General features: G+C 39.6%; 3 protein-coding genes across 5 annotated transcripts; 2 read left to right on the top strand and 1 right to left on the bottom strand.

The window, feature by feature from the left end:
- The first annotated feature begins 594 nt into the window (after positions 1 to 594).
- Positions 595 to 61,192, top strand: LOC146553586 (laminin subunit alpha-3-like). Of its 2 annotated transcripts, XM_085255351.1 has the most exons (77): positions 595 to 1,341; positions 1,864 to 2,016; positions 13,635 to 13,752; positions 14,966 to 15,084; positions 15,191 to 15,361; positions 16,939 to 17,039; positions 17,781 to 17,896; positions 18,653 to 18,771; positions 19,157 to 19,247; positions 20,361 to 20,492; positions 22,150 to 22,200; positions 22,309 to 22,356; positions 24,486 to 24,620; positions 25,217 to 25,351; positions 26,035 to 26,169; positions 26,321 to 26,373; positions 26,875 to 26,974; positions 27,770 to 27,822; positions 27,915 to 28,020; positions 29,910 to 30,009; positions 30,124 to 30,280; positions 30,892 to 31,030; positions 31,191 to 31,333; positions 31,467 to 31,570; positions 31,661 to 31,817; positions 32,102 to 32,265; positions 32,425 to 32,533; positions 32,623 to 32,720; positions 33,208 to 33,406; positions 33,568 to 33,694; positions 33,949 to 34,097; positions 34,534 to 34,649; positions 34,891 to 35,102; positions 35,228 to 35,432; positions 37,701 to 37,845; positions 37,941 to 38,081; positions 38,547 to 38,708; positions 40,144 to 40,245; positions 40,338 to 40,421; positions 40,516 to 40,746; positions 44,576 to 44,689; positions 45,370 to 45,488; positions 45,582 to 45,662; positions 45,778 to 45,878; positions 45,981 to 46,034; positions 46,133 to 46,284; positions 46,652 to 46,762; positions 46,855 to 46,957; positions 47,166 to 47,327; positions 47,441 to 47,637; positions 47,906 to 48,022; positions 48,263 to 48,417; positions 48,573 to 48,714; positions 48,839 to 48,938; positions 49,018 to 49,134; positions 49,236 to 49,406; positions 49,535 to 49,686; positions 49,815 to 50,006; positions 50,086 to 50,234; positions 50,367 to 50,532; positions 50,628 to 50,755; positions 51,031 to 51,175; positions 51,285 to 51,380; positions 51,528 to 51,685; positions 51,781 to 51,898; positions 51,988 to 52,128; positions 52,248 to 52,378; positions 52,587 to 52,721; positions 52,860 to 52,980; positions 55,233 to 55,366; positions 55,500 to 55,677; positions 55,768 to 55,929; positions 56,018 to 56,183; positions 57,330 to 57,484; positions 57,746 to 57,839; positions 57,936 to 58,055; positions 59,776 to 61,192. In XM_085255351.1, the coding sequence occupies exons 1-77, from the start codon at positions 1,078 to 1,080 to the stop codon at positions 59,916 to 59,918; spliced, it is 10,224 nt and encodes a 3,407-aa protein (XP_085111477.1). In that variant the 5' UTR covers positions 595 to 1,077; the 3' UTR covers positions 59,919 to 61,192. The 2 variants fall into 2 exon arrangements, with proteins under 2 accessions (XP_085111477.1, XP_085111478.1); XM_085255352.1 differs by lacking the exons at positions 55,233 to 55,366; positions 55,500 to 55,677; positions 55,768 to 55,929; ... (3 more) ...; positions 57,936 to 58,055; positions 59,776 to 61,192 and adding an exon at positions 53,304 to 53,574 and having other exon boundaries at positions 597 to 1,341.
- Positions 61,193 to 62,112: 920 nt separating this feature from the next.
- LOC146553585 (tetratricopeptide repeat protein 39C-like) lies at positions 62,113 to 78,185 on the top strand. Of its 2 annotated transcripts, XR_014889583.1 has the most exons (15): positions 62,113 to 62,657; positions 65,312 to 65,360; positions 66,883 to 67,011; positions 67,163 to 67,277; positions 67,775 to 68,174; positions 68,651 to 68,819; positions 68,936 to 69,029; positions 69,119 to 69,226; positions 69,311 to 69,420; positions 69,510 to 69,633; positions 69,713 to 69,810; positions 69,978 to 70,082; positions 70,209 to 70,247; positions 75,297 to 75,883; positions 75,917 to 78,185. XR_014889583.1 is itself a non-coding variant. In XM_085255353.1 (14 exons), the coding sequence occupies exons 1-14, from the start codon at positions 62,515 to 62,517 to the stop codon at positions 75,384 to 75,386; spliced, it is 1,773 nt and encodes a 590-aa protein (XP_085111479.1). In that variant the 5' UTR covers positions 62,113 to 62,514; the 3' UTR covers positions 75,387 to 78,185. The 2 variants fall into 2 exon arrangements, 1 of the variants encoding a protein (XP_085111479.1); XM_085255353.1 differs by having other exon boundaries at positions 75,297 to 78,185.
- Positions 76,932 to 99,561, bottom strand: LOC146553584 (oxysterol-binding protein-related protein 2-like). The gene is given in 25 exon segments (XM_085255364.1): positions 76,932 to 78,129; positions 78,900 to 78,990; positions 79,078 to 79,201; positions 79,291 to 79,407; positions 81,091 to 81,217; positions 81,415 to 81,504; positions 81,754 to 81,861; positions 81,959 to 82,141; positions 82,264 to 82,361; positions 82,592 to 82,726; positions 83,476 to 83,551; positions 85,810 to 85,999; positions 87,869 to 88,037; positions 94,042 to 94,148; positions 95,058 to 95,169; positions 95,259 to 95,293; positions 95,295 to 95,376; positions 95,715 to 95,759; positions 97,672 to 97,739; positions 97,936 to 98,080; positions 98,511 to 98,596; positions 98,719 to 98,830; positions 99,053 to 99,127; positions 99,229 to 99,314; positions 99,431 to 99,561. Coding segments are annotated over 25 exon segments (2,688 nt in total). The 5' UTR covers positions 99,555 to 99,561; the 3' UTR covers positions 76,932 to 78,026.
- Between the last annotated feature and the right edge of the window lie 3,967 nt (positions 99,562 to 103,528).

Here is a 103,528-nt window from a genome sequence, read left to right as displayed (position 1 = left end):
AAAGGCACATAAATCTGGACGTTCGCATGTGCGAATACGCACTAAAATCCCCTTCTCTGATGCGACATGTGATATATGCACCACTAGAGGTCGCCCCAAGATCACCGTGCAAGAGTCAACAACGTTCGAGTCATACTGTATAAAAGTTTGTATACGGTCATTGTGAACTCCTGGGGAGGGGAGGGGGCACTTCGTAGGTGTAGAGCGCGCCAGATTCTGCTGTTCTATATTCACGCGAAAACTATACAAATAAAACATGATATGAGGTTCCGAGTGTAGGCTTAATGCTTTCACAGACAGTTTTTTTTCTATAAACAGACGTATTATTCAATAATCAGTCGTAATTCAATTTTTCCCTTTTTATGCCACACTTCAGAATCCAAAATATTGGATTGGACACCGCATTATTTAACGAGACAATAACATTAACTGGTGGAAAATTAAATTTAGTGGTCAGCACACTTCACGCTAGCTAAGGGTTGATACAAAAATATAGTATACTAATTCCCTGGTTGTCGGCGCTCCACCTGCAGCAGCTCTATTCTCCACCAGCTGGGACCGCCCCACGCTTAAGTCTGAATCTTTCATGTGTTTGGAGATGTTTTGGTTTAAAAGCTCCTAGAAGTCTCAAAACAGGGTCACACGCAGTGACTTTACACTGTTAAATCCTTTTAAAAAAGTTTTACACCGAAAAAGGAAAGAAAAAAAGGACAAAAGATGAGCTTCTGGTGAATGCTGTGACGGCAGACCTTTGGCCCCACTCAGCGGACCAGCGTCGAGCTCAGACCATCGACCTGACACCTGATAGCTCCAGTGTGTCGCACCGTCTGGTTCAGAGCACGCAGTGCTGTCTGCGTTGAGTTTGGTGACATGCGATGGAAATAGATTACACCTCCAAGCAGCAGAAGATCCACTTAAAAGCGTCGTTTTGGGATTAACAGACGCGTTAACCCGCTAAAAGAGAGCCCCCACGCGTAACTCGCAGCCCATTAGCGCATTTCATGGAGATCCTTAGATGACAAGACCCGCTGCACGCTGCGGGTTGCGCTCAGCAACACGGATCTGTAATTTTGGAACATGGCGAGAGGGATGAGAGGAGCTCATCTCCTCTTTGGATTTTTTATTCTTGGGTTGACGCTTTTCAGGGACGCGGACGGACAACAAACTTTTAATGACTTAACAGGTTTCAGTTTGAATCCACCATACTTTAACCTCGCACAGGGCTCCGGGATCTCCGCTACAGCAACCTGCGGACAGGATGAGGCTGGCACACCGAGATATGATTTATATTGTAAACTAGTCGGAGGGCCTACAAATGGACTTCTTACTCAAAATATACAGGTAAGGAAATAAGCCTTCGTGCATGCGTAAAAGGATGGGGACGGGGTGATTACATTGTAATGTGGGAACTCCTGTAACTAGCGACCCACTCGTCCTTTTTAATGGCCCAGTCCAATGCTCCTAGTACTACCAGGAACCCCTCCGGGAACCGTGACAATTAACTGCCCACCCTGACCAAGTTGCACAACTGCCAGAAATAGTTTTACACCATTGTAGTTGAGTTCCACATTTTCTAAAGGAAATGCCCTTTCAACAGGGGTCTTATTTCCTTAGGAGATCTCCCAGGGCAATAAGGCCTTTACAGCCCTATAATACTATAAAATGCGTTCCCAAGCTTTTTCAAGTCAAGAATTTCATTAATCTACATTAAAGATATCATATTTATTTGTTTTTTGTCATTGTTGTTTTGTTGTTGTTGTTTTAAGCTTTTGGCAGTACAGGTAAGTTTTTTGCAAGCACCTCCACCATTATTAAACATGTCTGCTAATTGTTTCTGAATACTAACGACCTGATACCTTTTAGGGTCAGTTTTGTGACTACTGCAACTCCGTTGACCCAAACAAAGCCCACCCTGTGACCAATGCCATTGATGGGACTGAACGGTGGTGGCAGAGCCCTCCTCTCTCCAGGGGGACTGTCTACAATGAGGTGAATGTTACCCTGGACCTTGGACAGGTGAGATTATCATAACTCACACTACACATGAACAGATGTCTCCTGGTTAATACCAGCTGTGTGAATAATGATAGCTCAGTGGTGTCAGTAAAACATAGCACCTGAATGTTACAAGGGGAGAAGAGGAACATTTATGTCTTCCTTTGCCATTGCTTTGTGGCTGTGAAATAAGTTATTCCATTTGTGTGAGGTGACAGAGCACCTTTGCTGGTGTGAAATGGGAAGTCTGTTATATTCTTGTACCACTTTCTGTCTTTTTGTTATTGGTCTTTGCTTTGTTTTTGCTGCTGCTGATTTATTTTTGATATGCCGGCAAGAAATCGTTTTTTTAAAACTTCTCTTTTTTCCCTTCATAAGTATTCCAAAGGTGTAACATGATTATGTTTTCAGTGTGAGCTTCATCACCTCAGCTAGCAGTAATCATGTGAATAATGTGCTGCAGTTGGACTCTTGCCAGGAATCAGTTTCACGCCCCTTTAGCTGGAGAGCATGCTTCCATCCTGAGCTGTGTGTCTCTGGCAGGAGTTTGGCTAACGGCCCATAAAACAGCACCTCATGCTCAATTATCCACCGTGAGGAAAGAGAGGAATGCTGTCTCTGGATTAGGGATCAGGAGAATGTAAAATCGAATAGGAGAAGTTTAGGTGGAGGCATGGACCTCTTACGTGATCAGGGTTTTGACTAGCTTTGGAGAAGACTTCAAAAAAATAAATGAGAGAGAGGAGCAAAAGTGCTCCCCTGCACACGTGTTGCATCTTTGGCTCCCAGTGGGCACTGTGTCAGACAATGGGTGTGGGCTTTTCTGTCTCTGTTTTTAGACAGACTGAGCTGAGCAAAGCTCCTGCATGGTTAAATATAGTCCAAGCTTCCAAGAGGATGGACACATGCAGGGCTTTTAGAGATGTCTGCCTTTAATACGTGGTAATGCTCAGTTTATTTAGGAGCAGGGAAAGCAGTATTATTGCATTATAGGGTTCTAGAAGAGTGTTGCTAGATCTCGGACTGTAACTCAACCAAACAAAACCCTGCCTCCCTTCAATACAACACAATCTTAACTACATATGCACACACAACACACCCGTTTCACCTATATCACAGTTTTTCTTTTTTTTTTCCACCACGACTCTAAATGCTCACCTGCTGCCCTTGCATCCTAATGTTTAGTGCTCAAATCGTGTTAAGATATTTTTGTTTTTGTAATTTAATTATATGATCATATGTTTGCAGCTCCTTGATGCATAGAACAGGGTTGTCAAACTCATTTTACAGCTCAGTTTGATCTTAAGTGGGCCAGGTCATTAAAAACTACGGTGGGCCTGAGAGGCCAAACGGACTGCAACTTAAGAAAAAAACAGCAATAAGAAAAATGCTGCAAAAGCACACAAAACACAATGGAAATAGGAAAAATGACAAAAATAAAAAACAGAAATAGGAAAAAACAGATTTCCAAAAGCACAAGGGAAGTGTTTCTGGAGAGACAATAACCCAACGGACCAGTTGCAGGAACCCAAAACATGGTGGGTGTGTTTTATCATGATTCATATAATACTGATGACGGATTTTTAGGCTAATAGTTAGGCTAACACACTTACCTCTCATCTTTTCTTAACTCACAAAACCGATAGATCCTCCACTTCTTTTGAGTGTCTCCCAGCGCAATTCTTAGCATTTTTTGGTTCCTGCAACTGGTCCGTCGGGTTATTTTCTCTCCAGAAACACTTCCCTTGTGCTTTTGGAAATCAGTTTTTTCCTATTTCTGTTTTTGTTTTTCCTATTTCCGTTGTCGTTTTTCCTATTTCCGTTGTATCTTGTGTGCTTTTGCAGCGTTTTTCTTATTGCTGTTTTTTTCTTAAGTTGCAGTCCATTTGGCCTCTCAGGGCCACCGTAACAAACCCTCTTTCTGACAGTGTAAAGACGTTCAGCTGCACATTAATCCCTGATATCTCAGTATAAGAAGTGCAACTTCAACAGCACGCTTAAGTTTTACGACATGATAAAGAAATGCTGTAAAATGCACGAGCTGTAAAATGTATGAAAATGCAGTATGAAAATGCAGTTAAAAGTCAAAATGTCCTTTATATTTTCCAAAGATGTCCGGTTGGCTGGGCCGATTCTGGTCCCTGGGCCTTATGTTTAACACCCTTGCTCTAGAATACCAAATCAAGTACCTGACCAGGTTACTTACATTCGTATATGTGATGTTTGGGGTGTGCTTTATTTACCCTATTGCTGTGTTTCATGGCTTTCTTCCACCAAACAAACATAAGCCTGTGCATCATCCAGAAAAGTGCTCTAAGCTGCCGTGTTCTTTGAGTGTTCTGTGTAAAACTTTAATAGCTTTGTAGATTCTTTTTAAATCCATAGGATCAATTGTGTATACAGTGAAATATGTGGGCTAGACTGAGCTGAAAGAGTACTGTGGTTTCTTTCAAGAGCAACGCAGGTGGCTGTGCAGCTCTTAGGAGAGATATTAGATAAAGGCACACTTGATGTTTATGTTAGAATAATGAGGTTCAAAGAGGGGGGCTCTTTTGACAGAGCTGCTTCCGGTCTGTCTCTTTCAAAGACGACCGTTTGAAGCATGGCTTGCCAAGTTTGAAGCTAGACTAAACTGATATAAAGTGACCTGAACGGTTGCTATGATAAATTACACCAGTATCCTGCTGCCTTGGCTTTAATGGCAGTGTGGTTCTGTTGGATACTCTGTCAGTTGGACTAAAATTTAAAGTTTTTATTTTTGCTAACTTGTCTAGATTTTTTATTTGGCTGGAACATGTGTCATCACTACAAGAAGCAGTCAGGGCATAACTGGGCATTTTCATTTATTGTACTAATAACAGTCTCAGAAACAAAGATTCGGACAGCAAGGTTTTCTTTTTTTACATGTAACAATCCAAAAGAACTCGTTATTAGCTGTTTGATAACAGAGTCAAGTCAAATATTCCTGTGTTGTTGATTCATGGCAAGAGGGGGGAGGCTATCTTCAATATCCTGCATACAGAGGACTCACATCTATACATACAGCAATGTGCAATAGTTTTGAGCTTCCCCTCATTTATTTATATTTTTCTTACCTGTGTTGCAATTTTTTTATTATTATTTTTTTTAGCAATAGTGTTTCAGGCCTTCTGATGGGCTCTCAAAGGTTTTCTTTGAAATCTTTTCCACACATTTTAAATTCAGTCATTGTTCCTGACTCTTTTCAAAAGAATGTGTTTTGTTTGTTTGTTAAACTGATCTAAAAGGCACCTAACTCAAGGGATGAACCAGTGTTGTGTCTACACATAGCAGATAACTTAGCAAAGAGACGGTTTTAAATTATATTGTATTTCCTTTTGTTACTGTATAAATTGTGTGTCACAAAAACACACAATTTATAATCTACTATCTACAGTAGATGGATTGTGGATGTCAAGAAGCCACAGGGAAACAGGGAGAAAAGGTATGTCAAATTACAGAAGAACTGGACTGTAAAACAATGGCAACAGGCCTGATGAATCCAAATGTGATTTGAATTTGATTCAAATCATCGTGAGTGTGAGAGGTACAAGAGTGAGCGTAAAACCCAAGCTCTGTCATGTTTTGGATCTGCATTTGGGTGTTGGGATCTTATCAGAACTGATGGAAATATTTTGAACCACCATGCAATGCCATCTGGAAAACATCTGATTGATAACAATTTAATTTTTTAGCATGAAAACTGATCCCAAACATACATTAAAAGCAAAGTGGTTTGTTAGTTGTTTTATATGTATAAAACTGGTTAACTTGAGCAGTAGGCTAATAAGATTTTGGTTATAGTTTTTGTTAAAAACAATTACAAAAAAAGTCCTGGTGTTTAGGACTGACGGACGGTCAACTTAGGCAAAAAAAACCAACCAGTTTTTATGTTTTAACAGCTCCATTGTTGATAATATGTTCTGTGGCCTTTTGCTCCCCTGACCCACAAAAACAGCATCCTCTCCAAGTTCCTCAACTTAACAAAGCAAACACTTCCACAGAGTGGAGCAAGGCTGCGTCTCCATTCATGTAGCAAGTTGGTCTGGAGAGGAAGAGCGAAAATGGGAATGGCTCGCAGGCAAGTCGAGATGAATTTGCATATTTAGAAAGTAATATGCCATTTTTTAAAATAAATTAAGTGACTTTTAGAGTTTAACCATTGCCAGGATTGGGACATTGAAATTCCGGGGATTTATTGTCTTATTACTGGATGAGATTATCCCTGGAAAAATGAATATTGCCTATGCCATCAACAGGAGGCTGACATTTTTGGTTTACAATAAAAGTCTTGACAGTTATGGATTGTCCTGATATTTGACTTTTGTCTCAAGACCTTTGTCGCTGCATGGGCATTTCTTTGTATGAAGCCAACTTTTTTCTCACTTTCTTTACTAAGATCTCTTTTGTATGTTGTATCCCCTCACAGTAATGATTTTAGAGATGTTGGGAAGAGAAACAAGAACTAAGGAACAAAGTTTCTAATGAGAATGTGGAGGTGCAGCATTTACACATCGTGATAAAAGATTACCGATACACCCGTGTTTTTTGGTCCTGACCTCTTACTGCCATTGCACACTTTAAAAAACTCTTTCGATTTTTCACCTTTGTTTTTCAAAAACTCTGGCATGCGTATTTATGACATTATTTATTTTAAGTGACTGTGATGTTTTATCGCTGTATTGGCCTTGGGTGATGTCTGTGCTGTTTAACTGCTGTTCTGATTTATGTAGCGCTGTAATCAGGTCACCATATAGTTTGCCTGGGTTGATGATTAAAACTGTCTTACAAACTAATCTGAGTCTAACAGACAAAACCAAGACTGAATATTTGGAAACACAATGCGTTTTACCTTTTACCAGTTCTCGGGCAAACATTTGCTAAAACCTCGCACCGCTTTCGTTAACGGCCATAGAGGTCAAATGCTTCTTGTAGCAGGATCGCTTTCTAAATTGCCTGCAGCTAAGCAATCTACACTGCACAGGCCCCCTGTCTCAGACAGGCCAAGGCAAGCAGGCAAGCTGCTCCCTGTTTTTGTGACTTCTTGGCTTTTTGACCTATGACCCATGACAAATCCTACCTTCAGTCAGGAAACGACCACAGTGATCTTCAGTTACTCCCCCTAAACACCTTAATATGATGTTTGGTGTCACTGGCTTCTTTACTTACTTGTTTAGGAATTTGCTTAGAGTGAATAACTTGGACTATACAGAGGCATGTGCAGGTTGCACAAATACACATTTTGTGTTGTGCATTTTTATTTTAGCACATTTTGTCAGAAACATACTTATTATGAATTGATGACGGCAAAAAGTAGCTTCTCTTCCTAGAACCTTTTTCCTTGTGAACCTATTTACAGGGCACAGTAAGTAAGCCATTGTTCCTCTAAATATTTATGCCATGTATCAGGCTACCAGTCACTCCTTTTTTCTGGGGAATGTATTTTAGGAGCCCTGACCACATGTGCTTATCTGCCTGAGTGAACCCAGAGTAGACCATGTGAGGCAAACATTATAGGCCTTACAGCAGTCTGTCTGATGAGAGTGAGCTGCTTCTCATTGGTAGAAGTCAGGCAGTGACTGAGTGAATATTGGATCCTAGTAGTTTAAACGACGTTCTGATTAATTACGTGTTTTGTTTTGTTTCATTCTTTTTTAGCTTTGAGGCATTTCTTAAGTCGTCTGGTGTTTATCATGTTCGTGCTTTTGCTGCTTTAAATAGCCTCTGATTGCAGAATGTCTTGTTATTTGTGATTTGAAGGTTATTCATTTAGAAGGCTTTGGTAGTGTGCACACTGAGACCTTTCACTTTTTAGAAGATGTGAACAAGTTCAAGATCTATGATTTAGCTTTGTAACAAAGTGGCAAGAGAGTGACTCAGGTTAATGCAATGTTTTTGGCTCTGTCTATAATTCAGCAATCGTCAAGAGAAAAAGCTTCCAAGAACTCAATTTTGGAGACATTCCCCTGGAACCTAATCCTCTTTCTTGGGGGTTCACCTCCCACAAAAGTTGGTTTGAATGTTTTATTTGCAGCCGTCGCCCCCTTTTGTGTTAGAATCCTTCTAGGCGGTATTGTGTGACATCCTTTCTATGCTCTCAGACTCTCACAAAAGTTTGGCCCTTTTAAGCCTTGCTGAAAGTGACCCGGCCTTCTCTTTTCACAAGATAAATGGCTAGAAATAGAGAGGTGGTGTAATTTGGTGGTGAGAAAAGAGAAAACACACATAGCGTAGAAGTTATATCTGAAAACATTAAATTTTCCTGGCTTGTTGAGCACTCTTGATGCTGTTTAATCTAATAGACATTAATGTACAACCCTGCATGATGCTTACTTGTATGCATGGGTGACCTTCTGGGTCCAGATTCAGTTTGCATGGCTGCACTGCGTCTCTTGAAACCATGTTAGAAGCGGATTTGTACTTTGTATAGGCTGTAATCCTAATTGAAGCTGTGATTTGCCGATGTAATCCTGAACAGTCAAAGAAGTGAGTAAATTGCTGTAGAAGAACTGCCTATCTATGCTTTGTAATAAATATTTCTTCATACTGTATAGTTGGCTCACCCCTGAGACAACATTGGCTGTTACATATCCCTTTTGCTTCGGTGACGATGGAGGTGATGTAAGTGCCCGTCTTTAGCTGGGCTGCCCAAGGCGCCAGGCCAACCCAGCAGATATTTACAACTACACTAACAGTCACACTGTGCTAGTTAGCATTAGCAGAGTGCATCACGGGTGACTGTTGGACAGCAGCTCCTCTTAAATCTGGAGCTGTGATGTGGAAAAGCTTGTGGGGGTTAACGTGGGATTACCTTTTCAAGGGCCACGCCACCAGTTTGTACATAGTAATGTTATTCAGTGGTCACAGGTTTACTGACGCAGGCATTGATGCAATGGGAAGTTTCCTAGACCCATTTGACAGGGGTGTTTCATGAATAGCTCACCCATATATACACCCATGTATACTGCAGCACAATGCAGCAACATAGCTGCAGAATTTTACACATCACTACTAAAGCACTGTGTTCCATAAATATTTTTTTTGTTTTTTTGCTTAGATTCCAATTTTTTAATCAGATTCTATCACTTGGTTATTAGATCGCTGATTTCTTCACATTACAGCCAGTTTTGAATTTGCATTGCTTTTAAAACATCCTCCAATGAATAACTACTGTCACACTGGACCCCCTTTTGCCTTCCGAGCTGCCTTAATTGTTTGTGGCACTGAGTCAACAAGGTGCTGGAAACGTTCCTCAGAGATTTTGATCCATATTAAAATCGCACAGTTACATCCATGATGTGACTCTCCTGTTCCACCACATCCCAGAAGTGTTCTTTTGAATTTAGATCTGGTGGCTATGGAAGCCATTTGAGTACAGTAGACTCATGCTCAAGGAACCCGATTTAGATTATTTGAGCTTTGTGACACGGTGTGTTATCCTGCTGGAGGCAACAATCAAAAGATGGGTACACTGTGGATATAAAAGGATGTACATGGTCAGTAATTAGGTAGGGTGTCTTTAAATGAAGCTCAAGTGGTTATTTTCTTGGCAAAGTGTGCCTAGAAAATAACACGCCCACCATTACACCACCATCACCAGCCTGCATCTTTAATACCATTCAGGATGGAGCCATACTTTCATATTGTTTCTGACCCTGCCAGCAGAAATTTGAGTTCATTAGACCAGACAACTTTTTTCCAATCTTCTTTTGTCCAACTTTGTTACTCTTGTGTGAATTGTAGACACAGTTTCCTGTGGCACTTGTTGTGGTAGTGTTGTCACCCAACACTTCAATGTTCAACTAGTTTCAGAGATGCTCTTCTGCACATCTTGGTTGTAACAAGTGGTTATACAAGTTACCGTTGCCTTCCTATAAGCTCAAAGCAGTCTGGCAATTCTCCTCAAATATCTAACATTGACAAGGAATTTTCAACTAAGCGTACATGGCTAAATGCACTGAGTTGCTCCCATGTGATTGGCTACTTATGTATTTAAGTGAAGAAGCAGTTGAACAGATTTACCTAATAAAGTGGCGACTGAGTGCATAATGTTCAAAGCAGAAGTAGAAATGTGCGGCATTATTACCAGAAATACTTCTCGTGCAATTTTTAGCCAACTGCTCGTCGTCACCATATAACTTCTGTCATGGAGACAGAGAAAAACATACCAGACTACCCCCTTCTCCTTCCACAGCCCACCTGTTGCACACAGACAAACAGTTGTACACTGCATTATTACAGACTGGAGTGCAACTGCTCCATCCCCACTGCGCTACGTGTCCTGTCTGGCACGGGTGATCCACTGTAACAGAAGGTGATGCCTCCCCTCCTTTAAATTGCATTCTTCTGATTTTATATCAGATTTTCAGGCGCTCACTGTCAGGATTGTGCTCTCAATCTAGATGTAGTTTTTTTTGGTTGTACCCTTTGGTTGAACTTTGGGATTATGATGTTCAATATTGCTAACAGTATTGCTAGCTTATGTCTCATTTCCTACCTGTTTAACATTAAAATAAAATAAAAGACATGGAAATGTTTGACACAACATTTTGATGATTGAGGAAGCTGTGAGAAAACCCTAACCAGTTCATTTTACAGTACACTTCATTTGATCTACACAAAAAGATTATAATTGAAGAGATCCACGTGGCAGGCATGCCTAAAAGGAGTATAACAACCCAAGGGTCATGCAATCAGCTCTTTTCTTTTGAGATCTTGTAGCTCCACAGCTCTAATACCTGAAGGGGCAAGCATGTGTGAAGTTAGAGGGTAGAACCTCTGTGTAGAGGCAACAGTGGGGCTGCAGATCACACTGAATGGTGCAAGTATATCACTTCTGAGCTGTCGCACATACAAAATGGGTTATTCATGTGGACAGTTTTGGGCCTGACATGTTAAGGGTTGATGGGTTTAGGAATGATTAGTGTGTGTGCATGTGTGTGTGTGTGTGTCAGAATTAATTTACACATTTCTACAGGCCCAAAAAGGAAAGGAAAATATGTTGTTATGCTGTTAAAAAGGTGTTTGGTCACGAGGGATGTGAATGGCTTTGTTGTTCTGTTGCGTTAATTAGGAGGTTGGAGGAGATCTGGATGCTTTACACCTTATATATATGACATCAGGTCTAGGTCAAGAATTTAAGAAGGGTGGTAAAAAGCGAAGAGGGTAGTTGTCAAACCTGTCAAAGCTAAAACTCTGACCTTTTTGACACCCACCCACACAGCCCTGTGTTGTGGGTGTTGAGAAGTCAGACCTCACGGCAGTACGAAGCCGCAGATGCTGGGAGGGGGAGAGGATGGTACTTCTCAACTGCCATTCCAAGTGTTTTTTTTTTACCTCAAGCTTGTCAGTGTGTTTCATGTCTTTCGTGCCACTACTCATGCACTTAACATGCTGTTACAGTATTTCATGGTTCCTTCAAACAATACGTAGGTGCTGGACATATTTCAAGAGCATGTGTTTAGACTGGCAGGACACAGTTGGAAAGACAGGCCTGAAATTAAGCAAAGCCATGCCAGGACAGGCATGGCTTTGCTTAAGCAGTTTCCAAGATCACAATGTCTGTTTCTAGCTGTGTTTGTTTCCGGAGGATTCATCTTGCCAACACTCAGTGTTTGGCATCAAGTCAATAATAAGTCCCTGAATCTTTGTGTCATCATCGCATTACTTGTAACTAAACTTTGAGATTGCATAGCGACTTGCAGACTACAGCTCAGTTTGTATCCCAAAAAGCTAGTTTTGTTGCACTACCCATCTTGAACCCAAATCTCTGTTGAAACACAGCTGGTGTCTGATTGTTTCAGCACTCTAATTTGGACTTTGGCTTCTTTTTTTTATTTTTTGTGACACTGGAGGATCTTGTTGCCATCTTTATCATCACAAGTGGTGGAGGAGATTTTCACTGCTGAACGTTGATGTCAGCAGCAGGTTCCTGTAAGCAGGGACACACTCTGCTTTGGGGGCATTAGGGGGGAAGGGGAATGTGGCGCTATGTTTGGAATCTGAGATGGGTCTGCGTGCCAGCCAGCAAGTCTCTCGCCACTGCACTGACCCTTTTTCTTTCCTTTTCTTTTTTTTACACTCGTGCCATCTCACCCTCCTGACATCTCTTAACGTCACTGCAGCCCATGTGAACCAAACTTCCTGCAGGTCCTCATCAGAACCAGCATGCTGATTACAGGCAACTCCTGCTTCTATTTTTAGATTGCAGCCCGTGCAGCCGTGCATCTTTTTTTTGTTAGTTGCGCATCCTGTTGCATGCGGGTGGAAGTGTTCTCTGATTAATTTTAGGACACACCCTATTCAAAGCTGTGGTTGCAAGTTGTTTTATTTACTTTCCGCTTGGACCCTGATTAAAGACGTTTCCTGATTTGCAAACTGTTTTGTTGTTTATTGGTGATTGTCTGCAATCTTCAGGCAGAAAAAAAAAGGCGGACGTTTCCGTAACTGACCTCTGAACTCTCTCAAAATCCATCAACCTAAGGGCTTCTTGAACTTGAGGTTTTTTCTTGTCAGTATAATTGTGGGTCCTTTTCGACACAGTAAGTCCACAGCAGATGCATTGCCAGACTTTGCTCTGCTTTGATATGTTTGTATTAGAGCTCCTCGTCTCATGCAAGTGAGTAACTGGAATATTTCAAATGCTTCCTTGGGCTTTCATCAATGTGCTGTGGGATGCTGGACGAGTGTGGGCCTGCCTTCATCCGCCTCGAAGACAGACAGTCTGTAGAAATGTCTGTTATTGAAGTAGTGCACCGCATTATGTAGATGCAGTTACATTCATGAGCTTAGCAATGAGTGCAGGTACTGCAGGTTATATGTTTTTGAACCATGCAATGTTTCCGCGTGCCAGCTTTTAGATAAACTCTTTCTAAACCGTGCTAAACAAGACATGGACGGGTGTGGTAGTCGGGTGTAGACGAGGCCTTTTTGTTGACACTGCAGGTGTCACGTGCAGGATAGTGTCAAATGTTTGCGATCCAAGCTATGTCAAGTCCATGCCAAGTCATAACAAAGAGACCTTTGACTGCACAAATTACATTTCTTTTGTACAATGTTCAATCAAGCTGAAGTCACCCGCTTTTAGGGCTTGATAACGATGTTGACGAACTGTAAAGGAAATGTACTGCGGTGAATATCACGGGCCTGACAGAAAGCTCAGTGTTGGCAGAAACCGTCACTGACATCATTCTCTGGCCTCGTGTGGACTGAGTATTCTGATGGGAGGTGAAGATAGAAAGTTCGGGGAAGCATACAGGGATCATGTGGGCTGCACCTGCACCAGTTTATACACTCTAACAAATGTTGGCCACACAGATACCGCTAAAGCTGAGACTCAAGAATAAAAGGGCTCAAAACAGGAAGTTCTTCCTCGTTCAAAGCCATTAATTCTGTGGTGATCATTTACAGAGATAATACAGCCAAGCTGTTGTTGTATCCATACATTCACAAGAGAGGAAATGATATCTTCAGAGCTCCAGGTCAAGCAGGGAACTTTGACAGAGCAAGTACAGGAAACTGTATTTTGCCAAAATTCATTCTGAACACTGGGTGCTTTTTTATTTACCCTCCTCTTTGCTCTCTCTCTCTTTTTATTTTTTTTTAAATTTTTTTATTTTTAGCTCTTCCATGTCGCATATGTCCTCATTAAGTTTGCGAATTCACCACGTCCTGACCTGTGGGTGCTGGAGAGGTCTGTCGACAATGGGAAAACCTTCACCCCCTGGCAGTATTTTGCACGTAAGTTCATATGTTAATGCATTAAAAACCTTCTCCTGCAAGCTGGTGCACTTTTTGTGCTGTGAATCAAACATTGAATCCTCTTGAATGTGGTCCCAACTTGAATCAATTACTCAACTGAGTTTCAAATCAAGGAAACGTGCAGGTCTGCAGAATGCCTTTTAAAATAAATAAGTGCCGTTTTCTATTGTTGTCTATAATGATGTAATTAGTGATGACAGATTCTTTTAGACTCTGTTCTCATAAAGGTTTTCTCTGTGGATTAAATAAAAAAAAAAATCAATTTCAGTCATAAATACACAGATAGGGCAGAGTTTCATGTCTCTGCACTACACAGCTTTGGGCCTTTTTATGGAAAGGATTTAAAATTCAGCCTACCAAAAGCTATCACAGCAATCCAGGGTATTATACATTTCTAGAACTGGCAGAGGCAAAAAGAGTGTGGTCATCATTAACACTATTAGTTATACACGTGTCTTTCCTGCCATGACAAGTCAAAGTGTTTCTGTAAAGAAAAAGGCCTGCGGACAGAGTTAAAACTTTGTACTGCAGTATGTTTAATCAGAGACAGATTTAGACAGGGAGTGGGTGTGAACAAAAACCTTTGATTAAATTTGACTTGTTGAAAACATGCGAGAATGTCAGCTTAATGACTGATTTTGGTGTATTAAAAGTGGCAGGTGGTGACACGCTGCAAATCTGACACTGAACTGCCACCATTTTACATACTTAATGCATATTTTGTATGTGCTGATTGGATATCTGAGGGAGGGTGGGATGCGTGCACAGAGCCTGCCAGGAGACACAGCTGTGACTCATCTGTTTTACAGTCTCAAGGTTTCTCTTCAAGTTTGTGTTCTTTCAGGAGCTATCATGAGTTAGAGACTATTAGCTTAACCTTGAGCTTTACCTTTAAAAAATTATTTCCAGCTGCATAAACACTGCAATTGCATATTATATCATTCCTTCCAGTGTATATATATAGAGAGATTTGAGATTATTTAAAATCCCAGTTTTTCCATTTAAAATTATACTTCTTTGGTCTTTTCCTTTTGCGTCATGCAAAAGGAACATGATCCTTTTTTTCATGTGAAGATGCCAATGTAATTTCTTTACATTGTCAAGAGAACTAATTAATTAAATAAATGATTTATTATAAAAATATAAAGAATAATGGGTGTCTTCTTCTCCTTCTTCTTCTTTTTTCTGGCAGATTCAGCACGTGAGTGTATTGAGAGGTTTGGAAAGCAGCCCAATGCCCGTTTATTAAATGATGACGACCAGCTCTGCATCACAGAATACTCACGGATCATCCCTTTGGAGAATGGAGAGGTAAAATAAAAATGTATTTCTTTCTCCTTTTTTCTTTTTGAAGTAAATCAAATAGCTTGATATTGTAATAAGCATTGTAAATGGATTGTAAATTTGTATTGTTTAGGTTGTGATATCCCTTGTCAACGGCCGTCCGGGGGCCAAAAACTTTACCTACTCACCTGCGCTGCAAGACTTTACAAAGGCTACCAATATCCGCTTGCACTTCCTCCGCACCAACACCCTGCTCGGCCACCTCATCTCCAAGGCCCAGAGAGACCCCACCGTTACACGCAGGGTGAGACACACTGAACAACCTCGCACTATGGTGTCATGCTGGCAGGCTCTTGTTTCCCATTTGGCCTTTGCAGCACCCACCTGCTAGCTTGTTTTTTGCTGAAACAAGCGCACAGGCCTACCCACATGTTCACCTGTGTTGAGACCCACTGCCAGGTCTGTCTGTTATCTATCATATGAGTCATCTTGGTAATTTCCTTGATACAGAGTAGTGTACAGGACTGTGCAAAACATCTGAGCTACTCCTCATTTTTTTAATATTTTGCTTCCAGTAGCCAATATTTCTCCAGGCTTTCTGAAGATCTGTCATAGTGTTTCTTTAAAACTGGCTGGTTTTTCACTTATTTTCAGTCAAGTCCTTATATTTGACCATTTTTAGGGGAACACCTATAAACAATTCAAGCATAAAAAGGCACCTAAGTTGCAAATAATTATTTGTTTCCATTTCATGTCAAAAATAACACACTCTGACAGGAAGAAAAAAAAATCATTTTATCAGCAACAAGCTAAAGCCCAAAGCGCTATTAGTCGAAAACTTTGTATATCTCAGCATGGTGTGCAGTGTGTCCTGAAAAAAACTTTGAGGAAACTTGTGGAGGACAAAAGCGGCAGACCTAACGATGAAAGTTATCTGAAAGTTGTGTCCTTAAGAAGGAAAAATATCCTGACCTAGGACCGGAGAGATAGATCTGACCTTTGAGTTGATCCAGCTTGTTCACTGAAGCCTCATCAGAAATGGTCAAAGGTGGCTGCCAAGAAGCCAGAAGTACAACAGTGTCTACAGCCATCTGTAAAACATTGAGACGACTCTGTCATGGTTTAGTCCTGCATTTCAGCCGGTGGGTAAGGGATGTCATGTCAAAACTTGTAGAATTATGAACTTTAAAAAATAATATCACATTTTGATCCATCATGCAGTACCATCTGGAAAGCATCTGATTGGCAGCAGGTGCCAATGATCAATGATCCTAGACACACTGCCAATGCAGTAAAAGCATACCTGGAAAGGAAAACGTGCAATGGAACGCCATCAGTCATTGTTTGGCCTTTCCAGGAGCCTGAACCTCAACATTACTGAAGCAATGTGAGATCATTTAGACAGAGAATGAAACAAAAGGCAGCCAAAATCCAAAGAAATGATAAGAAAGCTTCAGGCTGTGCTGAAGAATAAATATGGTGCTACCAAATACTTACTGTCAAGCCTGTTAGAACTAAACAAACCTTTTTTTTTTTGGTTTATGTTTTGGCAAAATATAAAGACATGATGGTTTTGCACAGCACTGTATCTTTGTGATTTACTATTGTGTCTAAAACATCTGTTTAGTTTTCCTTATTCGAACCTTTGGGAATCAGTGATGTTGGCTGCCTTATCTCGTGTTATCTCACGCACTGATTCACCCCATAAAACTAGCATTATCTCATGGGTCATGGTTTAAGTTTGCACTTGTCAGCATGTGTGACTCACTTCTGCTGCCAAGCAGAGCCAGGCATTTGTTCTGGTGTGACTGGTGTCGCTAAGTTGCTGATAACATGGTTGGAAATTATGCTGCTGATAACATATTCTTTATTTGCTGACAGTATTACTACAGCATCAAAGACATCAGCATTGGTGGACGCTGTGTTTGTCACGGGCACGCACAGATGTGTGGTGGAGGCCGTAACCCTGACAACCCAAATAGGTTAGTAATACATACTTCACCTTCAGCTCTAAAATATACTTGCCTTTATTCAGTGAGCTTTTTGTAGAATTGGGGCTCTTGTGTACAACTATTACAGTAAAGTGGATTTAATTCTGAAAGAAAAGAGGCAAAGATTACAAATGCTGCCTCTAGTGTATGAGGTATAGCATAGATAAGATCAAGAGTGATCACTTGTTTCTGAAAAGCACAATTATGTTGTTTGTGCAGTGACTTCACCATTATAAAAAGCAGTAGATTGTTTTAGTTTCCCTGATTACTGGCTGTGATAAGATTTGGGATAAAGCGCTGCTTTGAACCATTGTAAGCATTAGTACTCTGAAACAAAAAAGTCCAAGAAAAAAGAAGAGGATAGGATTCGTGGATGCTTCACTAAGTTGGTTGTCTCATCGCTCTCATCGCTGTAATTTCCAGGTGCTGTAAGCGGCTGTTTTCACCTACACAAAGCTTGAACATCAAACGGAAGACAGGAAGAATTAACGCTGAATAGCAGCTGCGCAGATACCAAAACAAGGCTTAAAGCGAAGCAAATTTGAATGTCTATTTGTCTGACTGTCTGAAATAAGATTTCAGAATGAATGTTAGTGCTCCACTGTGCGTCCTTGAGTTTGTAGATACCCGACTGTGTGTGCCAGTAAATATCAATGTACAGTTGGGACTTTTTCTCTGAAAACCCATCTTGGCACTACTACTGAATACAGGCGTCTCGTCTCCTTTCTTTAGTCGCCAGTGCGAGTGCCAGCACAACACCTGTGGCGAGTCATGTGACCGCTGCTGCCCAGGATTTAACCAGAAGCCATGGCGCGCTGCAACTGTTGACAACCCGAATGAGTGTCAGCGTAAGTATACATGTACAGTACTTCATTTAGTGTGTAACCAAAACCGCACTCTGCTACTCCCCATGCTGTTGGCTCCTTGAATTACTACCCCCAGAGAGGACTGAAGTGTCCTCTTGCCTCTGATATTTAAGCCCTATTGTGGATGCCCTGATATGGTATTGTGGTGAGCCTCAGTGAAGAGCTGGGAGGACATTCCTGATATGGTATGTGTGATGAACAGCACGGTGCACAACTTGCTTCAGGATAACTGGGTTTTGTCTGTTTAGGTAGCTGGTCAATGAGCTTAGTCAACCCTGCGCCGACCTAGATAGTGAGAGCTTATCAGCGAGCCATTCAGTCCATCAGCAGAGCCTTTGCCAACTGGAATCTAATTGCTTTGCACTGTTGACAAGTTTGGCCTTCATGAAACATAACCTTGAATCAGCCACAGAAGTAAAGCAAGGAAGGAAACTTGTAATCCAGTCAGTGCACTCATGCAGTGCAAATGCACCCAACCCATTCATAATCATTAATAAGACAGGGTGGATTACAGGAAGAGGATATGCCATCTTGTTTAGTTTTGGATTTTATAGTTTCTCTTGATGCTTAACAACCTTGACTTAATATTCCTTTTAAGAGAATGAGTAGCTTAAGGTACTAACAGGGGGAAAGGGGGAGTCAGGTAATTTACTGACAGTATAGAATAATACTTGTCTCTGTGTGTGTGTGTGTGTGTGTGTGTGTGTGTGTGTTTGTCTTGGGGGGTTTCCTCCTCAGCCTGCCAGTGTTTCTCCCATGCCTTCGACTGTTATTACGACCCAGAGGTGGAAAAAAGGGGAACAAGTTTAGACACCTTCGGCAGGTTTGATGGAGGAGGAGTGTGCATCAACTGCCAGGTATGTACTGGGTATCAAGTCTAAACTGATTCTTATGTTTGCATGTGTGTGGTTGAAAACAGGATAGAAAGTGAAGCAATATTCCATACTGCATGTCTCTATATCATTCAAGTCTTTTGCAGAGGATTGGATATTGCATACTTCAGTTTGAAACTTGTGCAACTTGCTGTGTGAGGCCAAAGCAAACGTTCTTTTTGAAACTTTCTAGGAACTTTGTGACCTTCTTTTTGCCAAGATGAATTTGAATTGAGTGTTATGTTAAGATGGAGTGTTATGGATATCAAGTATTGCGTAATGTCCACATAGATTGATGCAAAGCTAGAAACTTAAACTCATATTTTTTTGTTCAAGACTAAAGTTAATTTTGTTCTGTATCATTCTTTAGCACAACACTGCTGGAGTGAACTGTGAGAGATGCATTGAAGGCTTCTACAGGCCTTACGGTGTCCCTACTGAGTCTCCCACCGGATGCATACGTAAGCCACATTTTTGTCTGTCACATCAAAATGCTGTTTTCATACTGATGTTGTAAAACTTTACTATGTACTGATGAAAAAGACTGTGGAAATATAAGCCTATGCTGTTTATGCATGCGTGTGTGTATTTTTGTGGAATCCATTTTTGTAGCTTCTCTGACATTTTTCAAGATACGACAACAGATAGTTTGGGAATCAACTATTGTCCCACCATGTTGTTATGTGACCTACAACATGTGTGATCAATGAGTGAAGCCAAAGTGTATTTTTATTCAAAGCAAGGCTTTAGCACCTCGCTTTAGACTGACACAGATGGCACCACTGTCAAGCACCACGGGCACCGCCGCTTGTTTTATTGCTAAACTGGGCTCTGCCATTGTTTACACTACTTTAATGGTCCATCACTATTCCTCTTGGTATAAATAGCTTACAGTTGTGTTTGCACATGACAAAGTAGTGGAATTAAAGCGGTTGACCCAAGAGCTTTTAATTTAATCATAAAATACACAAACTCAATTAAGTAGCTTAGTAGCCGAAAGTGTTCAGAGTCAGTAAACGTTCATCATTATTAACTTTTAAGAGCTCTCGTTTTGGGATTTGGGATGGTTGAAAGCTTTCTGTACGTGTTACTTTACTTTGTGGAAATTTTGGGTATTTAACCTCAATTTGTGCTCTGAGTGGGCATCATCATCAGCACTGTTGCCTCACATTAAGAATTTGCTGGTTTCGAATCGACCATGTGGTCGGGGTCTTTCTGTGTGGAGTTTGCAGGATCTGTGTGGGTACTCTGACCTCCTCACACAGGTTGATGATTCTCATTTGCCCATACGTGTGAATATGACTGTGAAAGGATAACTGTCTCTGTGTCAGCCCTGCGACAAACTGGTGACCCGTCCAACGTGTACCCCGCCTCCCGCCCAATAGCAGCAGGGATATGCTCCAGTCCCCCCACCCCACCCCGTGACCCTGAAGTAGATAACAGGAAGAAAATAGATGGATTTTACTCTGATGATTCATGTGTTTGTCTATATGTGTATTTTACATCTACATTTTGCACATGTTAACATGGGCACTTTCTTTTTTCTTTTCATAAAATCACATGGCATCTACCAGCTTGCAGCTGTGACGAAAGAACTACAGCTGGATGTGAAATGGGGTCTGGATGGTGTATCTGCAAGCCACAGTTTGCTGGAGAAAACTGCGATCGCTGTGCTGATGGACACTATTACTACCCAGACTGCTTTCGTAAGTTTAGTTTTGCTCTCACATGCCAAGTTAGATGTGAGAGCAATCATGCATTTAGCACAAATGTGCCTAAATGCATGATTTTGGCAAACAACAAAAAGGTACAGTTAGTCTTTCCTGTACCTCATTTGAATCTTGACTTGAAGGGAAGACTTTGCTTTGTCATAGAAGGGTGCAACTATTCATGGTCAGTTTACCTGAACCCAGTCGTTAACAGCTGGAATCATGATTCAACATTGTTTTACTCTCAGATTTCTCCCTGAACAAACACATTTGTCCAAAGCCTTTTGACAGAAATACATCTTGCAGGAGTACACTTGTAAAGTTATTTCATGCTTTGCGTAAGCCTTACAGGTAGTGGACACATAAAAAAACTTCCCCATCTAATCTCATTGATCTGATCTGCCAGCAGATTCAGGAGTCTGCTATGACTGGAGATAAGCTGCTCGATGTTTCATTTTACATTTCTTTCTTTAAGGCGCTAAAGCCATTCCTACAGTAATATTGATCTTTTTCTCTGTCTTTGATTGATAAACCTGCTTAAAACCGGCTTCTGTTGAATTTCCTACAGCACTCGATTTCTCTATTCACACATCTATTTTCAATAAATTTAAAGTTATTCATATTTAATTGAAAATTAGCCAGTGTGACAACAGAGAAATCCAAAGACTCACATCATTTTTGTCTTATCATCTAATGTTGATTGTCGATATCATTGACAGTCCTTACACAAACACAGCAACACAGGTTTGTAGTCTCAAGATGTGTTTTGCTAACACAGAATTTTTAAACATTTGGTCCTTATCATCAGCATGTTAGCACTGCCAAACTAGACTAAACATGTTGACTCGGTCATGAGAGAATTATTTGGGTTTGAAGAGGCGCTTGCTTGGTGTTTTCTGTCACGGCACGAAATGTTTGCAGCTTGTTGGATTTTGAACTGAAGATGTGTAACTTGTACACATAAAATCTGACAACTGTGTAACTGCAGCACCAGCTGAAACATTAACTGCACATCGTCTGCAAACGCTTGAGGTTCGTGTCTGAGTAAGTAAGTAAGTCTGAGTAAACAATACCTAAAATAGTTGAGCGGTTTTACAAGACAAAGGAGCCTATGTCATTCTTTGGTCTGTCCAAAGGTAACAAAGTCTGCCTACCAGTTCCTTTAAAGCTCAGTACTAAATAGGTTACAGTGTGCTTTTTTAAATGCATACACATCGTGTACTTGTAAGAATGGATGTGACAGTGGTGATGTGCTGAACTGTTCAGGCCTTATTACTCCTCCCAAGCAAAGTCGGTGCTTAATCCTTTATAAAATGATGAAAAGTTGTTTTTAGACTTTGTGCAAATCCAGGCTTGTTGTTTCCCCCCTGCGTACAGTTTACATTAAGCTGAGCTGCCTAACCACTGACTTTACTATTCAAATGCAAACATTGCTTAGATCCTCTCGTCTATCTCTTGGCAAGAAAGTGAATAACTTCAAAACGCGGGCGTGGGGGATGTTTGTTTTTATATGAGTAGCTTTCAATTACTGCACCAAGAGAAATCCCACCCCCCCCTCCCCCGCACCAATAAGTAATGTTGACACTGAGGTTTTACTTCATTACATTTTCCAGTCACTGGAGGTCTTAATTTTGTTCCTCTCTTTTGCAATCAGGATATCCAGTGTACCCAGTGACCACCAAATCTCCTGCAGGTCCCATTGTGGGTAAGATCAGTAAACAGACTTTTGCAATATGTCATATCAGACTTAGGCATTTTTAAACATCTGCTTAAAATGCTGTTATTACATCCTCCTTATTTTCTCCTTCTATAGGTCCCACTGTTTGCCCTCCAGGCTATTTTGGCGTGCCCAGCTGTCAGAGTGAGTGTGGTTAGACCTGATGTGAAGTGTCTTCATGACAGTGCTTTTATACTCATTGCAACTTGATTGAAAACGTTACTGAAACTTGTAGTGATGGGTCGTTCGCGAACGAAATGGCTCTTAGAGCCGACTCTTTGAAGTGAACGACGCGAGCCGGCCCCTTATTGGGAGCCATGAGGGTTTTTTTTTTCTTTTTCTCACCCTCTCTCTCTCGCCCTTTTTTCCGCTAAACTCCGCACGCGCGGCCTGTACTTTGCGCTGGCCAGAGGGGGGAGGGGCGTTAGTTACACTCGCAGTAGCACAGGAACAGAGCCAGAGAGAAGGGACAAGGGACAAGAACGTCACATTAGAAAGGTATAGTAATCATCCACTATTTTCAGTTGCAGATGATAAAGGATTCAGAAATCATGCAGGCCCATATGACAGAGAATGTGCATTTTCTTTTTGTTTTAATATTTTAATTTATATTTAATTGTGTTGTGGTTTGCAGTGTTTTGTGTTGTTTTACGTTAAATTTGTTTAAAAGAAAAAAGCTGAAAATTTAAATAGTTAAAAGTTTAAAATGTAAATAGTTGTTTTTTGTATTATATGATTTATTTATTACATTTTATGTGGAGTGAATAAATAAAGTATATTTATGGTGGCCCTTAGAGACAAAGCACGTACAAACTCCAAAACACGTAAAAACTCAGAAGCACGTACAAAAGACAACAGAAGTGCTCCAGGATGCTAGGGCGCAGTGTTGAGCTTTTGTTACCTAGTGGCTACACAAGCCAGGAAGTATCAACAACCGGATTTGGTGTGTGGTAGTAACAGGTAAATGAACTTTTTTTTAAAATTATTTGAATAAATATGAGTGCTTGTCTATAAATACACAAACAATACACACATGCTTTCAATTGTGTAATTTAAGTGATCTGGGTAGCTCTGTTTTGGAAGTTCAGTTAACGCTAGAAATGTGTTTTGGAGTTTGTATATGCTTTAGAGTTTGTACGTGCTTTGTCTCTAGGGGCCATATATAAACATATAAATAAAACCACTTTTTTTACATTAGTAATTCCTTTTCTGCATAATTTTATATTATTGTTAATGATAAATTAATTAAAGCAACAAAACAACCTGAAGAGCCGGTTCGAAGCCGAAAGAGCCGGCTCTTTTTAGTGAGCCGAGCCGAAAGAGCCGGATCTCTAAAAAGAGCCGGAAATCCCATCACTAGAAACTTGGCCTTTTACAAAGGTCTTTTATAGGGTACCCTTTTTAAAAAATTCCAGACTTACTTTACTTAGAGGCTTTCAAAAGAGCTTTAGCGGTCTGTATGTGGTGCCACTGAGTCAGACTCTGTTTTGTCTTGATTTAAACTTAAGAACACGTGTTAGAGGTCAGTCAAGTTGAAGGCTAAATTTGTAGCCCATGTGTAACCTGGCATTTATTGTGTTTAGCTGGTCAAAATACTGGTATAATACATCCAGATAGCATGCAGTTGTTAAGAATAACAGTTCAGTGGTCTTACATTTTCTCATCCATCAATGGGACTTTATGTTCAAATAGTCTCATGATAGCAGTGGCCATTTGGGGCTATTTAGTGGAAACTAATATTATTTATAAGTTTCCTTCAAGCTGGGAAATCCATTATCAGTAATATGGCATTGCTATTAAAGTGAAAACCATCAGTTCTTGATTCTTTTCCTCCCACTCAATTCAGCTGTCAGAGAACGTATGCTAACACTGACTTACCTCTAACGTGTAGGCTCAAGAGCCTGTCTTTCAATCAACAGCCTTTGAAAAGCTGGCTTCATGCTTGGGAGCTGCTTAGAGGCAAAGAAAACTATGGTAGTCTCTTGGGTGGCTGTGCCAAGCCTATTCGGGAACCACTACCGGGCGGGGCCTGGCAGGGGGTGGGCACCAGCATAGCTGTGCCACTGTGTGCCACACTATGAGAATAGTTCGACTGAAGGAAGTATTTGTCAGTCTTTTTTTTTTTTTTTGGAGTTCCACTAAAGGAAGAGCTCAGCCTCAATTATAAGCAAACGTTAATGTTCCACTAGGAATACACATTTGAATTTCTGTTAAGATTTAATTTGTTTGCTGTTATTGTTAAATTAAATGCTTCCACTGTGTTTTGTGCGCAGCGTGTATTTGTGACTACAGAGGGACTCTGGGTGGGATATGCGATGCTTTAGGCCGCTGCCTGTGCCAGCAGAGCGTGGAGGGCGAGCGCTGCGACCGCTGTCGACCTGGATACCACTCCTTCCCAAACTGCCGGGGTGAGAGAGACGTGCATGCCAACATAGAATTTGAACCCCGCAGACTGTAAAGAAACACAAAGTCATCAGTGTTACTGGTTAATGATTAGGAAACCGGAGTTTTATTTTAAAAGAAGTGGCCACAAGTGGTTATTATGTGGAACAGGAACAAAGGCAGCAAATCAGCGCTGTAAATGTTAATAGGTGTGACTGGAGTGACTTAATTACACAGCAGGGATTAGTTTGTCCAGCAATCTTTTGCTTTGTCAATACAGAGAGAAACTTCACTCTCTCCATGAGAGAGCTTATAGTATTATCAGATGGAAGTACACTTACATATTTGGCCTTTTTTAAGTCTTAGCTCAAGGTTTTTGACACTTGACCCTTAAAGCTTTAAATGGACCCTCCAGACAATCTGATTTCAGTAACAATTATCAAAGTACATGTGGAAAAATGCGTGTGTATTATGTGTGTTTTAGTTGATGTTTACAGATTTTTTGCATGTAAAGATTACTTATTCGGACAGATTTTTTTATAATGAGGTCTTTTCTGGGTAAATGTTTATACAGAGCTATAAAAATAGAATAAATTTTTGCTTTATTATTTTATTTCTTCAGCATGTCTCTGTGATGGGGCCGGCGTGGCCGACAGCGTGTGCGGTCCAAATGGTCAGTGTATTTGTCTCTCCAATTATGGGGGACGGGAGTGTGATGAATGTGCGCCAGGCTACTATGGATATCCTGACTGTGCTGGTAAGTAGGATTTGTCCCTCTATGTCTATCAGTATAACTACAGTAGATAAACCACTTGTGTACTTTTGACCTCTGCTGATGAGAAAGCTGCTGGGAAAAAAAATGTAGCTTCTGGTTTGGTTGGATTTATGGTGGCCTCTTCTCATGACTTTGAAGGAGAAATCCTCCCACGGCATCCACAAAAATCCCACTCTGCCCCCTCAATTGATTTTTTTAATGCAATTTGCATGACACGATGTTTCGCAGAGAGATGAAATATGTGATATTTATAGACCTCTTCCTTGTATGGACTCATATTCCCAAGAATAGACAACTGGGAATCACTTAAGACAATCTGATTCTTAAAATAAACAAGCTCATCCCAAGAGTTTCAATTCCTGTTCTTTTCTTATGAGATTCACTTATCCCTAAGGACAATGGCTGGGGCTCTGGAGGTAGAGCATCATCTACTCATCTGAATTGTTGATGGTTTGATCCCTGTCTCACCCAGTCTGAACCACATGTTACTCTTTGATGCATTCGTCTGCATGTGAATAGTAGACACAAAGCACATACATGTGGAAAACAGTGCTTGTGTGGAGGGGTGAATGAGACATGTTGCGGAAAAAGGGCTGTATAAGAACCAGACAACTTACCATAATAATGCTTAGAGTTCTTATGTCTGCTTGTGTAACTGTCCCCAGCCTGCCGGTGTTCACAGGAAGGCTCATATGACGCAACTTGCGACCCGTTATCGGGTCAGTGCCTCTGCCTTCCAGGTGTGGTGGGTCAACTGTGTGATCGTTGCGCCTCTGGTGTGAGATTCCCTCAGTGCTCGGGTAAACACTTGAAATCATCAAACTCATAAAAGTAGTCATTTTTATGGACAGCGGGTAGATGTGTTATTTAGGTCATTATTGTTTGCTGTTGCTGTGGTTATTGTTGAAGCTCAGTAATATTACCTTTTCCTTTTTCATTTTGTCCTTCCAGCCTCCATCAGTGTGTGTAACACAGCAGGAACTGAAGCGTCTGATCCTCGAACGGTGAGCCGCTCTCTGTTAAGTTGCATTTTTCTGTGCATCGTGGCCCTATCTGGAACAAGCTTTTATTTTCCTTGCTGATAGAAGTGGTCACAGTATAAATCCAGTGATGGGTGTGGGTTTGCATTGACTAACAGCCCTACAACTGATAACACAACTCCACGTCATCCTGCGCGGTTTCACAAGGAAGTGTTTTTCTGGTGAAAACCAAAGGAAATTAAAAAAGGAAAAGAGGCTTCCTTCCATTATAAAGGGGAAAAACAACACGTAGTATTTATTTAGGCATCTATTGAAGTATTTCTGAGAGTCACCTTTCAGTTTGGAGCATAATGCACACTTAGAAGAAAGAAAGAAATGCTGCCAAGTTTCAGTGTAAAGAAACATCTTTATAGAAAATGCAGGCACTTGCAGTTGATTTTATCGCTCTGATTTTAAACAAATATAAGGCTTTCAACAGTAGCTACCAGTCTCAACAATTCTCAGACTCCTTATCTGTTGTTTCAGGGCTCTTGCCGCTGCCTAGCAAATGTAGAGGGAACCCTGTGTGACAGGTGTAAACCTCTATACTGGAATCTAGCTGTAGACAATCCCCGTGGCTGTATCGGTAAGTAAAAAGGAATTTGAATAATAAAGGAAAAAAGGGGGAAACATGACAGAAAAATGCTTATTTGGCATCCATAGAGGCAAAATTGTCCTAATTCTGACCATATATTTCTCAAGGCTTTTAAATTGCCAGGAACAATCTGACAAGGTACTGATATGAGCTTTGTCCCATCTTATACGTCAACGTACCTCTATCAACAAGGCTGGTTCTGCCTTTGAAGAATAACACATTATACAGGCAAATCCCTGCTGCCTGCTTCCACTGTGAGATTTCCTCCTGAGATTGCATAAAAAAGTATCCAGTGACACATTAAAAATAGAACGTCTGAACATCTACTTTTATAACCTCTACAAAAGCTGCTCCTGCTTTATTCAATTGAAACTTTTTAATATAGTGGAAACTAAGGAGAACAGCTCCTGGCTTTGTTCACATATGTCTGTTGTTACTGCTCTGCTCTCTTGCAAAACTGTTATCGCTACCACGTTCCCTCAATGCTCAAGAAGGAGTGGGGTGGGGTGTTTTTAATATCCCAAGAATGCATCTGGTTGACTGTGGCTGGACATTGAGGGAAAAGTTTTCTTTTTTTCCCCACTCGGCTGAACGCAAGCTGCAGCCTGAAAAGCTCCTTTGGACCTTTGATGTGCAAATCTCTGAAGGCTGGAGGGTTTTACAATGTTGTGTTTCACCCGTGAATTTTGCAAAAACCTGCAATCAGTGTCTATTCACTGTAGAGCCCCCCACCCCCTCTCCCATTTACATTTTCATAACCTCACCCATTTTTGTCTCTCATACCAGAGTGTCATTGTGACCTGAAAGGGACTCTGAGTGGTGTTGGAGAGTGTGAACAGGTGAGTGTTTTCATGTGGTCGTGTTAATGTCAGCAGTTTGAATAGCCGCACATTTGCAGCATTAATCATCTCTTGATGGTCTGCTTGCACAGAAAAGTGGACAGTGTCACTGTAAGCCTAATACATGCGGGCATGCGTGTGACTCCTGCAAAGATGGATACTTCCTGCTGCAGAAAAAGAATTATTACGGGTGTCAAGGTGAGAATGTGTTTCTTTGCTGAACTTCCAACCTTGGTTCTTGCTTACATGTGCTGTATTATTAAAGGCTACACAGTTAAGAAAGAAAATAGCAACCAAGCATACTTCCTTTTTCGCTGTTTTTACCAATGACTTTAAATATTTAGCGAGCCAACCTCAGTGCAACACTGACTATTGTTAGAAATTATTGCGTTGACTGAAAAACAGGTGCCTTAGTGCTGTTTTAAGCTTTTATCTTAACCAGCCAAAATACTGGTCAGCAACAGCATAATCGATAAGAATTGCTACTCCTGCCACAGTAGTGGGCAGCATTCAGCTAAACTTACAAACAGTGATGACCTAGTGGCTCTTCACTCAAATTTTTAAATTCATATTTGTTATTTCTTGGGGGCTTTTTCGCTTTTACAGGAATCCCTTGTTGTCCTGCAGTATTGGTTAGATTTTCGTGAAATTAGACTAAGTTACGTTGATGTGACTGTCTTTTAATCTCCTTGACCTCTTAGTGGACTTTAATTCTCATTTCACTAACTGGGCCCATGTCCTCATTTTAGGTTTGACAGCGTTTTAGTAGGTAAAAGTGAATGCTTTGACATGAATTGAGCTGCGGTTTGAAGAAAGCCTCGAAGGGGACTGGCGACGGCTCCCGGGCCTGGCAGATCCCCATGTAGTAAATAGAAGTGAAGAAGCTGAAGAATGGAGAACAAGGAGGGAGGGAGGGTGGGGCACGTAAATGAGAATGATCAGCTTGCAGAACTGGGGGAACCTATATAGATGACAGCCGGAAGGAGCGTGTTTGGCGTGGTCCTGCTCCTGAAATTCCGATACATATTTGCACAATGCACTAATTCTACTTGCTTATTTGCTTGACAAAACTTTTAATAAAACCTCTGTTGAACATAAACAAGGTTGTTAAGTTTCTCTGTTAAGCCTGAAACTTTGCATTGGATACATTTAAACATTAAATGTTATTGTCCCTTAGTAATAAGAACAACCACTTTATTAGTATATAAGTACTAATGCATAGTACAGTACAGATCTCCTCTGAAGTTTAGGGACACCAAGACATTTCAATCATCAAAGCTTTTTTTTTTATCTTTCATTGTTGAAAACAATACTGAATGCAGATTAATGATCTTTGATGAAAGTTTCTAAAGGTTAAAATGCACAAATCATCCTTTCTTATGGCTTAACGTGTTAAATATATATTATAATAAAAATAAACGGCAAAGTGCACAGAATATTTTTTATAGGTGAGGTCTGAAAGGTCATGCTTAGTGCAGCTTATTAGGAGTGCAGTGACCTAACCCTGATGCCGTCCTTGTGGTTTCTGCTCAGGCGTCCCTTATTTTCATCTTGGGAGGCCCCAAGGTCTGTCAGGGATCTTCTATCTAAGGAAGATAACAGAGGACCTTCTTTTTCTTATGTAAACCAAAGAATATTACAAAAGTATAAATTCTCCCTGTTGAAAAACAGCCTTCAGAAATGTGTGATAGTGCATCCAGTGAGGGCTTGTGGTCGTCTTTGTCCTTCTTGATGCCAGGATGTAGTAAACATTACTGCTTTGACACCTACGTCTCCTAAAGAAGTATTTCTGTGAAAAGATAGTCTCACGAGGATTTCAAGAACATGCGCAAAATAAAAAATGTTTTTTCAAAAGACAACCAAATGCTGACATATTTAAATAGGGTACTTTCTGTAACGCCGGTGATAAATCTTGGCATCTGGTTGAGTGTAAATATTTTCATATTCAGAAGGACAGTTGCATAATATGTGCCCCAAAACAACTCCAACGTATGGTCAGAGAAGAAGCGCTGATTTTCAGTGTAATATCACATAAAGGAACATGTTTGATGTAGAAAATGATTGTTTTTTTTCTATTCCCTCAAAAGGTTGCCAATGCGATATAGGTGGTGCCATTGGCATGGCATGCAATGACATATCGGGACAGTGCCAGTGTCGGAGGAATATCATTGGCCATAAATGCACCGAGTAAGACATGGCAGATTTTAATGTCATTAAATTGGGATGAAAATGGTTCTTTTTAACATATTTGCAGCATTTAATCAAACGATTTACCTTTTTTTTTTTTTTTTTTTTTACCAGGCCAGCACCTGGCTACTACTTTCCCACTCTGCACCAGCTGAAGTTTGAGGTGGAGGATGGTACCTCACCAAATTCCAGACCAGTACGCTTTGGTTATAGCTCCCAGGAGTTCCCAGACTTCAGCTGGAGAGGTTACGCTGTGATGTCCCCCGCACAGGTTCGTCCATTCAAACTTGTGCATTAATGTATCGGATGCTTTAATGCCATTGTTGTATAAATTACATGAGACTAGTAGTGTCTGCCACTTTTGTATTATCACAATTTTCCTTTTCCAGTCTTCTCTGTTACCACTGTGATTCTTTTGCTTTTGCCACAGCACAAATAATCTTCACCTGAGTGCACAGCCTTTTGTAATTTCAGTGCTGATACACAATTGAGGACATCAGCTCTCTTAGCACTAACACTCTCTCTCTTCAGCCAGAGGTGATCTTAATGCTCACTGTTGGCTTTTCTGGACCTTTCCATATTCTAATGCACTACGCCACCCCCCGACATAAGGGGAGAGCACAAGTGCGAGCTTGGATCTTGGTGGTGGATGAAACTGGCTATCAGTCTTGCTGTGACTGTAAGTGAAGGGTCTGCTTTGCTCCTCCTGTTATGCTTTCTTCACCTTGCTTGCTGCCTGTTGATTAATACTCTCTCATTGCCTGACTTCTCATCCACCTAACTTCAGTTTTAACTTTTGCTTTTCTTTAACGTTGTTCCTTCGTCATCTACTCAAACCCCTACCCTCGCAGTCAGCTGTGTGTGTTGTTGTCCTCCCCGCAGACTGAAGTCAGAGTAACAGTGCATGTTGAGGCGAAAGATGGGAGGCAGCATTTGTTCCGTGTTGTTCTGCGGTTCAGTAACCCCAGCAGCACCCGTGTGATTGCTAGCATCAAGGCGACCAATAGCAGAGGCACTCCAGGTAAGGCTGCCTCTGAAATGGAAGCATCTCCCATATTTCACCATTAAAATGTCAACTCTAACCCGTCATGCATTCTAAATCCAGGCGTGCTGTCTTGATTTGGAAAATGTCTGTTTGCCAGTGTCTGACATTAAAGCCATCTGTGCTCGGTGCTCTGCAGGGTCAGAACAGAGTAAAGAAGTAATATTTCCCGTTAGTCCGTCCCCATCCTTCCTCACTGTGCCTGGAGAGGGCTTTGCTGAGCCCTTTGAATTGATTCCTGGGACATGGATCATGCACATAAGAGCAGAAGGAGTTCTCCTGGTAAGTTTATAAAGAAATCACTGATGTATAGATGTCATTTTAAAAGTGGAAAATTACTGGTCATGTGGTGTTTTGCAAGTTTAAAAAAACAATATATATATGTATTGTCACTCTGTGTCATTGCCTTTATCAGGACTACTTAGTGTTACTACCCCAGGATTACTATGAAGCGCCTCTCCTGCAGGAAAAGATCACTCAGCCATGCACATATTTACCCACTGCAAACAAGCATGAAAAGTAAATTTCATTCTCCACTATTTTTCTCATCTTTCTTGTTGTTGGTAGATTGTTAACGTTTTTCTTTTTGCGTGTGTGCGTGTGTCTCAGCTGTCTGTTGTATAAGCACATAGCCCTGGATGGCTTCAGCTCCGCACTGGGCTCACAGGGAAAATTCACAACCCGGCGTGGGCGCAAGAGGAGACAGGCTCGTGTGCGGCGCCTCACCCCTGATCACCCTGAAATGGCTGCTCTCAATGGGAGACAGGTTCAGTATTTTAAAGATGAATGTTAGTGTAAAAATTGCGTGTGCGGTGTAAAAACGGTTAAGCTATTAAAAGAAAAAAACAGGTTCCCTTTATCTGTGCTAAAGTCCGGAATAAGACCGCGAGACTGCAGTTCAGTTTATAGACTGGATCTTACTTCCCAATGATAATCAATCAATCTTATATATTGATGTTTGATTTATTCTTCTTGCGGTTTATGTTTTTCAGTTTTATTATCCTAAAATGCCTGAATGTCTCCCTTAAATAAATGTTCTGTCTCCTCTAGTCTCAGCTGCAGCTCAGCCTGCCTGTACCTGATTCTGGGCCATACATGCTTATTCTGGAGTATGCCAGCAAGGTGGACACTGTCCAAAATGTCAACATACTCATCAGTGGACAATCAGTTGACCCGGTTATGGGCAGGGCTAATATTTACAGCTGTGCCTTCAGGTGAATCCCACACTTGATGCTTTGATAACATTACTTGTAGTAATATTGATTTGATTTAGGTCTTTATTAACTGAATACTTATCAATATCCTAGAGATAGAAGCTTAAATAATATGTGCACGTTTCATGTACGTGTTGTTGTGTTTCCTAACCCGTGCAGCAATCTGTGTCGAAGTGTGGCGGTGGACAACAGAAACCAAGTAGCAGTGTTTCAGCTAAGTCACAGGACTGAAGTCCTCTTGCAGACCTCCACAGCATCATTCCTTCTGGTAAGTGAAATGTTTGCCCAAAAGATGCGTCACAGCTTCATATCGAGGCAGCAACATGGAGCTTTAAAGACATCTTTTTCTCTGTGTAGTATAAAGTGTACGCGGTTCCTGCAGATGAGTTCTCCATTGAGTATGTAGACCCTAAAGTCCTGTGCGTCTCCACTCACGGTCGCTTCACCGAAGACACGTAAGTCTTGAACGGACACAGCTGTTTTCCAGGTGTGATTGTATGCATTCCCTGAGGTTGGCAAGCTCACTTACCTCAGGCTGAACTTACAGTCTAACTCAGTCTTCTCTCATACTAAATCGTCTCTGAATGTAATGAGCGGGTTGGATGTTACCGCTTTTCCAGCTGTCAGTGTCGAGCTCTGTTATTTGCTGTGCACGTCACCTTGAGCAGAGAACAGGAAATCTACTCAGAAGGGAAAAATAAGCCAACAAACAAATACTTAGAATTGACTTGTTGCAGTTGTTGTACTTCAGCGTAAAAATGCCCACAAATTTAAAACAATGAACGCAATAATGTCTTCCGCACTGCTGAGCCTCTAAAATCATTCAGATACTTTATAAACATTGGCCTCTGTATCACGATGAAATTATTTTTTTGTATATTCTTAACAAATAATATGAGAGTGAAAACATGTTGAAGCTGAATTCTTGTTTACTGTGTTTAGCTGGCACTGTGTCCCGAGGCAGTTTGACAAACCCACTTCAGCTTGGATCCTGTATGCAGCCCGCGATGGCCAGCTATTGTCCACACCAGCTGTGGCTCCCCAACAAAGAGAGATTGAGGATTGGAGGCACAGACGACAGTCTGGGGTGATCCCTGTCCGTGAACCTGAGTGTGATGGGATACTACTTAAATTCCCACAGGTATCACTGTGCCCTTCCTCAGCTGGTTGAATTATTTAGCAGCTTTGCCCCCAAAACATTCAGTTTGTGCTGTCCTGCTGTTTTTTTTTGTTTTTTTTAAAAATTTATTTACCAAAAGACACTCATTCAGGTTTTCTCATGTTGTTTTTTTTTTTTCACAGACGGAGATTACTTTCACCCCCAATGTGCCTCTTCCGGGCGGGTATGTGATAATAGTGCATTATCACCAGCCTGAACATATCTCCTTCCCTGTGGAAGTGCGAGTTGACGCGGGCCGTGAATGGAAGGGTGAGTGTTAGAGAGGAATGAAGTCCTTACTGCCTCCCCTTAGATGTTTTTTCTTTACTTTGGCAGTGACTGGGAAATCATTCCCACAGAGGTGTTGATTCCTATTTAAGAGCAGATAAAGTTCCAATGCTCATGAGAAAATGAGCAGAGGCCTTGGATCAGCTCCCCCACATGGCTTTAACAGGGCGATGAGTCACTGTGCGGCGCCCTCCTGTCTTCTCTCTTTACCCATTTAAAATGTCCTTTTCTTGCAGGCATGATAAATGCTTCGTTCTGCCCAGCAGTCTCAGGATGCAGGGAGGTAGTCATCGCTGATGGGCGCATTGCCCTTGACTTTGAGAGAAATCCTTGGCAGCTACCCGTCATCTCTGTGAGGGTGCCACCTAGAAAGACTCTGATTCTGGTCAGTGTTTTGTGTTATGTGTTAAACACCATCGGAACTGAATGAGCGAGAAATATAAAAATACTTGTTTACAGTCTGAAGGCATGCGAAGCCTGTGTTTTGCACTAGTGTTGTTCAGGTTGAGGACTTGGCATCCTGAGGTCCTCTCTCCTCAGTGTTATGCCATATCCCCAACAACAACAATGAAACGGCTGTATTCTACCTGGCAGTGGCTTGTGGGTTTATAAAGGCTAAGCTTCCAGGCTGTATAAGGCAGGGGGCAGGTTGGGCCATGATTGTGTACTGTTCAGTGTGCTTTAATTTTCCTTCTCCATTAAGCTGAAGCAAATAATGAAAAAGCCGAAATAACTTTAAATCCTTTATCACTCTGTATTACTTAAACAAAGATGTAAGGTATATGAGATTGTTTTTGACATGGTTTCTATCTTTTATTTAGGATTATATCATGTTGGTACCTGATAGCGTTTACACCCCAGAGCTCCTCAGAGAGAAACCTCTGGATAAATCTGAAGATTTCATACAGCAGTGCCGAGAAGAAGGGTTCTATATTGAGTAGGTATCCAACAAATAATGACATAAGCATTCAACAATTTGACATGTTTGTTTTTTTTGTGATGATATGTAGCTGATGGTTTTAATATATTGATATTAATATATGGGATATTTCATTACCCATGCTGAGGTAACAGCCTTCAAAACACCAATGTTTTTGGAAATGGTGCCCTCTAGCTGTCATGTTTGAGTATAAAACCACATTTGTATTTAAAAGTAATCTTTGTGTGTGTCACTTTAGCCCAAGAACATCTTCCCAGTTCTGCAGAGACTCGTCCCGCTCTCTTGCTGCAGCATATAACGATGGTGCTCTGCCGTGCGACTGTGACACATCTGGCTCTACAGGAAGCGTCTGTGATGCAGTTGGAGGACAGTGTCCCTGCAGGCCGCATGTGATTGGGCGGCAGTGCACAAAGTGTGCCACTGGATACTTCGGATTTCCCTACTGCAGACGTGAGTCAACATTTACCTTTGATTTGTAGTTCTTTTCTTTTTAAGTCATCATTCACTCCTTGTTACTTACTCTCAAAATACAATTTGCATCTAATTTTGTCCTCATTACGGTCCTCTCTGCGCAGCATGTGATTGTGGCCGCCGACTATGCGACGAAGTGACAGGACGCTGCATCTGCCCTCCGCAGACAGTCAGACCGGCCTGCGATGTGTGTCAGAATCAGACTTTCAGCTACCACCCTTTGCTGGGCTGTGAGAATTGTGAATGCTCCCCAAGCGGCATCGCTGCAAATGCAGGGGCTCAGTGTGACCGCAATACTGGTCAGTGCAGGTGAGCTGAAACCTACACGAAGAGCAAACTGTGCAGGTTACCATATTTGCATTTACCTTGTAAATGGCCAAATAAATCATATTTGAAAGCAACTTTTCCAGCTCTGTTGCTAACTAAGGATAAATGGAAGCTGAGGTTTGTTCTTATGATCTCATGCGATAGTCTTTAAATACTTCATATCATATCATTGACCCCTTAAAGCCTGAAATATGAAATAATTACCAAAAAATTCTAATTAAAAAACAAAATGGAGAGTTTGAGCCAAATGTGTTTAAAAAATAATGTTAATTTCCACATACGATTTTTATTTGCATAGTATTTGCTACATGTACCATTTTTTAAAATTGCTTAAAATGTATTGTGCAATTTATGGAAGTTTTTTTAGGAAGAAACCCCCCCAAAAACCCAACATACTGATGATGTAGAAGTCTCAAAAACTCAAATCAGATATGATACAATATGTGTTAAAGGGTTAACATTTGAGTTATTTTAGCTGCTGTTCTGTCCTAGAATCATTGTTAGGGTTCGGTAGGGATGCATCTATAAACATGTGTTCCTCTGAGCGATGTGAAACAACTTTAGCAATTTTTTAATCCACTTAAGACAGAGGCACACACTGTGTCACTTCATGCCATATTTTCCCCTGTGTCTTTGGACGGTGCCTCCAAAACTCAAAACTTAACAACTAACAAGATCAGGATGAAAACATAACCTAGGCAGAGGTAATATCCAAACTGAAAACTAAAACAAAGTCGAACGGAAAATATCAAACAGGAAAGTGAGTCCATAGCTGAAAATGCTGGAAAAGCCAGGATCATGACAGTTCATCCATCCATGCATCCATCCATCCATGCATCCATCCATCCATGCATCCATGCATCCATCCATCCATGCATCCATCCATCCATGCATGCATCCATCCATCCATCCATCCATCCATGCATCCATCCATCCATCCATCCATGCATCCATCCATCCATGCATCCATCCATCCATCCATCCATCCATCCATCCATCCATCCATCCATCCATCCATCCAATATATTTCAGGAGCACAGCACAATGCTGCTGTGGTTACACAGCACAGGTTTGAATCCACTTGCCAGCTGTGCTCTTTGGGTGTTCCACTTTGCTTCCACAGTCCAGAGACATTAGTTTCAGTTAGTTTAATTGCTGATTCAAAATTAGTTGCAGGTGTAAATGAGTGCTTGGGTGATGTGTCCAGGATGGGATAGCCTCCAGTTTCCCCGCAAACCCTGAATTGGATAAATGGAATAAAAGTGGATAGATATAATTAACTATTTCTTCTTAATTATGTGATTGTGTAGTTTCTCTATTAAACAGCTGTGCTTGTAATGCCTGTCCCTTGTGAGTAACAATCTGTCATGCACTGATTCTTGAGTGGTGACAAAAAAAGACTGGAATCTGACCTGCAGCTTCCAACAGCAGATATGAAGCATGACAGCAACATGATTAATGAGATGTTACGTCTACAGATGCAGCAGTACATTAGGGGAATGTTGGTATGGGCTGATATCATGAGTATGTGACAAAGAGCCTAATTTATTTTTTAATTTTCTTTTTAATTTCTTTACGCAAAATGATCAAAAACAGCACGAGCATCAGCTATAGGCTGTTTAAATTGTTATTTTAAACATTGGTGTCAGCCCTGACTTTCACAGTTCACGGTCCAGTCATGTTGTTTTACACATCTCCTTTTCTGTCAAAAACAGTAACATGAAAAAGCTCTAGGCATTTCAGGTGTTTAGATTCTTATGCAGTGTGATAACATCAGAGAGCATGTTCATGTCCGTAAAAACTCATTGTGCAACAGCATATCTAGTCCAAACATATAGCCAGCAAAACAACAACTATGTACAGCGATGAAAACAACCACGCAAGCTAACAGATAACACATCTCATTCTTGCCTTAAACTCTAAATCAAATCAGAATGTGAACTGTAAGTTTTTAATGATGTTTGAAGCAACTTGCTTGCCAACTACCTTGAATAACTCCATAGATGTTGCTGTGAGAACTGAAAACTATGCAAAGATTATTTTAAAGGTATCCAGACCTTACTGATAGAATATTACAATTACACAGTACTGTTTTCACTCTTATAGAAATGGGGAGCTAGCAGTGTAAAGCAATGCATAAGATGTAAACATACAGTTTTCTTTGCCATACAAGCTGTTCAGAGACCATTTCTGTTTCAAATGTACACTGAAGATCTTTAATTGTGATTATGTCTCTGCATTTTTACACAGTTGTAAGCCGAGGATTGGAGGCCGGAAGTGTGATCGCTGTGCTCCAGGTTATTATCGCTTCCCTGACTGTCTGCCCTGTGACTGTAATCAAGGTGGAGTTACATCTAATGTGTGTGACCCAGACACAGGAAGGTGTCTCTGCAAGGTCGGTTCAATAAATGAAATGTCTTATTTAAGAACTCCCTGTTTCTTAGTGTTCTTTGTCTGACTTTCTCTTTGTCATTGCCGCCACGTTTGCAGAGAAATGTTGCTGGGGTCAGGTGTGATACTTGTCGGGAAAGGTCCTTCTATTTTGACCCCTCAAACCCTCTCGGCTGTACCAGCTGCTTCTGCTTTGGAGTCACTGACCAGTGTCAGAGCTCCAGCAAACGCAGGGGGAAGGTGTGTTGGCTTTTCTTGCTCCTGCATGTCTACGAATGCCTTTAAAAATTTTCTGCCTGCAGCGCCTTTTGGCTGACAGACGTTATGTGGCAAACAATGGGTTTTTTAATAAAAGCTGGTGTTGATCACAAAAGGAACAACTATGGTAAAGCAGATCAAATGCACACCACGCGATGCAGGTTTTACTGTGAACAGGGTGCCTTTATAATAGAGCTTTTCTTGTTAGTGTCTCTAAAGTTACTGGATGAACTCATTGACCCATCCACCCGTGTCTTGCGCAAAGTCCTTTTTGCAAGCTTGTCTTGGAAATGGAGTTATCGACTTTGCTAATCTGGTGTTCTGTTTAAGAAGTCATCAGTGTGCTCCTATTTTACTAATACAGATAATACTCATTTTACTAACATTACCGTCAAAAATGATCTGGAAAACACAGTTATTTTTTTTCTTACGTTTCTCTGTTATTAGTTTGTTGATATGCAGGGCTGGCGTTTGGAGAGTCCCGACAGAGAGGAGGTTACATCTGTGTTGAACAAAGCCAGTAACACGGTGGTGGCAGATATCCAGGAACTTTCTCCCGCAGTTCAAACATTACACTGGGTGGCACCACTGTCCTATCTGGGAAACAGGGTGAGTCAGTGGAGACGTCATGGCGAGGAATGCTGTTTATTGGGAATATGTGCTGCTGTCTAAACAGAGAAACAGATACTGGAGGTCATTTCCACAAAAATGTTTTTTAGTTTTTTTATTCTTGAATAAAACTCTGTTTTATTCAAATCTTCTAATTTTATGATTCTTTTTCTGAACTCTTATCATGTCACCCTGTGTCTTTATTTCTTTTAATTATCTTTATTGTACAGCACCTTGGTGAACGGTTGTTGTTTTAAATATGCTATATGAATAAATTTGACTTTGACCTTGACTTTGACTATTGAAAAGTAAACCTATAATTATCAAGATCCATACTAAGAATCCGGCAACCCAGTTGCGTTCATGTTTTAAACTTCTTTAACATGACTGAATATGACAATTCACTGATAATTGTTGTGCATATATACAGTTTTGGAGTAAAGGATCATTGTCGATATTTCAGGTGTGTTCACATTTTTGCATCTTCCAGTTTTGTTTTTTTTTAAATTTCCACACATGATTTAATTTTAATTATAGTATTATTATATTCTTTTTAGGTATTTCTATACTGTTGTATTGCTGGTTTTGCTAAAGGAACATTTTCTCCACCAATCATCATTGTCAGCTAAGACAGGAAGAAGTGCAGAAAGGCTGTCAGCATACATCAACAAAACTCTAAACAAAAATCTTAAACAATTTAAAAGGAGGAATTAAAAGGCCTATCTGATGATATATGACGATATATGATATCTGAAAAATCACAAGTTTAACCATTTGTTACGGTTGGAAGGAGGACTCAAGCGCAGGACTCCGGTACTGATGCTTACAAGAAGAGTTTATTTACAAGTCACCAGGTGTATATACAAGAATGTGCAGGGGGTGTTATATACAGCTGAGTGGGGGAAGAAGGGGTCTCCAGGGAAGTCCAAGGGAAAGCATATGTTCTTCAGAATATCCACTCACACGATCACAGGTTCACACTCCAACACTGCCACACGGGAAACACACGGGGAAAAATCCAAGAGGTTCTGTAGACAGGGAGACAGGGTTAAGGACGATGCACAGAGGAAAACACTCTTCACTAAACTTGCTGTAGCTTTGACTTTACTAACGCGTGGTAGACAACGATCCAGCGACGAACAGCAGTCACCTCCTGGCTTAAATGCTGCTCCCCTTAATGAGACACCTGGGTCTCATCTCCCGAGGGCGTGGGCCAAGGGCATGAACCCACAGTGAGTTCCGCCCCGGCGAGAGAGAAGAGGAAGAGAAACAGAGAGGGCTGATCAGCGTGCAGCTGATCCGCCTGGCCGTGACACCATTACCTCCCAACTGAAAAGGATCTATGTTGAATATATATTAAAATGTCCTTTACACTAACCGTCTATATGCAACTTTTTCTCCAAATTAACTAACAGAAGTCTCTATCCTTTTTTAGGTTTCATCTTACGGTGGTTTCCTGACTTACCAGTCCAAATCATTCGGGATTCCCAGTGAGGGGATGAATCCGATTGGGAAAAGACCTGATGTTGTCCTAACTGTACGTAATGCTAGGAGTTTTCTTTTCTTTTCTTTCTTTCTTTTTTGGTTACAGTGGCAGTGTATTTATCCATGTCATTATTTTTTCCTCAGGGTCATAACATGACTCTGATCCACACATCTCCACAAGCTCCACTTCCAGACAGGCTCTATCAAGGCAGAGTACAGATGTTGGAGGTAAAGGACTACACTTTCTTATAACCATTTTATTTTCTCTTTCTCTCCATACTGATTTCTCAGGATAAATCTGTAAACTTTGTGTTGTTTGCAGGGGAACTGGCGACACGCTATCAACAACAGGCCTGTCTCCAGAGAGGAACTGATGATGGTCTTGGCTGGTCTGGTGGGCCTTAGAATCCGAGCCTTGTACTTCACCCAGAGCCAGAGACTCAGCTTGGGTGAGGTGGGCCTAGAAGGGGCCACAACCTCAGGGACTGGAGGTCCTAGTAACTTAGTGGAGAAATGTTCCTGCCCCTCTCAGTATACTGGTGACTCCTGTGAGGTGAGTTTGAAGGCCATCAAATATGTTGTATGGACAGAAGTATTGGGCCACCTCCCTTAATCTTTGCTTAAAAGTTGCCAGTGCTCTGCTGACACAGTAACTACAGAGTTCCAGACCTCCTCTCGCATTAACATCAGCACAAAAACTATGTGCTGGGAGCTTCATGGCATGGATTTCCATGGCAGCTACTCTAGGTGTATTGTGTAGGTGGCCCTGTACTTTTATCCACATAGTGTATTTGGTAGTCTTGCATTCTCCTTGGCTTCCTGTCACGTTCGGGTCAAATCTGACTGATTTACAACTTAAAACACTCATAAATATTGTGTTTTACATGTGATTGCCTCAAGGCCTTATGACATCCTCCACACTATGCACTTGAACATATAAAAGAGATGATCACCTCTTTAATTGAATTTTCACACACATACACACACATTGGGCCCTTACCCCCTGAAAGACCCACTGAACGAGCCACTGAACGAACCACTGAACAAGGTCAAATTTGCTGTTTTATGGACACTTTTCCATTTTCACTCCCTAACCTTAATAAATCTTCACTCCTGATGTACTGAACAATGTTCAATTCAAGTCAGTTAAATTTAAAGTTGATTTATCAGATTCTCAGTGTTGATAAAATTTGTATGCACATAATGATAAAGAAAAAACGTCATGAAATACCAAATGATGTGATTGAAATATAGCTTTTGTATATGTAGTCCATACCGGTCGTATCCTGTTAAATCTAATATTAAGGAAGGCACGATTGGGACTTTCCTATCATCATTAAGGCAACATGAGTAATATGATCAATGACACATTGATGAGTTAACATATTTTTATGCTTTCCCGGCCATTGTTGCTACAAATCATCTAGTGATACAAGCCCAGTTCTGAAAAACTGAGAAACCGTGTAAAATGCAAATACAAAACAGAACCCAATAATTTACAAATCTGACAATTCCGTATTTTATTAATTTGAATAGAACATATAGAACACAATCTGTTTAATCTGAGACATTTGACTATTTCACGAAAAATATCAGCTCATTTTCCCAACTTCTTTTAGGTGTGTTGCTGCCATAAAGTAGCTCATTTTTTTTCTTCGAATAATAAAATGTCTCACTTAAACATTTGATAAGTTTTCTATCTTCTATTTTGACTAAATTATGGCTTGATGAGGTTTGCAAATCATTTAAATCTGTTTTTATTTACATTTCAAACAGTGTCCCAGCTTTTCCGGAATTTCTTTGCACTGAAATATTTTATTTTGATGGTGAATGAGATTAGTTTGGCTTTTTGTAAGCCTCCTTAACTTCTCAGTAGATTTGAATTCAATACAGCGAATCAATGACAAGAACACGTGTCACTTTCTTTCTGTACTTCTGTACTATATCATTTCTTTAGGGATCAATAAAGTATTCTGATTCTGATTCACACTTGTGATCGCTCATGAGCTGGGATGAGCAACTACATCAGTAGCTCATCAATTAACTAAGATGTTTCTCCACACGTAGTTCTAACTTTTATTTTGGCTTTAGTTCACAATAACATTTGTTTAAGAAGCAAGAAAGTGTGGAGGAGTGCATTGACTGAAGAGCTGGGCCTCCTTTCATATTTCTAGGCTGCCTTGACATGTCTGGGCCAAGAACCGCACCCTTTACCTCAGAAAAATGTACAAGGGTGGAATTTGATGGAAAATAACATCCAGAGAGCTGTGCAGAAAAATTATGTAGCCCTGGGCTGGGATACGTCGCGCAATCATGCAGACATAATATTTGTGATTATAAAATTATAATCGCTGGTGTGGATACAGCGCAGAGAAATGTAGAAGGGAAATCCTTCCTTGAATGGAAAGGAGGCTGAGTTGATCCAGAGGCTGATGTAGTTTGTGCTTCCCAAACTTGATTTGTGTGCAGTTTTCCACCCAGGAGTGGATTAAACATGATAACAGAGCTTATTAAAGGGGAGAACAACGTGTAAAGGAGAACACATATTATGTGAACTAGGGGAAAAAATGAAAAGCTTTAGATATGTTGCTTGTTTGTTGAAGTGCTGTTGCGATAGATTACTAACTGCCCCCCTCTCTGTGTGCGTGTGTGTGTGTGCTTGATCCACCATCTTGGGTGTGTTGATAGGAAGTTGACTACATGTGCCCAGAGGCTATATGACAACGAGCCTCGCCTTGATGTGTGAGGTGTGTTGCATAGCAACATAGCATTACTCGTAAACCTGAGTGATTTTGCCTTAGTGCACCTAATATGCGTGTGTCTGTAAATACAGCCGGCACGCCTAGTTGTGTCTGCTGTGTGTTTGTGCAGCGTGATTCAGGTGCGGTCTATCGATGTCTAACTAGCCTCCTGGTCATGTATTCTTGCAAAAGCCCTCTTATAAATCACACACGTATACAGAGAATATTACTGAATGGTAATACCGTGCTGAATGTTTTACTTGCTTTTCAAGTAAAAGGCTCAATTACCACAGCCTTTTAACGTTGAAGTAAATACAGCAATATTGTGATTTTCTTTTTTTCTGTGATGACATCCGATTTCTTTTGTGGGCATTCACATCCTACACCCATTTTTTCACTGCGAATAGAACAGAATAGAAAAAAATGGAATGGAATAGAATAGAATAGTTTATTCCAAATATACCTAAAATAACAAGCGAAAAGGAAAACTTAAAAACATTGAGTCTTCATGAATATCTCTATGTCTACAAAATGTGTCTTGAACCATTCTGTGTGTGCGTGTGCGTATAAGAGCAGGAATGGGGCAGACACTGCATGTAAGCACTTGCACTTGTGTGTTCTTGTGTCTGCAAACACTCATGCTGAGCTGAGAGGCTGAGTCAGGTAAATGGGTGTGTCTTCTTTGTACCGGTGCGGTTGAGTGCGAGCGTTTCCATTTAAAAGGCAGAGGGAAAGGGTGTCAGATTATTTCACGCGGACTAAACACTGGGAATGTCAGATAGCTATATGGATAGATATTGGCGTAGAAGGGTTCTGCTCCAGACCCTGATATATTGGACTTTTATTGGACTTTGCTGCGCTGGGCACAGGCCCTTTGACAGAGCAGATCCACCCCAGCACAGCAGACTTCATGACAGATGGGCTCAGAGGATACAATACCCTAAGCTTACCGACCGGGGAACTCAGAGGATTGAGTATCCATCGATAAATGACAGAGGACAGATGCTTCAATATCCTTCTATTGATGACAGTGATGCCAGTTCTCAGATTCAGGTAAAAAATCAGAGGGTGTGATATGTTATTTATACTTTTACTCTGGGTTACACTGTGTCAAGTGTAGATCCCTAGTCGCTGGAAGACTGTTATCTCTGACCCCAAAGGGCGTGCTAAGAGTTAACCGTTAATCCAAATGATATCAGAATAACGGTTAAAAGTTAAAGATTGAAAGTTAATTTCTGCCTGAATTTTCACACTCCCTGACACCAAACAGAGCTACATTCATCCTGTGTGACAACATGTTTGCGGTGTTTTATTGAGTTTTAGGGTTTTTTCCATATTGTCCAAAAGGTGTGCAATATGATATGAAATATGGGCAAACAGATTTTTTAAAATTGTTAATAACTAATGGTAGTTTGCAAATTAATGAGTAAGATTTTTGAAAATAATTCTTCAAAAATTACCAAATTTCCCTGCCCTCCCCTCATATTTCTCAGTATATTATCAAAGGTATACTCGATGATGTTGTGTTTTAATGATATTAGAGAATTAACTTTAAGTATACTGCCAAAGTTCCTTGAACATAAAATCGCCTTAAATATAGATGTACTTATATGTCTTCGCATTTGTGTTTTTCTTCTTCAGAAATGTCAGCCTGGTTACTACAAAGATGGCAGCAGTCCTTTCCTGGCCCTCTGTGTTGCCTGTGAGTGCAACGGTCTCTCCGATGAGTGTGAAGACAGGACAGGGCGGTGCCTGGTAAGAAATACACTTAACTCTTACCTCCTGGTATGACTCCATGACCACTGGTACGCAGAAAGCAACAAACATGAACGACCAAGAATGACTACTTCAGCCCAGCTGACTCCATTGTGATGCATCGTTTAGTCAGAGTCCAGACCCTCTCACCTTCAGGGCACATCTTTTGGCACACATTTATTGCACAACCCGGCCTCCTTTCAGTTGTTGCTGTGTTTGTTTTAAAAAAAAAAATCACCATCTAAAGAATTTTTTGTTATGCGTTATTTGATTTCCCATTTTTTGTACTTCCTCGCTTACTTTACATAGATAGATTTGCCTTAATGCACTTCCTAAACTAAGCTTTGTTGTATTATTATGATACAACACACTCAAGACTGGGCTTGTGGATACAATGCATGCGTGGATGCACACATTCACAGCCAAATGGACACAACAAGTAAATCAAACACACTACTGATAGTTTTAGCAGAGGCATGTTTTTTTTCCCTCTTGCCCCTCAGATGTTTGCTTCTGTGCCAGTGTAATAAAAAAGGCTTGGTTTCCGGGAGATAAACATGTCTGTCAAATGCTAGCTGCTGTGTACACACAGGTTTTTTTTCCACACATTATATATCCACTATTATCTTTTTAGATCTTCATTCTGCCCTGTTTTAATGGGTACATTATGTGTTTTTCAGAACTGTCGGTACAACACAGCTGGGGATCGATGTGAGCGCTGCAAAGAAGGTTACTATGGAGACGCAGCTCTCAGGACGTGCAGAGCGTGCCCATGCCCATTCACCACTAGCACAAAGAAGTGAGTTAAAAAAAAAAATCAAAGCCTAAACTGCTATATTACAATTGCACTTATAATTTAGTGACAAAAATTAATCTCCTTGTGGGTCTGCAGTTTTGCGGTAGGTTGCAGAGAGGTGTATGGAAACATCGAGTGTATATGCAGAACAGGCTACGCTGGTAGCAGGTGTGAGAGGTGAGTGTCCCTGCATAGAATGATCAGGCTGTTATATAATTGTGTGCAGGTTAAAACACTGCTGATTATTTCTAATTTGTCTTCTTATTCTTTTTTTGAAATCTCTTTCCCATAGGTGTGCTCCTGGTTACTATGGCGATCCACTGATCCCAAGAGGAAGTTGCCGCCCCTGTAACTGTGCTGGCAATGGCAACAGCTGTGATCCCAGAACTGGAGGTAAGTTTGTGGAACCTAATTTAAAAAAAAAAAAGCTACATTTTAATCATGTCAGGCTTAATTTTTAAATATGTGGTTTTTAATGGGTTTATTTTTTCACAGTTTGCAAGAATGCACTGGAGCCAGGAGACACAACCACAGATGAACAATGCCAAGGTGAATTAAAAGAAAGATTCGAGGCTGTACGGCGTGGCATGCTATTTGATTAAATTTGGTTTGATTCTTTGCTAATTGCATTTGCTTTTGTATTTCAGAGTGTGATAATTGCGCCCAGACTTTATTACATGACTTAGAGGAGCTAGATAATGACCTGGTAAAGATCAAGGCTGAGCTGGGCAATGCCACTGCCAGCGCCTCCTCTCAGGACAGGCTGAAAAAGCTGGAGAAGGCTATGGCAGACACCAAGGTAACACATTAGTGTACTGTAGCCCCCGCATATAACTCTGAGAGAGCCATTGGATTGTTTAGAATTTGTCCTTTGCACACTATACACACACACAAACACAAACAATATGGTACACAATGGGAATATGTTCCAAGATGATAATGATAACCAGTGAAAGTATGTTTTGTTCCACAGTTAAAGACCATTGACGGGTGTTTTTGTCATTATTCTTCCACTTATAATTTCTGTGGTACATTTGTCTGCTCCCTTTGTTTCACATATATACAGGCACAAGTGAACAAGTCTTAAAACAAATCTCATCTGCCTCATGTTTCAGTGTCTGACTTGACGCCACTGAAATCACATTTTGCTACTGTAACTTTTGCAGGTTCTTGTTAGCAAATTCCGCTCTGACGTCAATACAGAAAAACTCAAAGTTGAGCAGCTGGAAAATGACATGGACACTCTTGAAGACGACATTCGTTCCCTCAAAGACAAGGTATAGGATGCCTAATACGTTGTTAATATTCTTTCATGTGCTGATATGTCAGGAATTGTGTGTGAATGTGTGGGATTGTGTTATGTATTAAGGCTGACCAGAGGGCTTCTGAGGCTGACAATGCAGTCGGAGATGCTGACAAAACCCACAAGAGAGCCGAGGATTTGAAATCAAAGATCGAGCAGAAAATAAAAGGTAACAGGAGCATTACATTCGTTTCGAAGCTAAACTCTGTCCCTTTTCTTGTCGCTGTCCTGTTGTGTTTTAAACTTTTTTTTGTCCCCCTACTCTGTCCTTTGTTCCGTTTATAATTGGTTCACTAGTTTCTATGATTTTCTGATTTAATGCTACTGTCAGTCCTTTAATATTAACTGCATATGTGTGTGGTTATGTTTGCTTGAAGATCTCCTGAAAGAACTTGAGAATGAGGATAAGAGGGGTGATGTGCCTGCTGAAAACTTTCAGCTTTATGAAAAAGCTAAGACAATGGTGAAAGAGATGGAAGACAAGAATTTTACTCCTGAGATGACCGCTGCAAAGAAAGAAAGCGATGAAGCCAAGAAATGTATGACAGTAAAATCCCAGAAGCACCCGATTATAACACGTGTATTCTGAATACTGAAACGGTTAAACATTAACGTCAAATAACATTCCCATTATTTATTCTTTATACTTCAGTGCTGGACTACATCAAAAATAATGTAAGTAAGCAGTGTGATGAAAATGAGGCTGCAGCGGATCAGATTCGAGGTCTTCTGGAGGGTTACGAAGCCAAGCTGAAAGAGCTGGACAAGGCCTTGAAAGATGCAGCGGACTTAGTGAAAAATGCCAATGCCCAGAATGGCCTTAATGCTAAGACACTAGGAGATCTGCAGGTAATGAATGAAAGAGGTGCTAAGAAGCTAATTAGCTAACGACCACACATGCATGTTAATTAATAGTTTGTAACTTTGCGTGAAAGACCCAAGCTGTTTTTTTGTTTTGTTTTAGTAGTTAAATATATCTTGTGTAATACTTTGACTCGCATTGTAAATATAAGATATTATCAACACAGTAAAAATGCCTCATGTGTTACTCTTGTAGTATGTTTTATTGCAGCAGAGCTAGTCTCTCTAATTGAAGTGATTCCTTTGTTACCCACAGAAACGCACCGAAGACTTAAAAAATGAGCGGAAGATAGTCGAGGACCAGATGACCTTGGCCAAGAATGAGCTACAGAAAACAGAAGATTTGGTGAAAATGCTCTTAGACGATAAAACGGTACATTTGGCAAAGCTTTTTTTTTTTTTTACCTCAAATATTCCATCCACTGAGATTTATGCACTCTCACGCCTTTTATTTACCTGATTTATAATATGAACCAAAACATTTCAACTATGTAGCATACCTTTCATTCAGCTCTTGAACACTTTGCTTGTTGTGCTTGCGGGTGAGGTCAGTGTTGTTTTGTGGGATTGTGACTTTACCTGCACCCGTTCACCTGCCCCTTTTCCTCTGTAGGAGTATGAGCAGCTGGCAGCACAGCTGGATGGCGCCAAGACGGATTTGACCAAGAAAGTAAATGAAATTTCTAAGGCTGCGGCCAAGAAGGACATCGTGGAGGCTGCCGAAGACCATGCTAAAAACCTAGAAAAGATTGCAAAGGATATTGAGGAGTACGTAAACCAAATTTTTAATGAGTGGTTTATTGACATGGAGTCAGCTGTGTGTGATATATAAGATTTCCTGGTTTGTTTGTTTTTTAAAAGTTTAATTAAATAATTCTCTCTGTGTCTGGGTTGTTTTCTTTCCATGACATCTTGTATAATAGTGCCGTGAAGAATGCAAGCGGACGAACTGAGGTGCGCAACGCGAAAGATGCTATTGAGGCCTACAAGAATATCACAGATGCCATAAATGCAGCCGAGGCAGCTGCTAAGGAAGCCAAAGTTGCTGCAGAGAGCACCTTAAATGTAAGTCAAACATTTAAGTAAATATACAGGCATGCTTTTTGACATGAAGTAAATTCAGTATTAGAAAGGATTTTCAAATGAATACAGAGTTGTTTAAAAACATGTTTTTTTCTTCTTGATTTAGAATGTAACAAACCAGAAGCTCACAGAAAAGGCAAAAGAGCTGAAGAGTCAGAGTAAAGAACTACTGACTGAGGCAGAGCAAGCAGAGAAAGACCTTAATGGTATTCAGTCATCTTCTTAAGTTATCATATTTACAATAACCCAAAAGCACAGATGCTAATTCTCGGTTTCTACAAACAGACACTGCTGACAACATCACTGACCTGAATAAGCGCATTAATGATGCCAAGAAGAAGAAGAAAGCTCTTGAGAAAGACCTTCTTGATGCACAGGGACAGTTAAAAGACATCACGAGAGGTAGAGTAATGCAAATCATGTGGTGATTTTAATCACATTAAAGTGTTTCTGGTAGATGTAAGATACTTAACTATTTTTTGCTTTTGATTTTTCCCCACCAGATGACATTGCAGCTAAGATAAATGAGGCCAAGCAGAAGGCTGCTTCAGCCAATCAAACAGCCAGTGACACAATGGACAAACTCAACAAAATGAGAAACGAACTTAATAAGATCAATGTGTCTCCCGGGAGCTCTAACCTAAACGGTATATTGGACGATGTCAACCAGACAGGTGAGATTTGGAAAATTTGCTTTTAGACCCAGTCAGCAATACTTTTGCATTTCCTTTTTTCTCCAGTTTTTAATGCACTTTTAGAAAATGTTTACTTTTTTTTTCTCTCACCTTTCTTGTTTTTCCAGTGAATAATTTGCTAAACACCATCCCATCTCTGACCAATAAGATCTCAACAGTAGAGAACCTGACCTCACAGGTTTCACCCATTAGCAACATATCTGAAAACATCAAAATGCTCAAAGATCTAATTGAACAAGCCAGGGACGCAGCTAACAAGGTAAGGTTGTTCTGTAAATACAGCTATGGGTTTTCCTCCCTAGCAAAAGTGAAATATACCTGTTCCCTGTATAATATCTTTACTAGCAGGGCTTCATTTTTCCTTTTTTTCCCTTGTGTTTTGTACAGGTTACAGTCCCTATAAACTTCCAAGGTAATGGTCATGTGGAGCTTCATCCACCAAAGAATCTGGATGATCTGAAAGCCTACACAACCATATCTCTGATGCTACAGAGACCTTCAGGGCGGGGAGATGGAAAACGCAGACGCAGGCAGGCCACAGAAGATAACATGTTTGTGTTATACCTTGGCAACAGAGATGTAAGTATTCCCAACTGCAGATGAACATTTCAAAGCTGTGATGTTTTTTTATTCTGATTTTACAACCTGTGTCTTTCAGTCCACAAAGAACTACATAGGTATGTTTTTGAGGAACAATGACTTGTATGGTGTGTACAACCTCAATGGAGATACGTACGAGATAAAAACGGGAGCCATCACTAGGTCTGGACTTGAGCCTGCAACATTTGATAGGGTGGACCTGCGCAGGTAAATTGAAAACTTCCCTCTATAAATGCTGTGTCAGCATTTTAAATGGCAACATAAATAAAAAATGTATTAACGATGCCAATATGGTAGATGTGATTAAAATAATTATTTGTTTTCCCTTTTATGATTTAGAATTTACCGGGATGCAGAAATGATCCTTACCAAAGCTATAACCTCAAACAAAGAATCCCCACCTCCAATTAAGGACGACACTCAAGGACAAGAATCCAAGGATCTCCTGGATCTCAGTCCCGATGACATTGTTTTCTATGTTGGAGGCTACCCAGCCAACTTCACTGTAAGGAGCACAGATATATAAAACATACTACTATGTATCGGTTTTGCAGCAGCATGGATTTTACTAATACCTTTTCCTGTTTTGCTCCTCATCAGCCTCCAGCTTCCTTCAGATACCCCAATTACAAAGGCTGCATTGAATTTTTCTCTCTTAATGACAGAGCTGTCAGTCTCTATAATTTCAAAAGAAAAGACAATATTAATGAGGGGTCTCCATGCAAGAGGTACGTCATATGATGATTAGTATTGTGTGCAGCTAAACACTACAGTGTCTCTTTCACAGCATTTCATTTTGTGAAACTGCCATTTAACTTGCAGTTTAATCAAGTGTTTAATATCTTTCGTCTTGGTTCTTTATGGCAAAATATAAAGAAATCACGGGTGGCTCAAGACTTTTGCACAGTGCTGCATGTGTTACTATATGCTATTACTCTTAATCAATGTAAATGGCATTAAGTTAGCAATAAGTAATAACTGTCTCACTGATTTTCCATTACAGGTATGTTAAACCTCTTGATTCAGACTACTACGAAGGCACCGGATTTGGCCGAGTGCTGGTGGATAATACAGCGACCACCTTTAGCATCACTATGTCCGTTAATACGCGCTCACAAAATGGCCTACTCTTATATATAGGAAGTGAGGTAAATTCTGTTCAAGTGAAACTTTAAAAATGGACACACATCTTGATACACTGCAAATAAAATTCTATGTACTCTTTGCAAGAACTTGATTACCTTCTTTGTTTCACAGGACCAGTACTTCTATGTCACCATGGAGGAGGCAGTCGTTTTTATACATAGTTCTTTCTTTGAGACACCAGCTTCTAATAAGCAGAAGGTTTTCCTGGTAAGATGCTTTTTTTAATCTTTTTTTTTTGCAGTCATTCACGTTTTGCAGTCATTCACGTTCTTAAGGATAATTACTATTACTTGTCTATTACAATTCAAAGCACTGGTCGTCTGACTGAATTTTGCTTCTATTCGCTTTCTTCAGACAGAAGACTGGGTTGATATACAAGTCTATGTGATAACAAAGAAACAGTTCATGGTGCGTGTGGGAGGTAATGAAGCTGCTAAAGCCCAAGCTGATTTCGACACACAAAACATTAAAGATGTCTATATTGGTGGTGCACCTCAACACTTGAGGGAACGGTATGTGTACGCATGATTCCTCCATTTAGTTTGTGTTGTGTTCTGTCACGTTTTCCCACTTTATTGAGAATAACTTTTTTTGGTTTCCCATAAAGGCATAACATCACCATACAGCCATTTAGAGGATGCTTGAAGAATCTGAAGCTGAATAAAGGCTTTAAGCCCCTTGATGAAAAAGTGGGCATCATTAAAGGCTGTCCTGTGGAATCGCTGGTATGAAGACAGTTACTGGCATTTATATATCTGCACAAATCACAGCGTGTTCTGTGTAAATTGACATGTTCTGTGTTTTGTACTTACAGAGTGTACGTAAAGCAGAGTTCACTTTAGGAAGCACTCTCTCAGGTAACCTTGAAGGCTTTACTCTGGATAACGACGTGACCATTTCCCTTGGATTTAAGAGCACAGAGAATGAGGGTCTTATTTTGCGAGACAAACAGGAGGTCAGGCTTCCAACTTATTTTTGACATCTCTTGCAACTGTGACATTAAAGACCAGATTTTTTTCACAACAGGTAGAATTAGATCATATACAGAAATGGTTTCCTTGTCTATTTTTTCAGGCTAATGGGATTGACATTAAAATGGAAAACGGCTACGTGATTGTCTATTTCAACAAGAAGATGTGGAAATCTACCAAACAGTACAATGACGGGCGTTGGCATTACGTGACTGTGACGAAAAGAAGCGGAGGGTATGGAGGAAGCAATGATTTTTCATTCATGATCAATTAATACAACTAGTTATACTTTTATAGTGAGTGCCGTTTTTGGAAATCGATAAGGACACTGTGGGCACAGCTGCTTATACCTTGTTGGCGAACACCAGACACATAAATGTAGTTTGAAAAAATATTCTTAATAAATGCTTCTAAAGCATACATGTACAAAACCTTTTTCCAGGATCCGGATGGTTATTGATGATGAGGATAAAGGGCAGGAGGAGAGCAGGGACCACTTCATACCTGACACAAGTGGCTCTCTCGTCCTGGGAAATGAGAATTTCAAAGGCTGCATTTCCAACCTCTACACAAGACGGTAAAATTCCCCACAAGTTTGAAATACTTTAAACATTTATGGAGTCAAACTGTGGTTATGTGCCATGTCATATATATTCATTTTCTTAAATGGGGTTTCTTTTATTTTATAATTCACGGTGATTCCCTGTGATTTCAGGCCAGCCAGTCTGTACAAGGCTGAGGACCTCAGCAGATTCAAGCCTGACGGAAAGGTTTTCGTGGATGTGTGTTCTCCCTTGTCTCCCGTTCAACTGATGCTGGACCGTAACTCTAAGAAGGTGAGAGATTGTTTTACATGTCCACACACACTCGAATTCATTTGAATAAGTTTGGTGTGTTAACGGCACTAAGTGCACAAGTGGAAAATCCATAGATTTGGATGAAATGATTTCCCTTTTTACAAACCAGATCAACATGTTTTTAAATCCATATAACAAAGCCATATAATGTGATAGCAAAAATGTGACTTTATTAACATGTGAAGCTTGATTTCTCTCCTTGGATGTAAGTTACACCAAGTTTAATATTCTTTTGAAAATTGCTTTAATTGTCTTCACCTTGTTGACAATGTTCACGTTATATTTTGCTGCCTCATTTCCAGAGATAAAGAAGAAGGAGTCCTAAGACCTGCTGATGCTGTCAAGAATCTAATACTGATTGAAAAACTGCCTTTGCAAACCACAGTGTTATGTAGCTTATGCACCAGCCCGTTCATCTCCAGTGTACTTCAATAAAAAAAAAAAACTTGCATGAAATGAATGGCATGAATGTTTCAAGTAACCATAATAATTACAAAATGTATTGTATTTCAAAGTTGCTACTCTATTTAATTTAAGTATCTACAAATCTGTTAATAACAACCTTGAAATTGTTTCATGTCTCTTCTCTTTCTTCCATGTAACACTCTAATAATCATTCACAAGCATGTTCCCACTAACTCACTGATGCACAGTTATGACTCGTTATTGAAAATGATGAATATTGCACCCTCGCTTATATGATGAAGTGCTGCTCATAATGCTTTAGCAGCTGCTTTCACCTTTAACACTGATAATATCCAATAAAAACAACAGGGATTCATCAGCATTTTCTTGCAAATTCTCCTGTTTAGCTGTTAAAGTTTACGTATTTATTTATGGTATTTGACACAAGGCCAAATGATATATTTCAAATGCTGTTTAAAACACACACCAAACATGAACCCTGGCTGATGTGGACCACCTTAGCCCTGTAACATTTTGTGTGTCGATGTACACTGTATAAACTAAATGAGTACAGAAGCATATCCTGGGTTTAGATGAGAGTGCCTCGCCACGCCATATGTAGAGCTCACTCGTTAGGTACCATTAACATTCAAATCTTTCTTCAAAATCACGAAACTCACACTACTTCTTGTGATCACAGCTGCCCTCGTATGCTCACCCTCACTATAAAAATTAGCCTTTAGTCATTTTCTGAAAACCTTCAACCCACAATTATTTTATTGAATAATGAATTCTCATCTGCTGAATGGGTTTAAATTCAGGATAATAATCAATTGACACTACACCCTACACTTCATTTAAAATAAGCCAAAAAAAAGAGAGAGAAATATTAAAAGGTCTAAATGGTGAAGATGCTGTGTTCTGAAAAAAGGTCATGGTCCACTCGGTTTTCATATTCAATAATTATCCTACTGTTTTCAATATGTAAGCTGGCCCTCATCCATTTTTACATTTTTATCATATCACAACCTCCTCAGCCACAACAGTGTTGTTTTCTTGACTATATGCCAGACTGAAATCACTCAAAACACTGGCAAGCTCCTACTTTTTTTCTTTTTTCTTTTTTACGCTGATGCTGAAAGTTTAATAAGCACAAATCACACACGTGTGTGTAAACAGAAAGATGGTGGGAGTTATGCTACTCCCAAGAGAATGTGGTTATTAAAACTCCAAATATATCCACCATACTCGCTGCTGTGCTTACAGTTATGACCCACCGTCTGGCATTAACAGCTACATGTATGAATCGAGTTTTCTGAACTGTTTCTCAATGTGTTGAGTTTACGTTCTGCATCACAACAGAAGCCAAACATGTATAAGGAATAATGGATAAAAGATTCTTAACCAAACCATTTTTAATCTGTGATTAAAAGCAGATAATGTTGGCAGATTAAACGTTTTAGAAGGACACACGTGTAATCTTGGAGATTTTTGAATATTTTCTGGCATTTTATTGATCAATAATTGGCTGTAATTAAAGAAAATCAGGAAATCAATTAATAAATAAAGTAATGGTCATCTTCATTCACTAAATTTCACACCTGTGGGTGGGGGAGGACTTTTTTTTCACTTTCTGAAGATGCAATAAAGAATATATGCAGTATTTTCATGTACAATATGACAGTTATTCTTTTTTTTTTTTTAACCACATCTTGTACCATCGCTGACACAGTGGAAGCAAAAATCCTGAGACTTAACAAAGGAGTTTTGAGCTGTTAAAAGGAAAACTGTTGCTGAGGGTTTCTGTTGTGTTTGTGTTGTTTTAGGATGATGTGAAACCTGTGAGCAATGAGAGTGTGTCAGCATGTGCGTTACCAGCCATGGATCAACATGCTTATCGCCTTGGAGGGACTGTTAGCAGACTGAGCTACAGCCTTCCTCTACAGGTCCTGCAACCCAGGTAAGTAAACAGTCTGATACACAATCATGCATATGTATAAATCCTTACATGTAAGATTAATAAATGTGAAGTGTACTTGTTTGAGTTTACCAATTCAAAATCAGTATTTATTTCTTTTTTTGGTTCTCCACAGACCGCATTTCTCTCTTGAAGTCAGGACTCGATCGCATGAAGGCATGCTGTTCTTTGCTGCAACCAGAGGAGGGCAATCTCATCTTGCTTTATACATGTCGAAGGGCAGGATCAGGCTTTCTGTGGGCAAACAGAAGATCTTCAACCGAGAAAAGTACAATGATGGAAAGTGGCACACGGTCAGTTCATTGCATTTATATCAACAAAAACCCCTCTAATTGCTAAAAAAAAAAAAAAAAAAAAAAAAGTGAAACACTTTATGTTTACAGGTAATGTTCAGTTTGGAAAAGAAGAAATTCCGGCTGGTTGTAGACGGAATAAGAGCTCAGGATGGGCAGCTGACTAATGCAGAGCTGTCATCCATGAAGCAGCAATTCCTGTCCCCTGTCTACTTGGGCAGTACCCCACATTCCCTTCACAAAGAGTTAAAGGTTTAAAACAATAACAATGCAAATTTCACACAACTAATTCAATTTAGTGTCTATTTATTTTATAAATTTGTTATGCTTTCACTTTCAGTCGAAGGGCCTTCCGAAGCACAGTGTGTCTGGCTGCGTACGCAATTTTAAGATGAATGGAGCGCAAATGTCAAATCCAACCGCGAATCATGGTTCTGGCCCCTGCTTTGAGGGACAGACACAAAGAGGCGCTTACTTCTCAGGGAATGGAGCACACGTCGTTGTCAGTGAGTAAAGCTTTCTTCACAACAATCTGACAGCTAATCTTTTAAAGTTCATTTGATTGAGGAACATCATCACAATTTTCTTTTTAATTTTGTAATATCAGATGACTAAATAATAACAATAACAAAATAAACCAGAAAAAGCAATTTCCTAGCAAAAATGCAGTATGAATGCTGAAAATGTGAAGATTGCGTCTGAATTGCTTAAATATATTTGAAGTATCAGAAGCTCAACTTGCTGAATGAGCTTAATTGCGTAAGATTACCAAAACATCATCTGGCTTATGTGTAAACTGAAAAATGTGCTAAAAAAAAACAACTAAAAAAAGTATAAAGTATAAACTTAAATTTAGAAAAAAAAAGAACCACAACTTGAAGCACAAGCTCATCAAAATGTCCCCTCCTAAAACTCTTTACAAGTACACACACACACACACACACACAGACAGACGGGAGTGAAACAGTGGGTGTGAGAGTGTGTGCCTTTCTGTTTCTATGCCAATCAAACAGTCTGAATCTGCTGAACTTGAATCCACCAATCAGGAGCAGCTTGAGTCTGTGTCTGTCTTACCACCAACACACAGAGGAAATTGCTGCTGAGATACCCAGAAACAAACAGGAGCAATATGAAAGTTGTAGATCTGACAAACATTTGACTCTTTGAGTATAAGAAGCAGGGCGTGCATTTTTTGTGTCTGTACCAGTAAAATTGACCGAGAAATGGCAGTTCAAAAAGTGCGTCCATTAGCTTTTTGAAACTCTCTGAAAATGTTGTAAAACTTAAATTGTTACTGTTTGAAAATGGTAAAAAAAAAAAAAAAAAAAAAAAAAAAAAATTATATATATATATATATATATATATGTATAAAAATGAGTAAAACCTGAAGAGTCTAAGCCTTAGACTCTTCAGGTTTTACTCATTTTTACCATTACCATTACCTTAGAGTCTAAGGTCATGGGATATGTTTAATTTTTGAATTTTTTCTATAGTTCAAAGTATGCTAAACTAATTTAGTTTCAAAATAGGGTGGGTTTGAAGGGGATCATTCATTTGAAATCACAGAAAAACCAAAAAACGTGCAGAAGGACAGCGTAAATGCTTAAACAGCATTCACACTAATAAATCGTTTTGTATTTTCTGCATTTCAGATGATTCCTTTGTTGTGGGCTCCAGCTTTGAGCTGCTGTTTAACATTCGTCCACGGAGTCTGACGGGACTCCTGCTTCATGTAGGTGTGTACAGCAAGACTCCAAATGGACTGCCGATGGGTCACTATCTCATTATCTATATGCTCGGAGGAGAGGTGAGACCACATATCTGTTTGTCATTTCCATATTCATTTTTTTTTTTCAAGCTCAAAGGAACTTATTAGTAGAACAAGGTCTCTTGGTTCTGATATCTTCTGATCTTCTTTATCAAACTGATGTTTTTCTTCCTGTGTAATAAATATGAACCAAGTTTGCCATTTCTGTTCAGCACGCAGAAACAGACACTAAATTCATATTAGACCTAAATTTGCAAGTGTGATTCAAAGCACTGGGTTTGGACATGTTCCTGTTTGTAGGTGGTTGCACGAGTAAACAATGGAAATGGAGAATTCATGGTGTCAGTGAAGCCAAAAGCTTCTTTATGTGATGGAGTATTCCATAAAATTTCAGGTAAAACACCATTAAAATGACTCAAACTGTCTTTAACACCTTATAGACTTGACATGCATTGTACAAAATATATCAATTTATTATTTTTATGTTTAGTAATCAAGAGGAAGAATGTTGTGCAATTGTATGTGGACACACTGGACAACTACAAGATTGGACCACCATTTCCCAATATACCTTTGACCAAAGACCCACTGTATGTGGGTGGCATTCCTGGTAAGTGTAAATCATCTAATTTGAGTGACTGAGTTTTTGTTTTTTTTTTGGTTTTGTTTGAGTCAAACTTGAGCACATATTTAATTAAACTATATTTTTGCACTCACAAGCAGCTTCATTAGGTACAATTTGTTAGTTCTGGGTTAGACCCTCTTTTGCCTTCAGAACTGCCTAAATTCTTTGTGGCACAAATTCAAAAATTTACTGAAAATATTCCTAAAAAACTTTGACCCATACTGCCATGACAGCATCGCACAGTAGCTGTAAATCTTTCAGTTGCACATCTGTGATGTGAATCTCCAGTTCTGCAACATCCCAAAGATGTTCTATTAGATTAGATCATTTATTATCTGGTTACTGAAGAAGTCTTTTCAGTACAGAACACTGTCATGTTCAAGAAACCAGTTTGAGCTTATTTGGGCTTTCTGACATGTTATGCTATCCTGCTGGAAGCAGCATCAGAAGATGGGTACACTGTGGTCATAAAGAGATGAACATGGTCAGGGGACAATACTCAAGTAGGTTGTGGTGTTTAAATGATACTCAGTTGTTACTAGGGGGGCCAAAGTGTTCTCGAAAAATACCCCCCACACCATTACAACACCATTGCTATTGCCAGAGCCACTGATACAAGGCCGGACAGATCCATGTTTTTATATTGTTTATGCCAAATTCTGACCCTAACATCCAAATGCAGTAGCAGTAATCGAGACTCATCAGACAATGCAAAATTTTTCGAATCTTCTATTGTTCAGTTTTAGTGAGTCCATGTGAAGTGTAGCCTCGGTTTCCTGTTCTAAGCAGACTGTAAACCTTCTGTTTCAAGGTTCGACATGCAGTTGTAGCTTCTGCCTTTCAGTGGACAGCCAGTGCAGTTCTTATTGACCTCTGGATATTTTCTCCATTTTGTTTCTCTGTAAACTCTAGAGAGGACTGTGTGAGAAAATCCCAGTAGATCAGCAGTTTCTGAAAAACTCAGATTAGCCCATCTGGCACCAACAACAATGCCATGTTCAAAATCAGTTAAATCACCTTTCTTTGCCATTTTGATCCCAGGATAAATGCTATTTCCTCAGTTCTCAGTCGGAATGCCCCTCAATTTGGATTTTCCACTCAAAAAATTTGGAGCTGACCAACATACCATGAGTTATCCAACATAGCGGCACTGAATGTAAACAGTAGTAAAACTGTAAACTTTTAATTTGTTCTGCCACTGTTGTGTATTTTTAACTCACTAAATAAACCAGATGCAGGGCATAGATCAAGCTCTATCCATAAATGTGTTTTTAAAGCACATAAAAATAAGTATTTTGCTGTAGTATTTTGCTATTTTGCTGCTAGTGATATCTGAATGGCTCTAAAAGTCCTGTTTTTCCTGGCTTTTTCTGGAACTTCCGACATCCAATTTCTGAGATATCTGTAACATCGCAGGTGCTCTTGACCATGTCTACATGTCTAAATGCAATTGAGTTGCTGCCAGCTGATTGGCACATAGATGGAAGACGTATTTTTGATATGGTAGATATACAAAAAAAGTCATATTGGAGATACAAAACACACCAAGAGATTTGTCAAGACAAATCAAGAGATTTATTGTCTATCCCCTTAATAAAACTTACATCTTTCTATAAAAAACACTTTAGTTATAGTCTTAAGGTTAAAGGTTAAAATAAAATAGACTGAAACAATAAAATCACTCACCTGTCCCTTTCTGCCACAGCGATCTTAATGCAGCAGAGGCTTCCTGTCACATCCTCCTTTGTTGGATGCATCCAGGACATGGGGATCAACGGTGAACTGGTGTCCTTCGAAAGGCCGTCAAGCGTGTTTGGTCCAGTCAACCTCAAGGAGTGTCCAGGCTGAACATAAAGATCTCCTCAAACCATCAGTAAACAAACCCTGGGACCATGTCCACCACCAGCTATGTGCAATCTGTTACTATGACAGAGAATGTGTTAGCATGTAAGAGTGTGTGTGTAAGACGATTGTGTTTCAGCGTGAGTGTGTTGGGATGAATGTACGTGAAAAATAAATATATGAGCAGCGGCTTACAGGTTCATAATGTTTGCTGTTAAGTTAAACATGTCTATATTTATTTAGTGTAAAGTTGCGTATTGCCTCACCAATTACAAATGCATTTTTTGACGGCTGCAATAAACTCTACTTTGTTGGTCTAGTCAGTCTCTACTGACTATCAAATGCTACTGAATATGCTTGTAAGTGGTCAGTGCTGCGTTACAGTCAGCCCAGCACTTTCAGAAAACAAGTATTGCCTTTGGTGCTGCGAAAGAGATCAAGATTATTAACTGATGTACTTTTGGTTTGCTTGTTGGACTCAATAGCTTATACTAAGAAAAATGATGTTTACACCCATGATTCTCAATTCAGTGACATTTCAGGGGTTGCTAAGCTATTCTGTATTCATATCCACATGCCAGCATGCAGAATTCTGCATTTTAACTGGCTTAAGAGACATGGACTCTTTGCACATGTTTTCAAACCACATGTTTTTCGCCCCCAGTGTTGTATTACTGTTCTGATCTGATTTTCCAGTTTGCATTCCCTTTGCATGAGAATATGGATGTATATCTTACAGTAGTTACACCAGATAACAGCATGTACTAAATTTTGTTTCTATCAGTTAAATAACCAATATACCTAGATGCCATTAGAATAAGTTTGGTCAGTAGTGTTTGGGACCATTGCAAAAGTAATAACAGAAAAAGTATGTTTAGGTACTTATATTCACAAAAAAGGTGTTTACTTTTCTAAATTGTGCATTTATGCCAGACTTTAAATAACATTATATCTCAATATGATGTAAAATTCATATTAAATTGGACACACTGTACATGCATTCCTGTCTTGTGGCAACTGATTTGTAAGCCATTATGTAACCTGTCTGATTAATATTCTTTATGAATACCTGTCAGTGCCATAAATAAATAATGGACTTTTGATCAAGGAAACAGCTTGGGAACTGTTAACTTCCACTCATTATGGTTCATACTAAACAATTAATGTACACTGCTGTGCAAACGTCTTGAGCCACCCCTCATTTCTTTATATTTAGTTTCCAAGCAGCCAGACTTTCTAGTAGTTTTTTTTAAATTAAGGGATGAACTGGTGTTGAGTCTACACATAATAGACAACTTAGAAAAGAATCAATCTTAAACTGTAAGTTTAAGCACTTTTGTATCAGCAGCCTGTTGCAAAACTCATTAGAATTATACAAACTCTGGTTTTGCCTTACTGTAGTGCCATGTATGTTTGTACATGTTTCAAAGTCCTATTTCCCTTTTTTGTAGCAAAATGTAAACACCAGAAGGTCCCGTCAAGACCTTTGCACAGTGCGGTGAGTATTTCTTTTGTAACTATAGCTCATTTTAATATTAGTAAATTATATAGCATTTAGGAAACTTTGATTGTGTTAAAATATGAAACACAATAAAATGTGGCCTTTATAAAATTCAGATAGTGTTAGAGTAAGAGCTCACACTGAGGTCTTGTCCTCAGTATTGCTTTAGAGGAAATGAGACTTTTTGGGGGGAAGATGTGGTAAAAGTAAGGAAGTTTTCCTGGAAGTATACTTTTAGAAAAGCATTAGGATAGCATAAGATTTGAAAATGTAAAAAAAAACAACCTGTTAGGGATATATCTGTTAAACGTGTTAAATAAAATACAAAGTTGAGAAAATATCCATTATTGCCATTGGTAACCACTGGTAATTAGTCAAAAACGTCAAAAACTGTATGGACTCCTCACCTCTGCGTTTTAGCTAAAGACCACGCCCACTCCTATGCTGCCTTCAGGGTCGTTCTTTTCCCTCAGAAATGACAAATAAATTGCGCAAAGTTACAGTTAGCGCACCATTGCCTGAGAACATAACGGAAAGGAAACTCTAAAATTATAGTGTGGCTGCAAATTAAAAATAAATACATAAACAATACATGCGATCTTCCTGATGGGCAAAAATGGAAAGGTCGTAGCATAAGAAACGCAGGAACAGATGTGTTGACAAATAATTTAACACAAACAAAACCTTTTCTGTTTGTGGCTTGTTTCACCGTTTTCACCTCTGTTTGCATTAATGTATTCAATAAGAGGAATAATCTGTTCTTTTTCTTCATCTAGTTCTGTTCTTCTGCTAGAAATCTTTTTTACGATAGCACATGAAGGCAGCACGTTTCCTGGCTCACATGCAAACCAGCGGTCAGGAGACAGAATACAGAGTACGGCCGCCCAGCTGGCGGGACACTGGTTAGCTTCACTCTGTGTTGTAACCGGCTAGTTATGTGAAATAGCGGATTGTTATACGAACGTAAATATGCCAGCATTTGCTCCAAACTGCGCCACCGGTTGAGACTTCTCTGAGTGTAAGTAAACTAACCAGCTATACCGCCCTACCTGCCTGTCTCCGGTCGCGTTCAGTTCCTCACCTCCGATATCGGGTGTCTTAATGGCGGACGGAAAGGAACCAGCCCCGGCGAGCGTGGAGGAGGAGACAGACAGTATAAACGACGCAGAGCTGGCGCTGAAGGGAATCAACATGCTGCTCAACAATGGATTCAAAGAGAGCGACGAGCTCTTCAGAACATACAGGTCTGTGTGTGACTTCTCTTCCTGTATGTAAAAACAAAACAGAGGCGTATGCTTGTGTTAAATGTTATGGCAGGTGTAGCTAATGTTCCCAAACTTGTGATTAACCAATACAATTACAACTGAAGGCATCAAAGCGTGTGGTCTAAGCTTTGAAAAAACAAAAACAGGAAAAAAAAACCCCCACCACCCGTGTCACGCTTGTCTGGTGGAGAACCATTTGATCTGATCACAAGCAGAATTAGTGTTGTTTAAATACCCTGAGCAAATATCCACAACCACAATATGTGACATGTGTGCACATCATTAGATTTGGTGACTGTCTTCATAAATGTCTAAAAAAACAACGAAGTGCTTGCTTAACAGGTTGCCATTCCTGTTATACCGCTGTCTGGCTTTGAGGTACTTTGTACCCTTCTTGTGAAATATGTCAACATGGCCCAGCTAGTTCCTCACATCTACAGTTGAGTGACATATTAGAGGAAAACAATAACAACAATGTGTCCAGATAAGGTAACCAGGTTTCTGAGATGGTCTCTCGTTTGCTGATCCAGAAAGCATACATGAAGAGGCATACAAGCATACATGAAGACTGTCATTAGGTGAGAGTGCAATATTAAAAGATCCATAGCATCACCTGTAGAAGTCTAGGTTTATATATTTTTACACATACCAATTATTGGATGGCTGCATATGTCTTGCCTTGCTCTGGAAAGCAATGTCTTTGATGTCATTTAGGCTCGAAATGCAAGCATTAAACTGGTAAACTATTCTCTTAGTCCAGTAGCACCCATCTCAGCCAAATAATCAGTAGGCATGCGAGAAAACTGCTGCATAACCTTTCTTTTTGCATTTTGCATTCATTAAAAGAGGTCACAAGTTATAAATGTTGGGAATCCCTGCTCCTGAACCGCACACGTCCTTACACATGCTTCAGCCTTTGCTTTCAACTTGAATGCTTATGTCATGAAAGGGCAGCTCCTATGTTTCCTGACCCCTGGGGAAAGCGTAAATGTCACCTCGTCCGCTAATTGCATTAAGCTCTAGGTGTCATCCTGTTTTGACTGGATCAGCAAAACGATGGAGGGAAGTGAAAAACACAAACACAGCTGTCTGAGAATGAGCTTTTACTGGCAGTATGTACGAGTTTCTGTTAAAGCTCCCCTGGTACTATTACGTTTGTATAGTATGTTGCACTTATGTGTGGAGGTGGTTCCATTATAAATTAAATCCCCATCACAGTTACACAGGGATACCTGTACCAAGTCAATTTTCCACAATTATTTGAAACATTTTGCCGTAATTTGACTGACACGTGGTGCCTCTTGTCTTCAAAGTGAAATATAAGGCTGCTGAAATTCAGTTATTGCACCAAAATGACCACACAGCTACACAGCTACAGATGGAAATCAAAAGGACCTTTGATTTCTGTAAATGATGCAAGTTTTCAGCTACACAGATGCAAGTCTGTGTAGCTCTAAAAGATTATTATTAGTAGCTATAAATGTGTCAATTGTGACAGGGTATATGTTTTGATTATAGGGTAGAAATTTCTGAATCTCTTAATTCATCAAAGAGAAAGTTAGTTGATAAGTTTTGCATTAGCTGGCTTGTGACAGTTGTAAAGCTGTGTTAATAGTGTGTAACAGTGTATTATGAGCACCTTTGATGCCCTAAGATAATTTCAGATGAAGGGCATCTTAAAGTGTGTTAGTTATGAGGGTGAGGCCAAAAATTGCCAATTGGGGGTAGAGGGTAATAGTCAAAGAAAAGAAAGTCTAATCTGAGTTTCTGCATATTTAAAGGCAACAGCATGCAGTCTGCCTTTTGTGGAAAAAATGGGTCATTCATGGATTGTTTTTCTGAAGAGCTTAAGTGAATGGTAGTGAGTGGTAGTGCAACAGGATACACCATTGCAACAAGTCAGTTTGTGAAATCTCTTCCCTCCTAGCTACTCCACAATCAGCTATAAGTGGTATATATAAGCGGAAGCATTTAGGAACCAAAGCATTGCAGATGATGTGAAGTTACAGAGTGGGGTCGCTGAGTGCTCATAATGCATTAAAGTGGCCAACACTGCTGACTCAATAACTGCACAGCTCCAAACCAGCACACAAAAACTGTGTGCTGGGAGTTTCATGGTTTGGGCTTCCATGGCTGACAGCTCCTGTAGGTATAATATTTGTAGTTGACCCAGTATTATTGTCCATACAGTGTATATGTTTACAGAAATAAAGATTAATATAGTGACGCTGGTCCTATCTAGTAAACTCAATTTGGTTCCTTGATGTAAAACAAAACAAAAAAAACCTCTATTAAATATCTTTAATCTCAGAATTTGTCAGCTGTTTTTTTTATCAAATGTGACTTTTTTTTATTTAGCACTTTAATGTTGGAAAATATCTTGGTTTTATATTTCATGAATTAATTTTTCATTGTTTTACTTCTGAATATTCTCCTCCTTCCCATTAGTATTTTTCTAACCTACAGTAGTCCTAATACATTGGCATTATTGATGCATGAAACAGGCCACATACTTTTCATTGTTTCTCCAGTGAACTTTACACTGTCAGAGAAAATCACATTATGTGAAAAGACTAACTTCTCTTATATGTTTGTGGTTTTTTTCCTCTTCTTTTTTTTTTACTTTCTTTCAGGAACCACAGTCCTTTGATGAGTTTCGGTGCAAGTTTTGTGAGTTTTCTGGTGAGTGGAAAAGCAACTCGCTGCTATTTTGGTTTGTGGCCAAACTTCTCGAAGATTTTTGTAAATGTTGCTTTGGGAGCTTTTGGTTTCTTTGTGAGGCTTATGGAAGTTCCCTTGTGTTCCCTTTAAGTCCTTTTAAGCCAGCTGTTATGTTTTGCGAAGAAATTTCTAAATTATGTTTGATCAGCATTTTTTCCCCCCCAGCTACAAACGTAGCTGAGTTTGACAGTTTGTTCTAAACTTTGCAAGTTTCTGCTGTCATGATTGGATGGTATCATACACATGCTGGGTCAGCAGTGGGAGGGATGTCACAAAGTACAAATACTTAATTTCTGTACTGTTACTGTACTGTTTTACTGCCTGTATTTAAACACAAGTATCTTTGTTTGATTGTTTTTAGTCACATTTTCAAAACAGGCTCGTTATTTTATTTTTATTTTTAATGCGTTTGGGAGTTATTCTTTCACATCACTGCTCAGTGTGTATGACATAAATGTCATAGAGATGAAAGATGCAAACAGCATATAATGTATGCATCATTTATTGCATTATACTCTTTTTTTTTTTTTGTTTTTTTTGTTTAATGTTACCCATCGAGAATGTAGGGAACAGCTACAAATGGAGTTATTTAATTTAATGTGCTTTTTCTCTGCATGATGATTGCATGTGTTGAAGCACCTATTCCCATCTATTAATATTATTATAATATTTTTTAACATGACATGAGGCTTATTTATCTTTGCAAAAAGGAGCTGATAGAAGAGCTACTATATACTTTAATATTTTCCACTTCCTGGTCAGCTGGTAACATCTGAAGTACAGTGGTATTTTTTAACAAGTCATTAATGACTCCAGTGGACTTCTGTGAGATTGACCCTTAAAGGGCAAAGATAGAATAAGGTTACACTTGCAGAGCACATCACCATGATGTCTACTCATCTTTTACTGGGAGAAATCAGAGAGCAAAAGCCCTTACGAGTTGCCAGGCACCTCAGCATGTGAAAAATGAAATTCCCAACAAAAGCTTTGACAGTGGAAAAGGACAGCAGTGTTACTGCAGTCCAAGTAACACAGAGATCTTTGTTTCAGTCGAAGCAAAAAAAGTTGGCAGCTGGGTTGTAGTGCTAGAATAATTACAGAGTTTCTGGTGTATAATTGTACTTCATTAGTAGCCTGACCAATTAAAAATAATCATTCAGAAGTAACTTTATAAATTAAATGTTTTTTAGTATGTGGCAAAATCCCAGAATTTGGCATTCAATTATTCAATTATCTCTTCATGTTTTTTTGTTTTTTTTAAAAAGGGATTTAGGTTAGCAATAGTGCATATCCTTTATCTTCTACCTGTTTTGTTCATTCATTCATTGTATGTGTAATTTGTACAAAATCTGTCAATTTGGAACAATTAGATTTCGTTTTCTTGTTTCTTTTTCTGACTCCACTGTCGAGTGTTCAGTGTAAGTGATTTTTCTTGAACCACATGTAAGTAATTGATTGCTTTTATCCGGTTTCCCTTTTGCAGAACGCCATGATGACTTTTGAAGAGGAAAAAATGCAAATGGCTTTTGAAGACCTCAAGGCTACAGAGAGACTGTGTGAGAGTGAAAACATGGGTGTCATTGAGACCATTAAAAGCAAGATCAAGCGCAATGTGAGTAAATACTTGATTAAACTGCCTGTATTGTACATCATTATATAGACAAGCATTTCATGTTGGGCCTGTAACGCCCACGTGTGCTTGTTAGCTCTCCTGCATACCTGTCTGTCATCAGCCTGTAAATGTGGGGTGTTTGTGTGGGCAGATGGACTCTCAGAGGTCAGGGGTGGCTGCAGTGGACCGACTCCAGAGGCAGATCATCATTGCAGACTGCCAGGTTTACCTGGCGGTTTTATCTTTTATCAAACAAGAGCTGTCATGTAAGGGAACCTTTGGTATTTGTTGGTTGACAGTGATGCACTCCACACGTATCACGTAGGTAGGTGACAAATTAAAGGAAAAAAACAAAACCTGTCTTTTATGCCTTGGGAAGCTTTTTTGCTGGTATGGGTCCACTTGTCTCTTTAGAGGGAAGTGTCACTTGAAATCAGTACAAAGCTGTTATGGAATGTTTTTATTGTGATGGAGGTGGTCTCTCCCAGGTAGCCCCTGTTGCAGGGATACAAGGAGTCGCTAGATCTCAATAGCTATGAGAGATTTTGGGCCAGCACTCTTTAGCGCCATCATTGAAACACCACATGACAGAAGAATCTTTTAGAAGAGTGGTTTTAGGGTGCTCTAGCCTTCCTGACATTGGCCTCTGATGGCTATGATAGCTTTTCCTTTAATTTGTCATCCACCTTTTATTTGATGTGTTAAATACAAAGAGGTTATAATAAAGGACTTTTCTCTAATCTGAGCTTCAATCCTCTGACAGCATATATCAAAGGAGGCTGGATCCTCCGTAAAGCTTGGAAGATGTACAACAAATGTTACAACGACATCACACGTCTACAAGAAGGCAGCAGGAGGAGGGGCTCTGAACAGCAAGCGACGCCGTCTTCATCGTCCGGCTCTGCTCTGTCCCACCAGAGTCGCTCTCCCTCACCCGGGTCAAGTCCATCACAGAGGCTAGATGGCATCAGTCCCGAGGCTCTGGATCGGCTGAAAGGTTCAGTCAGTTTTGGTTATGGTCTTTTCCACCTCTGTATATCGATGGTGCCACCGCACCTACTGAAGATCGTCAATCTGCTGGGCTTTCCCGGAGACCGCCATCAGGGCCTGTCAGCACTCACTTACGCCAGTGAAAGTAAGGACATGAAGGCCCCCTTAGCTACGTGAGTGAGTATGTTTGCGTATCTGTATCCTGTTTTGCAACTTAAACAGTTGTGTGCAGTGTAATAAAATAATGAAAGCATAATTTGTAGAGGAAAGAAGGAAACAAAAAAGAGATCCCAGTGTGAACAGCTGTAATAATTGACTGACTCAGGTCCCTGTAGCACAATTTTCCAAATCCTGCTTCATACTGAATCGTTTGAAATTGGTTTTTAGTCCTTGGGTGCCTTGGGAACCATGTTTGTAATCAAGCCTTTAATTAAAATCAAGTGTGTGGGAATTTGGTCATGTCTGCCAAGTTAACAAATCTGTAATATAACCACATTATGCAATATTACTGTAAAATGCTGTGAATCGTATTTCCTCAGTTTTGTAAAAAGCGCAACACATTGTGCTGTTTTTTTGTGTGTGTGTCATTATCATAAATTAGAAATTTGCTATATTCCCTCTCATTACAGTCTCTGTGCTTTTCTTGCAGCTTGGCTCTGTTGTGGTACCACACAGTAGTGCAGCCCTTCTTTGCTCTGGATGGCACAGACACACAGTCAGGCCTAATGGAAGCCAAATACATTCTTAAACAAAGAGAGGCTATTTATCCCAACTCCTCCCTCTTTATGTTTTTCAAAGGCAGAGTTCAACGCCTTGAGGTAAAGACATGTGAATACTAAACCTTGTTATCTTTTGCCATGTGAAGTAGTCTTCTAACTTGGAGAAGCTCAGTATTGTCTCACTGTAACTCATACTACAAAGTTTCCTTCTGTAGTGCGAGATCAGTAGTGCCTTGACGTCCTTCAGTAGTGCCTTGGATCTGGCCTCTGACCAAAGGGAAATTCAGCACGTTTGTTTATATGAAATAGGTACTGCCTGGCTCTCATATTTCTCTCATATTTCAAATATGCCTCACTCGGTATTAGTATGCAACATCATTTCTGATCGATTTTTTTAGGCTGGTGCAGCATGATCGAACTGAACTACAGAGAAGCCTACAGAGCGTTTGACAGATTGGCGACTGAATCTCGCTGGTCCCAGTGCTATTATGCCTATTTAACTGGAGGTAATTACAGCACCGTAATGCTTTCAGGGTATTTTGTAAGCTCGGTAGTGGATGCTAATCCATATTGTATGTTGTGTGGTGCAGTGTGCCAAGGAGCCACTGGTGATCTGGAAGGAGCCGTTGCTGTTTTCAAGGACGTTCAAAAACTTTTCAAACGCAAGAATAATCAGATAGAAATGTTTTCCATGAAAAGGGTGAGTGTGTAACTAGTTTGTTTCCTGTAGGAATATTATGGTGCTAAGAATGCCACTGATGTGAAGATGCACTTTTGTTTTTCAATCAGTCTGAGAAGCTAAAGAGCTCCAGTATATCCAAAGAACTCTGCATCCTATCAGTGATTGAGATTCTGTATTTGTGGAAAGCTCTGCCCAATTGCTCCAATGCCAAGCTGCAGACGATGGCCCAAGGTACTGCATTCCAAACTAATATCTCGCTTGCATTATGTGCACTAATGCAAAGTGTTTGTAATTTTGATTCCTCCCTTAGTGTTACAGGGGATTGACGACGCCTCGTGTGCAGGCCTGAAAAACCTCCTTCTTGGTGCCATAAGCAAATGTCTACATAATACCAAAGATGCCATTCAGGTACTCTTGTGTTAAATTAATTATGCAATTTGCATTTTTGGAAAATTGATGCACAGCATGAAGCACGGCCCTCGCCGGCTGCCTTAAAGGATTGTCCATGCACTTACACAACACAATAATCATTGTTTGTTTTGGTATCATGACCTTTTTTTTTTTTTTTGAAACAGTATTTCCAGCTGGCTGCAAGGGATGAGGGGGGGCGTCTGAGCAACTCTTATGTGCAGCCCTACTCTTGCTATGAACTGGCCTGTGTGCTGCTGAATTCCCCAGAGGCAAGTTTTGTGTGTGTGTGTGTGTGTGTGTGTGTGTGTGTGTGTGAGAGAGATAGTTAAACTGTCTCTCTTGGCCAAGGTCCTGGAGGAGTTACACTATCTAAATATTTAATTTTTTTTTTCTAGTCTGCGGGGAAGGGCCGAATGCTAATGCTTCAGGCCAAGGTACAGTAATACTCTTTATTTATTCTCTGCCCTGAAAGGAGGTAATATGTCCTGTTTTTCCTGTCTATTTGTTAGCAGTCTAGCTTCCACTGTTTTTAAGATATCATTGTGGCGGGGTGTGGCCTGCAGAGCCGTGCAGGCCACACATCCGCAATCATGCACCGCAGACTTAAATGTTGTACTGGGTCCTGTGGTTGGAGAGGTGGTGTTGATGTGAGTACAGCTGGCAGCGGGAGAGCTGCGGCCGTTGTGTGTAAATGGTGTGCCTCAATAAAAGATGTTGAATAGCAGTAAAATGCCATCGGGTCTGCTGTGGTCGTTTACGATCATTTTTAAGTTTTGTGTGATGGCAGTTACCAACAGCTCGAGCGGATTTAATTTAGGTGAAAATCTGGTTAAGATCAAGGTCGCACCATATGTGAAAATCAGTACAAAGTTTATATTAGCCATAACTTTTTATTGATTGTCTTCAAACTTCACAACAACATACTGGGCATTGGAGGACATGAGCACCCATGTAGGCTAAGCATTTCACCTTGACCGTCATTATTAGCGCCCAAGGTGAAAAAGCTGGTCTTGCAAAACATTTTAAGAAACCATATCGAGTATAATATGTTATATGGAAGGTCATGAAGAGAGCTTGTGATGTCACAGTGATGCCGTAACAGGCTGACATCCTCATATTGTAATGAAAACAGGCTGATGTCAGCATGTCTTATTAATTTTAGCGTAGTCCGTGGTCTTTGGGGCGAGTCGCACTATGAGTGATCTTGTTACTACTGGAAGTAGTTGGTAACAAGTCCTGTCTTATTTGATTAATTAAAAGCAATTAGTGTTTAGATTTTGTCTTATTTTTGCTGCAGGTCAAAGCTTTCTTTATAAAACTGATCAGGATCTTTTCATTCTGACTCATCGTTCTAAATCAGATTAAGACACCCACTGTCTGATCAGGTGACAGGATGTCTATTGGAGTGCCAGTGCTGCTTGAACTTAGTGAGCTGAGTATACTGGCTTTGCATTGACCTAAAGTTTGCCAACACTGTAGCCAAGCCTCTGTATAAGGAATGGATTTAAAATGAAAATGACGGAATTTGAATGAAAACAACAGAAATTGGGAACAAACAATGGAATTTGAATGAAAACAATGGAATTTGAATGAAAAGAACAGAATCTGATCAAAAACAAAAGAATTTTCATGAAAACAACAGAATTTGCATGAAAACAACAGAATTTGAACAAAAACAACGGGATTTGAATCAAAACAACGGAATTAGAATGAAAAGAACGGAATTTGAATGAAAACAACAGAATTTGAGAATGAACAGAACAGAATTTGAATCAAAACAATGAATGAATGAACCATGAATTCTAAAACAAACAATAGAATTTGAATAAAAAGAGTAGAAGTAGAATGAAAACAACAGAATTTCAATGAAAAGAATGGAATTAGAATGAAATGAATAGAATTTGAATCAAAACAATGGAATTTGAGAACAAACAATGGAATTTGAATGAAAACGACAGAATTGGAATGAAAACAACAGCATTTGAATGAAAACAACGGAATTTGAATGAAAACAACGGAATTTGAATGAAAACAACAGAATTTGGGAACAAACAATGGAATTTGAATGAAAAGAACAGAATTTGAATGAAAACAACGGAATTTGATCAAAAACAAAAGAATTTGCATGAAAACAACAGAATTTGAACAAAAACAATGGAATTTGAATGAAAACAACGGAATTAGAATGTATAGAACAGAGTTTGAATGAAAGCAACAGAATTCTAAAACAAACAATAGAATTTGAATAGAAGAGTAGAATTAGAATGAAAACAACTGCATTTGAATTAAAACAACGGAATTTCAATGAAAAGAACGGAATTAGAATGAAATGAATAGAATTTGAATCAAAACAACAGAATTAGAATGAACAGAACAGAATTTGAATCAAAACAATAGAATTAGAATGAACAGAACAGAATTAGAATGAACAGAACAGAATTTGAATCAAAACAATAGAATTAGAATGAGAAGAACGGAATTTGAATGAAAAAAACAGAATTTGAATGAAAACAATGGAAGTTTAAAACAAACAACAGAATTAGAATGAACAGAAAAGGATTTGAATCAAAACAATGGAAATAGAATGAAAAGAACAGAATTTGAATGAAAACGACGGAATTTGAATGAAAACGACAGAATTTGAATGAAAACGACGGAATTGGAACGAAAACAACAGAATTTGAGAACAAACAATGGAATTTGAACGAAAACAATGGAATTTGAACTAGAGCAGGGCGATATGGCCAAAAATATTTATCATGATATATATTTGAAAATTTGCGATAACGATATAACTGACGATATAATTGATGCGAGACAAAATACAACTCCACAACATTACTAGCGCAAAAAGACAACCTTCCATTTATTTTCACTTAAACAAGAAGCTGGTTTTTATGTACATTAAAGCTTTATAAAAATGTAACAGTGCAAATGCAAATTCCTTGCTGAAAGTTTAACCAAAAGGCATTTCCAGTAGAAATGGGCTGACATATCCTGAGCATAACCATGTATAATATCCACTGAAGTTAAAAAGAGGTGCTTTGCAACATTAAACTGCAGTGAGCAGTACGTATTTTTCGGACCACAAGGTGCACGGGATTATAAGGCACATTAAGCGAAACAAAGCAGTCAGATAAATCAAACTTTATTAAACTCATTCTTCTTGCTTCCTCCACTTCTGTACCATTGATTTATTAATGAATGAATTCTGCTCTATTCCCATGTTGTTGCAGTATATTAATGACTAACCTTGTATTGTGGATGGATTATCTCAGTTGTTCTCCTGACTGAAGTTTGGTCCGTTTACAGCATCCCGCCATGTGATTGCATTTGTCTCTAACTATCAGGAACTTTAACGCTAACTTTTATAAGTGGAAAAGTGTTAGTGTTTGTCCTCCAGCTTCACTGTTTATGTTATGCTAACATAGCTGTGTCGCTAGCGATCAGGTAGCACATCATTATATACCAGCTAGCCCAACTTCAGTAACCCTACAAACGTCATTGCTGTTTAGTTTCCTGTCTTCATTTATGTTGGACGTGATAGCAGAGCTGTACGTTTGAATTTTTCCAGAAATCTCTGTCAGAACATGCAATATCATGCTTAGGTAACTAGCGAAACTAGCGAGCTAACTTCCGCTAGCTTCCTGCTAACTTCTAACTCCGTTAAATGTAACAAATTTTGTTTTCATGGATGCCTGGAAGTTAAACTTCATAGTTTCACCTGGTTAAGCAGCAATGCTGATCGTTTTATTAAAGATGAAAGAATTGAGACAGTTTTTAACTCTCAGTGATGCTGCAGTGTTCGTTTGATCTGAAGAATAGGGAGTTTAGGACCCAGATTACTCCCAGATTTAAGAGCATCTTAGTCCGGCAAATACGACAATAACGACAGCCGCTTGCATGTTCTGCAAAAAAATGTGCTTTGTCGTGTATCTGACGGACAAACACCAAACCAGTTCCACATCACTGAAGTTGCACCATTTTTACAAACCAATTCTGGTTCATCTGTTTCACTCAACAATCGGCCATGTGCGTATGAAAACAAAGGCACTGCGCATGCGCGTTTTACTCATATTCTATCGCGATATTTCATTTTCCTATCGTTGCCAAACATTATACCGGCATTACCGTGAACGGTATAATATGGCCCAGCCCTAATTTGAACGAAAACAATGGAATTGGAATGAAAACAATGGAATTGGAATGAAAACAACGGAATTGGAATGAAAACAACGGAATTGGAATGAAAACAACGGAATTTGAAATCAAACAACCGAATTTGAATGAAAACAATGGAATTAGAATGTACAGAACAGTTTGAATGAAAGCAACATAATTCTAAAACAAACAATAGCATTTGAATAAAAAAGTAGAATTAGAATGAAAACAACAGCATTTGAATGAAAAAAACGGAATTTCAATGAAAAGAACGGAATTAGAATGAAATGAATAGAATTTGAATGAAAACAACGGAATTAGAATGAACAGACCAGAATTTGAATCAAAACAATGGAATTAGAATGAAAAGAATAGAATTTGAATGAAAACGACAGAATTAAAATGAAAACAACGGAATTTGAATGAAAACAACGGAATTTGAATGAAAACAACGGAATTTGAATGAAAACAATGGAAGTTTAAAACAAACAACAGAATTAGAATGAACAGAACAGAATTTGAATGAAAACAATGGAAATAGAATGAAAACGACGGAATTTGAATGAAAACAATGGAAGTTTAAAAGAAAACAACAGAATTAGAATGAAAACAACGGAATTAAAATGAAAACGACGGAATTTGAATGAAAACAACAGAATTAGAATGTATAGAACAGAGTTTGAATGAAAGCAACAGAATTCTAAAACAAACAATAGAATTTGAATAAAAAGAGTAGAATTTGAATGAAAACAACAGAATTTGAATGAAAACAACGGAATTAGAATGAAATGAATAGAATTTGAATCAAAACAATGGAATTTGAATCAAAACGACGGAATTAGAATGAAAAGAATGGAATTAGAATCAAAACGACAGAATTTGAATGAAAACAGCATTTGAATGAAAACAACGGAATTTCAATGAAATGAACGGAATTAGAATGAAAAGAAAAGAATTTGAATGAAAACAATGGAAGTTTAAAACAAACAACAGAATTAGAATGAAAACAACGGAATTAAATGGTCTGAATGCCTGATGCAGTCTCGCCCTGCAGAGCAGTGTTGTAAGTATCTTGCTTGCATTAGCATTAACTTTGTTAGTTGATTGGTAGCTGACACTGAATGAGCACAGATCTCACTCTATTAGCCGTAACAGCCATCTCTGCATGTCTGGGCAGACACACGGTGTCTAAGAGGAGCACTGGGCTCTCTGTTTTTCTTACCTGATTGGTCAGCATGTTCATTGATCTGTCTGTGTTGACTGCAGAGGTTGTTAGAGGGCAGAGCACGAACAAAATAAAATTCATTTTATTTTCCGTGCAGGAGGACTACGCTGGCTATGACTTTGAGAACCGACTCCACGTTCGTATTCATTCAGCTTTCGCCTCTATGGCGGCCTCCGCCCAGCCTTGAACTTTAATCTGAAATGTCTTTGAAAAAGCCACAATAATGAGTATGGATATTTTCACTTTAAAATAATTTCTTTATACTTATAAGATTCTGAGCCAGTGCATCATTTAGAACACAAACATGAATATTTCACAAGAAAACAGGTACAAGAGGTGTTATCGATCTGTTACTGTACGGCACAATACACTGTTTGTTTTTGTCTTCAGGGTTTGTTTTAAAACTAGATGCCTGTTGAATTGAATGAAAACCCGTAGATTTGTTTTGTAAGATCTTAGGCATTATTGCTTACATGGAGGAAATGTTCTTCAGATTGTGTAAAGGCACATATCAAGTATTAAGCATCAAAGCAATTACAAGAAATGACTCTGAAAATGTCTTTAAGCCAATATTTCCACTTCAGTGTTGGTTGTTGACTTTGACATTTGTAAAGCTAATCTATAGGCAGTGTATTAATCTTTTGTTTTTGTTTTTTTAAAAGCACAGCCCCTTTTTAAGCAGTCGTTTTTATCAGTGTAAATATGTCTCACATAAAGGTTTTAATAAATGTGCCACTTTGAGCGGCTTAAATGCACAACGCTCCTTTCTGCTGCAAAGTTTTTCCTGTATATTTGTTATAATAAAAACAACATTGTAAAACTGAATATCTGTTTTCGTCGACTGTTTAAGTGTCATAGCTTAAAGGTGACAAATACATTTCTTCACCAACAGAATTTGTACTTCTTTAGTGATCAAAGTAATCACGAGGGGCATTAAGCCTTTCCTGTAGTGGCTTATGAGGCACAGACAATGATGAGGAATCTTTTATCATTCCTCCTCAAACTGCTTCAGATGCCTTCAGATCATGGAAATTGGACTTTTTTTTTTTCCTTACCATTTTCTTGTTTTGTGTTAACTTTTTTTTATCCTGTATTACAGAACTTCCGAGCTTCATCTATGAACTACTGCTATTATATTGTTATTACATCCATCTTCTTCTGGTTATTAAATTCAAGGTAACAGGGGAGCTTGGGCCTATCCCAGCTGTCACAGGCGCACAGGCCACCAGCCTGTAACAGGGCTAATACTTATTACCTGTTTTAATTCATTGTTCCTTGATGACAGGGTGTCTTGTACCCAAGGTAGCAAAGCAATACTAAACCATGATTCCCCCTTTATACTAGGTTTCATGGTCCTGATTTTGGTGATGGTGTGTCTTCTGCCCCTCTAAACATATTTAGATGGGCATCTTTTTGCTAAAAAGATCACCGTTTGTTTCAGCTGTCAAATGGAAACATGCCAAACAAAATTTAGAGTAATGAAAGAGCAACTCAGAGTTCAGTATCTTGCTTAAGGACACTTTGGTACATAGACTGGAGCAGCCAGGAATCAAAGTACCAGCCTTCCAGTTCTCAGATGACCTGCTGTGCTACAGCCACCACAGAAGATAACTTCTGGGTAATCAGATTGCTTGATTCAGTCATAGCAAATGTAACATTCATGACCATAACCATGTACACAGGAATTTCTTTTTTTTTTTTTTTAACTGCAAAAACCCACAAAACCACAACGTCGAGTTTACATTAAGCTTTTATTTAGCAACATAGAAATTCTGTTTAAATAACCAAACAGTGATAACACATCTAAAGTGTATACATGTAGCAGCTATTGTTACATGAGTAATGAATATTCAGTGCTTAACTGTAAAGGAGGTAAGGCTTGCATAGTTGTAGTGATGCACATGCGTTTGAGATAGTTGGATTTCAGTTATATCAATGCACATAGTACTAAGACGATCACCAGTTATTCTAATCTATATCAAGACTTTTACACAAACACACTCACACACTAATCTAATTGAAGAACCAATGTCCCTGCTTTAGTATAGTTAAGAAAAAAAGTTATGTTTACAGAACCAGGTAGACTTACGCAATGCTGTTAATTGCTATGCACATCTATACAGTACGTAGTATAGGGTTTATTTCATCAGATATTCAAACAAGTCTTACTGTCATATTTCTGGCCATCTTTCTTATACACTGTTAGATATAGCTACACACACAGTTTCACTTGACTGTAGAGGTCTACAAATTAGGCAAATTTGTAACACATTCAGTTAATCGCTAAATATCTGTAGCACTCATAACAGGAAGTGAAAACAGAGGCCGATATACCAAAATGACCTATTTTAATACTTCGCACTGCATAACAGTATGTATGCACAAGTGTCAATCGTAGCCAAAGGTGATTTTAAGAATCGTCACTCCTCTCGATGCTGAAGCTAATGAGGAAAATGTTTTCATGACCAAATGTGAATTACGGAAAAACTACAGACAGTAGAGCTCAGCCTGCTATTTAAACACTCGGTCTATCCAACATGAAACATTTCTAAAAATACATTCTAGATTTTTTTTTAGAACATGCCGGTATCTCAAGTGGTCAAGAAGAACCACAATAAATAATAAATAAGTGAAAGAAAGTATTGTGCTTTATTACTCACACAGACCTACTGAGGATTATATGTCTCTGGGTTCAAACCGAACACCAACACATTAGCTGTTGTTCTATACTCTATTACATAGTTGCTTATGACCCCCAGTATAGCAGATGAAGTCCAAAGGTGAGAAATCTGTACAGTATGTAGTTTTGCCTTGTTTTTTTAACTTATTAGTAAATGTCAGGCAGCTGAGAGTAATTCCTGTCCCAATAGCCTTTCAAGTAAAGCCAGTCCTGAGCTTTGTTGTGTGGGTTGGGTCCTTGTTGAAACCACCTGAACAGTGAGAAGATTTAGTATGAGCACAGCACTTGGAAATAACAAAAGGATTATACACACACACACACACACACACACACACACACACACACACACACACACACTCTAAGCAAAGACAAATTGATGGCAAGGCTCCATCCACGGTGTACAACTTTAACCTCCTAAGACCCGAACTCTTCCACAGCATGCATTTTTAATTTCTCTTTGATATTTGGCCATGTTGGAGCCCGATGAATATAAAAACAAAGAATTACCAGATTTTTTTATTTTATACCTGATTTTTGTTTCTAAAAAAATGAGATCCACATATGAGGATATTCATTTAAAATTTCGATAGAACAGTAGCAGTATGTCCTCGTAATTGGATATCAGGCCCATGTAGAGCAAAATTGAGTATTTTGGTCTAAACAACCCAAAATGTGATGTCCACATATGTGGATGGCAGGTCCTAGGAGGTTAAAAAGCTGAACAGTATTAAACACCAGACTTTTTATGTGACATAGTCTGAAAACACACACAGACAGACCAAGAGCAACAAAAACATGCATTTGTGCATTTTGTCCTGAGGAGTGTGGTGTAGTGTAGTGCAGCACTTCACATGAGAGAAAAATAACACTCAGAAAAAGCGCAGCAAACCTTGGGCCAAGTGCAGCGTTCCTTTTCAATTATAATAAGTTAAATGCATAGTTAATAGCAGAAGACAACATGTAGGCAATCAGTCAATGCCCACCCACAATCGATTTAAATTTCATTTCTCATTGACTAACCTCACTTTCCATTCCTCTGTTGATTTGGTGCGATTCTTCCGGGCCGTCCTCTGTTTTTCCTCAAGTCTCTTCTTCTCAGCACTTGCCAGATCTAACAGCCGTGGATACAGAAAACTGAATACCACCACAGATTACATTCAGCGGGCTCAGCATAGGAAATCAAGATCACGCACTGTACCTATGTCTCCCTTCTCCATGGCGCAAATATCTGGTCTGAGGCGACTGTCTGTGGAAGGTATGACGCCCTCCATGCGCTTGTCTAGCTCGTTTAGCTGCATGGCGAATGTCGAAAATGCGTAGAACTGCAACACCCGCATACACACAAGAAAGAAACTTAAAGCAAAATATTCAAAACTGATCTGACCGATGTCACGTTTATTTCCTTTTGTACCTTGGATGAGTTTTCCGGACGTGGCGTTATTTTCCAGATGAGTTCACTGCCTGGGATGACCTGCACAGTCTCAGTATCAGTTGGAGGCGTCTCTTCAGGCTCCTCATCGACACTGGTCTAAGGCCACAGAGAGAGATATATACAGTACAGAGCAGAGACACACAAGTACTTCTGATGTTTTACACTTTCTTTTAGTTTTTGACAGTTATAATAGGTTCAATCCACGAGGAAACTTCCACGTTGTTAAACTGACTAAAATACAACGCAGTCGACAGATTCTGCTCTGCCACACAAAACAAGTACTATGTAACAGGAAGAATTAGATGTAAAAACATATGTCGGTTGACCTGAAATCATTAACTGAAACAGAAACAGCTGGGTTGGGATAAAAAACTGCACAGTGAAAGCATCATTAAAAAGGCAAAGATGCTGTAGAAGTGACAGCTTGATCATAAATATAAGATGTTTCTCTCCCAAGCAGACAATTGTAGAAACTGAGTGCAACAGCGAAAGCAAGGTGTCCCTGTGAAACTGGGAGAGATTCAGCAGCGCCATCAGCTGCTGGCAGAATAAAATGTTGGGACCCTGGAACAATCTGGTCCAGTTTGTTCAGATGTGCTCTTTAGGCAATACTTGCAGACAAAAAAAGAGGTGCTCTAGACATGACCCCAACAGAAGGCAGGCCACTAAAGGGCTCCCTTAATGGTGAATGTCTGCAGGCAACAGTGAAGCGTTGTCACAGACCATGTTATTTGCAGGGATTTAATGTTGGCTTATGGATAAAAATCACAGTGTCTGATTGCCTGAGTGCCCGTGCCTGAGATCATTCTGCACCATGACAAATTCCCTTAGGGTTCACCCAGTGTCATTAGGAACTGTCTTCAGTGACAAGATCAAGAAGTCCAGCAACCACTTGGTTCCCTCAGAGCCGTGATCTAAATATATTACATGCAGCAACATGAAGTAGCTGAAATGGACCAAATAAATAGAACTGTAAGTTATGAATGCTTCCTGGGATCTGCAAATGGAGCCGCTTTAAGGCCAAATATCAACCAAATGTAGGTTCTGCTTTACTGCACTTGTAGGAATTCATAAAAATACTCATGACCTTACTTGTTCAAGCTTACTCAGTTATGGGGGACTACATATCTAATCTACATGTAGATTACTGTAAAGTCCCAGCATGATTTTTCAATGCTCTCTATAAAACACATGCTCCTCTTTGTTTTCATACAGACAACACTGTACTGAGGTGGTGTGCACTGCAAAGCACAAACCACCAGAGGGCAGTCTCTACAGGTGGAAGATGCAGCCGTTCAGTCACCTGTGCAAAATGGAAACTACCAGTAATTTAAAAGGTATTGGTGAGCTAACCAAAATGGACAATGCTGTGTACATAAACACAAGTTAAACACCGTGAACTGAACTTTAAACAGTAACGATGCACAGCTACACTCACAGGGTGGCTAGCAGTTCCAGCACCATGTCATTAATGATAAAGGTATAGAAAAAGTGACACAGACTAAATACAACAATAATTACATTTTGCTTTATGAGATAAGTGTTTACATCCACCTTATAATATTAACACATTTGAACTAGGAGAGTTTGTTGGTTCTAAAGTGCAGCACAAACACTATGGGCTGTAGCCTCAGCAGTTTACCGGGTGAAATATTGAAAAGGTATGAAGGGGTGGGGGGGATCATCAAAAACAAATAAACCTACAAGCCCAGTGCTGTAAACTCTGGAAACCAATGGAGACAGAACAAAGGCGCTTTTGAAAGCAGTCAAACGTGGTACCTGTTTGTTGCCCTTTTTTTCATCTGGATTCTTTTTTTCAGTCTTTTTGTGGGCATCAAAAGTCGCAGGGTCTACTGTGTAAAGGCATTCAGTCCATTTGCCATATATTGCACAGAGCTTCTTTTTGCTGCAAACATAAGAAGATGAGATATTAATATATCACAGCTTTAGGTGCAGATAATACCAAGCGCTAACATTCCCATCGTGCAATATAAACTGCGCCACTTTAATATACATTATAAAGTAAATCACAAAGAAACGCTTTATGACAAATTGACTTACTGCTTACAGGCATTACTAAACAGCAATAACTCACGAAGATACCTTTTATCTAGGATGTATCCTTCAACTTTATGCAGCTCTTTTCCAAAGAGGCCACAGGGCTTGAAAGTCATGCTGCATCTCTCTCCGGTTCTGCAAGCAAATGATAGCCTCTTTACCAATTCTCTTTCACTCTCCCTCTGCGAGCTGAAGCTTTCAAACATTAATTAACCTGCTCATGCGACTGTCCCAGTTCTGCTTCCATGATCAATAAGCTTAAGGTTTATAAAGTAGATCAACATTCCTCTGCAGAGCAAGGGAAAAATATATTCCTACATCCAAGTCTCTGTGCATGCAAATGTGTTTCACAGATACGGAGAACACTGCAATACAATATTTTACTTGTGATTGAGCACTTCCACGCTGCCATACTGCTCAATCCAAAGCTGACCGACGATAATGTTGTGGACGCAACAGGTGGGGTTTGTCCAGGTGTACGCTTCGTTATATCTACAGAGACAAAAAAGCACTCAGCAAAGGAGAAAAACAATTCCTTACTAAAATACATCAGAACAGATTTATAAAACAGTCTTCAGTGTGAGCTCACTTGGGTAACTCCAGCGTGATAACTCCCTTGGGCTCAGCTTCTATGCTCTTCCCCCAAAACTTGAGTTTGGGGTAGATGGAACCATGAAAGACAAAATCCTCCTTGAGGCCCTCAGCATGAAAGGCACTAACCGGAGGGTGATGGCTTACTTGCTCAGACATCCACCTAAAGCCCAAATCGTCTCTGATGGCAAGCAGGCGTATGTTTGATACAAGACAAAGCTCATTAACAAAAATACACGTGTACAGTAAACAAAAGCTGATTTGTGTATAGGTGCGCTAATACTGATGAGTCTGCTGCCTTACCTGATTAGCTCATAGGTCTCCCCCAAGAGGGGGTTGAAGGGCTTCCCAGTCCTCTCCCACTGTGACGCTACAGCTGACACAGCAAATGCTGCAACACACTACACCGAACATTGTTTTATGTTAATCAAATTACAGGCAACTAACTCAATTTTTGATAGTGCCGAGACGCCACAGCCTCTCTGCACTCATTTAATAATAGTTCAGCAGTTTAATGAGAGGATAGTGATTTGATCCCAGTCAGATAATTAAATGCATCACTACTATTAAAAATGCATCTGTTTTGGAGTTTTTATTTAACTGAAGAAAGGATATATGGCCAGAATGGTACCTTCATCCTCTCGATAGAGTCTGTTGTGGCATTCGCCTGGTGGATGAGGTAGGTGTGCTCCATGTATTCTGTTAGCCGCTGGAGGAAGCTCAGAGGCTCATTAAATACCACAGGCATGGCAATCTTTGATAACTCCTGCAAAGAAGAGTTAGAGAAGATAAAAAAAGACTATTAGGACAAACATGATATGGTTTTTGCTTTATTAGCAGACTTAAGCCTAAGGAGACCAAAGCACTTGTGTTTATGTTTTTTGTGTACTGAGATTTTGTTTCAGTACTTTGTAGAAAAGCATTCTTCAAGTTTATGGGAAAACCTTCAGAACACAAAAAGGCTTTTTGTTTTTTGCTCTCCCTGGGAGAGTTTAAACTCAAAATGATTCGTTAACGTAAGAGTGTAGCACTACTATTCATAACCTGAGCTTTCTATTTTTTTTGTTTTTGTTTGTCCCAATTTGCTCTGTTTTTGTTATCCTATATCTGTTTCTGTTATACCCAATTTTATCATTTTGGTAACCACGTAATGGTGTGCTTTGTCTGGCCAGGTCTCCCTTGAAAAAGGGGTAAGTGTCAAGGGCTTTCAGCTCTTTTGGGGGGAAAAAATGAACTGAACTCTCTGTGCTGCACAGAGAGGCTGATTATATTTTAGACTGAGGATGATCAAACCCCACCTCTACACTTCTTTTACACTATACTGTCTCACATTTTGCCTTTTTTCATAAAAGCAACTACAAAAAAAGCCCTCGCTTTCCATAAATCCTAATTTTTTCCATATCATATCCTGGTTCTAATTCAACAATCTACATTACAAAAGCTCATATCTACATTAAAACACAACGAGGAAAATAAAACAAAACATCTACCGGACTGAGAGTGATGTGTTCTCACCATGCCAATGCATTTTTTTAGGATACTCCAGATGCTCACGTCGTTCCTGGAGAACATGGGAGCCGGTAGAGATGTTCTGTGCGAAAGCAATATGAATAACAAAAAGAAGGGTAAACACAGAGAGGATTTCCTGTATCACGTGATCCAGCTCTATTAACATATGGAAAATTACAACATCGCTTGTTGTCTCAGCTGTGCAATTCAAAGCAGGCAAACACTGTGGCTTCATGCTAGATGATCTGGCCTCATCCACACTCCAAACAGCTTTTCTTTTAAAATGTGGCACCGAGCTAAATTCTAAAACCTTCACGTTTTGGGTAAAGCGCACATTAAAAACACATAAATCTGTCTCCTGTGGGTACGAAGCTGCACTATTTAAAAGCTTCAGAGCAGACAACTTAGCTCAACCCACCATTTGGGAAAAAGGGTTATCCGACACCTGTAAGCTTTCAGCTAGTCCGTTCAACCTCATGCAATACCCATGAATGCATGTACAGCTGTGTGTGTGTGTGTGCACGCTGACTATAATACGCTTTCCTTTAATTTTTCTTGTTGCATATGCAGTTATCTGGAAACATTCTTCGCATAAGAAAGCTAAGATGCAAATTAGATTAAAGTATGTGCTTGTTTTTGTTTTCTTGGTCACTGAGTTCATCTTGCAGTCTTGCCAGCATCTGCAGTATGGACTCTTTTACAGGTATGGTAGCTGGAGGCAGATGGTGTCCTTGTTTAAAGAAAAAAAAAAAATGAAAAGAGTGCTGGTCCAACACACAAATAAAAGCCATTACTTCAGCTAAATAAACAGTGAGCGGGGAGTGGGGGTTTGCTCCATCTGTAGGATGAGCAGAGCAGTGATGCATGGCAGACCATACTCCTGGCCTATTTTTTGTTCCACTGGCCTCTGCTTCAAGATTTATTAAAGCATGGATGGATTTCTTCATTTCTTCTTTCTTCCTTCAAACATTTAACATGTTTACCTTTAAATGTGGAGGAAAATGCTCAAATCTATCTTTGATTGTTTCCAAAATACAGTTAAAAATGCATTTAAGGGATACTGTGCTGGTCAGCTGAGGTTACTGAAACATGAGCCCACCTGGAAGTGACGTGTGACATGCTATACAAGCGAATCTTTAACTACTTTGAAGCAGAAATATCTTACAGCTGGCACTGTGCTCAGTTTTCAAATCATTATTTCATATACAAACAGATAACACAGCTACAACACCATGGTACTAATGATATATTAAGGCGGTGTATTTGGAGTTCTGACAGATAATTGAAACACTGTGTTTTCATAGAATCATTCAGAGAAAGACTTCAATTTAAACACGCCTGTATCAATTACTGTGGAGACCTGTGGATGGTTTTCTTGAGAGGCTACTAAGGTTTTATATTATTGCAATTTGTTTATTGTATATTATGTCATAGCGCTTATATTTTATTCTATATTTGTTGTATTTTTGAGATGTTTTTACAGCTATTTCCTTCCCAGGTCTCTCCCTTGTAAAAGTTTTTGATTTCGAGGCCATCTCCTGGTTAAATAAGCGTAATAATAATCTTGTAAAGAATTAATGGCAAAATGACTCAACATAGAGAAAAACACACCAGACTGTAGGCAATCATTGACGGGCATCCTTTGAATGACAGAATTAATTTCAAATAAACAGACACCTCATAAATCTTTCATGTACAACACATACGAGCCCACACATATGCACACAGAGCTAGCCAGGCAGCCCTTTTCTCCAACTCTACTCTGAGCCAGCACATGCTTAATTATTCATGGATCACTTGTTGGACTGAGGAAGACAGGCCAAGCCAGAATCAGCATCCACGGAAATGAGAGAGAGTGTCAAATCTTCACGACAACACAGCAAGATGCACTGAGTACTGAAACGACTGTTGGCTTGGAGAGTTGGAACTGACAGGAAAAACAAAAACAGGCTATTCTCTGTGGACTGGATGCTCGAGCAAGCAAAAAAAACAAAAAACAAAAAAAACACCTGATGAGAAAAAACAGACTAGGGTGGAAAGCTGGTATCCCATTACACCAGCTCTGTCCACTGACCTATCCTCTTGCTGACTGAGGTCTGCAGCCTGTCATTAGATACCAAACAAATCATATCCACAAAATTTTCATCATTTGGCAAAGTAAACATACACCGTACCGAATCCTGTTATCACCAACTTCAACAAAGCCTCACATACAGCAAACGGTGAACAAGTTGAATGCCGAGCACTGAGCCTTGGAAGCCTTTGTATTTTCCGCTCTTTGCAATCATTTAATCCAGTAAACAAGCACAACATCATCAACTGAAACAAGTCCCAGCTCACCTGTGCTTAACTCCATTGTGCTGGGATGGCTGGTTGCCATGGTTACCCTCCCCTGACATTCCGGAAGGCCCCCTGTATGCGCTGGGACGGCGGAGGGTGTTGAGAAAGGGGGTGTCTCTCCCCTCGTCCTCTTCGCAGGAGTAACTGGCCACAGACAGGAAGCCGCTCAGCGAGTGCTCCGACTCAGACTCTGTAGGGTTAGATGCCAGGTCATACCAAACCGCTTGCAAGTACAGGTTCCAGTAGCTGGCTCGGGAAATGAAAAAAAAAGAAAAGAAAAAAACCTCCAGCCTCAACAGTTTACTATCTGCAAATAAGCACTTGTGCTCGAGTTCCTCTCCAAACTCCCCCCTCCCTGCTGCCATGCAAAACCCCACCTGAGGATTGTGTTCCAATGAGAGGCCGCACAAAGGATTCGCTTCCTGTAACATTTGTTTGCACTGTGTTCACTGGGATGGTACTCCTCCCCCTAGAAAGCACTGTCACTGACATTACTGTCAAAAATCACAAAGCAAAGACGAATAAGAGAAGCTGAATATGCTTGAGTGAAATTGGTGCTTATTGTGCGATCACATACCGCATTCTGACTTATGTGTTGAAAGAATTTCTCATCCACCCACCTACATGGATGGAGAAGCAAATATAACACTGCATAATAAGCATGCTCTATATGAACAGAGGTGCACATGCACTAAAATTGCAATTTTGTTCATCAGTCTTTGCTCTGTGGCAGTTCAGAATGCTAAAAGTAAAGCAAAAAGAATGAAAACATTGCTTTAAAAATTCAGCCCTTCATGGTGACACAGTTGCATCTTGTTAGTTTTGATTATCCTTTAAACATGTCTGCAATTTTATTTTCTGTAATGGAAAAATGTAATAGACCAGACATAGCTGTGAAAAGTATACACTTGTGTATATAAAAAGGTGCCTCAAATCACACTACCTATCAGGACAAAAACCAAGCCATGAAGACCTCTCTGCAGACCTCTGCAATAACGCTGTGGAACAGTATTGATCAGGGGCAGTGTGTAAAATTATTTCTAATGATCTGTGTTTCCACAGGAGAACATTTGTAACCACCAGGTTTCTCTCTCTTTTAATCTTTTAGAGGCATCTGTGCAGCTAAATTAAGTAACAAGTGCAAGAAGGGCAGTATAGTCCACTGCACATTCTAGAGGATGACCATCTGTCCATGAGACAGAGGAAAAAGATTTTATAGTCTGATGAAAGAAAAACTGATCTCCACGCACTAAGTGATGGTGAACACTAAACACTGAATGCCTCAAATAAACCAGAATGGTGGCAACATTAATTTATGGAAGTGCTTCTTAGGAGGAACTGACTAATCGATAAATACAGGTGGATGCAGAGAGATCCTTGAACAGACACTAGAATGATAATTCACATATCATCATTGCAATGACCCAAAGCACAGAGCACAGGGTATGCTGGAGTAGCTTCAGGAGAATTCACAACCCGGACTAAAACCTCTTGGAAATTTTAGGGAAGGACCTCAGGATGGATGGTTGTAATTCTTAGGCATTTTTTCTACGCCTCTTAGAAAGAATTCTTAGGCATAGACACACACACTCACCCGTGTGTGTGAATTAGTGAATGAGGCTGGTAGTAAGAAGTCTTAGTAGAAAAGTGGTATTTAAGTATGAATCAAATTACCAGAAGATGTCAGTTCTCAGGTGCTTCAATTATGAAATATCTGTCCAAATCCAGACGCCTTCAGTTATATGACTCACACAAAATCTAACAAAAAAGGAAAGTCTGCTAAATAGGACTGTACTGAAATGTACACTGTATATTGTACTCCGCATACTGAGTTTTTCAGCAGAAGAATAGAAAAAAAACAAAAATATTTAACTCTTTTAAAATGCAATTTACAACAAGAAATCTGCAAAAAGCGACGTGACCTGCCTCATTTCTAAATCCATTTGATTGTAAGCATGTTTTAGGGCAGTAGAAAATAACAATTGCATTTTCGATCTCTCCCAACCAACAAGACATACTACACACATTGATTGATTACTTCCACCAAGAGGCCGCTGACCTGACACGGCATCATAGAAGTCATCTTCATTGAGAGTACTAAGGTTGGAGGACTTCCGCCTTTTACTCAAGGATTGCTTGAGCTCGTGGTTCTCAGTTGCCAAAGTCTGCAAGGCTTCTGTTAGAGCTTTGTTCTTCTCCACTTCCTGCTCTACTTTCAGGCTCCACACCTGCAAACACAGGACAACCAGACAGAAGGTTAAAAGCGACCGAAGAGAGCGTGCCCAGAGCTACTAACTTAACATTTTATTGCAGAAAAACATTGCTCTTAAAAATGTGATGATCATAGTGGAACAAGCAGATTAATATTTTGATGTCAATCAAACATGACTCTCTGTCTGGGGTTTTGATCGCAGGTCATTGTTTTAACCCTGCCCACAGATCTAGTTTCTTCCAGGCTGAACCAAACACCATAGTCTCAGAGAGCTCCGAAGCCCAGGATTGAGTGTCCCTTCAAAGGAACCTGAGCCAGGCCACTGCGTGACAGCCCAGATTAGTCTGTCCTATTGTCCACTGCTGCTGATGTTCAAGCTCTACCAACAGGAGTCGAAAACCCAGCAAATATCCACAGCCTCTAACAAAATGACAAAAATAACACTAAAGCTTTAACAGCAACATATTATTTAAAAACAGGTAACACCTTTTACTTCTTGTAAATTCAGTTTAGTGAATTATTGCAAAATAAAGAAACTGAGCACAGCCTTCCCAGTTTGATAAACATCCAGTGTCACCTTGAAGAAGGCAGCTGAGAAACAGGAGCTTGCAAATCACACTGCAAATCTGAGACTTGACAGCAAGGTCGGTATCTTCGACTAAAGATGAAAAGTTCTGTGTCATCTCTTATCGTGCCCGATGTGTTACAAGGTGAGCACACAGACATGCACAAAGACACAGCTACTGATGCCTAGGTAGCAATTTATGACTGTAATCGTGTATGTGTGGTTAACCCATTTCCCTTTGATCGAGTGTATTAGTCCCTGCGAGGATGTTGTCTGATTAACAACATGAATAAAAAAATGTAACATTTAGAAGATTTAGATGAGTGATTTTGCGTCAGACATCAGATTCTCATGACGTCTAATATTTCCTTTAAAGGGATGATTGGAAGAAAACTAATAACTTTTGATTATTTTCAAAAAATCCTCTCAAAAACATCAGCTACTTAAATATAAACTGCTTCAGATGCCTTTGTGGTAGAATCTGATCAAATCAGCCACATACACTTAACAGAAAAGAGGCAGGGAAAACCCAGACACATTTACTTACTTGCTGAATAGCATGCCTACTCCAAAGACCATGATCCAGCCATTTGTAATGAACATTGATTGTTTCCGATTGCCAAATATTGGGTCAGCACAACCGGAACTGCAACTTCCAGCTGGGTTATTATGGAAATTGCAGGGTTTAAAAAGGCATCACTGAAATCCAGTCAAATCCCAATAAACTGTATGTAAATCAAAAAAAAAGTGACACGTTAAATGTTAAATTTGGAGATCTATGTATTCATTCAATATCTGATGAGTATATTTCAAGACACCTTGTTTATTCAAATTTATCATCCTCTGTCAAGTTATAGTCCAGCTTATCTATAATGACCATCTATAGATCTGTACCGATGCACTGTCTCTAGAAACATAAGAACTACAACATGTTCAACATCCTTTTTTGTCTTGGTAACATGACAGACACTTATAAGCTCCTTTTGCAGGAGGTTGGTGATGGAAAATGGATAAAAATAAGACAACTGAGAAGTCTGCACAAGCTATAAGCTTTAGATCATTTATTATTTTGCCGTAGTCAGATGAAGATCTGATGAAGCTGTCACCAGTTAATGAAATGCCAGCACTGGCAAATCAGAAAATGACTATTTAACAAAAGGTGATAGCTTGGGTCAAATTTATTGTAATTTGTATTAGAAGCACAATTATATTCCTGTTCTGGTTCCCTCTGGTTTAACGCAAGGCAGACACAGTATTATTAGAAAGAATCACACATATTTTTCAACAATTAGACATTAGAAGTAACGTCGAACATTTGGCTTCAGCCTGTCAAAGTGTGTGTAAAGGACCAAAAGGGTTTTTAAGAGTCTCGTGTACTTGACAATTTGACTGTGTGAAAGCCCCGAGACCTCAAAGTCTGTACATTTGTAAGCTTGGAGATTGGGACTGATCTAATCTAATCTAGTCCTGGGCAATTACTGGTCGGATCAGTAACGAATCCCGCAGGCTGCAGGTGTAGATCCATTAATTACTGTGTTGGCTAATAGAAAATTCCCATATACTTTTCATTGATCAGATCCATAACTAGGTTTAGCAAAGAGAGCCTCTCTGAGATCTCAGCACTCTCTATATTCTCCCTTCTTCTGCACTAGGGAACAAGTCTGGCAGCGAGTCTTTAAGTCTGGCACCTACATTTAAGGTTAACGTTTCCATTACAGCTGTGTTTCTGAATCTATGTTCATCTAATTTAGGACTTTAAATGCAGCATCATTTAAAAATGCATAAAAATAGTAAATTCTTTAGCATTATATTTTTTCTTTAAAGTTTGTGCAATGGGAATGTCTGCTGAATTGTGATTTTATTTTCATCAAACATATTTGATAAATATATACTGTAGTTTAAAGGTGACTCATCTTCCTGTCTAGGAGCCTGTGTTAACACTCCCTGTCCCAGGCACTTGGCGTGAGAGCCCATCCAGGAATGGAACACTTGTGTAACCATCGCAGCCAGCTCTTTCATTCTCACTGCATCCTCTCGCCTGAGCACAAACAGTGCTATTTTAAGCCCTGCTGAGGCTCTGTGCTGTAGCGGTTACTGGAGCCTGGGAGGGATGCTTCTCCTTGGCCAGCACCCCAAAGGGTAAAAATTTTATTCTATGCTGAAATATACTCTCTTGTTTAAAGAAAAGCAAACCTCAGAGGCAATATTATTATAGCTCTATACATTGGACTGTAACATTAACTCTATATCCAACTGTATTTGGAAAGCCTGCTTCAAAGGAGCCATTCAACTAGAGTAAAGGAAGTACCTTTATAGTAAGAGATGTAGTAAACGCTATGAGGAACCTCAGTCCCAAAAATCAGAATAAACAGAAATACACTGTGTTCATGAAAGGCTTGGCCATGGTTAGTAATAATACTCAGGTAGTCTTTAAATGATGCTCACTTGGTACTAACCAGCCCAAAGTGTACCCCCCACACCATTACATCACCACCATCAACCTGAATCATGGATACAATGTAGACTGAATTCATGCTTTCATGTTGTTAACATCCAGTTCTGACCCTAGCACCCAAACATCATGGGAGAACTCGAGATTGGAAAAATGTTTGGTCTGATCAATCTACTATTGTCCAATTTAGGTGAGCCAGAATTGGATATCTCAGATAGTCTGACCACAGAACTGCTGCTCATTGGATATTTTCTCTTTTTTGGATTTTATTGTTATAGAGACGGTTGTGTGGGAACATCCCAGTAGATCAGCAGTTTCTGAAACCTTCAGACGAGCCTGTCTGACACATACAAAGTGACTTAAAGTCACCTTTAAAGGTGACTCTAAAGCCAGCAGACCATCTTGACCATGTTTACATACCTAACTGCACTGAATACATCCATATATATACACCCACTCACCAGCCACTACTGAAACAAAGCCAGTAAAAAATCTCCTGTCTGGGATACGACAGGAGGTTTGTTACTTATGTGGCAATGGCTGAACTAAAGGTCAATTGCTACACTGTCTTCACACCAACCCCCAAAGTTTTAAAGGTCAACTGGCTTTCTGACAGACTAAAGAAGAAGAAAAAAAAATGTATAACTTCAATCAAATAAATGTGCTTTATGCCTTATTCCTGACGTCAGACCAACACAAAGTGACAGATCTGCTTTTCAGCACATCACCACTAAGTGGTTCCAAACTGTAATCCTCTGTTCGCTTTCTAGACAGGGGGGCAATCGTGCCGCCTGACAAACACCAAGCAAAGTGGGGCCTATAAATCTCTGTTGTACGCGAGTGTCGTCAAACCTCCTCATGAAGCTTTCTACCCATTTGTTAAAAGCACAATTCTCCTTACTTTATATGCCATATACTCACATCCTAGTCACAGTGTGCCCTACATGTACTGTAAAGATGTGGCACTTCCACTAGCATACTTTACTTCTGCAGCGCCTGCTGAAATGGGTCAGACCACATCTACACTTCTGAAGGACAATACTCTAATTGGTGAAAGACCCTTTGAGCCATTAAGTGACATGATTCAGTATCAAACATGTGTGCAGTTACAACAGAATGTGAATACTGCCATGGACTGTGGACAGTAGAAAACAAGTATGACCAACAGAAGCATCTGGGGTGGGAGAATAGAAATGTGGGATTAGAGCTAATACAGCTTAACACGGGCAATCTCAGCACTGTAGAAAATATAATCCATTTTGTACATGTAGTAGCATTAGCTTAACGTGGCACCAGTAGATTTACCATGCTTGTTAAGACATTTTCTTCTTATTACATTCGTTTGTCAGAAATTAATCCAGTTTGTTTTATTGGAACGTTTTAATGTTTGATTGATGAGATTCCAGTGAACGTCCTCGGCTTTCTTATTTAAAAAGCCTGATTAAGTCCTAGTGACATGACAGTTGTACCAGATTTTGATGAATACATTACTCTTAGTCAGTGCAATACTGCTATATTTAGGATTTATAGCAAAATATTAAACACCCTTGTGTTTTATTGGTTCTCATGCATGCTTAATTAACAAGAACAAGTCAACAAGACAGTTGCCTTATTAAAGGTTTTCAGGCAGTCTAAGTGTATATCATACAGTAAGCACAGAGTAGTAGTTTTAGAGTGATAATTTAAAATCAGCTGCTAAAGGAAGAAAGGAAATAATTTGGGTGCAACATAAAGAATGATTAAATAGTTAAACCCACAAACCTTTGCTTTGAATCCTTCCATTTATCTATTACCAGATCAAATGCATCCTCAGTGCAATTTAATCAATGCCTATCTATGCTCCTACTTGGCAGAATTAATTCCTTTATAAGATGATCTCATTATAAAGATGTAATGAGCAGTGTAGATTTCGGTGCCACTTCAAAGACGCTCAGTTTCACACTCCAAATACAGATCATTAAATCCACAGAAATGACCTCCGCATACTGATGAACAGCCCTCGCTGGCGCCACTGCTTTAGACCAACCCTCAAATCAACAATACACTAAGTAACATCAAATTAAATCGCTCCAAACTTCAAAACGCTTTTTGCCGCTTTGAACAGCCGGCAAACACAGCCGGTTGTTCAGCTCACAATAAAAGGCAAAGCTGTAAATTTTATACAACAACAACAACAACTGTTTGTTTTGTTTTACCTGTGTAGATGCGAGAGGAAAGTGCTGTCGCTGTGTCTTCTTTTCCCGTTCTCGGATGCTCTGGCATATGGAAATGTGCGTGCGAGAGTGTATTCACACTATGCGAGCGTGAATACATGTATCTGCGGCTGAGCCAGTGAATATGAAAGCGCTTGGGTTCCCTCACTAAACGCACAGCCTTTCCCCTAGAGCGGGAGTGTGTGGATTCGAGTCCAAGAGTGTCTGCGTGTGTGCGTCTGCACTGATCTGCAGGCTGAATGCAGACCTAAGCATAAAAGCGGATCTTTCCTACGTCCTTCCTACAGACGTGCCAGTGATTACCACGCTGTCCTGGTGCTTCCCCAAGGGCACAGCACAGCCACCAAGACAAGTGGACAGGGACTGGTACACGCACGCGCCTGCATACGCACACACTCACACACACATTTTAAACCTGATTGGTGTGAAGGAGCTAACGTAAGGGGGAGGGATTTAAGGATTTTGTAATCAGTCAGTATAATTTATTCAGCCAATAGGAGGAGAGTATGCGGGTGAAAGTATATGAATGAGAGGACGATTCATACATGCTCAGTGAGCTGCAGCTAATCTACAACAGTACCCTCTATTTACATCAAGTGGAGGGGTTACAGAAGACTGCATGCAGCTGACAGAATCAAAATACATCAGAATCACAGATTACACTGCATTAGATTAAACTCTTACACTATTTTAAATAATCTATAATAGATTTTCAAGCAGTACAATCCATCCAAAGATGATGGACTGTCTCAACTTGCCCTCCCCAAGAAGAGTAATATGCTCCTCTTACCTCTTCTTGCTTTGACAGCAGTTCAAGGCACAGATGGAGAGCAGAGCATGTTTCACTGGAAAGTTCACTCGTCTCTTTTGCTTTCAGCAGAAGTGTACCAGTCAACTCTTTATAAAAAAATAAAATGAATGTATCTGTATTAGCTTATACTGTACACAATATTATATATTTTAAAAAGGAATTAAACATCATTTTTCATTACTGGCATGTTTTTTTTTTCACAATTAACTGAGTACATGTGTATTTATTGCAGAAGATGTGCACCCTGTTGAACTACTACTAAAAGGCCTAAAGAATGCCAAGAAAATATCCCCCACACAATTAGCCCAGCAGCACCAGCCTGAACAAGTTATTTAATTTGAATTTAATCTTTATTTAAAAAGGAAAAAATATCCATTGAGATGAGAAAATCTCTTTTACAAGGATGTCCTGGCCAAGATGAGAAGCAGCACAGTTTGCAAAGTGCAAAACAAGTTCCAAATCAAATTCCACCCATTTAAATTTTACAGGTACAGTTGGCGACTAAAACATCTGTCAGTTTTACTTCAAAGTAGTTAAAGGGATAAGAGATTCCTGAGCTGCAGATCATTCCAAGATCACGGGCCGGAAAAAAAAGATAGACTAAACTTTCCTCACTCCGTGCTCGCTAGGGACACTTTAAACTGCAGCCAGCTACTGGCTCTGAGATTGTAGGTCTTGTGGAGGGCAATGAACTTGGCGTAGGTATATGACGGCAATTTTCTTAGAATGGCTTTGCATGTAAAAATATCCCAATGCTTCAACCTTTGATTATTGAGTGAAGTAAATCCAGCAAGGGTTTACAAAGTGCAACGATGAGTCATGAAGTGTGAGCCTGTTATATACGTTACGGCAGCATGGTAAATGGGGTCTAATTTAGCTAAGGTTAAGGTAAGGTTACAGAAAGCAGGATGTAGCCATGCTTTCATGCCTCATCCTACCATATGAATGTTACAGCAGAAATCAAGACTCATTAGTCCAGGCAAAAATCTTCTTACCTTGTATTGTCCATTTTGTTGAGCCTGTGCGAACTGCACTGCGTATTAACGGTATAATTGGCAAACCACAGGCGACGTCATCTCCAGTAACAGTTATTTTTATATCCCCTCTCTTTTTTTAAAAAAACAAAACATTTCATTAGTGGATTATAAGCAACATTTCACACAAAGTGAAATATATAATACTATAAATATACATACTATAGCGTTTAGCTTTATAAAATCGGCTGATAAAAGTATCTCACTGTCTAGGGTACCAGGAGACAGTTCCATTCTCAACTACAACCCAGTGGGAACGCCATCCGAGGAAGCGTGAGCTCTGTCAGAGAAACAATAATTTAACAAATACCCCACGCAGCAAAACTACACATCATCATTACATATCTAGTTTAAATGACTTTAGAAAGAACAAATATTATCAATTTTAAAGTTTTATTATTATTATTGTTATCCCAGAGTGGTATGACTTTTCTTGTAAATTAAAGTGTAGCATGTTAAGAAAAACAAAAGAATAAATAGTTCCTATAAGTCTTTTTTTTAAAGAAGTTCAAATATTCTGTGTCATGTAATGTGAAAAAAGTCAAATTTCATCAAATTGTAAAGGTCAAAGTCTGAACATGGTCTGACCTAATAATAGTACAACATAAATCCAGATACCTTCCAAAGAGGTCCTTCAATCTTCTGCACCACACTGCTCATGTCCTTTAAGAAAAACAAAATATCAGTCTTGTGTACAGCGTTGAATAGTCTGTGTGTGAATCATTCGTTTTTAATATACTAACAGCATTAGCGCGCAGTCTTTTTAAAAGAATTGCACCATGACTACGTGGTGCTCCACATTAACGCTGCATTATCAGACATACGGATACGGACGTATTTATTCTTAATAAAAGCTGACTTTTTCCTCTACAGTCACCATAACTGTGTGAACACATGAAAACATACGAAGAGAAAGTGCCGATATGATGTAGTTCAGAGAACTGCAGTATCTGTGATTAATGTGATGGACTTTAGATTTTTTTTTTTTTTGCCTTTTGGTTTTATGAACACGTTTCCAGTGATGGGCTCTTTAACCCTGTGAGAAACAAGAATGAGCACAGTAAATTTCATCAAGTTGGATTTGCAGTTTTCCCAGATAAAATTTGGTGAAAAAAAAAAAAAAAAAAAAAAAAAAAAAAAATGACAAGACAGAAGTACTGCGCAAAAGCCTCGAGTCAAATTTCATGGCTAATAAAAGGGGAAATTTATTGAATGCATTGAAACGTGCAAATGTAAAAGAAATCCAGGATATAAGGAAAAAACTGTTTATACAAATAAAATAAATATTTGGTATGACAAACTTTATTCTGAACTCTCTTGGGAAAGCTTTCCTGTTATTTCTTTAAGCAGTCTTCAGGAATAGTTCTCCTGGCTTCTTGAAGGACATTCAAAGCTCTTCTTTGGACCTTTTGTTCCATTCTCTGCCAAGATGATCCCACACTACTTAAATAGTGTTGAGGTCTGGACTCTGGGAGGGTCAGTCCATGACAGATTAAAAAAAAACAAAATCAAAAACAAACCAAAATGCAGCATCATCTACGTATGTTGCCAATCAGACATTTCCACTTCATGCATGGTGGACCAAAGTCTGACGATATTTTGCTCTGTACCTATCTTCTATCGATTTTTGCAAGACCTCTAACACCACTGGCTGAATTGCAGCCCCAAACCATGACAGAGGCTCCCGGTTGTTTTACCTCCTCCGTACACACTGATGACAATTTGAACTTGAATTTGGATCCATCAGCCCATAAGACCTGTTACCTTTAAGTTTCAGTTCACTTCCTGTGTAACTAGTCGCACTTCAACCTTTTCTCCTGGTTTCTCTTTATTAAGACACACGTCTTGACAGCCACCCTTCCAACTTCTTCTTTCCACTTCTGATGAGACTTCAGTGAAAAGTGAAGGGCCGGTCTAGGTCCCAATTTGTTTTAAGAATATAACCTTTAGAAACTGTTCATATACGCTTAGACAACTTTTTTTAGCCCGACATTTTCTCTTTTGTCTTGCACTTGCCTAGTCGCCTCATTTTTTTCCCCCTGATATGTCACGTTTTCAGCTGGCACGAAAAAAAAAAAAAATACTATTTTATGCGTGTCAAACTGTTATCTATGACATGTTTTGCAGATCCAACTAATGAAATGGGATCAACTGATGCCCCTTGTTACAGGCTGCTAGTAACAAAGTGCCTAAAGATATAACTTAAATTATTGTTTATCTGTAAACACAACACCAATTCATCCCTTGGATTAGATGTATTTATAAAAAACAGCAAATATCTAAAAAACAAATTACCCAAAAACCCCCAAAACATTAAGAAAGCCTGGAGAACTATTGCTGAAAACCACTTTATAAGAAAAATTACAAGAAAGCCTGGCTCCTTGGAAATAAAATATAAAGAAATGAGGGGCAGCTCAAGTACTCTAATTAATCAAGTAACCAAAAAGGTATCATCCTTTGTGGATCACGACTAAGACACCATACTTGTAATGCAGCTGTGCCGAATGTTCTTAGCAGAACCCATCCTGATCATTCAAAGCGGATGAGACATTACAGACCAGCCATTTGAGCTCACCTTATTTTTATAGGCTGCTAGAATCTGTTTCAGTTCATCAGTGCAAACCAGGTCCAATGCAGTCTGAGCTGCAAAATCATCAGCCATACAAACAAATTATTATGCACCTTTTGACACTTCCTTGGAACAAAACCGGTGGACTATAGTATTTACCATCCTTAGAAAATAACGTGTGATTCTTAAACAACCATTTTAAACACCACTGAACAAATTAAACAGCCGGAATAATAGGAGCTGATGATGAGAACAAGATAAGTGATATACCATTGTTGTTCTTGATACTAGGGTTGGCTCCACACTTGAGCAGCTTTATAACGCACTGCTTCTGCCCCCTGTAGGCTGCACAGTGTAAAGGCGTATTACCCACTGAATCCCTGCAGTGGATATCTGGAGCATCTTTCCCATTGAGCTGAGGGATATAAACCAGAGAAATGACAGAAACAACAGGCAGGAAAATGAGGTTAACCTTTTACATACATCTATCTGAAACATGCATAAAACTATTTAAATGATCAATCTTAAAAACAGCAAGACAGAATGAGATTTAAAAAACAAAACAAAACCTGAACTGGCTTTTACTGCAAGTTGCCACATGCCATCTTATTTGTGGACTCAGATTTGTCACTTTGTGATTGAACATCAGACCCCCCGAACTCTGTACAAATATCGAATCGTATAAAGAGTATTTGTAATAACGGTGGTGCATTTCAACAATCTCTGGGAGACAACTGAAGTGTGTGCAAGGCCCCAAGGCACTTGTTAAATGTGTGAAATTTGGAGAGATGCTCTTAAAGCATACTATTTTCTGCCAAAAGTTCTTTGAAAGGTCAGACACTAACCAATTTAGACAGAGTGGATATATCCCCCTCTCTGGCTGCTTCCAGAAGCTTCTCCTCATGCCGCCTTGCCGCTCTCCTCTCTGCAGCTGCACAAACCAAATCAGTACTTGAGAACAAAGGCAGCTGATCTTCAGTAATGAGAAGCCATCAGACGTTTAAAAAAAAAAAAGAAAAAAAAAAAAAGAAAAACGCTCCCATGATTTCATACCCTCAAGCATGGTAATGATTTCATCGTCCTCTGTGACATCTTTGGGGATTTGAGCAGTTCCATTGATTATGTTGGCACAGGCATCATAGCGCAGAAGCAACAGAACAATCTCCTTAAGGGTCCAAAGGGTGGGTGGGGGGGGGGGGGGATTAAAGAAAAAACCTGACCATCACATTTCACTCAAAAGCTTCAGTGGGAGATGAGAAAATATATTATGTGTTTCTGTGACAGCTGATCCAGCTGACATTAGGTTAGAAGAAGAAGGTACACCACAGTTTACCGTGCTTTTACAGACTTGTAAGGAAGCACTACTTTTTCCCCTCTCTATCCTTACCTTTCGTCCAGCATATGCTGCTTTATGCAGAGGTGTGTCACCCAGGTTATTCTGCAAATTCACATCAGCCCCTGCCTGCAAATGCATTCTTTATTAGGTGAATATAAAAATGTCTCTGGCTGCAGGTCCTGAACACAAAAAGCATGATAATGATGTGACTCATACACTGCTCTCACCTTCAGTAACTCCTCAACAACATCTCTGTGTCCAAAGCTGCAGGCCAAATGAAGAGGTGTCCATCCCGAGCAGGTTTTCGAACGAGCTACAGCGAGAGAAAGAAAAAGAAGAAGAAAAAATAAAATAAAATCAGCAATTTTCTAGTTACATGTGACATTAGGGCAGCTGGATGATGGCATCCTCCCCCACACACCAGCTTACATCTGCAGTTGATGTTGAGAGAGCTGTTTTGGTGAATCCTCGACTGAAGGAGCCTCTGAACCTGAGGACAGTTGCCCTCTTTAGCATGAAGGAGAAGTTGTTCTTCCAGCGTGCAATCCTCCATCACTGGACTTATGAAAAATGATGTTAAACACAAGGCAGTTAGCTCAAATTGGTCAATTAACCACGTTAAGCAAGGTGCAGTTAATACAGCTTCTCATCTGCAAGTGAAGAATTTAAGGTTTTAGTTAGAGGTCGACATAATATCTGTTTTTATTTACGTTTGTCCAGCTCAACTGTGTTTTTATTGAGCTAAAGCAGCGTTACCTTTCAAACTAAGAGCGGAAGTAACTCTAAATAGTTATCTTACTAACGTTGGCGAGGATAAAATGTTAAACTCAGACTTACGTGTAGCTATGGATTTGAAACTCTTTCACAATCTTTGGTCTGCTTCACAGGGACAACACGCCACGGCTGAAATCTGATCGGTTCAATCAGGTGACAGGCAGCCGCCACGTGACCGGACAGAGTATTTTTGAGTAGCTACTAGCATTAGTCATACCTAGCAAGTACTGGGTTGGACCCCCTTTTTGCGTTCATAACCTCATTAATTCTTCCTGGTATAGTTTCAACAAGGTGTTGGAAACCTTCCTCAGACGGTGGTCCATGCTGACATGTGCACTGTCTTGCTTGAAGCTGCCATAAGAAGATTGGTACACTGTGCCCATAAAGAAATGGACATGGTTAGCAACAGTACTGAGTTACGCTGTAGTGCTTAAATTGTACTCAGTTGTTGCAAAGGAGCCCAAAGTGTGCCAAGAAAATAACCACCCACACCATTACACCACCATCAGCATGAACTGTTGATAGAAGGAAGGCTGGCTACACGCTTTCATGTTGTTTTACACCAAAACAAATCCTGACCCTTACGAATGTTGCTGTAGAAACCAAGATTCATTAGACCATGCAACATTTTTTTCAGTCTTCAATTGTCTAATTTTGGTGATTCCGTGTGAACTGTCCCCTCAGTATCCTGTCCTTAGCCAACAGGAATGGCACCTGGTGCGGTCTTCTGCTGCTGCAGCCCATCTGCTTCAAGGTTCCACCTGTTGTGTGATCAGATATTCTCTTCTTATATGAGCCACTTTTGACTTGGCCTCTGACATTAACAAGGAATTTCTTTCACAGAAAACTGCACCTGATTCTGGTGCTATTCTCTGTAAAGCCTAGAGATGGCTGTGTAGGAAAATCCCTAAAATACTCAAACTAGTTCATGCTACATGCTTTTAACATCTCTCTTCAGTTGTGACTCTTTTCTTAGTAGCGGCATCATACTCTTGACAGTTTACTGTCATGTCTTATGTCCTAGTTTCTGCAACTCAATTTTTCATTCAGTATTTCTGTTGTTGGTTTCTATACTGTCATTATTCTGTGTTATAATGACATCCACAACAACAGTATCATACAGTAACATAAGGTCAATGTTATTTCAGTAATGCAAGACGGCTATTACTTTACAGGCAAATGATTAAAAAAAACTACAACTTCAAAGTAAAACATATTAATCTGATTTTATTCATATCCACAAACCTCATATGGCAATGTTTTTTTTTTATCTTTCTCTACAGTGTGTCAGGTGGAATTGCCAGCCAACATCTATGACATTTGTGAAATAGCACAATGCTGAAAATAAATACAAGTAAACAGCCCAGAAAACAATATTTTAATTAAAGATAACAGACACGAGGTTGCAGTTAAAGATATCTTAGTTTTCCACACTGACATTTATGAAACACTGCGAGACAGATGTTAACATGAAAGTTCATATTAAAATGATAAACAGTATTAACAGTAACAGTAAACAAGCATTATCAGTGTGGATTGTACCAACAATTAGACATGAAACTATTCCTGAAACAATGTCATACTTTCATCCTTTCCCTTGAAAGTATGTGCTTCATTACATATACAGTATAATCCTAAATCACGCCGTTACATGCAGCGTGCAGTATTTGCAAACGGTGTCCCAGTGGAATATGTCTGTTCCTGCAAAGTGTTAATGAACTGGTCTGACCAAATTATTCCCTAGATGTAGGTATTTGCTGGAGCAGGTGAGTCTGCACAAGTGTGTCATTGCTGAAACCCAGAAACACAAAACAGTTACATTGTTTGAGAGAAAAAAATGCAATGGTACCATACCACTGTTCTTTTAAAGGTCATACATCTTAGATATTTGTTACTTTATTATTCTATATAGCTACAAACATTTTGAGGCATTGAAGGTCAATTCTCTGTGTGTGGCTTTAAAGGCCCTGCTTATCTCAAGCAATTAGGTCCCCTGAGGTATGTGCACATTTGTGAGTAAAGGTGATAGGGTCGTGCTGTAATGAAGGTACATGTCTGCGAGAACTTCAAAGATAAGTTGCTTAGTCTTCGGCATAATGGAGGTATATTTAACCTCAGTCACCTGGAAGAAATGGGGGTGTAGAGACTGGGGGGGACGACGACACAAAAACCCAATGAAATAAATTGTGAGGTTGAATTGCATTTATAAAAGCATCGCAAAGTTTAGCTAGTTGAGTTTGAATAACCTCAACAACGTGTTCTGATCTTTAAAAAAACGTCAGGGCTTTGTTATGCAAGTTTTTTTTTAAAGAAATGTGGGCAACTCAGCTGTGCCTTAATTGTTGTTGAATCTGTCAGAGCAACAGCAGAAATTATTCAAGGGTAACAAGACATGGAAATCAACACAATTATGTCAAACGAAGACAATCAAAACTTCTCTGACAAAGAGTTGGAACAAAAAAAGGCAAATGTTCTCCGCACATTAACTCTGTGCTCCTGCCTAGCAGAAGCAAGCGCTGCCGTTTCTTTTCATCCTGAGAAAATACACTCTACGTTTTACTTGTGAACATATATCCTTCATTATTATTGGTTAATTATAAGGTCTTAAAATTTATGGAAACATCACTGCAGACATTAATCAAAGCATATTCATCAAATCAGGTCTGGTGAGGGAACGAAGCGCGCTGGGCTAGTTCCTGCTAATTAGCATGGCAATTATTGTAAGCTGTCACAGCTCTTAAGCAACGGGGTGGACTGTGTGTGCTCCAGAGTGTAATCCCTCACAAATTACAAGATAATGGAGGCAAAGAGAGGCCACTGCTTCAAAAGGAACCAGGAGATAGAATCCCCAGCAGGGACATTTTAGGGACAGGCAGAGAGAGACAGCGAGTGAGGGAAAAGGTAGGGGGAAAAGAACAGCGTGTATTCCCTTCACATACAGCAGCATGAATAGCAGAAGCTTATTTGACTGCCTGGTAAAGTGATTGGCTCCAAAGGAAACAGAGCTCAAAGACTGTTCTTCTTTTAACTCACAATGTGTCATTTTGAATGTTAAACTGTTCTCTGAAACGTTTTTTAAGATAATGGCAATCAATAAGTGACTCTGGATTCTGTTGTGTTTTATGCAGTCAAGAATGCTTCAGCTAATAAGGAGAGATCAAAAGTCCCCTTTGTCTGAATGCAACACGGGGACTGCTCGACTGTGGTGCAGACTGGTACAAGCTTCTTCTAATGTGCATTTTTTGCGCTTTGCAAGCATCAACCTTGCGGGGCACCAGACAGTACTGTCCACTTTCCCCCTTTGTGTTATTTTTTAATCAAACCATTAGCAGGAGAAATCAGATAAAATGTAGATATCAAAGGAGTTCAACCTGAAAATACAGATCCTATGATAAGCCCATATGTTGATGGTGTATTATTTTTCCTCAGGAGCTCACAAACCTCACTTATGAAGACAACCACACTTATACATAAGTCTCATCTATATCGGAATACTCCATCAACTGGAATAAATCAACAGGTGAGGTAACATTAGATATCTAGGTATAAGTTTTTATACCAAGCTCTCAGTCCTGGTACGGTTGAATCATATTCCTTTATTAAAAATGGTAATAATAATAATGGATTGGATTTATATAGCGCTTTTCAAGGCACCCAAAGCGCTTTACAATGCCACTATTCATTCACTCTCACATTCACACACTGGTGGAGGCAAGCTACGGTTGTAGCCACAGCTGCCCTGGGGCAGACTGA

The sequence above is a fragment of the Mchenga conophoros genome, linkage group LG18 (assembly GCF_057382185.1).
Source record: "Mchenga conophoros isolate Kocher_MC1m ecotype Shallow Benthic linkage group LG18, M_conophoros_male_GT1.1, whole genome shotgun sequence".
Classification (NCBI taxonomy): Eukaryota; Metazoa; Chordata; class Actinopteri; order Cichliformes; family Cichlidae; genus Mchenga; species Mchenga conophoros.
The sequence above is the reverse complement of the archived record's forward strand: the minus strand, read 5'-3'. Positions and strand labels throughout refer to the sequence as shown.

Coding starts and splice junctions, on each gene's coding strand:
- LOC146553586 (XM_085255351.1), top strand. CDS start 1,078: ATGGCGAGAGGGATGAGAGGAGCTCATCTCCTCTTTGGATTTTTTATT. Junction 30,010..30,123: donor ATTGGCCATAAATGCACCGA/GTAAGACATGGC, acceptor TTTTTTTACCAG/GCCAGCACCTGGCTACTACT. Junction 32,534..32,622: donor CCACAGCATCATTCCTTCTG/GTAAGTGAAATG, acceptor TTCTCTGTGTAG/TATAAAGTGTACGCGGTTCC.
- LOC146553585 (XM_085255353.1), top strand. CDS start 62,515: ATGGCGGACGGAAAGGAACCAGCCCCGGCGAGCGTGGAGGAGGAGACA. Junction 68,820..68,935: donor GCAGAGTTCAACGCCTTGAG/GTAAAGACATGT, acceptor TTCCTTCTGTAG/TGCGAGATCAGTAGTGCCTT. Junction 69,634..69,712: donor GCTGCAGACGATGGCCCAAG/GTACTGCATTCC, acceptor TTCCTCCCTTAG/TGTTACAGGGGATTGACGAC.